This window comes from Neopsephotus bourkii, unplaced genomic scaffold (assembly GCF_033783945.1).
Source record: "Neopsephotus bourkii isolate Nb327-2 ecotype Australia unplaced genomic scaffold, CSIRO-AGI_Nbou_v1 NB_1245, whole genome shotgun sequence".
NCBI lineage: Eukaryota > Metazoa > Chordata > Aves > Psittaciformes > Psittacidae > Neopsephotus > Neopsephotus bourkii.
The window spans coordinates 374,647-512,500 of NW_026901730.1; the positions used below are offsets into that span (position 1 = coordinate 374,647).

At 39.8% G+C, this 137,854-nt stretch overlaps 3 protein-coding genes across 3 annotated transcripts; all 3 read right to left on the reverse strand.

Annotated features, from left to right (window-relative positions):
* Nucleotides 1-205: 205 nt before the first annotated feature.
* FAM171B (family with sequence similarity 171 member B) lies at nucleotides 206-41,611 on the reverse strand. The gene is made up of 8 exons (XM_061364648.1): nucleotides 41,330-41,611; nucleotides 10,861-11,094; nucleotides 10,058-10,150; nucleotides 9,612-9,770; nucleotides 7,718-7,885; nucleotides 2,784-2,900; nucleotides 1,867-1,990; nucleotides 206-1,610 (listed from the first exon to the last, which is right to left on the reverse strand). Exons 1-8 carry the CDS (start codon nucleotides 41,502-41,504, stop codon nucleotides 281-283), a joined length of 2,400 nt encoding a protein of 799 aa, XP_061220632.1. The 5' UTR covers nucleotides 41,505-41,611; the 3' UTR covers nucleotides 206-280.
* Nucleotides 41,612-50,511: 8,900 nt separating this feature from the next.
* ITGAV (integrin subunit alpha V) lies at nucleotides 50,512-95,541 on the reverse strand. The gene is made up of 30 exons (XM_061364645.1): nucleotides 95,241-95,541; nucleotides 90,649-90,776; nucleotides 78,853-78,944; nucleotides 78,294-78,408; nucleotides 76,922-76,983; nucleotides 75,297-75,342; nucleotides 73,660-73,785; nucleotides 72,909-72,953; nucleotides 72,682-72,725; nucleotides 72,527-72,583; nucleotides 72,021-72,073; nucleotides 70,741-70,943; nucleotides 68,541-68,732; nucleotides 68,384-68,429; nucleotides 67,719-67,820; nucleotides 66,902-66,960; nucleotides 65,589-65,743; nucleotides 63,869-64,006; nucleotides 62,620-62,687; nucleotides 61,305-61,452; nucleotides 60,047-60,139; nucleotides 58,864-58,943; nucleotides 57,165-57,245; nucleotides 56,151-56,256; nucleotides 55,131-55,289; nucleotides 54,133-54,246; nucleotides 53,020-53,133; nucleotides 52,808-52,915; nucleotides 52,121-52,243; nucleotides 50,512-51,869 (listed from the first exon to the last, which is right to left on the reverse strand). The coding sequence occupies exons 1-30, from the start codon at nucleotides 95,396-95,398 to the stop codon at nucleotides 51,774-51,776; spliced, it is 3,111 nt and encodes a 1,036-aa protein (XP_061220629.1). The 5' UTR covers nucleotides 95,399-95,541; the 3' UTR covers nucleotides 50,512-51,773.
* Nucleotides 95,542-105,405: 9,864 nt separating this feature from the next.
* ZC3H15 (zinc finger CCCH-type containing 15) lies at nucleotides 105,406-118,544 on the reverse strand. Its single transcript, XM_061364647.1, has 10 exons — nucleotides 118,400-118,544; nucleotides 116,755-116,856; nucleotides 113,196-113,307; nucleotides 110,800-110,952; nucleotides 109,599-109,690; nucleotides 108,338-108,520; nucleotides 107,541-107,687; nucleotides 107,141-107,245; nucleotides 106,777-106,903; nucleotides 105,406-106,191 (listed from the first exon to the last, which is right to left on the reverse strand). Exons 1-10 carry the CDS (start codon nucleotides 118,475-118,477, stop codon nucleotides 105,998-106,000), a joined length of 1,293 nt encoding a protein of 430 aa, XP_061220631.1. The 5' UTR covers nucleotides 118,478-118,544; the 3' UTR covers nucleotides 105,406-105,997.
* Between the last annotated feature and the right edge of the window lie 19,310 nt (nucleotides 118,545-137,854).

The following is a 137,854-nucleotide window of genomic DNA, read 5'->3' on the forward strand; positions in this document are numbered from 1 at the left end:
AGAGGCTGATGTCGTAATGGACTGATGTAGGGCATACGTGTTAATTGGTGATGTAATCTGTGTTGGATACTGTATAAATTGGGAATGCTAGGTGACAAGACTGAAGCCAGATTTGGGCGCGTGCCCCTGGTTTCCCAGCGCTGCAATAAAGCACCTCATATAACCATTCCGGTGGTTATGTGTCAGTTCCTACGCTAACAAACCCAACAATGCAGAAATACAGAAGCAGCCAAGAGGTCAATATCAGCAGGGAGAACAAGACCACAAAGCACACTGTGTTTTAATTTATAGGAAGAAGCGGCCTCTCCTCTCTTTTCTTCCAGATACTGGTTTTGCTATCTCTTCTCATGATAGATGGTCTATCCCTTTTTTTAGCAGAAGGGATACCACATTCACGACTTCCTGATACAGTTTTTCTTTTCAGACCTTCTTCATGTTGTTCTATGACTGGTACATTCCCTCCATCCATAAGGTATCTCACAGCCTGGTCCTCTGTAGTGCAAACAGTGGTCCCACTTTCACTGCTACTCAGATCCAGGTCTTCCAAGTAAAGGATCTTAGAATGAGGCATAGTTTTAATGAAAGTTTTCTCTCTCTCCAGTTTCCTACCAGGATGATGCTCATTCATGTCCACACCAGAGTCCAGACTGGTATCATTACTCTCTGTTTTTCTACCCTTTTTCAGATCTATGAAAGAATGCCTCACTTGAGCGACTGGCTTTCCATCCAGGGACACAAACCATGCTCGAGGGTGTGGACATGGTTTTCCTTTAGAGAGTTCCAATAATGTTTGTTCTGAAATACCTTGAAGTTCAGATGAAAATGGAGTCATTACAACTGCTTCATTCAATGTCCCAGGAACAGAGACGGATTCCAGCAAGCTATTAGTGTACCGCCCCCAGTTTGAAGTCTGAGATGGTAAGCACTCTTTGCTATCTAACACACTGTTTTCATCTCTGCAGACAGAAGGCTGTGGATGAGAGTGACCTGGCATTTTCGGTAACGTTTGCATGTAACTGTCGTGATTCGTGGGTTCCATCATGGGGCTATAAACTAACTGCCCTTTTCTTGGCAAAGTTGCTGATTTAGCAGGATGCAATTGTTCTGGGGAGTGGAAAAGGTCAGAGGTTTGAAGAATAGCAATAGGTTGATTGTAAATATGCATCAGGTGTTCTGGGATATGGGCAAGCCCATACATCTCCTCTTTCAGTGAAAGGTATCTGTTTTGGTCTTGAATGTCCCTGGGAGCCTGGGAAATAGTACTGCTACTATGCTTCAGCTGCTGTAAATGCCTAACTCCAGCACTAGGCTCCAATGAATGGGCTGAATTTCTTGACTGACCAGTCTGACAGGATAAATGGTAAGAAGCATTCTCTGTGTAGATTTTAAAATTGTCTCGTGATTTTCCATCTTCTGTGGCTATGGACATCCTTCTTTGAGGGCTGTATGAAATCTTGGATGTGTATAGCTGTGACTTATCCTCCAACTTTAAAGATCCTTTGACAGCACTGATGTGATTTATGTGTGTAGTTGATGTAGTCTGGTCTTTTTTGATGACCTCCAGCTTAGTTGTACTTTTTTCCTTCTTTTGTGTCCGACCACATTTATCCCTAAGCAAAAAAGATGCAGGGTGACTGTAGAGCATACCAAGAAATACTATACTGTTGACTTCCAGAGCTGAAGATCAGATTTTGTTAAGAACTGTAATGTGCCATCACAAACTTTAAACAAAGTTCTGTAATAACAGTGATTTTTAAAGACATATTAGGCTATGCATTATAGTTTAGCTAAGGAAACAAGCCTCAACTTCAAAAGACTATTTTATCAACCTTAAATTCCATTCATGCTGAGCTTATTTTCGCTTACCTGCAGTAACAAAGAAGAACAGCAAAAAATCCAATGATAATGACAACAGTACCTCCCAGGATGGCAGTCAGAAACACTGTGTGATAGGCTGTGATGTCCTTGGAAACTGCACTAATAATGGATTCTAGATTGCCAAGCAAAAAAAGAGTTAGCTCTCAAAAACAATTCCGCTTCATATGCAAAGCTGTAGCTAATAAATTAAACTATACTTTTTCAGTAATTTCGTGTTGCTATGGCACTATGTTTATCCTTTCCTTTTCACCTTGCTATTTCAAGCTGAAAACATTCAGTGGTTACAATGTAATACATCTTGAAAGGGTCATCTCAAGTATTAAAGCCTTACATGACATCTACTCAATTCCAGTCAAATTACGCTTGTATTAGGTGTCCATTTAGAAATATGATCCATATTTTCTGCATAGTGCTTCTGTCAGAAAGTGGTATGTTTTTAATTTGACATCCTAGTTCTCTGATAAGAAACCCTTCATATGAATTTGCAAAACATTCAACAAGTTTACATAAAACAGAATTCACTGGGGCTGTTCTACCCAAGATTAATTTTTTCACTGCATTTCCTCCTGTCATCTCTGATCCTCTACAGTAAGGGATACAGTCCTGTTGATTTCTAGCTCTCCATAGGCACAGCTCCCTTGCAGGCTTCTCCCAAAAGACGGTGACAGTATAAACATGTAAATTCAAATACAGTCTGGACTTTTCCCCCTTTAGTATCTGAAGTTCTAGGGAACAGTTACAAGCACAAAGGCACACTATCAGGATGCAAACAGAAGTTATCCAACTGTTCAAACTGCATGTTGTTTTTCCCTTTCTGCTGTTAAATAAAAGCAATCAAACTGACAGCCTTACAGTATAGTATTACTTGGGTTAGCCAGTGATCTCTTTGCCAGTTGTTGCAATACCTCTTGCTCCGGGCAGTGGAGCTGCTATCCAGTAGCCTAAGTGTTGAGCAGTGTATGTCCATACTAATTGACCATCTGCTTCCTTTACCATTCCTAGCCCTTGACTTACCCAAGCACCTGGAAAAAAAAGACAAAATATTGCACAAGTCATGAAGCATTCTTCTATAGATCAAACCATTAGTGATTAAGCTGTTAGCAAAAATACACAAGGTCACAGGAAAAACAGAATCTTATTACTATGCATCATTACACAACCTTAGCTAAACATGCATACTTTCTCTCTTGGTAATTTCACTGCAGGAATCCCTGAGTGGGCATTTACTTTGAAACAGAACATCAACATTATTTACCAGAATTAATTTAATGTAATTTCTATAAATATCTTTCATAGGTAAGCACACAAATCATGCAAAAAATCCTGTTCTATGAGGTTAAGCATGTATGAGGTCCAAGACTTAAAAAAAAAATAAAAAATCAAGGAGCAGGTAATTTAAGCATATGAATACAAATTTAACATTAACTAGCAGCACTTTGAGGGAAAGCATTTTAATCTAATAAACTACAATAGGATGAACAATGTTTGTCTTGAATAATTCTCTCCCCCTCCCTGCCAAAAGGTAGTAACAGTTCAGTTAACCCAAGGAAGGTCTATTGTTAAGATACAGATTCTACACCGTTTAGCTATGCAAAAGACAGGTATTACAGTATGCCAGCTTCCACAATTAATAAAGCATGTAGTAGAAAAGACAGAGCTACATTTGAACACATTTATCTGTGAAATTCCAAGGACAGAAAACAACTTCATATAAACAACCTTACATTTTCAAACTGCAAATACTAAGAAGGCGAGAGAACCACCAGCTTTCTTAAAATAACACTAACCAAAGCACACAAAAAGTATAATTCATATAAGCCCTATCATTTTGATTTTCCTCCAAGATCTTTCTTTCAGCAAAGTGAAAGGAAAAATCTACCATACAGGAGGAATCTGAGAAGTGACACATGCTGTGTCACTTCACACCCACACACACAAAGTATCATTCCGCAGTAAAACTTGCAGCCTTTTCCTGGTAACTTGTGACAGCTGGCAGAGGGGAACAGCAGCAGCCACCTAGAGCCCTCAAAGAGGTGGTTTCTCAGTTACTCAGTCACCTGGAAATCCTCTTCTCCAGATTCAGGAGCAAAACCAGCCAGAAAAGTCTTCTATCCCTAATTCTCATATGGAGGCAACAACAGGTCCCAAAATTCTCTGCCCTCTCAACTCTAAGGCAAGATGGTGCTATACTGTAAAACCATTGTTTTACAAGTATTGAGGGTAGGCTACTTACAGACAGATACAAACCCTACACAAACCACCACTACAAAAGGCAATAAAAAATTTTAGGTTTCCAGAAGCTCCACCTTGACTGAACAAACATGTAAGAAGCTATATAAACTTTGCTGTCCTCTTCAGCAGATTATCTCTTCCACAGTATACTGCATAGAAAATAGTACATAATAAGAAAAACACTAAGATGTGATTTTTTTTTTCTTGATTTCAGGAGGGCATTTGATACTGTCTCCTACAGCATCCTCATAGATAAGCTAAGGAAGTGTGGGCTTGATGATCAGGTAGTGAGGTGGATCAAGAACTGGTTGAAAGGAAGAAGGTTGAGAGTTGTGGTCAATGGGGCAGAATCTAGCTGGAGGTCTGTGACTAGTGGAGTCCCTCAGGGGTCAGTGCTGGGACCAGTGCTGTTTAATATTTTCACCAATGACCTGGATGAGGGAACTGTGTGTACCCTCAGCAAGTTTGCTGATGACACTAAACTGGGAGGAGTGGCTGACACACCAGAAGGCTGTGCTGCCATTCAGTGAGACCTGGATAGGCTGGAGAGTTGGGCGGCGAGAAACTTGATGAAATTCAACAAGGGCAAGTATAGAGTCTTGCATCTGGGGAAGAACAACCCCATGTACCAGTACAGGTTGGGGGCTGACCTCCTGGAAAGTAGTGAAGGGGAAAGGGGCCTGGGGGTCCTGGTGGATAGGAGGATGACCATAAGCCAGCAATGTGCCCTTGTGGCCAAGAAGGCCAATGGCATCCTAGGGTGCATTAGAAAGGGTGTGGTTAGTAGGTCAAGAGAGGTTCTCCTCCCCCTCTGTCTTGGTGAGGCTGCATCTGGAATATTGTGTCCAGTTCTGGGCCCCTCAGTTCAAGAAGGACAGGGAATTGCTTGAAAGAGTCCAGCGCAGAGCCGCAAAGATGATAAAGGGAGTGGAACATCTCCCTTATGAGGAGAGGCTGAGGGAGCTGGGTCTCTTTAGCTTGGAGAAGAGGAGACTGAGGGGTGACCTCATCAATGTTTACAAATATGTAAAGGGTGAGTGTCAGGATGATGGAGCTAGTTTTTTTTCAGTGATGTCCAGTGACAGAACAAGGGGCAATGGGTGTAAACTGGAGCATAGGAGGTTCAATGTGAACATCAGGAAAAACTTCTTTACTGTGAGAGTGACAGAGCATTGGAACAGGTTGCCCAGGGGGGTTGTGGAGTCTCCTACATTGGAGATATTCAAGGCCCGCCTGGACAAGTTCCTGTGTGATGTACTCTACCTTACCCCGCTCTTGCAGGGGGGTTGGACTAGATGATCTTTTGAGGTCCCTTCCAACCATTGGGAATCTGTGAATTATGAGTAAGCACATATTCTCTAGCAATTACTGCCAAGCAGCGCAATATTGTTCTCAATTTAATGTTGGAATGCGAGCTTGCTTTTTTTTTTTTTTTTATTCTGTTAAAATCTACAAAGTACTTCTGGTACTAATGAGGCAAAATACTTAGAAAGAAAAAGAAGGAAGCCACATTCAGTATACATCAACAAATTCTGCATTTACAGCAGCTGGAACATAATTAGAAAACCTCATTTTCCAGGAACAGTCTTAGTACTATTACACTTAAAGTAACCCCACGGAACATTGCACAGGCAGACACGTGAAAGCGGTTTCTATCTTTTTTCTGATGCATATAGATTAGTCTACACAACTTCAAACACAGACCTGCTCCCTTACCACTATCAATACTGACATGGAAGCTCTGATTACCATTATGACATATTATCCAAGGACTTCAGCGTTTAAAAGAGTGTGTCAAGATACTGCTGGGGACCATCCCACACACTACATCTAGGATGCCAAATCCTCATTATTCAGTGCAACAGTAGGCCTCCGTTCAGCTCAGTTGGAGGCCTACTGTTACTTACGTACCCTCTTGAATGCTTGCTGGAGAGCTGAGGTGTTCAACTGTCTGCAGTCACCAGAACCTTGACTAAGAAATACCTTGCTATTACTCAGTTATCTTAGAAAAAAGTAGTTTTGCACATGTCAAATCAAAGGTAAACATCAAAGAAACATATTTAAGAATAAACCTCCGGAACAACAAATACAGTTCCAAATTTTCACTGCAGAGAAGAGATGAGGAAGCAGAAGAAAAAGTGAAAGTTAGAGTTATGCCCCAAAAGTCCCTCTTTCTTGTCCACAGTCCTCCTAGTCCTCTCATCAGCAAGCATCAATGAATGCTCCATGCAGACACTACACCTCAGTGAGCACCCACTATAAACAGTTCACCTCTATCAGAGAACACACCATCTGACAGCTAAAAAACAACTGTTTCAGTTGTGCTGGATCAACAAGCCACGCTCCTGTTTTTGCTGTACCAAGGCCAACATGCCTACATAGGCCTGTTGAGTATGTCCCTCAACAACCACATACACATCTTACACTGGTTTATACTCTAACCTGATCCTGCGCTGAGCTACTCTGTCAACTTTTTGTTTTAATAACACTGTGTAATAACACCAGTTATCCATTTAGTGAGATAAAACAACTCAGCACAGGTACAGATTAACAAAGGAGCTGGCAAAAGTGGCTGTGGCAGCAAGAAATTAAATCCCCTTGTGCTATTTCACCATGTCAGACTAAAATCCTTTCTTGAGTCACCCCTCTGAAGTCTTCTAGGTGTATAGATAGATTTAATCTATTCCAAAAGTTACTCTAGTCACTGTTATCCCAAGAGACAACCTAGTCATTTTTATTAACATGTTCTCAATTCAGTGTTCTTTGTTCTTTAAGATGATAGATTTGTTTCTTGAACACGTAAACAACACTTTTTGGATCTGGTGTCCCCTGCCGTACTTCTAACAGTTGAATAACAGCTTTTTGCCTTAATAAGGAGTAAAACACTTACCTCTTCACTCGCTTGCACATTTAAAGCCAAAGTGTGATGGAAATTATAAGGTACAATGTAAGACTATCAGTACACTTGTCCTGTATTAGGTGTGTACGCACATCTAAATGGGATAAGCTTATCTACCTCATTACTTACTACTGACTAAAATTAGACATGAACGGCTGACAAAAGGTTTAGAATGTCTAATCTTCAGGCTCCTCTTCCAACACATACTGTAAGAACAATGTTGTTCCCTTTGATAACTCTTATTTTGGCTTAATTTCATTTTCTGAAATGCTTTTGTTAACTGAAGTAGTATCTATTCCAGTTTTAGTGTCAAAGGATCTTTACAGCTATACTCCATGAAAAAAACATCCAAATCTTTAAGTCTGATTTTCTTTTAAAAAGGCATTCAAAAAATTACCTGGCTTAAAATTTAACATCACCTAAAATGTATGTCCCCTGAATCCTTAGCCTCCCATCAAAATAAAAATCCACTTATTTTAAAATTTGTTCAATCGGAATGCTAATGAATTTTACCAAAGCTTTTTGAACTAATGAAAGCAGGGAAATTCATTTGAACAATTCAAGCTAATCAATAAAAAAAAAATTAGTGACTATTTATCACCAGCTCATACATTAGTGCAATCCCTCTTCCATGACATACAGTGTTATATGGCCAAAACTATATACATGTGCCAAAAGGCAGAATAACAAATAACTTAGTCCACTTACCAGTTTTCATATCAAATGCCCATGCAGGTACAACATCTCCTGATTTTACAGTACTTGTGGGAAGAGGAAGTGTAATCTGAATGGGACCATTTACTTTTAGTTCTTTCCCAGTTAAACGAACGCTTACACATATTGCAGCAAGAGGAGCTAATTCCATGCTTTTGAAACCTATATGTGAGAAATAGCTTGGCTATAATTCTCCATTCAAAGTGTATTTAAAAAAATATATATTTATAATTAAGACTATATCCTAATTGTAATTAGAACTGAGCCCCCCATTCATATTCAGCTACACAGTAGATATCACAACTCAGTGAAATAAAAATCAACATTTTTCTCTTCTGGAATTTCAAAATGCGACTAAAATAAACCCTAGTCATTTCTATACCAAATCTGTAAAAGCGAAACAGACTTTTGACATATAGGTTTAATGATGACTGCAGAAACAACAGTGAGGCAAAATCTGGCTTGGGTGTGAGGGAAGATGGTTTTTAGCCCTCAGATAATGTGACTGCAAAACAGCTATCCTATGATGAAATACAAAGATTTTTTGTATAATTGCAATATATGTAACACTGAATCAAGCTGAAGCCATACGCAAACATATGACTGCTGCATTTTTCCTTAGTTGAACAGTCCTCTTAAAACTTTCCTGTAAGGATTAACTTTCTAATTTGGCAGGTATAATTAACTGAATAGTTAATCATGAGGCTTGTCAGAACGCTCACAGAAAATGTTGCATATTCACAGTTTTACAGTGAAGCCTGAAAGTTTTTCTTTGTTTTCCTTAATGCTAATTTGCAAATACTTCAGAATGACAGTATGATGAAACACTGTTAAATTGATTTAAGCTGTAAGAAGCTGGCTGTGAGAAAAATCCTGGTGCATCCAATATCAATTAGCTTCCACCTGCCCTAAAAGAAAACTTATTCCTTTAGGAGTATATGAATAATTTAGAACACATGACAGACAGATTAAAAGGAAAACCTGAAGGGGAGAAATACTGTTTATTCTCTTATACTTTACATGTAAAGAGGTGAAATGAAGGTAAGAAAAGTTTTTAAAAGCTTTGATGAAAATTAAATGAGCATGACAAGTTCAAACAAGTTATGTAGTGGCTTCCTCATGTGCTGCTATGAATTTAAGAGCCTCACGGCTTCAGTTCAACTGGGAATAGAAGAACAAAAGAAAGATGAAGCTGCACACAGTACTATCTACCAGAGACTGTATTTATGCAAATAATAAAAAAAATCTGTAGAATGACAAATACTGAAAGATCCAACTGCATATGCGCATGAAACTACCTACTGCTTCTCCAATGAAACAAATGCACAGAAAAAATTATTACAGCTGTGCTCTGTATACACAGTGACTACTTCATTTCAAACAGGCTCACACAGATTATCTTGCCCATGAGCTAAACATGAGCTTCCATAAAATTTTTATGCTAGGTGTAAAGTTCCTAGGGACAGCAGCCATTTTAGTGAAGACGCAGAAAACCCCACAGCTGAAGTCCACTGCTGCAGTTTCACTTATTTCTTTAGGTTAATCTAGTTTACACGCTGACCATAACTGTATTTTTACTTAAGTGTGTGTATATATTTATACACATACATGTTTAGTAAACACCTTATATACATACATATATATATGTGAAAAGCAGATTCTGAAGGAGTATTTCAGTTTAGTAAGATATGCTATGTTCTAATACTGCATGGAGTAAGGGAAAAAGTGACATTAATCACTCACCTGACGCATTTATAGAAGAAAGCTTTAATGCAATGGAAGCAAGTTCAGGCCCTTTTAATTTAAGCATATGTTTTTCTGTAACACTCATATTCATTATAATTAGAAGATTTCTTCCCTAAAAAAAATTCTTAACATATTTACATACCTGATTTGCTTAGAAGAATTCCTGTTGAATAGACAAAGCTGTCTACTTTCAGAAACTGCTCTGGCACTGTCAGATAGGCTGTTACATTTGTAATATGTCGATTTGTTGGAAGCTTTATTAAAAATTTTGGAAACTGAACACTTGGTTGCGATTTGGCATCTATAAAAGAGTGAAATTTTGTCTCAGCAATGGTAAAATACACAAACAGTTCTTCTATTACTGTGCAGAAATCCATTTAGTATAAAAACCTGTTTTCACCCATTTTCTCCATGCTTTGTGTATGTCTAGCACTTGTCACAGCCACACGTACAGATGCACACTTAACTGAAAATCTGGTTTTGAGATAAGCATTACATGAGGATGTGAACATACTTATATTTTTTTTGTATATGTACAGATGGTTGTCACAAAGTGTTTAGATTATAGTCTGCATAGCCTGAACTTACCAGACAGTTTTCCAGTAATTAAGACAGTATCTTCAAACAGCCACATATTAGCTTGACTTTGTGGGAATAATGAAAGCATCACAGAAGAATATACTGTGGAAAGTAATAATATCTGTTACACTGTGAAACTGAAAAAAATCCTGCAAGATACCCGATTCTGAAGGAATAGTGAACAGAATGGTTAAAAAGAAAAGTATATATGAAGACTAGATAAATAAATCAGTCCTGCTGTCCAGAGCAGGAATTTTAGTGGTTAGGTAGGAAGGCCTTTGTTATGTGTTTGCTACTGTCTTATGCCTTCTATAGATAAACAAGTGCCTGGAATTCTTAAGATTCCACTTCTTTAAAAAAAAAAAAAAACAAACATATCATTTTTAAGAACATGAAATAGCTAAAAGGAAAACTTGTGAGGAAACACTGCTGAAAGGAAGCTGTAACAACAAGGTTATACCCGTTACACAGGACTCAAAGCACCAGCAGTCCAGGAATTACTAAAGACTGTATGACTTTTGTCAAAACACATTACCGTCTGAGTCTAGGTAAACAATTTCTTGGAATACACTCACAGTACCACAATATAACCTACTGAGAGTTAAAAAGGGCTATTTTCTGTTTTATAGTAATGAGAATTTTGATTAGTCTAACAGACCATTTGCCCTTACATCTGCTTTGACAGGCACCATCTCCCTTGACTGACATCAGTCATTTTCAGTTGACAGTAACTACCCAGACTGCTGAGAAAGAGAGAAATTTAATTACTGACAGATAGGGTTTAATAACAGGACTATAAGACGCTTACATACTTGGTATTCTCCCAGTCTTCCAAGGAAAAGGTGTTAACATGTAGCCATCCTTGTATGATACGATAGTTAAGCTTACTCCTAATTTATATGGAACTTTTATTAATACTGCTCCATTGCTTCCAGTAAGAGTAGAATTTGTCTTTGTGTAGTTAACAAACACTTCTACAACCGCTTGTCGCAGGTACTGATGGCTGATTATGTCATTTACTTGAACTTTCAGCATAAAAACAGATCCTATTAAAAGAAAGAAAGGAGGTCATAATACATCATAACTAAGGAACATAACTTAAATTTGTAAAAAAATCCTAGAGTTTATGCCTTGGCTATTAATTCACTGTACAGTCTCTCTCTCTCTCTCAACAAAGGTAAGTTGTGGCCAAAAAAAGGGGGTAATCGTACAATTACATACCCCAGAGAATAAGGAAGCACAAAGGAAGAAGGAAAAGACGATACACAAAGATAACAAAAATTGTTTACCAAGCTCAGAAAATACCCAAGTTAAAAAAAAAAAAAAACCAACAACCACAAACAAATCAAATTTACAAAATAGTTTTTCCCTTTTTTGTTTAAGCTTGAACAATGCATCTGTGACAACATTAAGATCTGATGTGCCTTGCAAGTGCTCTGCACTATTACACAAATAATACAGATGGGCTTGTCATTCAACTGCAACCCTTGGCTTGGGTCACACATTTAAAGATGCACCTTGAATTCTACAGACAGGGGTGCCTCATGTCTATGTACTGTGGGACGGCACATTTATTATTACACGTGTAAAAAGTAAACAAATGCATCCAGACACTTTGATTTAATCACCTCCCACCAGATTTACAGTTCTGGCCTAGTTTTCACCTTTCTGTATTGCACCTTCTAAGGAGTATTTGTCTACTGCTAATTAGAGGATCTGACATTCCTTTAGGATACCTAGCGTGTCTTACAGAGATCATAATCACAATGACTGAGCAATATGCTGAAAACAATAATTCCACTTGAACAACAGTCTCAAAATGCACACCAGTTGCAAATAAACTGTCATAGACAGCAGGTACATTAAAACAGACAGAATACCATGTTATATCCAGTGTGAAACTAAGTTATTATCACAACATAAAAGTATCTACGAACCACTGTTAAAAATACTTCAAACAACATCAATTTTCCAGTATTTCAGTTACAGACATACTACTATTCAACACCACTGCACTACTTCATACCCGGATTTTTCAAGTACATTAATAATGACCATGCATTTCTATTTAGGTCAAATGTTAGGCTAAGTTTATTTGAAATTTGTCTACCTAAAACCATAATCCAGTTTAACTATGTTAACTCCTCTATAATTGACATGGACATTACACCAAGAGATTTCTATCACTGACCTTGATTTAAATGAAAAGGCCTTAAGAGGCAGAGAACAATCAAAACCAAAACCAACCCAGTATATAGTGAAGACATGCAAGTATGGCCTCTCTGAGTATTTATTTAGATTTATTATAAGGGATACCATATATTCAAGCAAAAAATGAGCTGCACATGACAAAAGATACACTGGCCTCAATTTGTTACTCTTTACTGCATACACAGCAAAAACTTACCAGCCATGCTCATTTGATTCTCTACAGTGTTACAGAAAATAAGTCTACATCTCCTTGTGCAATTTCATATATATTTTCAAAAAAACAAAAAAGATCCCAGTGGTACTCACACATATTTGATGGAATTAAACAGAAAATGCACAATAATCTTAGAACAATGTCATATGCATTCCTTCTCTCTGCTATGGGATCAGAAATTCCCACAGTGTTCTTCAAAGCTGCCTGAAATAGTGTTGAGAAAATGCAGAAGTGCAGTTGTAAATGCAGACTGAAATCCCAGGGAGAAGGTTGCCAACACAAAAATCTCCAATATAGGACACATTCCTACAGCTGTAAGCCCTTAAAGAGTAATTACCTGCATATTACTGTCATATGTATGTAGCAGCTACTCAAGTGAAAAATGCTCACTTCACACTAGCTAACAATAAGACAAAGATTACAGGAGACCTGATCCCCAGCTCTCATTGCTTCTGGCCTTATCTTTTTTGTTAACACAAGTCTTCCTGAAAAGAGGAGGTATGCCAATCACCTGGGAGTTGCTCCTTCCCTTCAAGTAAATATATGAGCAAATAATTTAGATTTCATAATATCACCCATAATAAACTCTGCCAACCAGGTACATGAATTTTTAGTGCAATTTAAATTTAATTAATGTAATTATTTTATATAAATTAAAACCTAATTAAAAAAAAAATATCTTTCCATTCCTCAACAGTAATAGTGCAGAAGACATGAGCACACACAATATTATGCCTCTGAATCCAAATGCTAGTGGAATAACAATATGTAAAAAAATCCCAGTTAAAAAAGCCACAATCCAGCAGTAATGACAACTTTCCTCCCCCACAGCCACGTTTCACTGTTGATTTATATAAAACAACAGTGTAGCAGAGCATCCTACAGCAGGCCAGCTGTGACAGCCTAGTTAAAAGCAGAACAATCACAAGGTCCTGAGAGCTTAGCCTGTGTGTGTAGCCATGGTCCAGCACGTACGACTGATCCGTACTTTATATCCCTTGACCAACTCCCTCCTCAAATCAATTCCCTCACATGCCTCACATGAATTTAATTGCAAATTCATCAGGGATATTTAATGGCATCAAGTTATTAACAATGTCCTCTTAACACTCATGACATGTAACTTGCAAAGAAAGTCCTGCTTTTTTTTTTTTTTTCTAAGTATCTTAATGCACAAGTTCTTAAGGACACTTGTAGTCTCCAATATGAGGGAGACTGCAGTAGGATTTTTTAATAGAAATAAAACGTACTGAAAAACATTTCCAGATGCAAATATGAACTGTTGATTAACTTTAACAAAACAAAAGTTGATAAATATAACAACAGATTAAATGTGTTTTTTTCTGGTCACCAACACTTGCCAAATGCAAATGGGTCAGTATCTCAACATTAAACAGATTTGACAGAATTTTTACAATTATAAATTAGTACATTTATTTACAATTATAAATTAGTACAGGAATGTTGTCCGGGAAGCTAGGGACCAGGTTAGGAAAGCTAAGGCCCAGTTAGAATTAAACTTGGCTAGGGATATTAAGGATAACAGGAAGAGATTCTACAGGTACATAGCAAATAAAAAACAGACTAGGGAGAAGGTAGGCCCCCTCAGGAAGCTCTTGGGGGAGCTAGCTACACAGGATTTGGAGAAGGCTGAGGTTCTGAATGACTTCTTTATCTCGGTCTTCACTGGCAAAGGCTCTGATCGCACCACCCAAGTCCTGGAAGGCAGACACAGGGCCTGTGAGAATTAAGACCTTGGGCCTACTGTAGGAGAGGAATTGGTTCGAGACCATCTTAAAAATCTGAATGTGCACAAGTCCATGGGTCCTGATGAAATCCATCCGCGGGTCCTGAAGGAGCTGGCAAATGAAGTTGCTAAGCCGCTGGCCATCATATTTGAAAAATCACGGCAGTCAGGTGAAGTTCCCGACGACTGGAAAAAGGGAAATATAACCCCCATTTTCAAGAAGGGGAAAATGGGTGACCCAGGGAATTACAGACCAGTCAGTCTCACCTCTGTGCCTGGCAAAATCTTGGAGCAGATTCTTCTGGAAGGCATGCTAAGACACATGAAAAACAACAAGGTGCTTGGTGACAGCCAGCATGGCTTCACTAAGGGGAAATCCTGCCTGACCAATTTAGTGGCCTTTTATGATGGGGCTACAGAACTGATGGACAGTGGTAGAGCAGTTAATGTCATCTACCTGGATTCGTGTAAAGCGTTCGACAGTGTCCCACACGACATTCTTGTCTCTAAATTGGAGAGACATCGATTTGATCAATGGACCAGTTGGTGGGTAAAGAACTGGCTGGATGGCGGCACACAAAGAGTTGTGGTCAATGGCTCAATGTCCAGTTGGAGACCAGTAACGAGTGGTGTCCCTCAGGGATCGATGTTGGGGCCAGTCTTGTTTAACATATTTGTCACTGACATGCACAGTGGGATTGAGTGCGCCCTCAGCAAGTTTGCCGATGACACCAAGCTGTGTGGTTCGGTTGATACGCTGGAGGGAAGGAATGCCATCCAGAGGGACCCTGACATGCTTGTGAGGTGGGTTGATGCCAACCTCATGAAGTTTAGCCATGACAAGTGCAAGGTCCTACACCTGGGTCGGAGCAATCCCAGACACAGCTACAGGCTGGGCAGAGAAGAGATTCAGAGCAGCCCTGCAGAGAAGGACTTGGGGGTGCTGGTTGATGAGAAAATGAACACGAGCCGGCAGCGTGCGCTTGCAGCCCAGAAAGCCAACCATATCCTGGGCTGCATCAATAGGAGCGTGACCAGCACGTCGAAGGAGGTGATCCTGCCCCTTTACTCTGCTCTCGTGAGACCTCACTTGGAGTATTGTGTGCAGTTCTGGTGTCCTCAACATAAAAAGCACATGGAACTGTTGGAACAAGTCCAGAGGAGGGCCGTGAGAATTATCAGGGGACTGGAGCACCTCCCATATGAAGATAGGCTGAGAAAGTTGGGGCTGTTCAGCCTGAATAAGAAAAGGCTGCGTGGAGAGCCTTTGTTTGAAATGGGAGCTGGTCAAAACAAGGGGATTCTGAAGAAAAGCCCATTGGGTTACATTTTGGCACATTGGAAAGAACTGGGAGGGTCTTCTGGGGGCTCGGTGAACAAGAAAACATTGATAAAATATTGTAACCAATGGTGGCCTTTATATACTTTGGAAAATCAGAAGAAATGGCCTAAAAATGGAACTCTGAATTATAATACATTGTTACAATGAATGTTGGTTTTGAGATGGCCAGGAAAATGGGATTAAGTACTATATACAGATATGTTTTTCACTCTAAGAAACCACCCGGAGTGGCAGGCAGAATGTGAAATTAATATAGCTCTGCCAGATCCCTAATTTTGGCTTTGGAAAAGGACAGGGGAAAACTGAAAGCTAAGCTGGAGAGATGTTGTTCGGCCTGTGATATTGGGAGAATTATGTTTAAAAGTTATAAATAGGAAAATTATATATCACGGATACCTCCGAGAGGAGCACCCTCTATATCTGTCCTATCAGATACTGATAAGGAGGAGGAGATTGCTGTCACTGGGAATAAGCAGCTCATTCACATTAAACCAGAAGTGCTGTTGCAGCAGCAGGCATCTGAAACCTCTGCAGAGCAGGGTGAGCAACTGTGAGAAGGAGAAAAAAAAAAAGGGAACCAAGTGGAAAGGAGGGGAGCTCACACAGCTCCTGTGTTTGAGCACGGGATAGGTGCTGGGGCAGGCAAACAAGTGGGAACAGACATGTTGACAGACGGGACTGAGGGGTTGTTGAATAAATGTGGGCAGAAATGCTTTGAAACTGATGGAGGAGGAATGTCGGGCAAACGTGGGGGAAGTGGGTTCTTCTCCTATGGGACCGGATCGGTGTGTGTGTGCTGTGGGAAGTTTTGAACATTGGAAGTGAGACTGCCCTGTGGGGGAGGGAGTGCCATGGGGTGCCTCCGGTGGCTGAACTGGAACTAGAATGACAAGGGACCTGGAGGATCTACCCTAGCAGATCCATTGGTTAAATTAAAATTCTGGACTAGAGGAAATAAAGTGGAATTTTAGTGGATACAGGAGCAACTTATTCGGCGTTAAATCAGAGGAAAAAGAATTTGTTACAGATGTGGGAGCTACTGGCCACCACGGGAAAGAACAAGAAAAAAAAAAGAAAAAAGTAAAAAAAAAAGGTGCAAAACGACGCAACCCTTGAGGTACAAATCGGGATAACAAATAGGAATGCATAAAATTTTTATGCATGCTGAATTCTCCGAAATCTTCATTAGGGCAAGAAGCAACATTTAAAGAAGGCAAAATGGAATTAAGAGTTAAAAATCAATTAATTGCAGTTTTGAGTATATCTTTAATTCAACAGAAAAAGCAAACAAGAGGACCTCCCTGAAATAGAAGAAATCCTTAATCCAGGTATATCTTGGAGTTATGGGCATCTGAAGTTCCAGGTAAGGCGAAAAATGCTTTGCCTGTTAAAGTAGAAATAAAAAGGGGGACCTGCCCAATTAAAATAAAACAATATCCCCTAAAATTGCAGGAAAGGGAATTAAAAAAAAAAACCAACAACAAACCACATTTATTATAATTGAATGTGAATTGGAATATAATACACCTATCTTGCCAGTAAAGAAATAAAGTAGCAGATTGGTTCAAGATCTCAGGAATCAACAAATTTATAGAGGATATTCGTCCAGTAATAGCTAATCCGTATACCTTATGGACTAAATTGAATCAGAAATGATTTGCCATCTTGGATTTAAGGACTCTTTCTTTTGCTTACCATTGGCCAAAGAAAACCAGAATTTATTTGCTTTTGAATGGGAAAATCCTGACACAGTAAGGAAAACCCAATTAACTTGGACAGTATTATCTCAAGGGTTTTAAAACAGTCCTTTCAAAATCAGCACTGGAACTAGAATCATGGAAACCACCCATTCAGACAGGGACTCTGTTACAATATGTGGATGACCTATCAATTGCTACTGAAACAAAGGAAGAATGTGTCATTGAATGGTGGGATTATTGAATTTTCTGGGACTGAATGGTTATTGGGTAACCAGACAAAGACCCGACTAATCCAAACCCGAGTTTCCTACCTAGGATATGAAATAACAGGAGGACAGAGAGAACTTGGAACTGCTAGAAGAGAAGCAGTTTGTCAAACTCCAAGACTGTCAACCGTCAAGGAGCTCCAGACGTTCCTGGGAATGACTGGATGATGCAGACTTCGGATGCATGATTATGGTGTTCTGGTAAGACCCCTATATGAACTGTTAAAAGAAACCCCACTCTCTTTAGAATGGGCTGATTCAGCAGAGGAGGACTTTAGAAATTAAAAACCAGAGCTAATGAGAGCTGCAGCTCTCACTTCTGGATATGACTAAATCCTTTTGGCTATATTCCTGTGAAGAACAGGGAATAGCTTTGGTGGTCCTTACTCAGAAACTAGGACCCTATAAGAGGGCAGTGGTGTATTTTTCAAAACAGCTGCATGAAGCAAGTAAAGGATGGCCTGGATGCATAAGGGCTGTGACAGCAGTTGTCATGAATATTGAAGAGGCTCACAAATTCACTTTGGGACAAAGGATTACTGTGCTAGTGTCCCATGTGGTATCAGCAATCCTGGAACAGAATGAAGCCTACTGGTTATCTCCTTCATACTTTTTAAAATACCAGGCCACCCTTGTGCAACATGATGATACAGAAATTGTGGTCACTAATGTTGTCAATCCAGCATCCTTTTGCAGAACAACAGAACTATTAACACCCAACTGCTTGGCCACTATGTGAAACTGTATATTCAAGCCAACCAGATTTGAAAGAAACCTCTGGAACATGCCCTGGAATTGGCTAAAGACAAAAGGATAAATATTTGGACTGATTCTAAATTATGCATTTGGTGTGGTCTATGCACAGTGTGCCGTCTGGAAAGAACAAGGACCTTTGAACACACAGGAGAAACACATCAAACATGACACAGAAATTCTATGACTACTGAAAGCTGTTCAGCTACCTGAGGAAGTAGCTATTATGTATTGTCAAGGGCATCAACAAGGCGAATCTGATCCAGAAATTGGAAATAATTTGGCCAATTTTGACGCCAAATGAGCAGCTGAACAACCTAAACTCATTCCCTTAATCCCTGACGGCAAACTAACAATTGAGAAATCTAAACCTAGATATTCAAAGGAGGATAGAAAATGGATTGGAGATCTCAAAGGAAAGGAAAACAAAGAAGATTAGATTCAGATACCTGATGGGCGAATTATAATCCCCTATAACCAACTCTGGAAGCTAGTTCAGAAAGAACATAATAAAACTCGTTGAGGTAGCAACTCTTTGTATAAATACTTAGATGAACAAATTGCAGGAAGGAATCTATATACCATAGTTCAATTAATGACAATGTCAGCTCTGTCTCAAGAATAACCCTAAAATTGAAAGTAGAAATCAAATTGGTACAACTGGGGAGGAAGTTATCCGGGACAGCACTGACAAATTTTTCTGAATTACTGAGACCAGTATTTGTTGGTATTAATTAATACTTTTTCAGGGTGGGCAGAAGCATTCCCTTGTAGAATAAATAATGCAAGACAAGTAATTGGAACATTGTTAAACAGTGTAATACCTTGTTTTGGAGTACCAGAGGCAATTTCTTCCGACTGAGGCTCACCCTTTAGTACAAAATACTTAAAAGGAATTAGCAAAAATTAGAAATTGATTGGCAACTACATGTTCCATACAGGCCTCAAGCCAGTGGGCAAGTAGAAAAGATGATCAAACAACAGATTAGTAAAATATGTCAAGATATTGATACCAAGTCGTACCACTGGCTCTATTAAGAATTTGAACTAAACCTCGGTCGAAAGAAGAGGCTATCCCATGTAAAACTTTATCAGTCCCAGTTTAAAGGAGAAAGTCTTCTGGAAGTGGGAGAAGGGTATCTCCTGAAGTTTCTGGTCAATCTGGGAAAACAATTAGAAGAAATAAGAGAATACTGAGGATAAGAGCGAGAGGTGTGGATTATCCGACACACCCTTCTAGATCCAGAGACTGGGTTTATGTTAAGAATTTTTCAGGAGATCCTCTACGGGAGAAGTGGAGTGGACTGTACCAGATAATATTGACCACCTTTACAGCAGTGAAGATAAAGGAACAACCCGCTTGATACATTATTCAAGAATAAAGAAAGCACCAGAACCAGAGAAGACATGGCAGATCGAACCTTCAGGACCCTCGCATATGAAATTATATCAGTCATAATTTGGATTTATGTAATAACTGACATACCAGCTTGTGACTAATAACTGAAATTAATGCAGAATGTTACTAAAGCTGTTAACTGTAGTGACTGTTGGGTGTGTGCACAGTTGCCTGAATCAGGAGAAGATCAGGGCCTTCCATTAATTGGCATTCCAATTTCCAACATTATCTCATGGACAATTTTAAGATTTAGAACAGTTAATCCTAATCCAAGTATTATACTTGTATGCAAAGATGTTATACCAGGAACCAGAATAGGAGACTATGTTTGTTTAAATGCCACAGGTGTAGGTTATTATTCAAACTGTATTAATATAGATGGTATTGTGGTTCAGTGGTGGCCTGTTCCTTAAGGGAAAGGATGGTATTGGTTAAGCGAGGATTTAACCCTATTGGTGAACAGAATACTGCATTTCATAGTTTTGTGAGATGGCTAATTCCATCTTTGGGAGTAAGTGAATTAGAGAAGGCAATCATAAATACCTCAGCAACCATGGAGGAAATAGAAAATAAAGCCATTGATATAATCCAAGTGGAACAAGAATCAATGAAAATTGCTGTTCCTGAAACAAATCTGGAAACAAACTAAAATATTTCATAAAATGGCCAAGGGAAGAAATATAGAAAAAAGTTACCTTCATGGTTACCTGATCTCTCCTGGTTAAGGTAACTGGTTGCAGGAATATTAATTGTTTTAATATTGATTACTTGTGGTATAACAAAATTTTCTTCCTGGAATTGTAAATGATCTATGATAAATTATGAAGATTGAAAAGAAATGAAACGTAAATATCAAGTAGAAACAGAAAACTATTTCAAAAAGACTCTGGATAGTAATAGCAGTATATAAAATGTTGCAACAGAATTTTCAAAAGGACAGAAAAAGGGGTATAGACATTTGCTGGTACTAACAGACACCTTTTCAGGTTGGCCAGAAGCCTTTCCAACCAGAAGCGCACAAGCCCAGGAGGTAACAAAGATATTGTTACAGGATGGTTGTGAGGATTTCGAAGGTATGTGCTGCATAAACTTATCTGACCATTCTGAATCAATTCATGCTAAGCTGCAAAAATTGCAGGAAAATATGCAAGAGCTTAGAATTGTTGGAGGCAGATTGGATGAATGGCTAAATAACCTAGGAGTTACTGGATGGTTCAGGGAAATATTTAAACAAGGCCTTCTAATCTTAGCTATAGGATTACTCATTTTAATGATTGTACCTTGCATAATACAATCTATAACAAAATCACTTCATAAATTGATAGAAGGAACATGGATAGCTATGTCATAAATAATAGAGTAAAAGAATTTCCTCACTTTATAGAAAAAGGGGGGATTGATGCAGAGGGTTGACCAATGTACAGGGGGGTTGTACAAGGGGATTAGAGGAATTTACTTGCTTAAGCAAAGGTACTGTCTGCACCTATCATGCCTACTAAGCAGAACAAAGGCACTAACTATTGATAAGGAAAAGCAGACACCTTGTTCTATTGACAAGGAAAAGCAGACACCTGATTCTACTGATAAACAGCTATTGATAAGGAAAAGCAGACACCTGAATCTACTGTTAAGGGGGAGAAGCAGATGGTTTATGGCTGGGACCAAACCCTAAGGCCATACATGAAGACTAAAAGGTGAAAAGTTCAAGAAGAGGAAGACTCATTTACTTCATCTTGAAGACCCCTACCCACAGGAGGAAGACTCATTTACTTCATCTTGAGACCCCTGCCCATGACCAGAGGGGGCACTGCATAGGCACAAAGGACCTTGTAGCTCACTGTAATACGAAGCAGGGATAGGACATGGTGCAACCTGATAAATGTAGAGGGAAACAACACTGAGGTATGCATGACTTTGAGGAATTATCCCCGTGCGTCTCAGCGCTGAATAAAAAGCATACCTACTTTACAACTTTTAACGAGTTGTGGAGTCAATCCGTGCATCAAACACACATCTGTCCTTAGTTAAAAAAGGTCATATAAAAGCAATCCTTGTGCCCCAAAAAAATAATCATTACTTCTTAAAATTTGCTTAAATCTACAGTAATGCCAGTAACAAACTATAAAAGCATATCTATAAAAAGTAAAAGCCTATCGTACCTTTAAAGCTCATTAAAAATCGACACACATAAAGATGAGCTGTGCCAGCAACTGACACAGGGATGATTTAGTGCTGAAGTAAGCCCTCCCAGTGCACCATCAGCCTGTGGTTACCTTTTAGTCTTTATTAAAGTACAGTGCACTGACACAGTACAGATTTTTCTGCCTTGCATAGTGCATTAAAATGACATTATAAGTGACCCCTAAACACCAGTGACTCTTTTATGGCTATATTCTGACAGTTATTGGCAGATACTAGGATAAGTTCTCTGATGAGTTTTCAGTTATGCTTCTCGCAGCTATCAAATAATCTGTAAATCTCAATTACCCCTACATCCTAATGCATCGGCTAGTTATCAGTGCTCTTTAATGCTGTCTTATTCCACGCAGTCATTTATAGACCCTACATACAATGGGCATGTACATGTATAAAGACATTTCTAGCTCTACACAAATAATTCTATGTATCCCAAATTGGTAACAGAAGGTCTCATTTAAAAACTAATTATGCAATTCTTTAGAAAGATATTTATATGCTGCTCCTCTGATTTAAAATAACAAAATGCAGAAAATATTTTTTTCCTCCCCAAAATGACACAGGAATACTACTAGAATAATAAAATTCACACTGCAAATGTTTCTCCCTGTGCAATTTGACCTTTATTAACTACTTAAGAGTACAATCTATACATTTTATTTTCAACATACTGTAAGTGAACAGAGAAGCAAAGAACCTCACATAATTCACAAAAGGTCAGAGGAAATTTAGCAAACTACTTAACCCAGCTGTAAAAATCTATTTCTCTGAAGAAGAGGAGGTTAGATTTTTGGCAAGAACAGCATAAGCATAAGGTAAGAAATATAACCTTTCTACCTGGCTGAAAAGAGAACACAACTAACAGCTAGCTGACAGCTTCGTTCCTGCACATAGCACAAGGTGAAAAATTGTATTACCCCCTTCTAGAATCACTCTGGGAGTTACAACTTTCATCTAGTTAGCTAACAGCCATGTAACTAACTAAAACCATGAAGCGACTAGTAAAGAACACAGGTCCGTAAGGACAAACCCAGGTTACAGCAACAGCAAAACTTGCCCTCATTAAGCAAAATGGCAGCATGATTAATTCTAAAGCAAATATGGACTGCTCCTTGAAATGCACTTTGGAGAAAGCAGATACTGACTTTTTCCTGCTGTATGTCAGAGATGGTGTTCCATAGTGTTCAACTACTGAGCCTACAGAAAACTGCTTCTAGGCAATGCAGATAACTGAGAAAAAACAAGTATTAGGTAAATTGGAGCCCAGAGCTAATCAATATGGTTCCATTTGGATCCTGTGGAGGTAAAACCACCACAATCTACACAGTATAGCTGGGCAGCTTAGTACTCCCTTAAAATATTTTAATGCATAGTTGAACATTTAGATGTATATTGAGAAGAACAGCTTTGGCAAAAATTTCTGTAGTGGTGCAGAATACATTACTGACTTCCAGGCACAAAGCAGCAAAACAGGGTCAGGGAAATTAGGACACCACAGTATTCCCATTGCTCTGTTTCTAGTCAAACAATTTCCACAGAAGACATCATCAGAATCCTCATTATGAAGCAGCTGAGGCTAGATCCTGAGGGGAACAAGGGGGCCTTTTACACAGAGAAAGGCTGTTACAGTCATCTTACAGGAGACAGTTTAACCCAATCTAGTCAAATCTAGATGTCTCCAGCAGGCACTTGACTCATATATCCAAAAGAAACTGTAACATTACAAATTAGAAAAAAATGAACACTATTACTTATGTGGGGGATTTGTTACTCATCAGGCAATGCTGGTGAGCTTTTCCTGGGGAACTACAAGAGCTTTTCGAACAGTTTATCTTACAGTTATTTCAAATAAAGCATTATTTCAAATGTAGAGAAAATTTCTTTCTTCAGTAGCATGTGCTGTGATAAGGACACACAGACGAGTGTATGGTCAGACATAAGTGTGTCATAATCCTTAAGCATCCATATGTTGTTAGGAAAAAGATGGAAATTATTTACTATATGTTCATTCCTGTTGATACGTGCATTATTCCAGCACATACTGCAGTCTTCAGGTGCCCCTTTTTGCCACCTACTATGAAAACTAAAACCAGGACTTCAGAAAACATTTCAGATACCATTCTGATTTCTCGGCTCTAAATCAAGGCTAGGCTGCGTCTCTTGAAATAACTGGATATGCTTGCTTTTGAGAGCTGAACAAAACAGCAATGTAGGAAACGTGTAAACAACAATCTTTAGTAAGCTAAAATAAAAACATGTCATCCTTGCTCCCATTGCTTTCTGCTTAATTCACTACTTTCTGAAAACTCTTTCCCAGTTCCTGTTTTTCCATGTCCATCGTAGTATCCAATTTTCTTGGTGGAGCTCTGCCCCATCTCCCTCCTCCCAGTATTTACGCCATCCCAGAGTAATCCCTGATGATGATTACTTGTAATATTTTAGCCTGTGAGATTGCTAATCATGAAGAAGGATCAATACTTGTCTAAAAGATCAGGGTTTTTGTCGACACGGGAGTCACGGACAATGCAGGAATGATAAATGTGATCAGCGAATGCCAATTTATTACAAAGCTTTAACTCCTTATATACCATTTCTTACAGGCACTTACAGTGATTTGGCATATTATGATCAGATACATGTCTTGAAGACCCTTAGCAACTAACACATAATTGGTTATGCACAGGTGTGAGAACTTGACCTCGAAAGCTTGCCAATAGTCCACAGTTCTCATTAACTTGGTGAATTCCAGCTTCTTATCTTGCTTGCTTAAGCTTCCTCGGGCCTCTCATGGCCTTCCTGTATCTTTCAGGGTTTTTCAGAGTTTATGTACCAATTATCCATTCTCCCGTGAGAACACTGTCTCCACGGTTTTTCTGGAAGCTTCATAAACTCAGACGAGAGTGAGAAATGCTCTACATTAAATTAAAAGAACTGAAACAAACCCATCAGGATGTGCACTTTAAAAGGAGACTTCAAATCCATGAAACTGAAATACTAAGGGGATTGCCTGTGGCAAATCAGCACACAATCCAGAGCAAACTTCAGGGTTCTAAGTAAATTACTTGGTCAAAACTAATTATTCATTTAGTTCAAAACACACCAAAAACCCCAGTTTCATGTTATAATAAAACTGCATTATGAAGATGTGTTGTGGTTTAACCCCAGCCAGACAACTAGTGCACTCACTCCCAGTGAGTGGTGCTGGACTGGAAGCAATCGAGGCCCACGTCCCCCCCCTCCCCCTCCCCAGCGGCTGCCCCCCCTTCCCCGCTCCCAGAGGGATGGGGAGTAGAATCGAAAGAATGGAACTCCCACGGGCTGAGATGACCACCTGCTGAAGTACTGTTAAAAGCCTTATATACTTTACAGATAAAGAACAAGGCCTCCTTCCATTCTGAGAGGGATTTTAGCAGCAAAGAGAAATAAATTTAAAAAATCACATTACCTTAGAAATAGGCTGTATTTCTCAGTCAAACACTGTAGGTTACTTCTCAGCAAAAATTTTATAGACTTAGCACCACTTCTTTACATAGATTGAACACTGAAATTTTACTGCTGTTTTTACACACACACAAGAAACAGAAGAAATAACAAAGTTGTTTATTGAATTTATTTACTTACAACAATTTTGTTTCTCTTAGAATAACGTCGTAGTTTAAACCCAGCTGGCAATCCAGAACCATGCAGCCGCTTGCTCACTCCCCCAGCTTCTGCCCCCAACTCCAGGAGGGATGGGGAGGAGAATCAAAAGAATGTAACTCTCATGGGTTGAGATAAGAACAGTCCAGTAACTAAGGTATAACACAAAACCACTACTGCTACCACAATGATAAGGGACACAACAAGGGAAGAGAATACAACTGCTCACCACCCACCAACCAATACCCAGCCCGACCCAAGCAGCAATCTAGCCCTTCCAGGTAACTGCTCCCAGGTCAGGTGTCCTGTCTCTGCTTCCTCCCGGCTTCCCCTCCTCCCTGGCAGATCATGAGACTCAGAAAGTCCTTGGTCAGAGTAAACATTACCTAGCAACAACTAAAAACATTGGTGTTAACAGCGTTGTTCCCAGGCTGAAAGTCAAAACCACAGCACTGCACCAGCTACCAAGAAGGAGAAAAAATGACTGCTACTGCTGAACCCAGGACAAATAATTATTTTTCCTTTTATACCAACACATACCATCAGGGGTATATATTTGTACTTACATTTGTGCATATACAAACACAACTGTTAAGCAAAGAAGGAAAGGGAAGTTTGTTTGGTTTTTAAAGAGAAGGTAAACAAAATTAAATAATATTCTTAATAGAAATCTTGCCTTCAAATATTAGTTTACTGCGTGTCTCATCAGTACATAGGCACTGTAATGACTTCCAAACTAGTGAACAGTCATTAGGTCAGTGTAAATCAACAAACTGAATTCCCCACAAGTTCCTGAATTGGTTCCTCCAAATTCAGAAGCAACTTAAAAGAAAGGTTAAATTTAACCAGGACTGAACATAGCTAGCTTCAAACTTCAGCTATCACATTTTGATAGAGGATGTATTTGCCTGGTGCTAATTCTTCAGAGAAGTGAGAGTTTAGAAACTCCTAATATTTTTCAAATAGACATTACTTAATATTAAAGCTATCTACCTCTGTCACACACTTACAGACGCAGACCGCAGCACTACCTTCAGTTCATAGAATCATAGAATGGTTAGGGTTGGAAAGGACTTTAAGGTCATCTAGTTCCAACCCCCCTGCCGTGGGAAGGGATGCCTCTCACCAGACCATGTCACCCAAGGCTCTGTATAAAAAAATAATTACCACACTTCACAAACATGCACATTTTTTAGTGCTTATATTATTGGATTTGAATCATTTTATTATCTGGACAGCCTTAGCCTTCAAAATCTGTACTATACCACAGGTAAATTAACATTTCAGCGTTTTCTGTTTTAAGATCTGTTGTATGCAAGAGTGGACTGATTTAATGAGTTATTCAAGTAAATAAATAAAAACAACAAACACAACAGCCCTCTTCTACAGCTGAGTAATACCACTGTAAGTGGTTACACTTCCAAACCAAGATCTCAGACCAGATGCAGAAAAAACTGAGTAAGCGTAGTATTCGTTCCACAAACACTGACACAAGCCAAACATTGATGAAATTAATGGCCTGCACAATCAATAAAATAACACAGATCATTATAGGCTGTACCCTTCAAGATTACTACTGCACAATCAATAAACACCCTCCTGGAATGCTCATGCTTGCAAGAACTATGGAAGAATGTCATTAGGCTAATCCATAAAGCTGCTTAACTCACTTATCCAATGGCAAGATACCCTGAACACTTCCAAGTGCACCTAGTAAGACATATAAAATAGACAGAAATCAAACATTACCCTTCAAACACTTTTCCAGGCTACCTAAGCAAGAGCTATGAAATTTGAACATGAAATCAGCTATGACATTTAGATGGTACTTTTTTTGCCTGTATCCATTTATCACTGTGTGCTACACATATGTCACTAAAACACATCCACTAGAGTATTTTTAAGTGCGTATCACGTACTGCTGTAAGGTACTCACTGGGTAACTAGTTTCATGGTGGTTTTTTACTATTAGATGCCTTCTTTGTTCAACTCACATATTAAAATTGGAATGTTTCACCACTCAAGACAAAACATGAGAACTCACAAGATACAACAAACCAGAATTTTCAGTACAGAATTGTGTTCCACATCTTCCTGTACTTGTCTATTGGCATAAATAATAAGAAATTTCAACTAAATTCAGAACTGACACCTGCTAGTGAAGCTGTGACAACTACTATTACAATTACCATAGCAACTTTGCCTTTTTATTTCCTGCTATTTTGTTGCATCAGCCAGCCTGGTTCTCAGAACTCTGGTTAACATGGAAGATGGAAGCTGAGAAATTCACCTTCCTGTGGCAAGGGACATATGAAGCAGACAAAATTAAATGCCACAATCTGAGGCTTATTTAGGATTTATTTATTTTAAATATGATCTTCTGTAATCAGAGATAAATTAATATCACAAGACCAAAAATAAGTAAAACTCACGTATCAACTAAAGATGAATTTGCAAGTGAAAGAGATTTAAATAATCAAGTATATATCAGTAATAGAGCTCCTGAAACCTATAAAATAGAACACATTTGCCCAGGCATTTCAGAGGCCATTATAAGACCATTTTTTTATCTCAGCTTTCTCGCTGTCTAATAATAAACCTGTAATGCTGCTCTTTCATTTTTTTTTAATGACTGACTTTATTTTTTGAAATGACTGATGCTTTCTACCTTGCATCAGTACTGAGAGAATCAAAAAGAGAATATTAAAAGTTCACAATTTGTTATAGAATACTGGGAAAAAATACAAAAGGGAAATATTAGTATCTGCATAATATTCTATTTTAAATATGCTACCTGAAATACACTGTATTATATACCCTCAAGACCTATTAGAGGATAAGCAAACAACATTCATTTCCCACTTACCACCTTCACAATCAAACCTTCATTATGTAAACAGAAAACAAAAAAAAAAAAATCATTCAGCATCATCTCCTTGACAAATGAGACCATTTCTCATAGGGAATTTCTTCTATCTCTTACAGAGAAGTTCTAATGATTTGTCAAATTTACCCTTTAATGGTCACTGTATTTGGATAGTGGAAGAACATTCCAGTAACCCTGTAGCATGAATAATTTATTTATTTTTTTTTTAACCTAATGGGATAGGTACAGGATTTGTCTCATGTAATTCTTAGTGGTGGCTACTCAGTGGAATTAGCTGAAAAAAAAAATCTCTGCAAGTTCAAACATCCCCTTAATTTGGCAGAGTGGCCAAAAAAAAAACCCCACAGGAAAACAAAGAAGTACCCTCTTCAAGTATGACATTCAATAACCTGAAGATTTTAACCTTAAGACAGATATGCCTGTATAACCTCACAGTGGCATAATACAGCCTACAAACTAGTAACTCAAATGTCAGTGCATGTTACTCACCATTAACAAAGGAAACCTACTGCTGCATTCAGTGACATTATTCAGTAACATGCTCATCACTATGCTGAAAATACTCTCCCCCAAAAGCTGTGAAATCTCATACTACTGCTTAAAGAAAGATATTTGCAATGTTTATCTTTCATTTATGCAAAAAGACCCTCTAAACCCTTGGAAGAATGCCAGTGTGTAAAGACAAAAATGGAGAAAATACAGTTGAAATTTTGCAGGTCAGCATGTCCTAACTGTAGTCCTGTACATGTGGGATGGGGATTTTTTAATGCACTAGGTTAGGAAATACATACTGCAGCAACAAAACAAGAGCGACCTACAACCTAGTATCTCTCTCATACATAATTTTTTATTAAAGTTGAGTTTCATGAGGTGAACGATCAAAAATCACAAACCAACAATAAATGACATTAGTTTTCAGAAAAATGATTGTTGATTAAAATGACTGCAGAGCCCTACTAGTTTTAACTAAGTAAAATTTCACAGATGCCATAAACAAAGTTTAAAAAAAGAGAGGGGAATGATAGATTCTCTTGCCCCACACTGCACCAAAAATATGCACACAAATGTTTTGCTAGGTCTCTATCCCTGTCAGTTTAATTAGAGGATTTTCTCAACATTCGTGGTCCGTAATCCAAAGAAAATCTCTCCTTCAGCCCAATGAGAGTAAGTTTTCTCCCTTGTTCTCACAGGCAACGAAACAAGCATCCTACTGATTTGGGGCTCACAACCTGATGTCAATTCTATATTCTATTAGGGAAATGGGATGAAAAGATTCATTTCTTGGTAACACCTCCAGTCAATGAAAACAGAAACACGGATAATTCTGAAAGTAAAATCGGTTTGACTAATGAAAGGGTCAGTCACACCTGCAACTGAAGTAACCTGCAACATGAAACCTGAAAACTACATGGATACTCCAGTGGGAAAGGTCAACTGTTGAACACGGGTAAAAGATTAATGAGAAATAAAGATGTAAAAGTATGTAAACCAAAAGAAAACATTTCAGAAGCAAACAAACTACTAAAGACCACCTAGAAACTGGAAAAAAAAAAAAACACCAAAAAAACCCCGCCCTAATTCACCTTTTTCCTCCAGAAATAAAATGCCTCATAATGGGTCACTGATGGCTATAACTGCATTGTGTCCAGTAAAGGCATTCAGGCAAACACTCAGTTGTACAGGCTAAAGCACTCATTAATCGAACGACACTCTACAGACCTTGGAGTGCTTTTGGGGTGCAGTCACGTCAATAATGTCAATAATGCACTTCAAAGAGAGTATGCTGGACACATGTTGAATCAGTTCCCAGAATCTGTATTTTGCTGCTTCATGACCTCCTAATGTACATGGCTCAATATGTGCCTTGCACTCACACCTGTAACCACTGCATCATATTCGACACAAAACCCCAGCTCCCTCTCACAGCTATTTGCAGGTCAACCTGCTATAGCTACCAGCAGTTCACATAAGATCCACACCAAAACCACCAAATTTTTCAAAATGATATAAGGAACATCAGAAGCTAGAGGGGTAAGATTTTTTTTTCCCACACTCTCTATAATCCACCAAGAGTAACAATTTATTTCCATGTAATCTCAATGACATGCCACCTCTTGCCTCTTTCACTGGTAAAACTGCACTATCTTAGGTACCCAGTGCTATCAACAGCAAATGCAGAATGCCGAAGCAAGAAGGGTTATGTGGGAAGTCCAGCAGTACAAACTGACCTCGTAATCCATTTCCTTCAATTGTCTCATTTCCACATTGTAAAGGCTAAGAACTGTGCCTTGAAGTCTGACTTAGGTCTTTCAGTCAGTGGAGACTGTTTTTGAACACACACGATGAAGCATAATCACAGCTTCAAGGAAGAAGGACAAGAAATTGAGGGGGAAGAAAATAAGGCAAGTAAGACAGGAAGTAAGATCATTCCCTAGCCCGGTGAATGCCAGCAGGTCACACAGGATAGGTCCAGAAGCTACAGCACACAGGAACACACATATGCTGCCCCAACAACTCCTGTGCAAAGATCCTTTTGTCTTCGCATGCTTTACCCCCAAAGCTCCCCAGGTGGAAGCATGAATCCTGTCAAGTCCCCATGCTACTGGTATTCTTTTCCCCTCAATTGCAGGGCTCCTTAAAAGAGCTTTATATTAGACTGAGAAACATGGTCTAGTGTGAGGCGTCCCTGCCCATGGCAGGGGGTTGGAACTAGATGATCTTAAGGTCCTGTCTAACCATAACTATTCTGATTCTATGAAAACCAAGCAAGCCTGGTGACAAGCCTGGGAGCAACACACCAGTGTTTGAGGGATGGTGTCGTGAGGTTCTGCAGGGAGAAAACTAAAAAGGCCAAAGCCCAACTATAACTTAATCTGGCTATTGCTGTAAAAGATAATTAAAAAGTTCCTTATTGCTCTCTACAACCACCTGAAAGGAGGTTGTAGTGAGATGGGTGTTTGTCTCTTCTCCCAGCAAGCAATGCGACAATACAAAAAGGCCTCAAGTTGTGCTGGGGGAGGTTTAGACCTAATATTAGTAAAAGATCCTTCACCAAAAGGGTTGGCAAGCACTAGAAAAGGCCACCCAGGGAAGTGGTGGAATCACCGTCCCTGGAGGTATTTAAAAGTTGTGTAGATGTGGCATTTAAGGGACATGGTTTAGTGGTGGACTTGGCAATGTTAGGTTAATGTTTGAACTCTATGATCTTAAAGTTTTTTCCACCTCAACAATTCTGTGTACCATAACAGACCTGTCAGTATTCTGTTTACAAGAATGCGTAATATGTTTACAATCAGAGGGCAAACAGAATTATTTGGAAGGTTATGGCTGCTGGTCCAACGGGAGAAGGAGATTTTTCTTCGTATCATCTACAGAGAGCTGATAACTGCTCACAAAACTCGCAGCACGCAATAGTGTTTTCCTTGACAAAACTGCTGGTGCCATATGATAGTCTTGTGTTTTGCCTAAGAAGCCATGTTTAAGGTAACTGGTGCGTTTGGAGTGTCCTCCACACATACTGGACCATGCCTGTTGATGTTTACCTCCTAGTGACAGGAACCTGCTCACACTACAGTACATGTGTGCTCTCTCATACGGAAGGTCTAAGCATTGTCTCTTTCTGATCCATGTCCCTCCCAGAATAAGGGCATGTCATGGTTTAACCCCAGCCAGACAGCTTGTTCACCCACTCCCCCCCCTTCTTGCCCTCCCCCTACTCCTGGAGGGATGGAGAGGAGAATCTGAAGGAATGCAACTCCCACAGGTTGAGATAAGAACAGTTTAGTAACTAAGGTATAACACAAATCACTACTGCTACCACCACCAATAATAATGATAAAGGAAATAACAAGGGAAGAGAATACAACACCTCAGCACCAGGCGACTGATAACTGGCCCCCCCAGCCCGACCAAGCACCTACCAATACCTCCTCCAACCCTGCAGTCCACCTAGCCCTTCTGGGTAACTCCCAGTTACATCCAGGGCATGACGTGCTGTGGTATGGAATACCTCTTTGGTCAGTTTGGGTCAGGTGTCCTGTCCCTGCTTCCTCCTGGCTTCTCCTACTCCCTGTCAGAGCATGAGGCTCACAAAGTCCTTGGCCAAACCAAAACATCATTTTTATCAGCTCTGTTCTCAGGCCGAAAGTCAAAACACAGCACTGCACCAGCTACCAAGAAGGAGAAAAATGACTGCTACTGCTAAACCCAGGACATTATCCACCCCTTATTCCATACCATTCACGCTATCCCATATTTTCAATCAGATCCCATATTTTCAATATACCATCACTCTTATCTAAGTGCACTCTTATCTTAGTGCTTGGACCAGTCCCTATAAAGCTGCTGAGTCCATGTGGTCCATGATGTCAGGCTCCATCTCTTGTAACTGTCTTTCACAGCAGGAGAGGCTGTGTGCAGTGTTCACACTTGTGAATAACCTGGGCAATAGCGTCCATTACTAAGTCCACCCCTTGATCATGAGTCCACCTCGATGTTGCATCTCTGCTCTGATGGCCTGAAGTGCCATGGGCCCATCAGGCTCAAAATAATTCACTGTCCCCTTCAGCAGTTACTGCAGCTTGTTGATGGGGACTCCATAGAGCTGCCTTCCATCTCTGATGCTTCCAAAGCACTGGAGGGGCTCAGTGGACTAGATACTTGCCCATACTGTCCCACACACCCTGCCACTCATGACTCTCCAGCCTTGGGGAAAACCTCTTGGTCATCCCATATTGTCGTCTAACCCCAGACAAGACCCAAACCCTACTCTGCTTAAATTTCGGGATCAGCCAAAGTGGTGGTGGGTAAAACACAGTCTGTATGTGTGCCAACATGCTGATCCCCATCACAGTCAGCAGGCAGGTCCCAAGGGTACCCAAAGGCCATTTAAAACCTTCAGAACTCTCAAATGATGACACTGTACTTGTCACTGGGACTGGTGTAGCTGCTGTGCTTGCTGGCTCTCCCACCACCAGCTTCTCTTTTCCTGAGTCCAGACCTTCCTTCTCTGCCTTTCTGGGAAATGCTGCGGGGTCTCCTGCATCCTCCTGGGGCTCGGCAGGCAGCTTCTGGGCAATGCTCTCGGCCGTCACGAGGCTCGGCTCCTCTGCGGGGCTCGGCAGGCAGCTTCTGGGCAATGCTCTCGGCCGTCATGAGGCTCGGCTCCTCCGCGGGGCTCGGCTCCTCCACCGCCTTCTCCCACTGCTCACCAGCCGCTTTCTCCTACTCCTTGACCGCAACGACCTCCTCCACCGGCAGCCGCTCCCTGCCGGCCTCCGGCCCAGCTCCCACTGCCATTTGGTCCCCGGGGCCGCTCTCCCGGGCCGCTTCAGCAGCCGCCGGCTCCCCGTGGCCTCACGCAGACAGAGGCGAGGGCGAGGGCCAGGACGGTGAGGAGCAGCCGGACGGCCAGGTACCAATCCATGGCCACGTCCATCCCGTCCTGCTGCTGGAGCCCGCCCATATTACAAGTCATTGCCATAAAGTACAGTGAGACAGGAACAAGCCCCACACTTGTTAAACACACAGCAAATACCGGGTCTAAGTAAGTTACAACACTGAACCTGTGAGATCAAGAGGAACAACTCTGAGAGCCAGTAAATCAGCATTCTGACGAGTGACTATTAATCAGCACAGATCTGTCATTATCTCAACCCCTCGTGCCCCACGTTGAGTGCCAAAAAAGAACTGTCGTGGTTTAACCCCAGCCAGACAGCTTGTTCACCCACTCCCCCCCCTTCTTGCCCTCCCCCTACTCCTGGAGGGATGGAGAGGAGAATCTGAAAGAACGCAAATCCCACGGGTTGAGATAAGAACAGTTTAGTAACTAAGGTATAACACAAATCACTACTGCTACCACCAATAATAATAATGATAAAGGAAATAACAAGGGAAGAGAATACAACACCTCAGCACCAGGCGACCGATAACTCGCCCCCCCCCCCCCCAGCCTGACCAAGCACCTACCAATACCTCCTCCAACCCTGCAGTCCACCTAGCCCTTCTGGGTAACTCCCAGTTACATCCAGGGCATGACGTGCTGTGGTATGGAATACCTCTTTGGTCAGTTTGGGTCAGGTGTCCTGTCTCTGCTTCCTCCTGGCGTCCCCTACTCCCTGTCAGAGCATGAGGCTCCCAAAGTCCTTGGCCAAACCAAAACATCGTTGTTATCAACTCTGCTCCCAGGCCAAAAGTCAAAACACAGCACAGCACCAGCTACCAAGAAGGAGAAAAATGACTGCTACTGATAAACCCAGGACAGGGCAATATATTCAAAGGTTATTCTCTGTACAGAATGTCTCTTCAGCATATGTGAACAGGAGATACGATGGGACTGGACGAGCATATGTTCTGTCTGTGCTACAGTATCAACCATGGTTTGGAAGACTTGCCCTTTTTCACAGGGACCGAGCCGTTCTGCTGGATGGATCTGGAGTGCCTATTCCAACTGAAAATAAGAGCTTGAGTGACATCTCCCCTATAAACTAGACAAATGGAAAGAGGGCACTCCTGAAGTTTAATTCATTCTCTTGAGCTTCCTAACCTTAAGTTCCCTAGTACAGGGTGTTTCATCAAATATGCTTCCATATTGCTGCTTGTAAAGCTGTGCAAACTCACATCTTCCCCTCATCATGTGATAACATGAAAATTGCTTTCAAACTTCATGCTTTCTCTACAACTAGTGACAGGAAAAAACAAAGCAAGAAATACAATAGCTGCTTTTCAGCCTGCTGAATGCGACTTTTGTAGACTTGCATGGAAAATGACAGTTTAGGAGCACACATGAGGTGTGCTGAACCAACTCTGGCAAGATAGGTAGGAGCTGTATCTGATGGTTTCATCCTACTGAACACAGAAGCATTATTCAAGAGTACACTAACCCTTACGATGCAATGGAGATTCTGGGTCATGGGACCTAGGTGCTCTGACAGCACACCAGATTGCAAGATCTATGAATCAGGAATTCAATGAAGTACCAAGACTAATAAAGAGGACTCATCTGCTCTAGTCACATTGTGCCTCAAAGCCCCATTCATTACAAAAGGGTATAACAAATACAGAAATATGCAACTTTCAAGACAACAAAGTAACCTGCCCTATTTTTGTAAGTTTGACAAAAATTGGGTTTATTTCAAATAAGCTTTCCTATCAGATCTTTGCCTCTGTTTTCAAAGATTTCATCTACTGCGCTAGTTCACAGAGAAAGTGTGCTACAGATCCCCAGGGACCCAGACAGCAGTTGCATTCCAAATTCTGAAACTGCCTCTTTCTTAGTCTGACAGCAATTCTGTGAATGTTTTTACGTATCAGTTGGCATTTGATGATACATATTCTGCCAACAGATTGACAAGAAGTAATGAAACTGACAAAATAAATAAAAACTGCAAAAAAAATACCACCTTGCAATAGGTAGCTTCCTCTCATCACTGATTACTCCTGTTTCCTGCCACTTCACACTGCATAGCTGTGTCCCATTTCTGTGAAAGCTAAATCACATTTCTGCCCTTGTCTCTCTCAGTTTTTTCTAATGAAAGCTACTATTAAGTTTATTTAAATCAAGTTTTCTGAAGTACAGAGCATGATGCTGTATGATATATTACAAGCTCCCATGAAGCTTTGAACACAGAAGAGTTGCCTACCTCTTCAGAATTTCTCAGTGCCTTTTTGTTTATATTGATTCTCTTTCCCAAAAATAAAAATGTATTTTTTCATTTGTGATCTACCATGGAAAACCCCAAACTCCCTTTTTTTCTTGTGTTAGCAACTGAGTGACCTAAATCATGGAACATGTGTTCTAATAAATGAAATTATCCATGACTATTTTTTTTTCATTATTCACTTCTGTATCAAACTTCAGATGCTTTATCACCAGTGTCATAATGCCTATCCTGATATTCCAATGTACCATTAAGCCTTAGATCAGCACAGAAAGCTAAGTCACTTAAGAACATCAGCTCAAATAAATCAGGGCAAGTCTAAGTCTTACATTCTTTCTCTACTTTCTCACCTAACCGAGAAACCATTCTCACAAATCCCATAGGCTGAGAATGCTGAGAAAACTGAACAGCAAGTCAAAGGACATTCTCTGAGCTTATTCCCATAGCTGGAGATAGTCACTCGCATTAAAACTTTTTGCTGGGGTGCACATATAACACTTTTGGAGTTCTTTTTCATAATTAAAGGATTATTTTTTACCAGATCGAAAGCCAGATTTGCAAAATTTAATTGAGGTTCTTCATATAAGAAACAACATCGATTTGTAACAAAAGTTTATATCTGATGGATCTAAAACAAATCAGAAGTTTTATTTTAAAGACTGCAATCCATCTCTTCCATGTCCAAACAGAAAACAATTACTACAATCTAACCCATAGATCTTTATTTAAACCATAGATCTTTTCCCTGACCAGGTTATATTCCAACACCTACTGGATAAGAAGGTTGTGTTGCCAGCTGTATAAAACAATTAACCCCAGTGCTGCTCAGAAGCCCCGAGTTAGACAGCCCTTACTTCTTAAACAGGAACTGTATTCTATGTAATCACTCAGCCATGAAAACTACTGAATTTCCTTCTTTATAGGAATGCTACAGAATCTCCTATATGGCTTTTAACTCCTCACTAATTTTCTTGACGTTTGTATCTGACTCCTACAGAACCTCCAAAACAGAACTGGATTTATTGCTGCTGTACTAATCCCCTACCCACTGACTATAGAGACACATAACTGTAGAAGTTGTTCCACCAAGCAATAAACACGCCAGCCACACAGCACCATTTTTAACTGCATCATTACGTATTATTGCTCAAATTCAAAAGCAGAACAAGATATCAAAACCAAATATACTCACCTAAATACGTAAGTGCCACCTACACACCAAGATACATGCCATTAGGAAAAATATTTCACAACTAGAAACACTGAAAACAAAGATAAGAAAAGCAGTAAGTCACACAAAGATGCATCAGAGAAATATTTCTCTTCCAGTATCTCATAAAACGGAAGCAGGAGAAAGGTATCTCCTCCTTGAATGACCAGGAAGAGTAAGACAATGTACAAGACCTTAAAACAAGCTTAATTAGAAATCTCTCACCTAGAACACTGCTTTGCATTAGATAGCAACTTATCAACACATGCAAGCAGGTAATATTGGGAAACAGGCACAGAATCAAATTCCACAGGTAGCATCCAGACAGTGATTTTGTTTCCAACAGGTACATGAGTAATCTCTTATTTTCTTTTGGGTTTGCCAACAATCACGTATTTCTCATTTGTCTCAATAAACAGAATTGTATAAATATGCACAGTGATTGCCATTCTCTCCTCTCCTTTGCTCATCACCATTCCTAGATGTTAGCACTTATTTAATTTTACCTATAAAAATCAAACTAATCTTCCCATTCTACGCAAAGCCACCTGCCTAAAATAAAATAGTGGCAACGTATTTTTTTTTCTTGAATTCTGGAATTTGAAGCAGATTCGGAATGGTATATAACAAATAAGATGGCAAGTCATTCTATCGTAATACAACAGTGTATGTTGTCCTATGTGCTGTCTATACGTAATGTGACAACTTCTATTTACACAACTGCTGTTTTTTCCAGAAGAGTCTTGCCCATTCAGTATATGTGAAATCTGCCATGAAGCTGATGCAGTGAAGTATCACTCAATTAGTGGTCTCCATGCTGTTTATTGCACTGTATCTGCATTATAAGCAGAATAACAATGCACCACATCCAGAATATCTTCAAGCTTTTTAAGCATTAAAGAACACAACATATCTCCTACAAAGATAAGCAAAAGGGAACAAGGGAAACAAAGCCAACTTTGCCTGGATCAAAGCCAGGACTATATTTACTGAATTCTGTGCTCAAGCCCCCTGACTTCAGTGAGGGTAGTCAAAGCTCCTGGTTACTATTCTTTAATCACTTCTGCACACCAGAGTGCAGACTTCTAAACTGACACACAGAAAATGCAAAAAGCTCACTATGAATTTAACAGAGAACCAAGACAGGTTCTCCATGTCAGCAATTACCCTAGCCAGAGACCCATACTTCTCTCCCCAAATATTTTTTCCTAAAATTTGGAAGAACAGTTACATCTGTTAGATCACATGAGTCAGAGTAACTCCATAAACTGACATAGGCACATCTCTGCCTTGTCTTTATAATTTACTTACTTCTTTTGGCAGTGGTAAGTTTGTTGTTGTTTTTAAGGAAGAAGAAACAGAAGATGAACAAAAACAATTTCTATTCAGTCATGATGTGCAACTACCTTCTCTCATGCTGCAGTTACATGTCAGCTGTAGAATCTGTACTCCCAAATCTTTGTATCCAGCTGTGCTGACTTTAGCATTTCTTCTCAGACAGCATAATAGTAACACTAGCCAAAGTCCGTTAATCCAGGAGGGAACTGATCTGTGTAACTGTATAATCAGGCTCAACAGAACGGGCACATCCATACAGGAATGTCCAATGACAAAAGGCTGTGAACTCCAGCCTTAGCTCTGCACCTTCCCTAATTTAGGTGGATAAAGCTGCTTCTCTCCAGCAACACTGGGGTCACAAACACACGTCATAAATCCAAAATCAGCCAAACTCCTCCTTACTTCCAGAAGCTACTGCTAGCCTGGCATCTCCCAGCACAGGACCTGCAGCTGCTTCAGGAGTGGCATCTTCAGAGCATTCCCCTTAGGGATTACTCTGCTACCAGTCTTCTGCTGGAAAGGTAACAGCAATTTATCCTGCCTACCTTTTGGCTGTAAACCATCAAAAGATAATTTAGTGGAAGAAAGACATTTAGTATCTCAAAAATACATATCTGCAGCCAGGTTCTTCCTTTTTAAAATTTCAGAAATGTTCATTTAGCAAAAAATTACTTACACATCTTACTGAAAGGAGATACCATACAAAACCCAATGGTGCTTAGCAGCTTCTTCAGAATAATGAAAGTTTTGTAGCAGAGATAAGCTTGCCTTTTTAAAAGATTAATCACTACTGGCTTTTACAAATTCTTTATGAAAGAAATTAATCAAGATCATTTAGAAAGCTAACCAAAAAGTGAAATAAAGCTTTAACTTGTATTTAAACATAACACAAACAAATGCTGAGCATAAATTTAAATGATCATTTTTAACATTCATAAATTGGGACTGATCATGAAAGCTAGATACTATAAAACACTTCCAGGACTCTAGTACCTCAAAACCTATGAAGCAAAAAAAAAAAAAAAACAAATAAAAGAAAGCAACAGCAACAAGGCACATGGGTCTGCAGCAGCAACAGCAGCAAACGAATAGCATCAGCATCAAACTGGTACCAACAAAGATTTTAGCTAGGGCTGAAGGCAGAAAGGTATTAGAGCTTCCTGAAAATAAAGCAATACGTGAAACCAAAGGGGATCATCAAATTACAGTAACTGTCCCTTTTTTTGTGAGGCACTCAATTTTTAATGAGCAAAATGTTCATTGCCCAAGCTAGAAATGCTGCCAATTTCTAAGTGGGGTTTGCTGGTGGGTGATTCATCGTATATTCTGCTACAAGCACAGTTAGACACAGAATAATGAACATAATTAAAATAATGAAAAATCGTCAGTTCAAGAGGAAAACAAGAACCAAGCTGTTCATCAAATACCCTCCTCTAAAGTCCTATAGTTCAAGCATTTGAAAAAACAACAAACCATAAAACCAAAACAACAAAGAAAACAAAACAAACCCCCCCCGAAAACCCAAACCCACATAAGAAAGAAACCAAAGGGCAAATCAAGGCATTTTAAGAATGTGTTGATATTCTACTAAATCTAGTTTCTAGCTCTACATCAAGACATAACTCAAGACCTTTGCTTATATTTCCTAATAAACATACATACTTTGGCAGCCTTATAAATTTGCCTCAATTCAGCAAAATACTAACCATATGCCTAAAACTAAAAACATTTTATACTTTCCTGAGTTCAACTGGAAATAGAAACATGCATATATATCTTAAAAAAGAAATATATGCTCTAGTGATGTGCCCAGAGCGTCAGTGATGATGGGTCTTAAATCATGTTTGAAATCATTTTGAAATTTTTTGGTGAAAGGCAACATGTCAATAAAAATACCGGGCTTTTATCCTGATTTGAGCCAGTAACACTTCAAAATGCACACATATTTTTTAAACCAGATGACAGAACAAACACCTTATCACTTGACCCAGTTCTACAAAGGGGTTTGACTGTAACACCAAGGCCTAAAGCTGAAATAAGCGCATTATTTTCATACTCTCAGCTGAAAGAACGTATTTCCTCATTCTGCAGACGAGATGCAAAAACTAATGAGCTCAGCAGCCCCATCTCTCTTTTGATGGGCTTATGACACTTGCCAATGTTACCAGCTAGGTTTCATTTATTTTTATATCGATATAAGTAGATATATAGAAATGCATGTATATAATAAATATTTTTGTACTCTCTCTCTCTCTCTCTCTCTATATATATATATATACACACACATCTCTCTGGTGACTCCTGCAAGCCATCGAGAACGGGTAGAGTCCCGCTTCCCCGGAGGCCTTTTGCCTGGCACTTGAGATCTCCAGAGCTAGGGCAAAAACACGACTACTGGTGACATGCTACGGCAGCTGCACACAGATCTTGCGATATTAAAGATGGCTCCTGCTCTCCCCGCAGCAGCAGCTTCCCACGGCTCCGCTACCTGCTTCATTAAAAACAAAGCCCGGCCCTCGCACGGCAGCGCAACGCCCGGAATGCACAGGCTGGCACCGGCTCGAAGCAACACGCCCCTCGGCAACTAGGCAGGAGCTGTGAGAGGGACGCCGGCCCCGGGAGATGATAGCAGCGGGGCGGCCCGGCCAAAAGCAATCTCCACAAGGAAGGCAGGAAACAGAGGTATCCGCCCGGCAGTGGGAACGCGGAGGGGATCGGTACCTGAGGCCGTCGCGGCAGCAGGGTAGCCCATCGGCAGCGCCGCCAGCTGCTGCAGAGGGTGGGTGGCTGCGCCACCGTCGACGAGAGGCGGCCGCCCCAACATCAGCAGCGGCATCAGCATCGCGGCAGCCAGCCCCAGGAGCAGGGAAGAGAGGCGCCTGCAGGTCCCCAGCATGGCGAGCAGCCCGAGGGCACCGGAGGCATACTGCGGGCAAGGACGCGGACTGGAAGCCGGAACCAGCGGCAACTCCGGCGGCGGCGCTACAGCAACAGCGACGGACCCTCCCCACCCCTGCGGCAACACTTTGCACAGCAGGCGCCCGCCCGCCCCGCCCCCCGGGAGTGGGGGAGGCGGGGCCTGAGTGGCGGGAGGGGCCGTGGTGTTGCTGAGGCAAGGGTCTGGAAAGGGCGGTGGGAAAGAGGTAGGGGGTGTGGCGGTTCGTTTTGTGTAGCAAAGAGCGAGGCCAGCGGTGAGGGGAGAGAGCGCTGCTGGTTGCGGCCCGTCTTTGAAGGCCTGCGGAGGACGGGGAGGTGCGGGCTTATTGCTTTCTTGAGGAGCCTCGCCCTTCGTACCTGCTGATGGTACTTCGTACCTGCTGCCGGGCAGAGGAGAGGGAGAACCGGGCCTTCGATTAGTTTACCAAAGGAAGGACACCGCGCCGCGATCGTGACCATTCAGCCCTCCGAGCTGGGAAGCACATTAGTTTTGACGTTTGTTGAAAGAGTGTTAAACCGCCTTATGCAACCCCAGTGCAGCACGTAGTGTTTACCGGGTGGGTGCATATGGTGGCTTGGTGTCACTGGAAAACCACTTTCACTCAGGCACTGGCATAGCTGTATTTGTCTCCTAAAGCTTTGCTTCCACACACTGGCATGTCTTTGCCCTATCTACATGCTTATTTGCATTAACGGCCCTAATAGCAAACAATCCACATTTTTTTGATTTAAGGATGCACATTAATGTAGGTAAAATTGGACTGCGCTTGCGGATGCAACCTAAGGATCATGGAAAAACTGCTCAAGTTATTGACAGCAGGTAAGACTGCTACAGCTCACCAAAGACAGAACAGCTAGATAAATCTAGCTCACCCACAGAATGAAACTGCCTGCATGTTTCAGAGCTAAACATGTGCCAGCACCACCACACAATGAATTTCACGTTAGTGTTGATGAGTGAGCCCATGCAATGATTTCAGTGAGCCAAACACTCACTGTAGGGACATGCCAGAACATACTACATTTTCAGTGTATGAGTACTGCATAGAAATTCCTTGGAAAAGTATCAAATCACTCTATTTGCCTTCTAATAAAATAAATATTAGCTATTAAAAATCTTCGTTTAGACATAATGACATATCAGGCCAAATTTTTTTAGTTTCAGATCAGAGAAAATTTCTTCAAATGTAGGAGGAAAACTATAAAGGAATAGAAATTTTCCCACACAAAGAGGAACTACCAGATTACAGTGTGTATTTTTAACAGTTCTCTCATAAAAAAAAAAATACATTTTTTCTTGTGATTTAAAGCCATTCTGTAATGTAGTTAATTGCCATTAACAGTGACTTCAAATAGATTTGGGATTGGCATAGAAAATACAGTTCACTTTTACTGCAGTTGCTGATAGTCTGCTGGCACTTTTTGGGACTGCCAGAGAATGGACTGACTTCATCACTCGTGCATTATGAACCACCACTACCTGCAGCATAACACTGTAGTGGGAAATGGACACCCTCCTCAGCAGGTTATCTTCAGTACTTTTCTTTAGAAAGGCATCACACTCTCCCTTTTGTTCATCAGCACAAAAAATAAAAGAAAAAAGCAAAACAAACTCCCAAAACACCTTTCTTCTGAGTAAGCAAAAGAGCACAAAGAACAGACAAATAAACCAATTATTTGTTTACTTGATATAGAACCCTCCTCCTGCAGCTCACAGATTCTGTTTTGATTAGAAAACATCAGCTCAGTATCTGCTTCCCTCCTTCACATCACGACACCCAGCTTCTTCATTTAACCTCGTATCTGTGCACAGCAAAAAGGCTGCTTCCACACAGCCTCTGTTAGAGCTGAATTCATTTTGAAATCCCTGCAACATTGCATCTTCTCAGGTGGAAGAAAGGGGTCTACAAAAAGCTAGCTAATGCTTTGAGTAATTTGCTCCCTTTGTTCATGAATTTGTCTGATAAATGTTTATGTGGTAACAGGAGGTATAGAGATATACATAGAATCACAGAATGGTCTGGGTTGGAAAGGACCTTAAAACTCATCCACTTCCAACACCCCTGCCACAGGCAGGGACACCTTTCACTAGACCAGGTTGCTCCAAGCCCCATCCAACCTAGCCTTGAACACTACCAGGGATAGGCAGCCACAGCTTCTCTGGGCAACTTCTGTCAGTGTCTTGCCAGCTTCATGGTAAATAATTTTTTTTCTTAATATCTAATCTAAATGTACCCTGTCAGCCTAAAGCTATTCCCTCTTGTCCTATCCCTGCATATTCTAAGTGCTTTAAAGAGAAGCCTTGGTTACTAGGGAAGACAGACTGTGAAACCCTCATCTGGCTTTAACACCTGCTCGAGAAACAATACACACAGGGCTTAGGTCTGCCTGTGGCTGCAGGCTCAGCACTGCTACCCATCACCATGTTAATTTCCAAATATTCATAGACTTAGGTAAATCATGTTTATCTGGGGAGAGATAGTTGAACCAACTTGGCAGCTCCCTCATTTTAAACTAATGTTCTTGATATGAATATGCACTATTATTAATTTATAAAGTTCTGAAACAAATTTGTTAAATGTGCAATAAGAGTTTCATTGAAAATGGCTTCAAAAGGGGAATAATGTGTGGAAATTAATTGTTTGTACTGCATTTAGATAAATTACTGAGAAGAGATTAAAGCACACAGTAACACCCTGTCATGGTTTAAGCCCAGCCGGCAACCCAGAAACCACGTCGCAGCTCTCTCACTCACCCCTCTTCCTCCTCCTGCTCCCAGGGGGATGGGGAGGAGAATTGGAAGAATGTAACTCCCACGTGTTGAGATAAGAACAGTCCAGTAACCAAGGTATAACACAAAACCACTACTGCTACCACCAATAATAATAATGCTAAGGGAAATAACAAGGGAAGAGAATACAACCGCTTACCACCCGCCAACTGATACCCAGCTCCACCTTAGCAGTGACCTAGCCCTTCTGGGTAACTGCCCCCAGTTTATATAGTGGGCTTTGACATGCTGTGGTATGGAATACCTCTTTGGCTAGTGTGGGTCAGGTGTCCTGTGTCTCTGCTTCCTCCTGGCTTCCCCTCCTCCCTGGCAGAGCATGAGACTCAAAGTCCTTGGTCAGAGTAAACATTACTGGGCAGCAACTAAAAACATCAGTGTTATCAGCACTGTTCCCAGGCTGAAAGTCAAAACCACAGCACTGCACCAGCTACTAAGAAGGAGAAAAATGACTGCTACTGCTGAACCCAGGACACACCCATTTCAGAAAAAAAAATAAATCATAATCAGTATTACGTTTTCGTAACAAATTTTCTGTGAAAAGGAATGAAAGCCCATAAGTTAGTTATATCAACTACCCAAGTATTCACTTGAGGAAGTATGTCCAGCAGTCACTCCTGCAGTCTTTAAAGGGTGCTCACTCTTCAAATTACAAACATCAGCAGCAGCCAATGAGATATAACATGGCATCTGGTATTTTGTCAGGGACTGAAAAGCATGTACACAAATGACACAAAAATGTAAATATAGATAGATTCTGAAAAACTGTCTGAAAAACAGTAAGAGGCTCAGACTGCATGTGAAATTGTAAAGGTAATGGGGTATTTGACTTTTTTTTTCCTGCTTCTCACATTTAGATGATATCCTTACAAAAGAAGTATTTTCAATTTTCCCCTGTTCTTAGTCACTTGAACTGGCCATTAAAAATATATTAACAAAGAACAATGTAACAAAGTATTAATGTATCAGTAATTAACTTACTAAAAGCATACAATAAAATATTATGTGTGTATGCAAAGAGTCAGAAAACCAGGCAACATAAAGCAGCATAACTTAAGTGGAAGCAGTGGAGTTGTGTTCTAAGTGTCCACAAGACATGGACCATCATTTCGTTTAAGAAGGTTATGGCATAAGATGGGAATTTGAAAAACCACTCTTACCTTGTTGCTGTAATGAGTAGTTGTTGTCTCTAATTTCTCAATAATGCATTAATTTGGAACTACTAAACAATAATCACTATGCTGATAACTAACTGAAGGTGTTTTATTTAACAAAAACTAGGTCTGCGTATACTGAACACATGGCAAGAGTCATGTTTTCAATACTGCTGTAATGTTTCCTTATGCACATTAGGCGTAGCTACTGTAAGGCCACTGGAAGCTGTTAATTAAAACACAAGTATCAGGTTTTCTTCTTTGCAGTGTCCTTTTTTATTATTTTCTTTAGGTTAGCAAATTCTTTACTAGCAATCCAGGGAACTAGGTAGTTCAGAGATTTTTCTAAAGGTTTCACAAGCACAACATTTATTTCTAAGTAAGTGTTCTAGCAATATAAAATAAACATGTCTTTATTGTGAGACAAAATATTTACTGTCACCCACTCACAAAGATCAGTATGATTGTTAAACAAGAAGTATGTAATACTAAAGTAAAATTAGTCAAATAATACAACAAGAAACACCACCCTCCTGAGAATTTTCCTAACCAAAGGACAAAACCTCACTATTTCTACAGTGATGTGGCAGCTATGAAATAAGAAATACTTTCAATATACAATTTTTTTTGTAGGAAATAAGTCTTCTTGTGACACAGTATGATTTGTGACTAGATCTTCTTTCTTGCCTACGATTCCCATTTTTTTAGACTCAAGTTAGTATGTGCCTTTTAGATGAGAATGTAAAAGTTGAATAAATGTGACCTTTTCGTACTTAATAGAGAACTGTGGATTATAAACATGTACTATGAAATATCTTCAGGTGAATTGAATGCAACTTTAAAAATATGTCCAGAATTAAAACAAGCAAAACCCCCACAACCAAACCAAAACAGAATCCCTGTTAATTAAGAGGTATTTTATTCAAAAAATCTAAATAGCAGAATCAACTCAATACTTACATTTTTCAGTTTATCCAATCATAACATTTTGAAATGGTATACATATATAGAAAAATACGATCTAATAAAATCAAATTTGAATTAGGATGAGAAGAATGAGTTGAAAAGAAAACCACAGCTTAATAGCTTATATATTGATATCAGTACAAAATTACTGTGCCACAATAGCTGCTTCTTTTTGCAAGATTTATAATTTCATAAGAATAAGGTGACTTCAAATGTATATTGCTCTCTTTAAATGTACTGAAGGCCTTTGAAACAAGTTCATAGTTACTGAAAATATTCCCATTTGTTACAAGTGTTTACTACATGACTAAGAAACCCATAATACAGCACTCATTAGTATGTTAATTTTCTGCCTGTGAAAATAATCCTCTATTTATTCAATGCGTAAGCAAAAACAAAAAAGGCAAAATAAAAATCTATTACAAAGGAATAGTGTTATATTTTTAACATATTAGTATCATAACACACAGGTTTCCTTCATGGACTAGAAAGGGCCTCCTAAACCTGCAAGCTTTTTTGATTATGCAAATGCTACATTAATCTTCATTTACTGTGCAGAAGCCAAGGGTCAAGTTATTCAACCTTAATGCAGCATATTTTCATCACATGAAAGGTTAGATTTCCTGTATCATACTGAAATTCTACACACTGAAAAAAAAAAATAGACCAAAATGCTAAATACCATAATCACATGAAACAGTAGTAGTACTACAAAGTCAAACTCATTATTGTATAGGCTCTAGTCAGTTTTTCCACAGTAGACTTAAAGAATATTGTACCAATTCTCAATAACTCAAGAGTTAGTAATGGATGCACCTTAGAATGTACATCATGTTTCACTCAATGTGGGTGATGAAAAACTTGCTACATTCCTTCTTAGGCAAAGAAAAATAAGCAGACTACTGGGCAGTGAACTAGATCTGATCATGTTATATTGCACTTGGGAACTGGAAGATAAAATTCAGTACCAAAGATCTCACTCAAAGCAATGAGAGTTATTAGAGCTCAGCTTCTAATCATGATAGGAACTGTGGGATTTGTTTGTGATAGGAGGCCACAGTCAACAGAGAACTAACAGGTTCTTCCCATCTCTGAAATAGACAAGCTGTAAGGCTCTTCCATGGTCTGCCACCACCTTTTCATTTTTTTGTATTTTAATTTTGCTGTTATAAAATCCTATCATTTTTTCACCATTAAAAGCCAGCAGCACTGAATACAAAGGGTCACATTCAAAGCAAGTTGCATTGCATGTCAGGTTTTCTATGGCTTCATTAGACTCTGGAACAGGTCTTTAGTCTGGACCAGAGACAAAAACTGACTAGATTTTCACCAGGGTAATGCTGCTCTGTGACTACTGGTGACAGTGTAGGAATAAACACTGCAGGGCCTTTGCCAGGGTAACCAACAGATTTTTGAAACAATTGGGTTTGCTAAGTGCAAAATGAACCTTTAGGATCACCAGGAATATTCTGATTATAGTTGACATATTTTCAAAATACCTGTGAGAGTTTACTGTAAAGATTATGTAAGCATCAAAGTTTAGAAACAACTAAATATTAAATCTTTGCTTGGAAAAAATGCTTTATAAAGAAAGAGCATATATAATAAACTTTCTTAAAGTTTTCACAAGCATTAAGTGAATCAAAGATCAATGTGTAAATCAAAATGGGACAAAAAAAGATCAATGTGTAAAACAGAAAAAATGGGACAAAAAATGATAAATTTGATACTGATATCTGTGAACGTTTCTTCAAAAATTTCAGCTTCTGCTGATAAATGTATCCTACATTTGTCTCTGCAGTCATGCTTAAACAAAAGCTATCTCCAAAATGTGTAGTTTATTGAAAGAGATGTAAAACTATAAATTAGGTTCCTTATTTTATGTTTTCTAAATACTGGCAGTCAAATTTAGTATTAGATAATATGCATTTTGTAATAGAAATAACTTTTTAATAGTGATCATGAGATGCTACAGTAATGGCAAACTGGAGTACTTAGAGAATTTCATAATTCATTATAAAAGATATGTCTCTTAAAATGTTTTCATTGTCTAAATAATTACATACCTGTTGAATTTATATAATAAAAAATAATGGTGCTGAAACATAACTCTCAAGAGGACTAGTTTTCTGTTACTGTACTTGTAATTCTTCAGTACTTGCAGTATGCATTTTATGCACATGATTTCTGCCTCAAGGGCATTAATTTAATTTCAAAATAAATTTCTAAAAGTTTCTTTAAAAGTTTTAACATCATTCTACAATACTTTCCGTAAAAATACATCAGTGTCAGTATATCAACATGAAATTTATATTGACACAAGTACATATATAGTCTATAATCTTACTGCTGAATCTAGAACACGAGATCAAGTATTTCCTGAACCCCCATTCAGGAAAACATCCTGTACAGAACCTTCCTGACAGAAATGTTACTTTAAACTGAATTTGGTGTGTTATATTCATGTTCGCTAAGTAACCTGCATTACAATTTACATATGGTACTGTTTTGTTTGGTTGGTTTTAACCAAACTGAAATTAGAGAACATGGAGAAGCAACTATTTACTTTTCTTCTCCATTAGAATACAAGGAAATAAAAATCATTTAAATAAGTCTTACTTTATATAGCTTCAGTAAATGGAAGAATCTTTCCATAGCTACAGCAGTTGTACCAATAACATGTACCTTTTCACCCTGAAAATCAGCAAAATGAATTTCCAGCTGCCACGGTAAAATTAAGATGCAGCTAGCACTGACAGTAACAATGCTATGGGTCCTTCCATGGAAGCTGAAGAGATCTTGAATGTGCTTTTTAAAATTTATTTTCATCTCCTTATAATGCCTAGACATGCAAGTAGTCTAACAAATTTCAAGTCACCACAGTGTGTACATGTAATGAAAGCACACATGTAAGAATTAGAGCTATAATCTGTCTTGACAGTCTCTTAAACCTTTTAACCTACTAAGACTGGGTAAAAACAATCTCCTTGCATATAGATAATCAGTTCATAAAGTGTGTGAACTAGAAGCCTGCATAAATAACTGAAGTTGTGTTTTATAATCACATTTTGAGACCAGGATCAAAGCCTGACTCCTGATTCTTTACTATATTACTAGTGACAATAACTTATTTTATAAGACAAAAATAAAAAGTTTCCCACACTGAAGACCCTGAAAATTCAGTGAATGCAGAATTATGCCCTGTATCCTCTCATATAAACTAATTATATCTAAATAAATTGTCTAAAACAAAAACATGTAAAAGGGTCAATATTCAAGCCTATATCTGATATATGTAACTGCTCCCTGCCCCCAACTTTGTTCTGTCTCTCTTAATGACTCAAATGCCATCACAGTTCAGTAAGAATGAACTTAACAATGAAAGCCATGTGTGGATTGTAAATCTTGGAAAGGATGCAGATATGGGAGTTGAATCAAACTGTTCTTTTCAGATAATTCTGGATTTACTGGATATTGCAGTATTTATGGGAGAGATGCAGCTTTGAACAAAAAACCCTAGATAAAAACCCAAACCAAACCAGAGGTTTTGTTGTTTGAAGAGTTTGTCTACATAGAAATCTCACTGGTATAATTACAGTAGGAGTCTTTGTTTTAATATGTGGCTGCATACAGGGAGTTCATAATGTAATTTATTCCCTTTTTGGAATAGAGAGTAAACAAATCTCATATAAGGCACCTTTGTAATAGTTTAACTATGTCCACTCTCAGGTTCGTGCAACACAGATACGCATGGCTGCAAGCCAAACCACCTCCTAATTTGCAACTACATGTCTACTGAAATGCATAAAGACAATGTTCTATTCTCTCTTAAATATAAGAAGCTTAATTTTGCCACACCAAGCTAAGAATAACAAACCCATGCTTTAAACCACTGAATTTTTGGTAGGTTTAAAAAACAAACAGTGCAAGAAAATATTTAGTACCTTTTATGGTAATGAAATGTATTGACATAATGAAATGTCTTGTGCAATGAGATGTGTCTGGTGAAAGGAAGCATACTATGAGTGAAACACTGAATGAACAAAATGAAGCAAGGCAAATCAACAGTCTCTTTTCAAACAAACCCTCTTGCATTGCCAGCTACATACAAACTTCATTTGACAAGCTGACTGGTCTCTCCAGGCAGGTGGCAAGGCAGGCCTGACAGTAACGGAAGTACTGATGTAATCTAGTTATGTTTGGCTGGCAGATACTCTAATTTAAACAGTCCCTGTATTATTCCATCCTGCACTTGGACATGGTCAACCACAGGCTGTGAAAATTAATAACAAGTTTCTTACAGTGCGTCAGGTAACCTGTCACAAAGTATTCCTTCCATTGTTTTGGAGAAACTGAAATTCAAACCTGAGTAATATACAAACTTAGCTTTCAACCCTGTGGAGGTTTAGCCTTGAATATAAAGGCTATGAGTTTTCTCATTAGACACATCTGTTGGCAGCCACAGTCCAACATCTTGTCCCTGGCAGTATCTGAATTAATCCATGCTACCAATAATTCAGTGGAACACTTGTAACCTTCTCTGTGGAAATGCACAGCAGTCTTTGTATCTTACCCTGAATCTTTTCACTAGATCCCATAGAAAGTACATCATCCCCAGCTTTCTATGGCTCACTTCTGTTTCTGTAAGCTCAGTCCCTCCAGTAAGAGATCTAGGACCTGGAGAACACTATTTGTAAAGTCTAGAGGGAAACCACAAGACTGAGCCAGAAGGGAAACAGGCATGCAGATGTGAATGATTCCACTGAATAAGCTCAATGGAATAAGCACTGAATATTTTTTTTGAGCAGGAGGAAAAACATAAGCAGAGTTAATGGTCAAAGAATATTCTTCAGTTTTGTAAAACAAGCTATTTTCATTTTTTTTTGCAACTACCTTTCAAGAGCTAGGAAATGTAGTATACGCCAACAAAAATCAATCAAAATGTGTGTAATCCAGGAAGTATCTATGGGAACTGTTGGCTTCAAGAGCAAACACAGAATCTGTGTAGCAATTCGTGTAAAGTTGGTCAGTGAATCAAAAAAGATGATGTCTCCTACGTCCCAATAAGCAAAATTATAGCACTACATATTATTTTTTTTTCACACAAAAATCAGTGCAGATGCATTAGTCACATGTATGAACTTAAGTAATACAAAAAGGAGGATTTAATTATATTGCTCCTATTTTTTACATGCTGATACATTCCAAGACCAGCAACTTTGCAGTCATGAGTGTTTTTTCCTTAGGGGGGAAAAGCAATGTCCATAACCAATATGTAAGCATTTAAAAAATTCAGAATGTCTTACAGATAAAACTCTGCTTAAGCTTCTGATGTTCCTTCCCCATTCTCATGTGGTTGAAGTTGTTCTCTTTCTTGTTCTTCCTGAGGTGGTCTCACACGTTTGAAAAAGCCCATCTGTGATTCAGAGAACAATAAAGAAAACTGTGCTGTGTTTTTCAAAACATACACGCACCCTTTCTCTTTCATAATCAGATTTTATTAGATACCCCTACTCTCTTTTTCATTTTTCTTGGCCTCCAAAGAAATGTAACTGATTCAGCTGATTAAGGGACCAAGGTATTTCTGTAAGTTGCTGGTACTATTTGAAGGAACACATCGCTAGTAGGGAAAAGAAAACAATACAAATCCCCAAATATAGTACTTACCCTGTACATTACAAATACTAGAACAGCCAAGAGCAATAATCCTGCTAGGACAGCCAAAATTATAACCCACACTGGCACAGGCATAGGCTGTGGTTGAATGCCCCATGTAATGTTTGTAGTAACCTAATGGAAAATCACAATAAATCACACTTTGCACAGCAGCGACAAGCCAACTTCATTCATGCAGTTTCAGTCTGGTATACCTCAATATATTTAATATTTATTAAGCATTTAATAATACCTAAATATTACATATTCTCTTTCGTGTCTCTATGAAACCCTCCAGGGTTTCGGATGGTCCCTTTGTTCCACTTTCACATAGTACTTCATATATATATAATAAAGGTCCATTATTCAAGCTCTAAATGCTACTACAGCAGAAGACAATTTTCAAGTAAAATATTTCACTAACAACAATGGTATCAACAAGAACATTAGGACTGTTCGTCATGTTTTTCATTTTAAGTTAAGTCTTTAAAGCTACAATTATTGTCAACTCTTGGTTTAGGGCAAAAAGTTTTGCTTTACCCTCAACTGTATGTGTATAACTGAAATTAATATATGAGTCAAATATTTGACAAAATTATCATTATACCAAGCCACAGAAAGTTACTCAATCATCACTGGTTTTGTATTCATTTCAAAGTAATTATGTATGGTAACTGAAGCTGGATGTAAATGACTTACTACTGTAGAATTGTGGATATCTTCAAAAGAAAGGTTCTTATAAGGAAATTCTATAACATTGAAGGAAGCAGAAGATTTGAGAGAATAGGAGTGATTGTGATTTTCTTTCTGTGTAAGAAAATACAAAATTAGTATCACATGTGGATTAAAAAAAATAATCACTTTTTATGTTTCAGAAGCAGGGACAGAATATTCAATTCACAGTCACTTACATTCATGAAAGTTTGGGTCCAAAGGCGTGATTTTAAATACAATATTGCACTCTTTCCCCTTTCCAGGTGACCTACTTGACAGACTATCTTTAAACAATCAGCAGTTCCACAACCCTGCATATAAAAATAAGGAAGGATATTCTGAACATGCAAATATTTGAAAAGTCATTATTGGCATTACCTTACTTGTATAGACAATCTTTTGTCCTCTTTTCCTGGCAAAGCACCAGAAACAAATCAAATGTATTTAATAACCCCTAATATTGAATAATTACTTACAGTCTCCCAAAAGTTTACATTCAGAAAATTCTTACATGAGCCACTTGGATCCCAAACATGAAACAGCTGGAAGTGGCTTTAAGGTATGTACTTTATCTATGTACATAGTAAAAAAGGTTGGAGGGTGTGGGGGCCAGTTTCTGGTCAGTTCACATTACCATCCTCCTTATGGTTTTTGACAGGAAAACTTACGGCAATTAGCTGCACTTGGTGCCAACCAAATATGCTTTGTTGCATTCAATGGAAATCTTCAAACTTAACTGACTGGCCTGATCTATAAGCCATACTTGGGACTACAGAAGTTCAACTGGCCTTTCTCAATCACATTTCCATTAAATTCCATCAGATAATACTGATGTTAAACCATGAGTTTAATCATGAGTTTTATGAAGAAAACAGATCAAAACAAGGCTTCATTTTATAACTGTGATTTTAGCTATATTATAGATAAAAGCACTGTACAGTGAAGGTATATTTGCCACTGTAAGTACAATACAGTGAAATTATTATGAATACTGGATATTAGTCTGTGAATTAGTCACTGATTCTGAATGAAGTGCCCAACTTGACCTTGTTTTTTGAGGACTTGGAAACATAACAGCACAAAATCATAGTCATATGTCTCACTGGCTGACTACCCCAAGGAAAACTGATGCATACTGGGGGAAAACCCAACCAACAGCTCAAGAGCATATGACTTTTTTTGTCTGGTAAGTGTTTAAATGGAGGACATGGATTTTTTTTAATTACTCCTCATCCCATGGAACTTTCATCTTCACCTTCATTTTAAAAAACCCTAAAAGTATTATCAGCATATCAATGCTGAGAGCTTACCAAAGTATGCACGTCTCCTTCAATGGCCGCTATATCCCTTTGACTGATACGGTGATGGCGATTATCTTCCCTGCTAAGTGTGTCATTCTTATCATCATCTTTAGGAGGAGAAATCTAGGATACATGAAGGAAAACCAATAAATAATTCCTACATTTAGATACACTTGAAGAATTCTAAATTAACGTGAAGAAAATACATAATTGATCAGGTTTCTCTCTTCCTATCCTAGCTATTCTTCAGACTCTGACTTTACCTACTGCTGTGATTAAAATGTTACTCCTGCCTTTATTAGACCACTGATGCAAATTTATATTAAGAACTAATACAGAGCCTTGAGTATCTTAATTATTTTTCAACTCAAAACTTTGTCATGTATAGAAAACAAATACTCCTAGACTGCAAAAATAATTCAATTTTGCAATCTGTTAAAGATTCTTCCTCAACATTTCTGGTTTTTACTCTGAAAAAATAGCACTGTATGGTACTGATGTACCATATACTCCTGTACACATGTACACATGTCCAGACATACAGAAGTCCAGAAGTTACTGGGAAAAGTGAAACACCTGTATTGACCTGTGTGGCATTTGGATGAGGGCCTAGATAAATAAACTAGAAGTAAAAAAATTAGTGCCATTTTCTTCCAAAAAATAAACCCCAGAATAATTACATAAACAGCCCAGAAGCATCTGGAATGTTTTTGTTCATGACCTCATTCAATATAATTCCACTGCTTTGCATTTAGAACTCATACAATACAGTCCTCAAGAGAAAAAAGAAAAGACAAATTTATTTTGGGGTTGACAATCTATTGTCTTTTATTTCACCTGCTATATACATTGACAAGTGCTATCAAACAGTGCAGTCTCATTCCTCAGCAACAGATGAAAACTTAACCAAGACAGTGTTAGATATTCTCAGGGATATGGGTATTTTAAGTGTGTTATGAAGCCAAACAAATATACTTCATACAATTCTAAAGGAAAGTCCTACTTACCTTAATTTTTAATGGATTGATTTCCATATCAGAAGTGCAGTTCATGGGACCATCAATTTCATATTGAACAATATACAACAGTGTGTAGTTTTTGTATTTGTAAGGCCACTGCAGAGTCATCATCACCTTGCTGAATGCACTTGGACCATTGTTTCTTAGCTGATTATGAAAATAAAGGTAACAGATATAAACTAAAAAATGAATGCTGCCTTCTTTGTGCACATAGCTGTTATTTTAAATGATACTGCCACTAACCTTACCCCAGCCACTTACGGGAATAGCAGCAACTTGACCTGAAAATGGTAGCTTAACTTCAGTCCCCCAACAGGCAAAACATAAAATGAATTTTGTATTCAATAAAAAATACTTCGAAGAAAAGCCATATGGAATTAGGGTTTTTTGGAAGTCTGTTGTACAAATCTCAGCTACTGTATGTGTCTCAGCCAAGAGACTCTGAGCACAGATATATACACCCTTAAATTTCATGAGATAAATGGTCTTTTAAGTTCTAGAACAACTTTTAACTATTCTTATTCACACAGCTCTCTCAGTAAATTTTGCTTAATTAAACAATCTAGATTAAGGCTGTGATCATTCTTTTAAGGAACTAAAATACTTAAATTTTTTCAAGGCAAAAGAATGTAATATTACAGAACAGTTGGAATACCAATGAGGATATTGAATAATTTACAGTATGAGTCATTTTCAGAGTTTAAGTTACTTCAAAAGTTTTATCTAGATTTTTTGAAAGAAAGTAAAGGGCTAGGAAGTAAAGGATGTGTAATGATGAAAAAAAATAAATCAGCCTTTTCTATTTGGCTGCTGCTGTAACAGTAGTTGCAAGCACTGCAACCCTTCTTGCAGACAGTTATTGACCCAGCATTAAAAAAATTAAATCTTTGTTTCCATGCAAGAATAAACTGAAGAAAAAAATTTGTAATTTAGTCCAGAGAAAAGCTACACCAGAAAGATTTAATTTACCACAGAACTGTGTAATTGAAACGAGTAGTAACTGCACACCTCATAGATATGCTGCACTAGAGGCCCAATATCATCTTCTGTTTCTGGGTTCTCTTTCAGCTGCCAATTTGCAACAGGAAGGAATATGTGATCAGGAGACGATACACTAAACAGCAGAGCAAACAAGTCATTATTATAAAGTATAAATGGTGAATGTAATTCACTAGAAAAATCTCACTAGAAAATTAACATGCTTAAGATATGATTTCCAATTTTTCATCCTCTGCATATAAAATCAGAAAGAAGAGATCAAATGGTCTTTATATTAAATGTTCAGTTTTCTTCAGTACATGAAAAGATGAGCCTTGTATTCAGAATCTTTTTTTTTGCCTGCCCTAAACTTTGGATTCATCCTACAGAATCTAATAAACCATTAACAGAATTGATACATACAAGTGATCCAAAAACTACAAAGTGTGCAATACTTAGATAATGGAAATACTGATGATGCAGAGACTTATCAGTACAGTGATAAGACTAATTCAGCATGAAGTGAAAACAGTGAAGCTAGCAGTAATGCTTTTCAGTTGTGCCAGCCTTCGCCTCTCAAAAAGTAACAAATTAGACCACAGTAATGAATGTATCATATATTTATACAATATGTATATTATACTTCAGGTTGATGAAACTGAGGGCAGTGCAAACTTATCTTCAACAGGATTTTCAACTTCGGTTCTAAAAAGGGTTTTAGAGGTTTTTTGGATGAAAACCGAGTCAGTTCACAGAGGAGGAAAGTGACCTTGAGAAAAGTGTGCAACTGCAAAAACGAGGGGCAATTTTTATTTCTTCTCCTAAAGAAACCTCTGGTAAAAGAGGCACAACACTCCCTTTTGGAATTCATTTTGTAATTATTTAGAATTATTTAAGATCTGAAATTTCAATGGGTGGATGGAGAGAAACATAATTTCTTTCTAAATTCCCTAAGGCTTCTTGAAAACGTACACAGATGTGAAAGCTAATTAAAGATGCAAACATACAAACTTATCCAAGGGAGACAACAGTATCAATGCTTACCCTCTAATTTCAACAGCTGCTAAAATAGCAAGGTCAGCCTGATAGAATGCTACTGGACTTAGATTATCATACAGGTTGGAACTGCAGAGAAAATAAAAGTTAATCACTGAAATGAAATAAGCTAAGTATTTAAAGCCCCCAAACCTTAAAACAAATGCATGTAACACCATGACTCTTCAGCCACTGTAGGAAAGCACAATTACTAAAAACTAAGAAGCAGATTCCAGCAAATTCTCACTTAAATGCCTGACAGGCCCACCCTCCGCACAGTTTGGAGGTCACTCAGTGGACAGACAGAAGTCGATAAAGGACACAGAGCTCATGCTGACTCCATCCTTAGCCTGCCACATGTAAGAAAATTCAGATGCCAGTGCTGTGGGATAACACCATCTCTATAGCTAGCAGAGCCCTAAATTCCACAGTTACAACGTGTTTTGCTCGGAGTCTTGTTGGCCTCAAACTAGTCCCAGGACAGAAAAGCACACTAGGGCTATTTTTGATTACCCCTCTTTACAGTGTCTAAAACAGTTTACATCTGATTCCTTCCTACACTTGAGATATACCAAGAGATGGCAGATATCAAGGCACACGTCATTCATACATAAAATTTCTTCATACTTTCTTTGTAAACAGAGAAAAAGAAATACAGGGAACACCTAGTCTCCTCAAAGTGGAGCTGAGAAAAGAATCCTGATCTCCTTAGACACATATGATCATTCTGTCTATTTAACCAGTTTCCTTTAGAAAGATAGAGGCTATTCTTCACTGCTGCTGTAATCAACAAATACATGCAACTGTGTTTTCTTCCTGACCCGTAAATGCTAATATGTGCACTGGCACAGCTTACTAGCTGATGGAGAAGAGGGGGAAAAAATTTGAACACACAGCAATGTGATATCAAAGAGATATTTAATGCTGCCAAGGCCTTTGATCAGTATGAATCATTGTATCATTAAAACGGAATGGTAAGTTTAAACTTATTTAATCCTTGTAGGCAAATGTGGATAAGAATAACTTATTCACTAGGGAAAAAAAATAAATAAAAGAAGCAGCCCTTAAATGATAAGGTAAAAAAATCCCAAATACAAAAAAAAACAAAAAACAATAACAAAAAAACACAACTACAACAACCAAAAAAAAAAAAAAAAAAAGAAAAAAGCCCAACCAAATACCAAAACCTTTTTCAACCATGAGGGAGAACAAACAGCATATTTTGCCTTTTCTGAAAGGCTTATACCTCTCATCCTTAAAATTCATAAAATTTGAAATTCTGGTTTTACTTCAGAAGGAATTCAAAGTTCAAACATCAATTTTAAAACAGGGCTAGAAACCCAAAGGCACAGTCATTCTGTGTCACTGCACAAGTGTCAGATCACAATGGTAGGCAGGTAGAAAAATACAGGATTTTTTTTAAAGCTGTAAATGGTTTTGTTCCTCATTATTAGTATTTCACTTGTGCCATGGCCTGTCTAAAAGCTGTAAGCAAAATAGATTATATTCCAACAGAAAACTGCCTTTTCTTACATTTTTTCCTCTTTTTTAGAACACAAAATTCATCTAAAGGGTGTGTTTATTTTTTAAGCTAGTATGAAGCAAAGACCAGGGAATTAGTCCAGAGTGACACTATCTATTTAGTTCACAGTGTATTTACTTAGCATGTTTTCTACCAGGTGGCGTACATACTCCTGGATTTCCATACCTTCGAATTTGCAAGTCAAACTTCACAGAGGTATCCATTTCAGACTGCTGGTGCACACTGAAACGCAGGCCAGCTAATAGCTTTAGAAATAAAATCACCATGGCTCAGTGGAAGCATGATAAAATACGTGAGAAAAGCTTCTTAATACAGCAACCATATATACTTAATATATATACTTAATATACTACAACAAAATTGTTTGAGGCTTGTAGTCACAAGAGATCACACACAGAGAACTGTCAAACAAAACTTGTCCACTTCATCAAGATTAGAAATGTACGGTCCTCTTTAGATTTCAGCTAGTGCATCACTACCACAAAACAGAAATGTAATGTTTACAGTCATGCTCACCCCCCTTACTTCAGCCATTTCTACACATAACTGATCCTCCGTATGTGTTGCAAAAAGCACTGTAGCCTGAAGAACAGGGCACAGTAATGATTCAAAATTCAGTTCCCAAAGTTTGTTCTATGTCAATTATGATAGTTATTTCAACATCTGTACCGTTCAGCTTGATGTACTTCGAAAGACTTTGGGAATAACATTTATTCATCTATTAAAAATGTCTCTTGAAAGAAAAGCACCTTCAAACTGTTTATAATCATGACTGATTTTCACATTATTTCCTCGTAAAATAAGACTTATTGCATCACATCATCTTAATATCTGCTAGGTCCCACTAACAGTTATTTAATTCTTCAAATTCCAGCTACATTTGGTGGAAGTGTAGAGGTCTCAACTAGACAAAATTCTCTCTCAAACCACAAAACAAGGCAGAAGAGAGAAGCATTATTAAGTTTACACTAAAAAAAAAAGGTGTGTTATGAGCTAGCTCTTTGTTATATACTAAAAATACATATCCAATAAATCTAAAGAAAAACTGAAGAAGCACCAGAAATAAATCTAAAGACAAACTAAAGAGGCACCGGCATTCATTAATTCCACTATTTAATGAACTACTCCTTTTGAGTTATGACTCATGAACACTCCTTTCAGCTTTTAATTTAGCCAAAAAGCTAAAACAAATTTCCACTGAACTAACCAAACATGTGGGTAGCTAAATGTCAGCTACATCTAATCTTAATTTCCTGTGAGTAAAAATCCTGCCCAGCCACTACAGTGATTAAGAAAAATGCTGACTGTACTGCTTGAGATAACAGACACCTCTTGGACCAAACCTTACCTTAATTCCTGCTTTCATGGGATTTCCCAGGTCACAAACTACCATGCGAGTTTGATTCTCTGTTTTAAATGCACAAGACAGTCTTGCTAAAGCCTGCAGTAAAGCAGAAAAAAGTACTAAGGAATGGCATTCTTTACATCTGGAGACCTGGATGAAAGTCTGGTTCTAGATACGCTGTGTTAGTTTTAATATAATTTCTCAGCCCTAAAATAGTCAAGCACTAAAATTAAATAAAACCGAAGTATGAAAGTCTCCATGGAGACAGATATTTTTGATAGAAGATAGATGCTCTTTCCAAGGTTCTAAAAAAGAGAAATTCAATACTCCTACATTGGGTATCACTGATGAATTTTGTGACCTAAAGCATTTCTCCATATGATTCTTTAACTCTGGCAATCATGCAAACTCTCCATAAGAAAATAAAGATTCAAATGCAAAATAACATGAATTCTTACTAGCTTACTCAAAAAGATGTCTTAGAGGAGCTATCAGATTTTGAACAAAGCCACACCACAAAGCACTGAGAATAGCAGAGGCAAACTGGAGAATCAAAGCAAGGCATAGTCCAACATGTATGAAGGATATGATTGTATATCAGAGTTGTAATCCTTTCATAAAGGGCAAAAAAAGTTTTCCCCTTAAGATTCTGCAACGTGATATTGATTCATCACAGATTAAATCAAATAAAAACAATAATGAAGAAAATCTGAAACTATATTATTTCTGTGTATCTATAATGGGCTAAACCAAAATTTGGAATATACTCACATGTATTCAGAGAAAGAGAAGTTATACAGACATTTTCTAATACAAGGGAAAATCAGGAAACATACTTTAATATTCTCTGTAGTTAGAATAACTGACACCCAAGTCTTTCTATATACTTAGGTGAACAGAACAGTAATACCCAGTATCACTTTTTGCCTCACAGGTGCCCAGTTTTTTATGTAGCATGAGATGCTAAATCTAAATTTAATTAAGGGTACTGTTCAAACAAAGTGTTGAAGCAGATAAACTTGGTGTGTCAAGCTCCAACATACAGATGAATATCCTTTGTTGTTAGCAGTAAGCTCTTAAATTGGAACCATCCAACCAGGTGTTATACAGCCTTGAGGCTTGGAAGAGCCTTACCATTTTTTCAGTGCTTTACTTTAGGATCAAAGCATAAAACCCACCACTGACAGGCCCTCTCCCACAAACTTCCATAGCAGCACCTGAAATCTGACTACTCAAAGAAGAAAGACAGTTGGAATTTTACCTCGTTGTTACGAACAACACCTACGAAATCTGCTTGGGGTGGAACAGTGACAAAGAGCTCTGCTTCATAGGCTCCTTCTCCTAGATTCTGAGCACTGACAATTAATGTCAAGGGATTGTCATCACCAATATAGATCTGCTTCTGATCACTACAAAACAACAAAGGCAAAAATGAACTGTGTGTTCAGGTTTTCAACTGCATTGAACTGGTTGAACTTAGAGAAACAAGAGACATTCTGAAATTGCACAAGACATTAGAGAAATCTAGAGGCAGTACCTATGCTTCAGGAATATCAAGAGAGCTCTACACCATGTTTAAAAAAAAACCCCTGTATCTATAATCACAAAAATGGAGCAAATATTACGTGCTGGTTTTTAAAAATCTTTTGTACAAAGTTTACAGTAAACCACAAAACTACCAACACCTTTTTTAAAAAGGAATAAACAATTGCAAACAGCTGAATCACTGTGTACATTTTGAATTACATGCCTACTTAGCAGAGTTAGCTATGTTTTGATGGAAGGCTCAACAACAGAATACACCAAAGACCTCTGTAATACATTTTTTCCAAACACAAAAAGAATATCTGTTCAATGTATTTTAATTTCACCAACTACAAGGAAACCTAACCGTATCTGCACTGATATAAAATGCTTCTGAAGCATTTGCATGAATTAGTGTATTTGTGAACTGTACTAACTACATACAAGTGCATATGCTACAGCTCCGCACTAAGGGCATGGAATACCCCACCAGATGATGTTAGTGAGTAGAGGTAATACACTTAATAATGGCTTTGGGCATAAAACACACAAAAAATCACAGATTTATGAAAGAATTATGAGTTGAAATTTGTTTCTTTTTTCCAGGTTTAGTAAAAGATACCAATCCAACAATTTTTTTCATAGATATGACAACACAGCTCTACTCTACCCCTTGCTGGATAAAATCACACCTGCTCACATCTTCATGGGTCTGTCTAGTATTAAATGACAGAACAGTGGCACAATTGCAGCTAACACTGATTTGTGCTGCCATGCATGTCCAGCTTAGCAAACATACACATAAATCCTGTGTACTTATAATGGGGGATAGGGTGAGGGTATGTGCTCTCCCTGTATTAGCTGCTAAAAACATTAGGTTACAAAGTAAAAAATGGGTTTTGTTTAAAACAAATAAACATGAGTTTAGATTGTATACACTGAGGTCTACTTATTTCAAGACATCATTTCAACAAAAGTATTACAAGCTCTTGAAGTTTAGAATTGAAGTAGGGAAGTTCTTTTTCCCTGTAGTATTTTTCTCATGTATTTACCTTTCTACTGAAACCTTCAGCTTTGGTTTGCAGACATTATCATCACCACAATCCAGCAGAATATGTGCCTATGCAAAAATCAAATGCATACTGTGGTAAGAATTCCTGCATCTGTTCTAACATACATTTCCAATAATGCTGTTTCACCACCAAATAAAAATTTTCTAAATAGCTGGTTACAAGATATCTTCAATTCAGTCTCAGAAGAGAACAAATGAGTTTTTATATACGGGGATATTGTGCCTCATCCTGACACATTGCAACTGTAGGACTGATGTCTACAGACATTAATTGTGTTTCCTCTGTATAATCTGTTCATTTAAGTTGCATCTCCACTATCCTCTTTACAAACAAGTGCAAAAATCTGTATAATGGGCAGAAACAGAAAAACTATGGTTATTACTGTAGGAGAATTATAGGAATAAATATAATATACATAGAGCAGCATAATAGGAGCAATGGATGAAATACTTCAGTCCTTCAAGACTGACAACTTTAATACTACTCTACTTGCTGTTCTGCAGAAAACTATTCATTATATGCATGAAAAGGAAGTCCCGTCTCAAAAAAAAGAAATCTGACACAGAGAGAAGACAAATAGACAAACATACAATAACCATCAATGTTTCCATAATTCAAAGACTAAAGTCTAAATACATATTTTGGTATCATAATTTTTCAGAAGTTCTAAGATGAACCTTAGTATTGAAAGCTCAAAATGTGTTCTGGGTTCTGTCATCACAGACTGTGTAAGAATCATAGAATGGTTAGGGTTGGAAAGGACCTTAAGATCATCAAGTTCCAACCCCCTGCCATGGGCAGGTACACTTCGCTCTAAACCATATCACCCAAGGCCTCGTATAACCTGGCCTTGAACACTGCCAGGGATGGAGCATTCACGACCTCCTTGGGCAACCTATTCAAGTGCCTCACCACCCTAACAGGAAAGAATTTCCTCCTTATATCCAATCTAAACTTCCCCTGTTTAAGTTTTAACCCATTACCCCTTGTCCTGTCACTACAGTCCCTAATGAATAGTCCATCTCCAGCATCCCTGTAGGCCCTCTTCAGATACTGGAAGGCTGCTATGAGGTCTCCACGCAGCCTTCTCTTCTCCAGGCTGAACAGTCCCAACTTTCTCAGCCGATCTTCATATGGGAGGTGCTCCAGTCCCCTGATCATCCTCCGGACTTGTTCCAACAGCTCCATGTCCTTTTTATGCTGAGGACACCAGAAATACACACAATACCTGTCTGCTCATATTAGCGGGAGTGAACTGGTTGAGGATAGGCTGCAATCCTGTTGCATCTGCTGCTGTTCTGTAATCCAGACGATATTCCATAAAGATAGTAATGGGAGTTAGTTTGTCTCTAAATTCAGATTCATCCTGAGGAAACCAAAATTTGAATTACATTTAGAACATGTGAAGAAAACAGCAACAAAAAATATCCTTCAGAAGTCCCTATAGGCAACAAATAGTCATCCCAAGAACAATACTGAGCAGTATTTTTATTTATTGTTCATGTTGTAATAGGAATGAGGAAGCAAAAACAACACTAAAACTTCTGAGCTCTTTTCACACTAGAAAATCTCGTTGGAAAATCTGCAGTGCTAACTTTGAAAATGGACAGTTTTGGCAGTAACATGCCTGTTTTACAAATGCAAACTTGGAGCATACAGAAGTATTAAGTCATAGAACTGTAACAGTGAGGAGCCTAAAGGCTATACAATCTCACTTTTTCCTGTCAGACAAAATTCACTATGCTTTTAAGATCCCTCACAGATATTCACCATTGGATGTGTGATTTTTCCCCTCCTAAAATTATTACCTTGCACTTGGAGTTGCTGACTTTGATATTCAAATCATTCTGTTTATCAGATATTGATCCTGCCTTTCGAGATCTTACAAACCATCTCTTTGTTTTATGCATGTCACAGATTTTTATAACTGTAAACTCTGCTTCATTATTTTTAAAAATGAGAAGAATGAAAATAACTGACTCAGAACTCATTGCAGGATCTTACTTCAGAAGCTGTCTTCTATGGGCAGAAACCTACTGGTAATAGTTTTCAAATGGTTCCGCTTTCAATTTAATGTAATTTCATAGAGGTCATGTGTCATTACTTTCTTTATGAGAATGTCAGGTGGAAAAGTGTTAAAACTTTACTAATGATCTCAGAGGTGTATTTCCATATATACCCCATTCACAAGGCCAGTCAAAGAAAGATATTACCTATCCTCCATGAATCCTTAAGGATTACTAGTATTTTCATTAGTTTTGCAGATTTGTTTTGGTTTTTGGGTGTTGGGGGTTTTTTTGTTTTGTTTTGTTTTTTAAGAAAGAAATGAGTATTGTTTGTTTCATTTACAAGCACTCAGAGATAAACCTGAGCTGTAAGTACATAGCTACATTTTCAGATGTCTTTGCTATTTCAGCCAGTGTTTCTTCTACGGAGTTACATTTTTTAATTGTGTTAGCATCTGTCCACATTTATGGGAACTAAAACAGAAAGACTGAGAAAAAGCAAGCTTCCTATTTCAACCTTCTCTGTCCCCTTTGTTACTTGCTGATCTTTTAGTTGAAGATCCATATTTTTCTTTACTTTTACCTCCAAAGTAAAAAGACAATCTCTGCTTGCTGACTTTCACATTCCTTGGAAATGATAACTATAATTTTGTGCCTAGATGACTTGTCCAGGAAGTCCAGAACAATGCTCAGAATTGAATTTCTGATCCATTTAGTGACCAGGACCTTAGTCACAATAATACCTATTGTTCGTACTCAGACAGAAGTGACAACCCAGGACAGACATACAGTTTTAGTAATTTTAGGTCTATGTGGGGCATGAAGTGTCTCTAGCACTTCTTTTTTCCTTTTTTTTTTTTTTTTTTTAAACACCTAACACAAGGAATCTGTAATAGACAATGCACCAAAAATTATTTGCCTAAAACATAAGTGGCTACTTACCCTCAAAAAGGCATCAAGCTCTTCACAATTCATTTTCCCCCCCTTGGTAACAGTCATGTTCTTAGTGTGGCTAGGCTGTTTACTGTGGAGAAACAGAGCTCTCCTTATAGCTCCTTTCTGCTTAAGTTTATCCAACAGCAGCTCCACTTGGAAATCTGTCCAATCCAAAGTGGTTAGGTTAGGGATATTTCATTCAATTAAAAACACTACAGATTCCCATCAGAAATGGAGCTGAATGCTGATTTCAGCTACAATAAAAACCTACTATTTGGAACTTTTAAAACTTCCCCTTCCTTCAGTATAAGAATCTGTTTCTACGTTAGTTGTCAATATAGTAACCAACAGGCATTGTTGTCCTAAACTGGTCTCTTGTTTTTTCCTTAAACACTGGAAACATACAAGAAACATTCAAGACCAGGTTGGGCAAAGTCTACATGGTCTAGGGTGAGGCATCCCTGCCCATGGCAGGGGGGTCAGAACTAGATGATCTTTAGGTCCTTTACAACTCTAACTATTCTATGGTTCTATGAAGAGCAGTGATACATTTATAGGTGCTATAGAACTGCATGAGCAAGTTAAATCCCCCCCCCCCCCACCAAAAAAAATTTAAAGCAATCTTGTCTGTAACGCATTACAGCATGTAACTGTATTGCTAATCTAATTACTTTGAATATTTGATATAGATAATGAAATTTAAAATATGTAACAGCCATTTATATGAATCTTCCCAGATCATACCACCTCTATACGTGCCATACAGAAAATAAGGAAATGATTTTAGAATCAGTAGACGAAACCTGATTGTAGCAGGCTGTCTGCCACACTACAAAATCTCTTAGCAGTAACTTAAAAACCTGTTTAAAACAATCTTTTCCTGAGTCTGATCCAGAAAATCTGATGATAAAAATTAATGGTATCAATCATAAGGTCATGATTTCAACAGATATATGAGAAGTCCCTTGTTGCTTGTCCATATTTTTCAGGCCTAATAATATACATGCTTGAATATTCTTTTCTAAAACTCCCCTCAACAAGAGTTGATCTCAATTCTGTAATACACAGGATTTTCCAAGACTAGTTCCACCAAGTGGTTAAACATATGTCTGAAGTCTCAGGTATGCTCAAATCCCACTGACTTCAACACAACTTTAGCAAAAGACATGCTGAAGATATATATAGATATGTATGGTTACCAGACTGGCAGTATGGTGCTGTAAAAGGTAGGTAACAATAATGAAGAACAGTGACCAGTGCTCATGTCTGCAAACAATACATAAAAAGACTTTAAAAGTTTTTAAATTAGCAGAACTTACTGAGTGAATTAGGGAGCTTTCCTTTGCCATCCGCTTTTAAGCAGAACTTTACTTTGAAGCTGTTTTGGAGGAAAAGAAAAAATTAATTTCACGCACTTTTTCTCTCATTTTATTCTAAAATTCTTTACTATTTTTCTCAGTTCAAAGGTATTCTCTTTTGAGATTCTAGTTTGTTCCCAAATGCTATTTTATACTAGTGGGGAAGACACTATAACCTATTAATAAATAGACAGCAATGCAAGCAATGCAAAGCTTTGTAATCTTAATACATGCAGGAATAGCATGTGAACCAGAGTCTTTATTCCTGAAATCAAATGTGCCTCATCTACTTTTTTGAAAACTAGAAGGAACTGGAATACCAAGTTGAAAAGGAAGTTAGCACTAGAAAGGAAAAGTGGGTTTGGATATAGTACAGGAACAAGAACCAAAACCAGTTTGCAGAGATCATTTCCCAAATGTGTTTTCCATGAGCTCATCTAAAAAGTAAGTTAATGGGTAAAAACATTACAAAAGCTGAGTAATCCATTAGCACCTTGGGAAGATCTTATTCTACTCAACACAGACAATTCGCAATCTCCGCAGGTGGCATGTAACTTGGGAGTCAATCTAGCATCCATTGACGAGAATGTTGGACCTCCCACTGTTGTCCAAGTTCTTATTTTGTATTTGTTTTCTGTTCTTTGAGAAATATCTATGTTTGATTGCCCTTTTTAATTAGCTAACTAGATTTCCTGAATCCTTTCAAAATTGAAAGCTTACGAAAATAAACACCAAAAACATCCCTCCCCACAAAGGTAAACAAAGATGTCCTGCTTACCAAGAAACCTTCACATCTGACAGTGAACAGGCTTTGTTCTCTGGGTTTAGAATGGTTGGATTAACTTCCAGGGCAGCATTTACTCTAATAACTGGTCTAGCCCTGCAAAGAAAACATCCTCTTGAACAGCATTCAACACCATATTAGAAAATACCCCCCCCCTCAAATTGTGAAATATACAGATGCACACTTAAGACAATATTTAGTGAAACTGCAAGAATAACAAATACCACTGAGTAGATTAGAGAAAAGCAGGAAGCTTTTCTATGTCCTTTCATTACTGTCAGAGGCAGAACACAGGCAATTGTGGTAACAGGAAGTTCTATCACTTTCTAGCACAGACAAATTATTTTCCCAAAATGAGCAAGCATGGATGATAATATCAGGACTGCAGCACCCTGAATGTGTCAGAATCTAGAAAACTGTCACTTGGAAAGCCTTGAAGACATCGTATTTATATTATCTCTTAACTATTGAGAAAGATAAATACTAGATAGACTGTAGATTCACCCTGAAAACAGCAGTATAACCTTTTTTGACCTTCAGCAGTTTGGAATGTGGAGTTGCACAATTACAGACTCCCCTTGATGATGCTTTCTTTTGTAACTCAAGAGTGCCATTGAGCTTTGCTTGCATGTAATGTAAAAGCATAAAGGGATACTTACCTATACAAAACAGCTGTGTCAACACCAAAGGCTCCAACAATCAAATCTAGGAATAAGGGAGAAATACTACACATTACAATTCATTTTTTCAAATACACTGTCAGTGAGAGGTGGGCTTCTATGAAGTTACTCTAAAGTGACATTTAGAGCAAAGGACCTGGGTATCCATTTTTGTCCACATCTGTAGCTCCTTTCAGCGAGTACCCAAAACTGGGTGGCATAGTGTGAGCAGCCCACTGCCCTTCAAGAATTTGAGATGGGACTGCATTCAAACCATTTGCTCTTCCATTGTAGATATAGACAAGTCCTCTCTTGCCCTCTCCACCATATGGTGCAGCAACTGCGATATCTGTAAACCAAAAGAACAATCACCAACATCTCCAGAGAGAACATATTTGTGCTTACATCAATAATTTCTAATTTTTGATATTACAGTTTCAATGTGTCAGTAGGGAGGAAAAAATGTTTAACAAGATCATATGTCACTGACTTGGGGAGGAAGAGGAGAAGGGCAAGGAATAGTTCTACAAACACTTCTACACTTCAGTAACTGACTTGGAGCTAAATCATATGGCTTTGAGATGTTTTCGGGAATATTAAACACCCAGAATTGTTGGCACCAAATTACAAAACTAAGAGGGACTGTCAACCCGTTTCATTAACACACTCATGTTCCTCCACAGGGTGTGACATTTTAATAATTCTGGAAAATTTAAATCAGCCTGTAACAATGGAAAATACCAAATTCCAGTCTATCCTGATCATGGCTTGGCAATGTGTTTTACAGACAACTTTCAGTTAGTGTAATTGTGTTATCTGTTAAAGTTTAATAAATTTGGGAGTACTCATTATCAATAACTAATAAAGAGTAATAAACAAAATGCTAATTGGACTATCTGTAAAGACAGTTTTACAAGTGTATGTAAGATCTAAATTAAACATTTCCACAGTTGATTTACAGACCAAACATGAAACAATATACAGAATAATGACATTACACGTTACTTTTTCTGTAAATTTGAAAAAAATTCATGAAAAGAACAAGGACTCAAAAGTTTACCGTTTTGTATTTTTGACTCATCTTTACAAACTTTATAAAAACAGTAAAAATTCTTATATTGAACCATACTGTGATGGAAAGCATTTTAATTAACACTCCCAAAATAAAACAGAGTGGGAAAAAACAAGATTTAAAAAACTAGACTAAATAATGGCAAAGTAATGAAAAAAAGAGACAAATTTTGCTATGATTTTCTCACCTACAGTGTATTTCAGATTGAAGTATGATGGAATCAAAACATTTTTCGGATAGTCTCATTTCTGGCTATCAGCTGTAACCTTCCCAATGGCTTCTGTAAACCATTGCAGTGATATTGCATCTTCACGCTAACTGTATAATTTTAGCAACTAAAGGTCTAACTCAATCTATTCTGTAATACAATGAATGGATGATTTCATTTAAAAAATCAATTTGAGCTGACTGGGAATTTGAAATATTAGCATATTATAAATTTTGATCTGTCAGAAAACATTTAGGTTGCAAGCAGAATGAAAAACTAAAGATGAGCATTTTCTTGCAGAACCCAAATTCCTACCACTCTAGGCAACAAATCTGGAGTATGACTTGCGTAACTAAGTTCTCCCTAGTATTCCCAGCAGTTTCTGTCCCCAAATCACATGATTTTCTGTTTCATTGCTCTTCATTGCCAAATGAAAGTAACAAGAAGCACTGGCAATGGGTTTGAGAGTCTACAGATTCAGTTGTATCAGACTCAAGACTTCCCATCCACATACTGGCTCCAGACACTCAGCTCTTGGTACAGTTGGCTGTAGCTGTTACGGGATATTTTCATCAGACTCTTCTATTTTGAAAAAAAACAAAACCAACCCAAAAATATAAAAAAAAAATCTAGACTTTTCTCAGGAAAATCTCTTCTATCAGGTAATTTTGAACCAGCTTTCTGAAACAAAACCTTCTTTTCAGTCATCTGAAGAGGAAAATCAGCTTTAAGCAATGAAAACAGGAAAATTATATTGGAGATGTCCTAACAAGTCACAGTGAGAATCAGGTATTTCACCGCAGTTTACACTGTACTTAAAGTAATAAACTGATCAGTATAACAGCTAAAATAATCCATGTTGTAGTTTAAATGGTATAGTCTCTGCTCGATGCATACATGTAACTCCTGTTAGCATTCTTGGGAGTAGCATACAGGCATCGAAAGGAGTCTAGACCTTAGTGTCCAACATTCAGTCATGGTTAGAATGCCTAAGGTTTGCATGCAGAATCCACATTCAGTGTGCTGTCTAGATTTCATGTTTGAATGGAAAATACTGATCAATAAATGATGTCTTACCATTGAAGCCATCCTGATCTAGATCCCCCAGAGGTGCAATAGAACTGCTGAATCTTGCAAATATCTCAAAACCATTCAGCTTTGTGATGTGAAACCCTCCAGAGGCTCGTTGAAGGCAAATGGAAACTTGGCCAACCTCCTGAAGTTTCCCATCAGAACTTCGATCCATAAAAAGAGGGGCTCCAATAAACAAATCTGTGTAACTGGAACAAAAAAAAGATAAGTTTCTTCGATAATAACATGAAAATTCGGCTTCCTTCTCTTCAGCATCTGTTAGAAGGACTAATTCAGCACTGAAGTCAATAATATGAAAGTTACCCATCTTTAAACTGTAACTGAAGGCAAACACTTATTAAGTAAGCACAAACAGATTAGAATTTAATGCATCTAAAGCATGTGAATGCATACATGTATTTGTGTAAATAAATACTAAAATAAATCTACAACTTTTTAAAAAATCTTATAGAATCGTAGAATAGTTAGGGTTGGAAAGGATCTTAAGATCATCAAGTTCCAAGCCCCCTGCAAGGGCAGGGCCTCCTCGCCCTGTCACCCAAGGCTCTGTGCAACCTGGCCTTGAACGCTGCCAGAGATGGAACATTTATCACTTCTTTGGGCAGCCTGTTCCAGTGCCTCACCATCCTCACAGTAAAGAGTTTATCTAATCTGAACTTCCCCTGTTTAATTTTAAACCCATCACCCCTTGTCCTATCACTACAGTTCCTGATGAAGAGTCCCCCCCTCTCAGGCATCCTTGCAGGCCACCTTCAGATATTGGAAGGCTGCTCCATGCAGCTTCTCTTTTCCCGGCTGAACACCCTCAACTTTCTCAGCCTGTCTTCATACGAGAAGTGTTTAAGCCCCTTTATCATCCTTGTGACCTCCATTGGACTTGCTCCAATAGCTCTATGTCCTTCTTATGTTGAGGGGGACACCAGAACTGCACACAGTACTCCAAGTGGGTTCTCACAAGAGCAGAGTACAGAAGCAGGATCACCTCCTTCAACCTGCTGGTCATACTTCATTTGATGCAGCCTAGCATGTGATTGGCTTTCAGGACTGCAAGCACACACTGCTAGCTTATGTTTAGTTGAGTGCTAGCAAGAAAGTGTGTTGCACAAATACATGTTAAACCAGTAATGAAGACAGAAATCCAGGAAAAGACTTTAGTAAAGCAGGACATACCTCCTACTTTTTTTAGGAAAGATTTTAAGAAAAGTTTAGGTTTTTTTCCTTTCCAAAAACAAGTTGGGTGGCAGCTGGGAGAAGAGGGCACTTACTTGTCCCTATTGATATCTGTGGCAGCAACTGAATACCCAAAATAAGCAGCCATCTGAAAAACAAAATTCAAACTAAACTGGCGAGTTGTACTGATATAAGCACACAAACAAGTTTATCTAAAGTTGTATAGAAAAGATGCTAGTGAGATGATAATATATACCACAATTTTTGTCTTTATTTTCCTTTCTCTTCATTACTCTGTTAGAAAGTGAACCAATTAGTTACTTTCCCCGTTCCCCATTTCATGATCCAGGCCTTCCTAATTCTAAAATAGACAGCATTTCCTTCATTTAAATAAAATTCCTTTTCTAAGTAGTACTACAAAGTGGGAACTCACAGAACACATACTTTAAGGATTCTTACAGACTTTTTATTTTTTATATTGGGCACATAAGCTAATAACATACAAAATATATATTCTAGTACCCTAAATACTGTCTCAACGTGTCAAATTTCCATAAGAATAGCCTCCCAGTCACCCACTACACTCAATAAAGCTACATACCTGCTCTCCAGTGAAGTTGTACATGGAAGACATGTTTTTCCCATTATAAATAGACACCTGCACATGAAGAAATACACATTTCAGCACACCAGTTATTTTTGAGGGCTTTTTTGGTAAAGTTTAAAATTTAAAAATTTCAACTTTCTAATTCCTACCATGCCTAGAGTTCTTGCTGCTCTTGGGACTCCTGATACAAAGTCTGAAAAATAGACACCCAGATAACATCAGGTCACAAAGTGCAATGACTTTGATTGAACAGAGTAGTTCATTGCTAGTGCTCTATGCATTTTCCTGCGCACTGCATCAGTTGTTCTACACCATTTATTTGGAAGAGCTGCCCAGACTAACAACATGATTTTTTTTACTGAAGCAAAGCTCTTACCTTCTATGCCATCACTATTGAAGTCTCCAACAGTCACCGAATAACCTGATCAACAGACAAAATCAGTAAATCATTTTAAAAACCTTACTAAACCTTTCATTTCTTTACACTCTTCATAGGTCACTATGCTTTACCTTTAAACATAGTGGAATAAATACTGCCTATAAGTAGCTTAGACTATGAATAGCTACACGAGTAGACCATAATTCATCACCATCCATGAATTTGAGATCAGAAGATAGAAATTTTAAAAATATCATCCTGGGATCTGTCTTAGTCTGTCCCTGGTTTTTTCGGAACCCAGTTAGCCATATATAGTGGTAAATGATAACTTCCCACTCCTCTAAGGGACTCTCCATTATTTTTCTTCCAAAACATGACTCTTTCCCATTTTACTTTGTTTTGGTAGATTATTTAGAAACAGTTGCTTTTCTAAAAGATAGGTATAAAAAAATAACTTGTCACATAAGAATCATACCCCAGCCATTCCCATATCCAGCCCAAGTCATAGAGCACAAAAAAAATCATGGAAATATTTCCATTTCTTTTGTCATCAAATACTTTTTGAATCAAGCCTATGGCAAGATAACTAAGCTTCCATCATGCATAAATTACTGCATTTTCAAGTATGTAGCTCTTTAGTAATCTCTCGAGTGTTGAATTAATAGTAGTATGATTTAGACTTAAATATGAATACTGCAAGGGATTTTTTCAAGTACAGCTAGGTTTGCTTCATTTTGAAACTACGCACCCAAGTAGCTGTCATCAAAAGCAGCACTGGCAGGTCTGGTTGCTAACTGGTCATCATACTTTGCACTGTAGACTTTGGAGTCATATTTAGCTACAATCTCTGTTACTCGATCAGAAATAAGTTGTCCTAAAGAGAAAGAAACAACTTAAATTGATAAATAAAATGTGTGCGCATTCATTCAGTAAGCAATGGAACTCATTTACAGATCGCCTGCTTCTAAAGCAACAACTTTTCCCCAATACTGACCAGAAAATAAGCAACAGCAGGAGCTCTAGAAAGGATATAAATGAAAATCTGTATCCAGCTTCAGCAAGAATTTATGCACAGATTTAATCAGAAGCACACTAATACGTTTTCACTGAAAATAAAGCTGCATGTAAGCCAGGACTTAAATGGGTCTGCCCAGTTAGGTAACAGTAAGCATATGCTTATGGTAGTGCAGACCTGAGTCGTTGCTCCTTTTCTAAATATTATAACATGAGAGCTTAATACAGCAGCCAAGAAGCTAATGAGATGAGCATAGTGGATTACCGCCTTCTGTTCTCACTTCACCAGCATCTAGGTGGTGACTTCATCACATACTTTTCTTTGAGTTCAAATTAAATCTTGACTCAGGAAAAGTTTTCAGAAGAGAACTTACTTCACATAGATACTCATACATGTATGAAGTATAGAGAAACTAATCTTCCAGCATCTCAGAATGTGGAATAAAAATTGGCACGAAAAATCTAGTTTTTACAAGTATACTATTGTCTTCTATTCAGAGGCAAGATTTTTTTTTCTGTTTTTGGTGGTAGTAGAGAATAAGGGTGTTTTAGCAGATGAGATGTCACTTTTGGCAAAAAACAATAAAATAAATTCAGGAACATAATCTGTATCATACTGTACCTTGAGTTTAAATTATTCCATTTTTTTCAGAATTTAAAATGTAGCACAGGAAACCTGTGCTGCTGTTTCTAAGTGTAGGCTTGCGTATTACAGAAAATCTCTTATAAATTTAGTATTAAAAAAAAAAGAAACAAACCCCAGGCAGCAGAGTTTGGTAGCTATGTCCTGATGGTAGCAGCACCATCTTCTGAACAAAGAGCTATAGCAAAACATGGAATGATCCTGCAAATACTGACTGAAACCCACATTAGCAAAATATATAGGTAACATTCTGTGTAACAGTGTAGTTAGAGGCAAAATATGCACCATGGCACGAAAAAAATCAATATGAACAAATGCAATACATCTTTGCTGTCAAAGAAAAATAATGACAATTCTCTTTGGAGGGTACATTTCTCTTTGAAAATACACACTTCATGCATGTGTCAAAAATTATGAAGCATGTAGATTTTGAAACAAGAAAAATATCCTAATGGGAACTTACCACATTCTTTTCTGGTGAAAACATATTTCAGATTTCTGGAAAATGCGTTTAAAATTATCAGTTATTTTAAAAAGACACAACTATACAATTATTACTTCAGTTTTAATCTGTTTTTAATATTTTTGAAAGACAAAGAATTATTTCTGTTAGTTCTCTTACTGAGGAAGACTTTGACAGTGGTTGGAGGAGTGCAGATACAAATGACCAAGAGGGTAAAGACTAAAATCAAATAGTCAACTTCTCTGACTTAAATGATGTATCTCACCTTGCCAGTAAAAACTTCCAGGTCCTCCAAGCAGCACTCTGTCTCCCTTGGAGGGGCAGGGAGAAATTATAAAAAAAAAAAAAAGAAAACAGACATGAAGCATAAAGACAAGAGAACATGTCTTATGGGGAGTAATGCTTATGGGAAGTAATCCCATGCATGTGTATCAGTGTAGCTTCACTGACCCCAATACATTTTACTTTTTTAAGTAATGATTCATTGAAAATGCATCTTGTAAAATACCAAGATTAAAAAAAATATGCCTTCAGTGACTTGTTTCTCTATTTCACTCATTTAAAGTTCTAGGGAGAATTCTGCTTATATTGCAATAGACCCTTCCTCCAACATATATCTAAGACAACAGAAATACAATTAAGAGAAATGTTAGGAATGCTACAAGATAATAACAATAACATGTTTTTAGATTAGTACGCAAACCTAATTTCATCTTATGCCCCTGCCACATTCTGTAACATATCTTTAAAAAAGTTTAATTCAGAAAAACTGTAATGTAATTTCCCTCAGCCATATTCCTTGGTACAACAGCAATCCACAGACCATTTTACGAAACTTCAACCAGATTAGCTATCCCAGTGCTGGGAATTTGTTAAGTACTGAAGTGGACCATAAGCTTTGCTGCATAATTAAGCCACTTATTCAGGTTTTAATCTTAAAAACTCCTATATTCACCGCTAAAAAAATCTAGGTCAGAGATTTGGAGGTACCTTATACCCAGGCTTGCCCACTCAGCTGGAGTTTTGGATTAGAGCCCAAGGCTGGTTTTAACTGCGACTGGAGTCTGCATAGTAAGTCTGGGAAGTGTATGCAAAATATACCCAGTCCTACACTGCGCTTTGAACACTTTTCTCTGGAGGAAAACAAGAGTGTCCTTGGGCTAACAGCGAAGGGATATGACACAGTAAGACATTATGAGGTGTGAAGAACTGAAAAAATTTCCACATCACAAATGGGACTTGCATGGTCTTAACATGTCCAGACTATGCTAAACAATTTAACTATACAATATAAAAAACTACAGTTAGCTCTCAGATTTGTGCAGAGTTTTAACGTGCTTGGATTTAAAAAGTAATTGTGAATTTAAAAGAAAAAATAAAAGATCCACAGAAAGCAGGGAGAACATAAAAGCATAAAAAACTAAGCAAAAAAAAATAAAATCTATACCTGCTCCCTGATGAAAAAAAAAAAACAAAATTCACAAGAACACTGTTTAGTAGTCCCCTTTTAGCAGTAAGTTATTCTTCCTCAGGAAATACACTAGCTATGCACTAATCCCTTCAAAATAAGTGTCTCAAAAGCCTAACTATTACATATTATTTCATTTGAGGACTAGCTGCAACAAAGGTTTATAGTGGATTATTTGTTCAGGATATAATTCCTACAAGAAATGGAAATGTGCTGTTGTGAAGATGTAGGGAGAAAACAGTTCATAATATCTGAGTGGGTTGAAATTATTTTGTTTATTTAAAAGAATGCATTTGGTCGTGGTTCTTTCTCCCCAGGAATAGTAGTTCACATTCAGTTTTGTCATAGCTTTGCTTGCATGTGGTTGTTAACTTGTAGCTGTCTGCTGACTTGTAGGAACTGATGAAAAAAAAATCACATACCTTTGTAAAGTCAATACTAAATCCACCTTGACAAAATCCTTGTCCATCAGCATCAATAGTGGCTACAAACAGGATGGATAGAAAAAAGAGAGAGAAAAATGAACAGAATAAATATTTTTAGTACTAGATCAGATGATTCTGTGGATACTTTCCAGTGCACCTTCCTAAGTAGCCTTGCACTCCTGAACTTGAGCCTTGGAATTTTTTTTTCTCCTAAATCCACATTTTTGCTTTTTTAACAATTCACAACCAAATGCTGTGCCCATTTTAGGGCTGGCCTGGTGTATACATAACATTAACATACATCCTAGCCTAACAGAGTCAAAGTAAACTGCAACTCCATATTCCTTTCTATTTAATTTTTAAAAGTTTTGGGGAAAAATATTTCCTATTTGTATTCAGGAAAAAAGGTATCTGGAAAATAGAGAATACGTTTTTCTTTTGGTATGGAATGAAAGTCTGAAAGGTACATAACGGTAAGTTGCTTCAAGTATTGGCTTAAAACAAAAACAAAACAACAACAACAACAAAGAATACGTGGCTGAACATCTCTACATGCTAAGACTGATCCCAGCAAGGACTGTTATGGCAGAGTTAACCTTATGAATATACAGCTCCAGAGCAGAAATGTTGAGGCCCCATTATCTGGAAGTGTAACTACTTAATTAGCATGATTTAGTTTAATATATGCTTGCTTAAATTCTTTTTACGTTGGACCACACTGGCTTTCATTCCTGCTGTTCACCAATGATCTTCAGCAAATAAGAAAAAAAAATTTAAAAAAAAATCTTTTAGACTTCCATATTTTAAAAAAGGATGTAAGTGTCTGAATAAGCTACCAACTCAACTACATGATAGGGATGCAAAGCTTCTGGAAAATAAAGAGTCAAATGTTGAACAGTGAATATAATTAAAACAATGCATTGCTACGTATGCATGCATACATGGGAATCAGAACCTACTTGTGCAAAACCTTGGCTTCTAAAATGAGCTTTCTCTTCCAAGTTACTTGAATAACAACAATTAAGCTTCAGAAAATTCTAAAGCTGGTCTTTGAATAAGCACTTGCTACATAATATTGCTCAAGTGATTACTACAGAATTGGTCCTTTAAAAAACTGAAATTCTCAATCCCAGTGATATTTGGATCTAAGATTTTCCTCTGACCTACAGTAGAGAAGCAAGGTCTGCAACCTGAGCAACGACTGGAGGAGAATCCAGATGGCTGGATATATCTTAGATTTTCTTCCAATTTCTACGAGGCTGCACATGGAAGGGGGAAATACCTATAAAACATCCCACTTCAAATGTACACAAGATATAACACAAGAGAAATTTCAAACACAAAAGCAACAGAAGGTGTCTATGCTTACTTGACCTGCAGGGTGCATATTCCACAGATTTAGATCCAGCAAGCAGGTAACAAGTTCCTACAGGCTCTCTCTCTTGCTTTGTTTCAGTTCTCCAGTGGTACAGTGGAGCACAGGCCTAAGGAAGAACACACAGCAGTGAAGAAAAACTCCTCTTCAAAATGCTAGGGGTACAGATTAATATACAATTTATACTATCAGCGCTGGGGCAGAAGTATCACCAGTTTGTATCTTTAGAAATAGCTGATCTATCACAAGAATTTCAGAAACAGTATTTATGTTGTTAACAATATGTTAAAGCAACAGCTGGAAAGAGTTCATGAAGAATTTATAACCATTTCTAACATCAGCAAACTAATTCTACTGCTTTCCTCAAAACCAGACAAAATTGCTACAATCTTTGCTTATAAAAAGTTCAGAAAAGGATAGACAATGATTTCTGAAAAAGACAAGTCATGCTCATTAGTGGGATTTTAGTTACATTCTGAGTTACCTGGTTCTTCTCACATTTTTTTCCATTACAGTATTCCAGAACTGGGGCATTTCAGGGGCATCAACCTACCAGAATTTTATCAGTTTTGGATCTCACAGAGGCTCCAAACCACTGATGAGACTTAAATTCTAGTGGATCATCAGGAGCAAAATCTCTGTCGCCTACAAATTAAAAAAAAAAAACAAAAAAAAAAAACAAAGAGAAGAATGATTTCACAGTAAACTACAGTAAGAACAAGCTCAAAAAAAACAAAACCCCTAAATCATTGGTTTTGATGCATACAGAGAAAAGTGGAAAACAGTAACACTGGAGAAACACCCTTTCACAGAAATAGTCTTTAAAAATATCTATTACTCATTTTTACATCTTGGGCCAAATGCAGCTATTTTTACATATGAAGCAGTAGCACATTAGTGATTTGTTGCGAGAACGCCACGTTTATGGCATCTTTTGACAATGACACAGTAAATACCTCATACTGCAGATATTTGACTTTCAAGTCAGGTTACAGCACTGCTCAAGAATCAGTGCCAAAGCTAAGTTAGGACTAAGGATTCTGGAAGAAATATTGCCCTAATTAAATTATATAAGTTTACCTTGGGCTAGAATCAGAACAGAAATTCTTCTGTTATTCTACCAAGTGTTAACTTCTGTTCTGAATGTCACTGCAGTGTACAAAGAACAGCAACCAGCATTCTTAAAAACTACCAGTAAAGTGTATTCAGTAACAAAAAGGTTAGAGAGTTTTTCATAAAGTAGAATAAGTTAAGTAAGAGATAATTTGCCCTGATGTTTTTATGTGAACTGTTCAGTGATCAAGGTTAGTAGAAACAACTTAATGAGTGGCATTCCTGCAAGTGTAAATGTTAAAGCTCTTCAAATTTTTTAATGTCTCTTATGTACTTCCACTGGACCAACACTGGAAACTTTGCCAGCTGAGAGAATGAGAAAATGGATGGAACATTCTGGAAAACATCTGTTTTAAAAGAAGTCATCTAAATGGCTGGTTTATGGTGCCTAAAGATAAAGGAGTCAATGAAGCCAACAGTCATACATCAGTTCCACAGACTGCTGTGGAGAATCCCCAAACCCTGCGAGTCAGACCTATGACTACTTGAATCGAAACTTCCTTGCTTGTCTTACACCCTGTAAAGAATGTTACTTCCATAAGGAAAATCCCAAGAAAAAGACAACAAAAGTGATTCTAATCTGTAGAGACAGACAAGCAAGTATGTAGACTATTTTTTGCTCTTAGATTAGAATGTGGAAATGAATGCCAAGTGCATAGCATCACAGAGAACTACCACGTTTTCTTATAATTTTATTAAAGGTAACTAAAAAACCCACTTCCTACTGTCATACACCCTCCTCCCCCACTCTCTTATTGTACAACTGCTAAATACAAAGGCCTGACGATTAGCACATCTCCATAGATTTATGTACGCGTGAACATTTGTAATATCACCTTTGCACAGACAGAAATGTGGTCTGGAGACCTGCATGTCACCTTCTCATGACACAGAAAACCAAAACCAGATCAAGATGTATTCCAAATAGGGGTTTGTCTTTAGCACACTTCCAAAATGCCTGGTTTATCAATATCTTTTCCCTTCCTCACCTTTAATTCATGAAAATCCACCCAAGGACAGTATTGCTCAAAGAATGCAGTTACATGTCTGAGTTTCAGATAAAGCTGCCGCCAAAAGGGGCAGCAGTTCCCATTTGCTCCTGCCCATAGGTTCCTGCAGAAAGCCTCTGTATTGGCACTACCGCCTTCTATTCATATAGTCCCAACGTGAACCACCTACTAAATAACGCATTTAAAAAAAAAAAAAAAATCAGCTGAATCTGAGACCAACCTAGATAACTGCATAGGGAGGGAAATAGTGTTGTAACCTCCTGGGGAAAAGACAGAAATATATGGATGGGAGTAGTATCTTTTTTGGCAGCATCAGGGACTTAAAATTGGTTTATTCTGCTAGTAACCACATCCAAGGCTATGCAGCCTAGAAAGACAGATTTGACTTACACCCTCTGTTTGTCTAGTTACTCTTGAATATAAATAAGTATCTCAGTTTTACTTGCCAAAAAAAACCCTTAAATAACAGAAAACCTGATAATGGTTATGGCATGGCATTTTACACCTTTCTCTACTATTGGATACTTATACAATATTATACATTTATGACTAAATTGAAAGGTAATATAGCAGTTTTATAGCATAAAGCAGAATCCTATTGTGCTAGGTACACTAAAAATGTCTAGGATGCAAACTTCCCATGCAAGTTTAAACAAAAGCCAGAAAGTAGAAGGAATAGTTTTGCTATAGTAACAGGTAAGCAGCCACTCGACATTATTAGCAATCTGATTTTATCACAGATGTTAAGGGAATTAGTTAGGGGGTTGCTGATCAGCTTCAAACTGTTGTAGCATAGGAAAATGCATGAAGACACAAAAACTAGATAAAATAGAAAGTACATACATTGGAAACAGGCTTTTTAGATAAAAAATTGCAAACGCTAAATACAGGCCAAATCCAATGCTAACTCTTTTTTAAAAAAGTAACCTTTATTTACTCACACTCATTCAAAATTCCTCCCAGGAAAACACTGTGTAAACGGACTCTAAGACTTTCCCTCAGATCTAGGAGAAAAACTAATTTTATGAGAAAATTTGGAAAACACCTTATCATCAAATATCCCCTTGCATTAAGTGAGAAACCATCTGGCTTTCTGTTCCTGACTGGTGAAAACAAACTTAAAGAACACTTAAATGCAAGCCTTCATTGAAGCAAATTAGTGTTAAATTTTAACATGGTTTAACTATTCTTTAGATCTGTCACAGGAAGATACAAGACTGAGTTCAGCATCTATGTTTTAGTGTAAGTAAAGGGCCTAAATTATTATCTTACCATGGTATAACTTTTCATTGGTAGTTAAAAAAACAAAGCGTGTTACCCCCACCCTTTAAAAACAGTACCTACATTAAACGAAGCAAATGGTAATGCAGGTAGTATTCAAACATATAGGGATAAATGAAGACCAATATTTTGATGTATTATATGTAAGCCTTACTATTATAACAGTTCTAACAGCCACTGCTGGGTTTTTTGTATTTCTAAAATTCAGAGTGTCTCAAGAATACCTTAGAAATGTCTTTAAAGCAATGATGTATGCAGCCCTGAGGAGAAGGACTTATGGGGTTGGTTGACAAGAAGCTCACATGAGCTGTCAGTGTGCACCTTGCAGCCCAGAAAGCCAACTGTGTGCTGGGCTGCATCAAAAGGAGCATGACCAGCACATTAAAGGGTGATTCTACCCCTGTACTCCACTCACATGAGACCCCCACCTGCAGTACTGTGATTCAGCTCGGGGGCCCCAACACAAGAGGGATGTGGACCTGTTGGAGTGAGTCCAGAGGAAGTCACAAAGATGCTTTGAGGGCCGGAGCACTTACGCTATGGAGACAGGCTGAGAGAGCTGGGCTTGTTCATCCTGGAGAAGAAAAGGCTTCAGGAAGACCTAGAGCAGCTTCCAGTGCCTTACGAAATCTGGAGAGGGACTTTTTACAAGGGCCTGTAGGGACAGGAAAAGGGGGAACAGCTTTGAACTGACAGAGGGGAGATTGAGATGAGATATGAGGAAGAAATTCTTTATTGTGAGGGTGTTGAAGCCCTGCCACAGGCTGCCCAGGGACATTGTGGCTGCCCCATCCTTGGCAGTGTTCAAAGTCAGGCTTGACAGGGCTTGGTGCAACCTGGTATAGTGGGAGGGGCCCTGGCCCATGGCAGGGGGCTGGAACTAGTTGAGCTTTGAAGTCCCTTCCAACACAAACCATTCTATGATTCTATGATTACTTGACTCTTATCCTTAAGGGAACCTAGTGAGACTAACACCGCTATACAAGTATGTGGGATACTTCATTGGTAAAATAATGTTTTACATACAGTAAAAACCATTTTATGATTGTTATTTTTAAAAAGCATTTTAAGAAATATAACTAGGCAATACGAACTATGTTCTGACTGTAGTCAAGAAAATGTTCAGAATTTTTACACAGTGCTATATGTTGGACTAAAATGCAGCTACTACAGGGCCTTGTACTTGATGCATCATTAATTCCAGGATTATGTCATTTGACCACGGGGTATTATTTTCTATCTGAAAAGACAACTAATGCCATGGTTTTTCTTTTGCTCTTTCTCATTGTAGTAGACATCACATGATAATTTTACATAATTCTTTCATCAGGGAAAAAAGGCTGACATGCCAAGTCAACAGCGCTTTGTCTCACCAAGTACTTTCCAGGTGGGGTAATGGGGTTGTCAAGGCAGGAATTGCTTTAAAAAGCCATTACATAGGTGCATTTTTGCTGTTGGACCAAAAAAACCCATTATCACTTTACTGTGTTACAAAGAACTTAAATTTATAAATTGAAAGTAATGTGGAGAGATGCTGGAGCTAAATTGCAGAAAAGGGAAAAAATAGTCTAAGCCATTTTCCAAGTATAATAAAAAGATCAGAAAGTTCTTTCGGTGCTGGATTTGTTTGTCTGTCGGCTTTGGACACTTGGGTTTTTTTTCCAATGTAAATGTTATCACAGAAACAATGTTGTTGTTACAAAATTACTGCAGATGAATAAGTTGTAACTTCCTGCCTATTTGCATCGTAATGAAAAACCTGAGCATTTCCCCCTGATCTTGAGTACGTTATTATCACTTAACTGAGATAAACATGAGCCATGAGGCTGATGAAGCTGATGAAGCCTGGTTCAGTGTCATCATGCTATGAATACTTAGGAGGTTGTAAAATTTAAACAGTCACAGAATTTCCATTAAAATAAACATCTCTGTAACTTTGCCAATTCAAAAGACGTAATGTTGAGCCTTCTAGGTAAATGAAAACTTCATGCAGCTAGCCAAAAGAAAAACAAAATATAAGAGCCCTGTTTTCATAATATGAGAAACTTACATGGTATGAAGGTATCTCCCATCCAAAATCTCACCTTTAGTTAATGGGGCAAGAGGGAGTGAGCAAAAGCTTTACTTGAAACTCCCAATGCTGTTTAGCAGTCGTGGTTTAGCCACAGTGTTTTGTTAATGACTCAGGGGGACAGAAATACAGAACTTCCCACTATTGCCCTTCCCTCTTCGGAGGTATGAATCCTGCTTTTTTCCCTGGGCAGTACTGGAACAAAAGCATCTTTTCCTTTTGCCTAATATAAGACTTTTTTTTTCAACTAGTCATACAGTTGAGATCCAGCCACACATACACACAAAGCCAAGAGTACCCATGCAGGAGGATACCTAATCACAAAAGCATGAGTATTTTTCCACTGTCAGCTATAACAACGTGCAGAGGAGGTTTCATACATTCCGCTGCTCTCTTTTTTATTCGGAGCCATAGCCAGAGTCCAAAGCAGACTTCAGTTATACCAGCTCACATGATAAAGAAAACAACCAAACTACAGTGAGACTGAGGTAATGATAGATTTAGCAAGATAAATATCAAACCATCTTGCTACAAATGAATGAATGGTCTTTACGAGATTTATTGCCTTATTGTTGACTAAATCAATAGCCTTTGAGATTGAAATCCCCATACAGATTGCACCCTAATACCAATAAAACAATCATCTAAAAATAAAACAGCATATTTTCACAAAATACCGACCTATGCCACACTTCCTTATCCATCTCCTTATTCCATAAGTGGAAAGGATAGAGTAACTGCCTCATTTGCATAAATGATGAAAATCTTCAAGAGACAAATATAAGCCTGTGACATCCACTCCAGTCATAACTTCCCAACATTGGCAAATCTTATGCTTCACAATGCTACAGCACAAAGCTGTGCAAGGCTGTTAAAACAGCCAGTTCAAACTAAATAGGTCACAGATAGACACAGCCATACCAAACTGGTGGTTTAGGCTTCCAGACAAAGTCTTCTATTGTCTAGAATCACCCACTTCGGGATGGGTGGGGAGACAAACCTCACCATAAGGGGAAACGTAAGCAGGAATCAGGAGAAGTTTTTATAAATATTTTCCTTTTCAAAGCTTCTTTCTCTTTTTTTAGCACAGATCTAAATAACCAGTCTTAGAATTTCATCTAACAACATTTAAGAACAAAACAGTTCTCTTAAATTACTCCGGTGCATCAAAACACATGGTGTGGGGAGAGGAAGGACAGTACAACTATCAAAGTGATAAAACCTACAACAAGGGGCTACACCGAATTCTTTTCCAATGCAACAAAAACACACCACAGAGTTGAAAACATTTGAGATGCTGTTAGTGTTTAGTATTCAGCAGCTTCTGTAAGTTTCCCCAGTCCTGAATTTTGATACCTGAAACAGAGAATGAAAGCAGTAGGGAAGGCTGTTTCCAAAAGCAGTACTGATAATTGAGCAATGCATCAATTGATATTACTGCGTGTCTCAGAAGAGCAAAACAATACATTGCCTGACCAAGCAGATCTTCCTGTGCTAAACCCAAAATCTGCAACTCATTAGCATAGAAATTCAAAGTTGTTTTATGAGCATCTTTTCCTTTGTAACAGTTCATAGAGCTGTCTGCATTTCATTAGAGTATTCTACGTTCAGGAGCTCTTTAAACACTCTCAGTACCACATTTTTGGATGCTGACAAAGAGCTATGCTTTTGCATTCTATGCTGGAGCAGGTACGGTTCTAGATCAAAGTTTTCTTTGGAAAACTGGCAGGTTTCTGCAAGCGAAACTTCACCATCACAAAACTGGGTTTGTTACATTTTTATGAAAAGCCATGGGAGCATGAAGATATGCTATGCCTACCAACACAATTCCTACTTTTCTTGACTGAGGAAGAACTAGGACCCAAAAGATGAAAAGTAAAATAGTATGAATAAGGATAAAGATTGTTTCCTTTTGGAAAACAAGCACATAGAAAATTCAGTTGGTTTATATTAATTTGCTGCATATTGCTCACATATGTACACTCTGATTAACTCCAACTGATTAGTTAGGTCTCTGAAGAATTTTTTGGGTTTTTGTCAGAATGAAAATTCACAGTGATCCTGCTCTCTAAAATTCCATGACCAAATAATGAAGGTATTTATCTATATGTCAGACAATCACCTGCTATTCCATGTAATCCAAAATATAAAATACATAAAACCATAAAGACGACTTGTTGATTTTCCTAAAAAGCACATTTGACAACCGCTGTGCTCACTGGTTTTGTTGTCTAGCTCAGTGAGCTTTTGATCCTTCTCTTGTACATAAAGACACAGTTAATTGCATATACAAAAATGGACAACTATGCAAAATAAATATAACTCACAAAACAACCTTTAACTCTTCAGTAATCTATTCCCTGAGCAAGATTGTGGAAATACTTTCAATAATATTTGGTACTATCTATGCAAGCTTTGCTGTGCTAGTCTGTGAAGGCTGTGGAAGGAGAAGAGGGAGAGAGAACAGATATGTCTTTAAAACAAAGGGGTTTGGACCTTTGTCTCAAAACTGATCAGAAACAGAAAATGTTCTGCTATATTAAGAGCACTCCTTTTACAGTTTTTCCCACAAGAAATATCTTTTTCCTGGAAAAAGCTCCTAGGCAGATGGCAGCTTAAGCCAACTGTTAGGCTTTCAAAACAAAGAACCACCTCTCCAGGCAGTTGCATAGACAGAGCAGTACTAGGGCTCGGCAAGCTGTAAGAGCAGTTTTTCCACCATTTGCTTTTCCAGATTGTTTCTTCTTTATAAGATTCAGAACATTCCCCTATTGCTATGGATTAAAACAAACAAACAAAGAAGTAAATTTTCAGTCACAAATTATCTGGTGTGAAGAACGGAGACAAGTGAATACAAATACTTACCCACCTTGACCTATAACTCATGGATTTTGGTAGTCTGAATATGAAATGTAAAACATCTTGCAAAGGAAAGGATTACTGATCTTGTTTATGCTTATGACAGTCTTGAAGAATATATTATCTTGCAAATAAAAAATTCTTTCCCATGCTTGTCCTGAAAAGAATAGAGCCTCCTGCACATTCTGAAACTCTGACAGTTAACTTAGAGGGAAAAAAATCCAAAGTATTTTACTGGAATTGTGGTGATGCTGTAGCAATTGTAGTAAGAAGTCAAATACCAGAACTTTTAGTTTTGTTACAATAGCATGTTCAGCTACTGAATTAACAAGATAAACAGGAATAAGGAAAAAAAAAAAAGTTCAGTGCTTAAACAACATTTTTAATTCAGCTCTATTTCTATCTACAGTCGCAGGATAACCCATTACAGTAACAGATAAAAGGATTGCTTCATATTTCAGTTTTGCAAGAGGATCAACAAAAGCACACATGTGAGCAAGCTTGCTCTGTGGTTGATTCCTTTTTAAGTTCATGTGCTTCCAAGTGCAAAAGCTAGCCTGAAATACATGCCTACTGATACTTGAAAGCCTTTAAAAAACATATTTTTATTCTAACTTTCTGGCCATAGCCATACAAGCACATCCAGTACAGCTATATGCACCCCTGAATTTGAGGGCATTTTCTATCACACATTTGTTTGGCATTTTCTATCACACATTTGTTTGGCAATTTTCACATAGTCATAACCATGTTAAATCAAATCCAACTGATTGCAATGCCAAAATGCTCAGAAGCCCCACAGCAAAGCATCTTTACATTTGGGAAGTGTTAATGTACAATATAAACATTTTGCCTTCCAAAGCCACCGTGTATACCAGAATGTCAAAAGCAATTAATCTAATGTACAGAAACACACACACGCAGACATCTCTACAGATTACTCTCTAGTACATTTTTACATGAGTGTAACCATTGTGCTGGGAGATGTAGGACAAGGGGAGATCCCTCTTCCCCTTCACAAATACACTGCTGTTTTAATTGAGAAAATATGTTGTGCAGGAACAGTAAAAGAACACTTGCAGCCAGCAGTTTAAAAATTGTACTATATGGTCTTGCAAGTGGTTTTTTTGTTTTATTTTTTTTGTGTGTGTTACAGGCTGGTAAGGAGGGCAATACATAATTTCAGCATGAAAGCTGCAAATTCCATGAATAAGCTTCTATTGCCCAGCTTCTTTCCTGAAAGAGCCGAGTTGTTATGCACAGGAAAGAATAAACAAAGTAATAAATTTGGTATTACAAGAACTATCAGCTTAATATTTCTTTCCTCCAAAGGAGCTGAGGTGAGAGTAAATGCAAGTAACAAGCTATGCTGGTATAAGATAAGGGCTTGAACAATTCCTCCAAACATTAATACAAAGCAGCTAGTACCTTTTCTCCTGGCTACGTAATAGCTGTTGCATTTGTCTCACATATATGACCATGTGTCTGTGCTAATATGATACTGAAGCCAAAAGCAAGTGTTTGAAAATAAGACCCAATTCTGTGCAGCCACTATCGTGCAGCTGAGCTTAGCATGGCCTTGTACACATGGGAAAAGGACCCTTAAAGCTGGAGGAAAGCTTAACAAAAAAAAAAAAAACACAAGTAATGTTTAAGAACAAAAAATAATTGTGAAAGAAGAAAAGGTCTTGCTTGCTGGACCTCTGTAAAACCCTACTCTTGCATTTATTTCGTGATACAATCATGAGACAAGCAAACACAACCTCACAGAGTCAGAACATTCCCTTGCTATGTTCACAACACAGAAATGTGACCTTTTCCTCACACTCAGACACAGTGTGGAAGGTGCAGTGGCTTGGCCTGGTCTGGGAGCTGCCAGCTATGCTGTCTGACATGGGGAAGCAGGAGGAGGAATAGGGGCACGCCTTCTAGTAGTTTTAAGTTTGCAACCCCACATATGGAGTTTGGCATAAACAGGTAAACAGAGAAAAGCCACAGGTACAAATGTCCTCATTTTCCCAGGTCAGATTTCTCACTCGCTGTACACAGTTAGAACTCTGAAGAATACATCTAATTAATTGTGCAGAACCTGTGCTGCTTTTTCCATTAACAAAACAGTTAAATAATCAGAGGAAAGGAGTGAGGGATGATATAAAAATCTGCCTTGTACTGCAAAGATAAGCAATACCTCTGGAGGTACACATCATATTGCATAAATGTTGAAGTAGTGATGGATGAACCTGAATTCTTTTAGAGGCTGCATCTAATCATCTATCAAAAGCACCTCCACGTTAGCACCAAAAATCAGTGGCCAAATATGCTTTCCATTTCCTGCAATATGAATCACAAGTTGTCCCTAACCCCTGTTTCCTTATGAGGTAGGGGCAGGCAGGGGTGGGGGTTTACACTGTGCTGGCAGTAAGACACAGTCATCATAACACAGGGAATCAGCCATTCTATTATGCACAAAGAGAAAGACATTTTCTTTTGTCTTAGTGCATTTATTATTTTATTATACTGAAACACAATGCCCTTTTTGCTCAGAGAATAATTGACAAATGCATTATTTCCCAATTCATTGCCACAAAGCTAGAATGAGTTAAAACGTGTTGAAAAATCCTCTTAAGCCATTATGACCTGCTGGTTTTACTGTTAAATTTCAAGCAGTTAACAAGTCCATTACTAACCCTAAAGCAGCCTGTCCCCTGCCTCTATTTACTCTGCCTGGCATATGGAATGCAAATGTTCACAGTATAAGCAGATAAATGCATTGTAATTCCCACATAAAGATGCATCTAGAACCTACCTATGTGGTTTGTCTTTCCCAACCAGAAGTTCTTTGGCTATTAATTACATTAGTGGTGATTATTAATCAGAGACACAGCTTACTATAGATCTTAAGTATCTGGCAGAAACATTCCTCTACAGTGAAGTACAGAGACTGATAATCACTTATCAGCCTCTATATTTACTACCATTAGATATTATTTTGCAAGAGAACTGTAACATGTTTCAGAAAAATATATGCAGATTTCAGAAAGCTAATTGCAGCATTTTGCAGTATATTTTGACAATGGAATTGAAAGAAGAGCTTCTCCACTGTATTGTACACAATTTAAGAAGGCCTCATAAGTCTAACAGCCTTTAGACTGCTAAGTCAAAATTCCAATGGAGGCAACAATGAACTATAACCAGCTAGACCTTAAAAGCACGGGTGTTTCCTCTGCCCTGCCACATAGGTCTTGCTAACCCAATCCCATGACACAGAAAGGTTTTTCCTTCCACATGCTGTGGAAAACAAGGATTCAACACTTGAGTGGCTTGAGCAGAAAAGCACATGCAATTCATTCTCATGTAACTTGCCACAGTCTGTGGAAAATACTGTGCATACGAGAGCATGAAGACCGAGTGAAGTGTTTAAAGTCTGCATTGCTGCTGATCAGCTATAGTATACTTCAGAAATCGGTAAGTAATGCCTCTGACCGGAGGTACCTTGACTCCTGCTATCACGAATAATATGAAGCTATATGAGTAGAAAAATATAAAAAAAAGTAAAACTTCCACAGTTTGAAGTTTATTCTCCTAGTTTTAGATTAAACTTCCGAGTACTTCTGCCTATACCATCTTTGCTGATATTAAATAATATCTTTCCTCACGTGACATGTTCTTAATAGGTAATAACACCCATATGGTTTGTTGTGAATTAGGTTGCTAAATGTTTTAGGACTGCTGCGAAGTACAGAGGAGAAATATAAATAGGTTAAAACAAAAGAAAAATAGCATATGCTCACTCAAGCTTTCAGCATGTAACAAGGACAAGAGAATTCTAAAACAGAGGAGAGAAAAAAGAAAAAAGAAAAGCAAACACCAAACCTTGACAGGTTGCTAGTCCAAGAGTGGCTGCATTCACATCAACTACAAAGAAATGCCATGTGATTCTGCAACTCTTCTGCTCCCTAACACTAGGATTAGAGCAGAGACAGCTCATCTCTCCTCACAGCAAGCTACTCGTTACCTGTGGAGTCAAATACAATCGGCTGGCAGTTTCTGTTGGAATTCCAGTTACATTTGAGCACCTGGCCTCCTTCTACAATGTTGTGCTGGGTAGTGTTTGCTTTTGGAGCTCCCACCAGAAGAAATACCCTGCAGTAAAAAGAAATAAAACAAAAGTTTCGACACCCAAGCCATACACATTGTTACTTTAAAACATCTGAAGAGTTACTACATCAAAAACCTTGCCCATTCAAATTTAAATCGGACAAGAACAACTTTGAGTTTCAGAGAAATTCATATTAGGATTCAGGACTTGGGTCCCTTTTTTCTGTAAGCAAAAGCTGGCAAACAAACAAACCCCACCAACATTTACCAAAATAAGAGAAAATTAAATTCTTCTGTCCTACTTAAAATGACATTTGAAAACAAGATAAACGCTTCTATAATCAGGATTTTTCATTTTTTTCCTTTTCAAATATACATATGTATGCAGTGGAAGAGGAAACCATGTATTTCTGTAATGTAAAAAAAAGTAATTGTCTGGCATCATTTCTGGTTAATTTTGTGCATGAGAGTAATTCAAGGAAGTCAGTAAAAAATGGAAACAATGTATAAACAAAACAGCAGTGCTTCTGAGCTCAGAAGCTACAAATTGGTGAGTCAGCCTAGTACTAGGCAAACACTTCTTAAAGTAATCTCCAAGTACCCAAGTGATGGTCAAGCACAGGTTTGTACATTAATGCACCTTTACTGAAATTCATTACACAGTAATCACCTCTTATTAAAATCTGTTGTGCTTTTATAAATCTCTGCTTATATTAATATGTTACATGCATTCCGAGCAGGAACTGTTAAAGAGATTATGTCTGTGAGGTGGTAAAATTCACAAGTTGCCAAGTAAGCAACAGACCAAAAAAAGAACTCATACCAAGCAAGGTTCTTAGCATCTTCCAACAGGCTATTAACATCTTCACTGTGACACCTCCAAAATATACTGGACTCATCAGCACTTTCCTGAGGGTAGCAAATTTGAAGTACAGACAAAGACATAGGGAAGATAAAAAACTAAATACTTCATCAGCATCTGCTCTGTTGCTTGCCTTTAGACTGTTTAAGATAGAAACTAGCTTGTAAGCACAAGTCTTATAATCAGGCACTATGGTTATTTAGTTTTGAAATTGCTGAATGCTGAACAAGCTGCAAGACTGGTTGAAGAGAATGCTTACAGTAGGCAGATCCAGGCTTACCAAACTTGTTCTGGTTTTCAGAGTCATCTCCCAGACTTCACTTTAGTATAGAGCTAAGTTTATGTTTCTTAACATGTAAATACCAGGCATAGACAGGTGGTATCTCATCAAAGCTGTTCATCTACAGAAGCCCTAGTTCTCAACCATGCAATTTTTCAGAAGCTTAAAAATTTCCTGGTGTGAACCTGAACAGAAAATCCAGGCTAGCTGGCGATCCATTTGTCTTCCTTAGTTGCCATTCAAGATTTCAAGAAGAATTTGAAATGCTTTAATCAACTTAAAATGTTCTCTCTGGGCATAACAGAAATGCTTAAAAATAAGCATCATAATGCCAAGTAAAATAACAGAGTCATTATAATTACAATCTATTAAACAAGTGGTAGCTTGCCTTCCTCTTTACTCGTACGTCACTAGCTTTTGATAAGACCCCCAAACTAAATACATGTTTAAAAAAAAAAATAAATCATTCCTATTCTAATCATGTACTTTAACACTTTCTTATATTAATCTTTGATACAAGGTTTATTAAAAAGATTACAAAAAAATAAATAATTATGTGACTCCACGAAGGTTTAGACACTGCTTCTTCCACAGCAAAAAAAAAAAAATCGAGTATTTTTCTCAGCACAGAACAAATGAGCAGATTGTGGTAGGTCTTATAATAACATACAAATTAGAGACAGAGAAGCCTCTAGTCCACATACTTTGTGAAAGGGGCAACAGAGGGAAAACTGATGTTTCCATAGGAATACACCAGCTATGATTTGATACTGCCTTCCTCCACCTGATGCAGCACAATGCTGCAGATGAAACCGGGAGTGCGCTGACAGCTTTGGTGCAATAATCACTCACCAGTGCTTTGCCATGGGCCAATAAAGAGAAACTGGTTTTTCCATGTACTTATAAACTGGAAAGCAGACTGTCAAATGCAATTCTTCTAAAACATGGCATGTATGAGAAAACTTTTCTAGTTTTTATAAGGTGATGTTCAGCAGCTTCGTATTATATGCCCTCTACCAGGCATCATATAGCAGCCTGATACAAGACTACTGGAACAGGGCTTTAATACTGGACTCCTAAATATGCTTTATTTTGGTATCCAGGAGGTCAAAATACACTATGAAACAGCTGCTTGAGCATTCAGGAACTAGTAACTCTCCTTTGTTATCAAGCTAGTCAATCCAAGTAGCTTTAGCTCAACTAAATTCACGCAATCTCTAGTACTTATATGGAGAAAAGGTGACAAATACAATTTCACCTAATACCATCAGAGCCTGTTTCTGTAAAATTTGCATAGCTACTTTGTTCCAATTATGAGCTTAAATTTAAGCACCAGGGGGTGCAACACCAGGTCACTTAGCAGATACACAGTAACTTCTAATTGCAAAAAAAAAAAAAAAGAAAAACATTCCTTTAAAGATAGGAAGGAGTCTTCCATGCTGCCTGAAAACCACTAGTGTTCCAAGTTACTAAAAGAAAAAAGCCATCAGTGTTTTATTTTACAGCCATGCACTTTGAGATCACTAGCTATTACAAAAATAATTTAAAGGTTCCGAACAGTGATTCCACATAGGTCCTTATCAGAAAGCAAGGAAGAAAGTTTACCACCCACATTTACTAGTCTCCTGATAACTTTTTGCAGAAACACGTCAACTTAGAAATAAAGGGAGAGACACAAATAGAATATTTTTCTTAAGTACCAAGATTTAAACAGGATTAAGATAGCACAGAAAGATGTTGCAACACATGCAAGTCAAGACAGGATGACTTCTAATATTGTAGGCAATAAAGAAATGCAAATAAAGCTAGGCTGATATATTGCAAAAAGGCTTGCTCAATAGCTATAAAAATTGTTCATAAGGTTTTATGAGTTAGAGAAATCCCCACAGCATGACAGAAGCTAGCAGCCTTTTCAGCTTTACAGCCATTTCTTAAGATAGGAAAGGAGGGAGAAAAGTGACAAAAGCTGGATCTTAACGTAGCCCACACTTGAGAAATGCAGACTATGCAACACCATGACTTCGAAGTTAGTGCCACAACTATTCAAAAGTCTGAAATACATCAGCCTCTGCTTAGTTGTCGTGTAATATGAAATGGGAACATATTCAGGAAGCAGATGCAGAGTGTTTACATGGAACTTCTTTTTCAGAGTCAGCAACATTTTCGTGACCCGCACAGACACAATGCAACCCATACAAGGCACTTCTACAAAGAGCAGCCAAAAAAGAGGACAGAGGAAATTCTGAGATTTCAATGGGACAAAGCCGATGAGATATAATGAAGCAAAATGCCATACTTCATCTTTCTACACTCTATTTATCACCACCGCTAGCTGCGTAAGCCACAGACTGGTAAGGCTATTCAGAAAACCTAGCAGTGCAGTTTGTGCCACGTTAGGGAGCCTCAGCAGGCAGAGCCACTCTAGACCGGGAGCAGACAGAGCTGAGCTGGGGGTGGCATGTCTCTGCCCCGCAGTGCCAGTGGCTGTGCACACCAGACAGTGCCAGGGTCCTGTCTCAGAGACCCCATTTTGTGTGGGCCACCACGGCCACTGAAGCTGCTAGCCCAGAGGGGACAGGTACAGCTCAGCATAGCTCGTTCGTGAAATCATCACAACTGTGTAATGAAATCACAGAATGGTTTGAGCTGGAAGGGACCTTAAAGCGCATCCACTTCCAACCCTCTGCTATGGGCAGGGACACCTCCCACTAGACCAGGTTGCTCCAAGCCCCGTCCAACTTGGCCTTGAACCCTGCCAGGGATGGAGCAGCCACAGCTTCTCTGGGCACCCTGTGCTAGCACCTCACCACCCTCACAGGGAAGAACTTGTACCTCATATATCATCTAAGTCTCCCCCCTGTCAATTTAAAATCATTCTCCTTTTTCCTGTCACTGCATGCCCCTATAAAATGCCCCTCTCCCGGTTTCTTCTTGGCCCCTTCAGGCACCAGGAGCTGCTCTAAGGTCTTCCCGAAGCCTTCTCTTCTACAGGCCAAACAAGCCCAGCTTTCTCAGCCTGTCTCCATAGCAGAGGTGCTCCAGCCAGCTGATCAGCTGCGTTCGGCACCGGGCCCAAGCGAACATCTCCCATCAGTGAACCGCTCCGAATGTCTTCCGAAAACTGCCCAGGCGTCAGCTCTGCCGTGTGAGCTACAAGGGAGCAGCCCGGCCGCTGACACGGGGGGGCTGTTCTCCCGGTCCCACATCGCCCTCCCCTACCTTGTCGGAACGGCAGCAACCCCGCCAGAGGACGGAATAGAGAAAAGAAAGGAGCCGCAGAGCCAGGCCCCCCTACTCCCAGTGAGCGGCAGCCCCGACAGACGCCGGCCGGTAGCGCCTCGGTGGGCAGAAGAAGGCGGGCACTTACGAGGACGAGTCTGGAGCGAAGAAGTCCACGGCGAAGCCGAAGTAACTACCCTGCGGACCCGAGTACACGGCCGGGCGCTCCACGTCCAGGTTGAAGGCGCCGCCCGGGACCAGCGCACCGCCCAGCAGTGCCAGCAGCCACAGCCACGGCCCCGCCATGGCCCGACCCGGCAGGAACGAAGCGAAGTGATGGGCGATACGGAGGGGCTGCGCGTTTCCTGCGGTTGGCGGCGGCGCAGAGAGGGAAATCACTTCCTCCCGCCCTACGCCCAGTTCCCTTTTCTGCGCGCGACAGGAGCGGAAGGAAAGAGAAGCGGTATCATGTGGTGCCGGAGGGGGGCCATGCCGTGCGCCGCACCGGGCCCGGCCAGGCAGCAGCGCCGCTGCTTCCTGCCGCCCTCCCTCACTGCCTGCTGCAGGCACGGCCAGGTCTCGCTGTGGGAGCGCTGGTGCCCAGCCAGGGGGAGGCTCTACCCCGCTCCGCCGGGGCTGGAGCGACAGGCGGCTGCGGTTCAGATGGGCGGGAGGGAAACCACCCGAGCCCTAAGCAGTTTGTGCTGGATCCCAAAGCCAGAGAAGCACTAGGAGTAAGAAGACGGGAGCATATGCATAGTTCGTCTTAAAACGTCATCCTTGGTAAAACCTTCTCAGTAAAGCCTTTCTTGCCAAGTCTTGAAACAACTTCTGTTAACAAAAGCAAAGAGTGAAATAAGTGTGGACTCATCATTGAGGAAAAACCCCATCGTTTTTCAAATTAATGGAATAGTAAACGAAGTAGTTTAAAGTCACACGGTTCCCACAGAGCCCCACAGCAGCCCCAGCACTGACAGAGATGCCCAGCAGCAGCTGCAGGACTGAGTCTGTAAAACCTCCCTCCTGAAGGTCTGGTCACTGCACAGTCCACCTGGGAAAGACAGAGCTAGCGTCCAGCTCGAACCTCTTCAGACCAAGTTTGTGGCCCTTCTGTCATCTGTCACTACGGAGAGTTTAGTGCTGCCATTGCAGTAGCTCAGAGAGTTGTAGGCTGGTCAAACCCCTCGTGGCCTTGCCCACATCAGCCTACAGCAAAGTTCAACATCCGCTTGGTCTAGCAGTGTTTCAGGAAAAAGAAAACATACTGGAACACCTATGAAGTGGAATTAAATCCTATTAATACTGTTACTATGTTACCAGCTTCCACACTATTGTTTCAAGTCTGAACTTTCAGCCTTGCTTCTCTCATGTGAGCATGATGAAAAGGAACAAATAATGATGTTTCAAGCCCTAAATACAAGCTAAAAAATATCCCATACATATTTACCAAGGGATAGAATCGGAGTCAAGAGAATCCTAAAGAAGAAAAGCATTAAGAAAACAAATACATGAAGACCTGCAAAGATATACCCCCCCCCCAAAAAAAACACTCAGAAAACACATCATGTTCTAGAGACATTATCCTGAGGCCTTCAACAGAAGTGATGAATTCTAGCACAGTAGTTACAAGAAGATGAAAAGCCTACCAAAAAAGGACTTGTTTAAAGAATTGAAGGTACATCAGTTGGAGTGTCTTACCAAAAGACTGCTATAACTCTCCCCAAAATTTTTGAACTGGATATGGGACCTACTAGTGACGTTTTGGACTTTTAGTCCATGAAAGATCATTTTCCTTTGAAATCTATTAAATTAACTGTGCATGAACTTTTACAGGCTCAGTTCTAAAAAAAATCAGGCACATCAGGTAAAGCCAACAAGGTTCAGAGCGAGCAATTAGAAGCTGCTTATTTAGAGTGTTTTCTTTGGGAAACCATCACTAAAACAATCAGAAATATTAGTAGGCAGCTGAATACAGCCAGAAGCATAGTGTTTGTGAAAAAAACTGCTAATTAACCTTTTGAAGAGAGACATAATTTAACAACCATGAAGTATTCCTGAAGTTTTGAACTTGCTTGATTCAATAGATACAAAGTAGCATATTGAAACTTTGAACTAGGTGCCTTTAAGTTGCTTGTTTTCATTTTAATGAATTGTTCCTTCAAAGAATCCAAGGACTTTTTTTTCCGGAAACAAAAAAAAAAAAGAAAGGGGGGGGCATTTTTCATCACTTAAGGAATCACATATCAGAGTATCAGTTTCCTGTTTTCTCTTGGAGTGCAAATTTACAGTCACTGTTGGGTTTGGTTTGATCTTTGTTTTATAATGTCTGATCAGCCTACATTGTCCTGGGTTTAGCAGTGGCAGTCATTTATCTCCTTCTTGGTAGCTGGTGCAGGGCTGTGTTTTGACTTTCAGCTGGGAACAGAGCTGAAAAACAATGATGTTTTGGTTTGGCCAAGGACTTTGTGGGCCTCATGCTCTGCCAGGGAGGAGAGGAGCCGGGAGGAAGCAGAGACAGGACACCTGACCCAAACTGACCAAAGAGGTATTCCATACCACAGCACGTCATGCCCAGGAGGTAACTGGGAGTTAGCCGGAAGGGCTGGGTGGACTGCAGGATTGGAGGAGGTATCGGTCGGTGCTTGGTCGGGCTGGGGGGCAAGTTATTGGTTGCCTGATGATGGGGTGTTGTATTCTTTTCCCTTGTTATTTCCTTTATCATTACTATTATTGGTGGTAGCAGTACTGATTTGTGTTATACCTTAGTTACTAAACTGTTCTTATCTCAACCCGTGGGAGTTGCATTCTTTCTGACACTCCTCTCCGTCCCTCCAGGAGTAGGGGGAGGGCAAGAAAGGGGGGGAGTGGGTAACATGCTGTCTGGCTGTGGGTTAAACCACGACAGTTCTTTTTTGGCGCCCAACGTGGGGCACGAGGGGTTGAGATAACGACAGATCTGACCGGATTAATAGTCACTCGTCACAATGCTGATTTATTGGCTCTCAGAGTTGTTCCTCTTGATCTCACAGCTTCAGAATGTTGTAACTTACTTAGACCCGGTATTTGCTGTGTTAGTGTTTATCAAGTGTGGGGCTTGGGCTAAGGTTCTTGTCTCACTGTACTTTATGGCAATGACTTGTAATACGGGCGGGCTCCAGCAGCAGGGCGGGACGGACGTGGCCGTGGACTGGTCCCTGGCCGTCCGGCTGCTCCTCACCGTCCTGGCCCTCGCCCTCGCCTCCGTCTGCGTGAGGCTCTGGGGAGCCGAGGGGGGGCGGCCCCGGGAGCCGGCGGCTGCTGAAGCAGCCCGGGAGAGCGGCTCCGGGGACCAAGCGGGAGCGGGACCGGAGGCCAGCAGGGAGCGGCTGCCAGTGGAGGAGGTCGGGGCGGTCGAGGAGCGGAAGGAGGCGGCTGCCGAGCAGCGGGAGAAGGCAGCCGAGGAGCCGAGCCCAGCTCCGCGACGGTCGAGAGCATTCCCCGGAAGCCGCCCGCCGAGCCCCAGGAGGACGCTGGAGACCCCGCAGCATTTCCCAGCAAGGCAGAGGAGGAGGAGCTGGACTCAGGAAAACAGAAGCTGGTGGTGGGAGAGCTGGCAAGCACAGCAGCTACACCAGCCCCAGTGACAAGTACAGCAGCATCGTTTGAGAGTTCTGAAGGTTTTGAATGGCCTTTGGGTACCCTTGGGACCTGCCTGCTGATTGTGATGGTGTTCACTATGTTGGCACACATGCAGAGTGTGTTTTACCCACCACCATTGTGTCTGATCCCAAAATTTAAGCAGAGTCGGGTTTGGGTCTTGTCTGGGGTTAGACAACAATATGGGAGGACCAAGAGGTTTTCCCCAAGGCTGGACAGCCATGAGTGGCAGGGCATGTGGGACAGTATGGGCAAGTATCTAGTCCACTGGGCCCCTCCAGTGCTTTGGAAACATTGGAGATGGAAGGACAATGAATTATTTTGAACCTGGTGGGCCCCTGACCCTTAAGGCCAACAGAGCAGAGATGCAACATAGAGATGGACTCATGATCGAGGGGTGGACCTAACAATGGACACTATCGCCCAGGTTATTCACAGGTGTGAACACTGCACACAGCCTCTCGTGCTCTGAAAGACTGTTACAAGAGATGGAGCCTGACATCATGGACCACATGGACTCAGCAGCTTTATAGGGACTGGTCCATGCACTACGATGAGAGTGCACTTAGATAAGAGTGAGGGTATATTGAAAATGTGGGATCTGAGCATGACGTGAATGGTATGGAATAAGGGGTGGATAATGTCCTGGGTTTAGCAGTGGCAGTCATTTATCTCCTTCTTGGTAGCTGGTGCAGGGCTGTGTTTTGACTTTCAGCTGGGAACAGAGCTGAAAAACAATGATGTTTTGGTTTGGCCAAGGACTTTGTGGGCCTCATGCTCTGCCAGGGAGGAGGGGAGCCGGGAGGAAGCAGAGACAGGACACCTGACCCAAACTGACCAAAGAGGTATTCCATACCACAGCACGTCATGCCCAGGAGGTAACTGGGAGTTAGCCAGAAGGGCTGGGTGGACTGCAGGATTGGAGGAGGTATCGGTCGGTGCTTGGTCGGGCTGGGGGGCAAGTTATTGGTTGCCTGATGATGGGGTGTTGTATTCTTTTCCCTTGTTATTTCCTTTATCATTACTATTATTGGTGGTAGCAGTACTGATTTGTGTTATACCTTAGTTACTAAACTGTTCTTATCTCAACCCGTGGGAGTTGCATTCTTTCTGACACTCCTCTCCATCCCTCCAGGAGTAGGGGGAGGGGAAGAAAGGGGGGGAGTGAGTAACATGCTGTCTGGCTGTGGGTTAAACCACGACACATTCACTGATACCACAGTATTTAGGCTTACAAGAACAAATGTGTCATGTATAATTCATCCTAAGGGAAAGGACTGAACATTAATACAGGGTGATCATTTCAACTTCTCTCTAAATACATACAGGAAATTTCCTTAAATTAAAAATAACTTCAACACTTATATCTTATTACAGCCAGGTTTTATGTTAACAGGCAAGATAAATTAAGTAGCCTTGAAGTAAACAGAAAATATAATAAACAGAGAAAGAGGATGAGTGATGGCAATATTTTAAAAGCCAGATGTAAAATATGCCGTACACCATGGATTCTTGACAAGCCTACTGCCACTTACCTACTGTTAAAAGGCTTGGGTTTTTTTACAAGTTCTTTTGGAAGGATTACCCATACAAGGAAAAAAAAAGAAGACAAGGATGGAAAGAGAGGGGAATTCACAATAACTTGTTCTCACTGAAAAGGGGCTACAAGTTCAGTTTTTATGTTTAAAATGCTTTAGATCTTAATTGTTTCTTCCCATCTAGATATACACACATCACCTCAAAACTTGCACAACCCTGCAGTGCTGCTGCTCCACTGTAAGCAATAATATTTTTCATATTTATTCTTTAAAAAAAGTACATTTTAAATGTAGGTTTTCCAGCAATCTCATGGTTAACACAAAGGGAGAACCCCCAAATGTTTCCATTTACTCATTCTCATAATTTTCCTGTCCTCAGTAAAGCATATGACAGCTTGACAAATAGCAGCACACAGTGGTTTGTTCAAGTAAATCTGTGGCAGAGCCAGAAAGAACCACCAGGTAATTTTGTGCTCCAGTCACTTGTTCTTGATACCAAGCAATAATAGTAATTCCTTAAGGAAGCCATCTTAAGGGTTCTTATTCTATCAAGAAAAGGAGGAGTTCTTATACCTAGATTTGATATTTGTTGCTAATTTTTCTAACTTGGCCACCTCTTCATAGATAAAGACAAATAAATAAATCATTAAGGTGAATTTTTATTGTTATTTCTTGCAACTATTGTACTACAGACTCGATCAATGCAAAACTGTAGATGAGTTAGTAAGTTACTAAATTCTAGCAAGTAGGACAATAAACTAAAGAGTGGTTTATATGTACTTTGATTAGTATGTCAGTAGTTTAGGGAAAAGGAAGATATTTTTTTCTTGACTGTACAACTTCACAACGTTACACAAACAGTGAGGGATACATTATTTTTAAGGTATCAGAATTGCATTACCAAATGATAACTTCTGACTTTCTAAGAATTGGCTGTGTGTAGTAGCACTACTTCTTGTTGTCAGCAATTGCTAAATAACAGGCCAGAGGAATAATTCTGGTTTTATACAGTCAGAGATTACTCATCCCCAGGGAAGTCTATCTTCAAACCATTTCTTCTCTTCAAGAAGATAACTGCTTTTTCAACAGCTGTTTTGTGCGTATCTGTTCTCTCCATCATTTGGCCAAAGGTGAAGCTGCCTGTTTTTTTCTGACTCAGTACTCTACTCCACATTCCCACTGATTTTTGTCATCAGTCGCAAGCGGAAGCAGTGTCATTGCTGCTGTCTAGCCTTAATGCAGAACACAATCAGAGTCAGTCCAGGCAGCCAGGAAGCATAGGCACCCTATAGCACACCCTGTATGGTACCATACCTCCCCAGCTTTCATGGGGGTGAGAGGGGTGGGGAAATAAAGTGTGCCAGCTTGGGATTACACTTCTAATCAAAGCAAATCTTGCTGTAAAAAAAGGAAAGTATTTTCTGTTGAAGAAGAGATCAAGTGATTGATTCCATTGCTTGCATTGAACTACTATGTCCAGCAGAATCACGGATGGAGGAATGAAAGGCTAAACCAGACTTCGCAGTTAACGTGAAGCAGGAAACACCCAGTGAAGATATGATTTCTCTTTACTAGCTTGTTTAATTCTCAGCATGACTAAAATAGTTAAATAGCTATTGAGATCATATTACAGAATGTAAACATATGAACCGTATGCTTCTAAAATATAGAAATACTCTCCCATTATCTGAAATTTTTGATTTACAGGCTACTGATTAAGATATCCAGTGGTGAAAATTAACCACTAAGTAGGCAGCAGGCTCTTTTAACAAGGCACCAATTTCTTTCTTTGCATTTATAATTGAATACAATCATTTTGGAATTATCTGAGGTCTAAAAAACTGCTTTCCATTAGTCAATAGATAAAACTAGTTTCCTGTTACAAGTTGTTAGTCTTGTTAGTTTTTACTCATACAGGTAGTTAGTAACATAGCCAAATAAAACTGTAAGATGCAAAGCACTTCTGGTAGACAGGTACTGAGTTGTTTAGCTGTTCCTAAATCTCTGGCCTGTAACATAAATGTAGTATTTCAGAATATTTTCCTTTACAATTATGCCTTCTTTTGACATTACACTCATCAGCAAGAAATGGACAAAATCCTATAATTTGGTAGATATTGCAGATGCACAAGCCACCATGGTGCTACTTACAAAGGTGCAGCAAGAAATCCAGCATACAAGCGATAAGCTTCAGCCTCTTAGGGGATACAGTACTTTACAGTACCAGTAGTGTTAGTATCTGGAGCAAATAAAGGATTATCACTGATTTGTTAATAATTACTGCTATTAGTCTCCCCAAAAAGCCTTTGTCAACATGAAAGTTTTAGTACGTATTTTGCTCTTGTGACATCCAGACACTTGAAATTTTAAGGAGGCTTAGCTGCCCCAAACTTTTTAAGAACTGACTTGGTTTCTAACAAAGTCTTAGAAAGCAAGCCTAACTTGTCCAAAAAGATGGACTTTACATGTTATTTTGGTTTGGTCAGTTGACGCCTTGTATTTATATTTTAATATTAATCTTTCATATTAAATTCCTTTATAATACTAAATCTAAAAAATATGGAAGCATTATTGGGTGAGAATCACAAAGAAACCACTACAACAATGTTGTAAGCTTGATTTGCCTTATTGCCCTATGAGCAATTCACCACATCAACAAAATCTCATTTATTTTTTTTGCAAAAGCTGTCTTTAGCCCAGGGCTATAGTGCTATGTTTTCTTTAGGACAATGACTAACCTTTAAAATCAGGTTCTAGCTGGTGAGCAACTTTCAGTGGTGTCTGAAATCTTCCAGTTCAAAAGCAAGTGAAGCGTATCAGGATTTTTTCTGATTTTTTCAGCACCGATAGCTGTACTACTTCAGTCTTAGTGTCTTTCCACAAGCCCTTTTTTTGTGTTTCATATACTGCTTGTTATTCACCAGTACTTTTTTTTTTTCTTCCAGGTTTTGCTTCACAGAGCACTTCTGCAGATCTAGTAAATATATCCAGATGTTGCTGAGTAACACCCCCAGAGACCTAAATATTTTTAAAATATATTTTTAAACATCTTACTCTAGAGAAAAGAATCAAAAGGAAATAATAAAAAAAAAGAAACAGATCAGAAAAAAAAATCCTGAACTCTGTAATACGCTCTGCAAAATCTCAGTAAAAATGCATACACAAGATGTAACAGAGGCACAAAAAGCTAAATACCACCTTGTTCCATTGTGGGAACACACCAGCACAGAGGGGAAAGCCTAGGAAGTCAGCACACCTACCTCCCAAACCATGGTAAAGGATTTTTCAGGAGACAGGCAGGGAGAACCTGGGGTTTCATGTCTTGCGGTGGGAAAGGTCTTGGCGGAGCTATCTAGAAGGGGATAGGGAGAATTTTCTAATCTAGAGAAGATAACAGAGTTGGCTTTCTACTTCGAGTAGGAAAACAAGTGAAACATTGAAATCACAGGCTTTCTTTGCTTTTCCATCTCACATGGAGTATGTGTGTTGTATACAGAAGTCTTGCTTTATTTCTGCTTCTCCTACCCTACTGAAACAGCTAACCTTGCATAGCACCTATGTAACCCACTACATGAAAGTGCTCCAGCTCCCTCTGAGTTACTACTGCAGTACCAGCTCCTTTAAAGGCTGATACCATCAGACAGAACCACGCTTAGACCTTTTGCCACATCCCAATCTACCCTTCTGCTTTTATCCTGCAGAGCCAGTAAATACACAGCAGGAACAATCAACACAAGAGTGCTAATATCATGCTTGGTTAAGTAAAGAACCATCCTTACCATCTCTTCATGGCTCTCTCCTCCATCTTTTTCTACTTTTTGAGAGAAGGTAAATCACTTCCTGTACACCATGAATACACCATGAGTTATCCTGTCATTCCTCCACTGTGAAATGCAAATTAACAACTGGGGCAAGAATTTAACCTGTTTAGATGAGTGAAACAGATCAGATCAGCATTATATACAACGTACCAGCCTCTAAGACACAAAATATAGAAAGCCATTTTCAGTCTTGATAATTACTTTTATTCCCATTTAAAATATACAACTTCAGAAAATTATGCATCATACATTCCAATGGTTTGCATTCTTAAGTGCCCTGATATCCAAGTATCCTACCACTGGCCAGTATAATACAATAATCTGTCAGCACTGTTTATGGATATTCTTCTATGAAGAATCTATAGATTCTTCTTTCTATAAATAAATATTTATATCCGATATTGCAGCTCTTCTTTAAACAGTTACAAGTCAATTTCAGTAGGCTTCCTTCTCCCAAACACTGCTTGTTGTTCCTATAGGAAAAAACAAATGCCACAGACCCCCAAAAGGGCAAAATAAGTCAGCTAGTTTAAAAACAGCATTCAAGATTCAAGAGTCAATTTAGTACTGTCAGAAATAACCAATAAAGCTAATATTACCACCTAAAAGCAGTTTGAGAAAGGTCACCAACAATGCCACAAATCTTAACAGCCTTTTAAATAGTAATTTAAAGGCTTTAGGAAAAAAAAAAAAGATTATACAAATGATAGCACTAGCTCAGCAATCCTATTGCAGATACTGTTTGTGTGGCAAGGAGGCATAACCCTTGAAAAAGCCCCACTACTGAGAAATCTTTATGACAGGGAGTCAATAGATTTTTGAAAGACACATTAACTCCATTTAAGCCTGACAGTAAGTGCTGCCTACATGGTACACAACACAGAGTACAACACTGCTCCACTTTGAGGCGACTTAGTACTGCAGAACTTGGTGTTATTTATAGAACACCAGAAATATGAAAGGCATTTTTTAGACTGCAATATCCCTGCTCTACAGAGCTTGAAGTCTTTGCTAATACACAAAACACAGCAGGGAAAGAGTGAGACTCAAATAACAGTGAGTGATGTATAACATGCATTAAATCAGTCAGTGGATGGGTAGGAGAGAAGAACAGCAGGGGAAAAAAATAAAAATCAGCAGATGATATGTTGCATTAAGTGTAGAAAAATAACTGCAGTTAACTGCAATTTAACAGAAGCCATTATCGCTTCCGCATCAGAACTGGAAAGAGAAGTGTTTATTGCTGTATTAGAAAATGAAGGTATTAACAGTTTGGTATGATAACGTAACTTAAACAGAGAAAAATCCATACACGTACTTTAAAGTTGATAGGTTTTATTTACAGTTTTGTTGGCAAAAGGCAGTGGGAAATTTTAAAACATTTTAAAGAAAGGGCACCATATTGTACTGTATGATGTATGAGTTCACAATCTTCAACATCCAGCTGATCAAATAAAGCTAATCACCACTTGAAGCATAATATGAATCAGCTTCATTAGAGTATGCTGCCTAAAGAACACTTCAGGAAGTTTCTCAATCACCACAACCACTAAAATGCAGGTTCTGGTGAAGAATGTTTTATACTGTACCTGGTATCAAATTGCCCACTTACACTTTCATATTGGCAGAGAAGTTACACTTCCTACTTTTAGTTGAAAGTTATAATCTTGTTTTCTGCAACTTCAACTGTCAGGTAATTCTCAACTACTCTGAATATTTTACTGTGAGCATAGTCAAGACTAGAGTAGATGAGACTGAAGGAAAATATTCCTGGTATATGATGTGCCCATCAGGATCAGCTGGGTAACCATAAACATCCTGTTTAAGAACTCTATTCAAAAAGGAGTAAAAAATAATAGTCAGTTTTCATTTTGTCACACAGATTTAATTCATCACTTGAGCTTTTGAGTTCATTCTTCTAAGTCAAGAGTGTTTAATTCTTCTTCTAGTTCATCCAAGTCCTCTCCAGTGAAAAGATTTTCATCAACTGGAACTGCATCAATTACTCCATTTTCCAACTCCTCATCTCCATCACTATCTTCCTCCAAGTCATTTTGCTCACTGCTGTTTATATCACCACCAGAAGCTTCACTTAATTTATTATCTGTAAGTAAAAATAATTCTTACACATTTCAGTGTCACAAGTTTCTTAATCACTAATTAACAATCCTACTAAACAGGCTTTAATGTTTTGAAACCACAAAGAAGTCACTTTATTTGTAGACTTATATCAGTTATATTGCATGTACCTGATTAATATGCAGGTTTAGATCACCAATTATTAGAACAGGTTAAAAAACCCAAACCTTGGAGTGCCCAACTCCTCAAACTCCTACTTTTGTAGCTAAGTCAAGTTTAATAGGCTGCTCCTACTGAATGCACTTAAAAGACTCAGTATCTTTAAGATCAGCATATGCATTCTGCAAGCAAACAAAGACTTTGCTCTAAGAAATTACAAGCTAACGTAAGCTAGCTAGAAAATACGAAGAAAACCTTAGATTTTTGTTCATATAGCATATATAAAGCACATAACATTTTCTACAAGCTTTTTCTTCAATAACCGCATGTAGCACTGATAACAGTTTCACTTCCCTGTCCTTTTTAAGCAGATCAAGAATTGATTTCTGTCTTTTGAGAAGCTCTTACGTTAATAATCTTGTTTTAGTGATGCCTAAATAAGTGAACTTACCATCTTTTTCTATTGAACTGTATGTGCTGAATCGCTCAGGACTAGCCACAGTAATACCAGTATCCTCTACAGCCTTTGGGATATAAAGGTTCAAATCTACATCATTTATACAGACAGGGTCTTCCACCTGAAAAATAAACCAAGATGCTGTGTGAATTACTTCTCTACAGAAATTCTCATTCCTAAAGGACTTATACAAAAAATCTTTAATCTTCCTTTTGACACAAATTTGACAAAATCTACTCTGCAGTGGTGTTAAATTACGAGCCAAGCTTACTAACTGCACTGTAAGAGCTCTCAAATTAATAAGTTTTCAAACTTGAATGCAACTTGAAATATTACTCAAGTTAATACAGTTCTTTACCTCATCATCTTCTCCTGTTCCTTGAATATAATTGGTATCATCTGCTTCTTCATCATCTGCATCAACCAGCTCTGGGCGGAATTCAAATACTTCACGTCCACAGATCTATTTACGGGGGGGGAAAAGGAAAAAGAAAACACAACCAAAAAACCCCTCTTAATTTAGGACTTCACAGAATTTAGAATTTGTACTGCTATACACAAAAAAAAAAAACCCAAAACAAACCACTCCCCCCACCCCCCCAACCAGAAAAAAGGCCAAAAAAAAAAAAAAAAAAAAAAAAAAAAAGAGGTGTAGAGGGTATGGGGCAAGAAAAGGAAAAGGCAATTCCAGGCCAGCTAACTTATTACAAGAACTTACACTTTTCTTCTTATGCTAAGAATTGGACTGGAGAACATACCACTAATGCTTTGCCAGCTTTAAAATCTGCTTTCCTCCTCTCCATATCTTGCTCAGCCTTATCAATTTTTTCTTGTCTTTTTCTTCTCTTCCATGCAATAAAACACTCTAGAGTAATTTTGGTAACATTTGGTCCTAAGGCAGCACGCTGTCAAGTAAAGAGACTAATGCTAGAAATTATTTCCAAAGGCTATAACTATTAGAGATTTAATTACTCTTTTTCAAAAACTAACTAAAAACATTTGTTTTTAATTCGATCTTCACTCTCACCACTGTTAAACACACACCATCCATTCAGTTTGACTCAACACACAAATTTCATTTTAGCGAGATGAACCGATGTGAAACTTAACATGAAAAGTGCAGGAGGAAAGAAGCCAGTGATAACTGCTCAGGTTCTCCTCAGAGCAACATTGCCAGGCAATACTGCCAGAAATAAGCAGAGCAGCACATAAAAACTTCAAGGCCCCGTTCTCTTGGTGTTGCTTCCTTGTTACAGAGTTATACAAAAACTATGGAGGCAATGAGCTGGGAATGACAAAGGCCCATAGAAGCAGTTGTAACAGATAAAGGATTAGCAACACCTGCACTAAGTATGCAGCCATAGTTCAATCCATTTATTGGGTAGTAGTTTCTAAACAAAAACATAAGTCAGATACTACACATCCTTCACCCTAGCTCATGCAGCTATAGAAATATTTTATACTTTGAAATTGTTAATTAGGAAGTTACTTACAACTGTATCTTCAAAGTAATGAAAATAAATACTACCAAAAGGTACCTAAATGACAACTTTACCTCTTTTTCTATTAGATCTTCTAACGAAATTTCATCTTGCTTTTCCTCCTTCTTTTTATCTTTTTTTAATACAAAACCTGGAGGAAGAGCATGGCGATACATGCAGTTGTCTCCTCCACCCGGACATACCCAAAACCATCCATATTTGTTGTTTTCAATAGCATCAAGGAAATATTTGCAGACCTGTTTAAAACAAGAGTTGTTAGCAGCACATTCTTTTTTCATCCCTAGCAACTTACACTAAATATATAGCTACTACATGTCAGAAGTACAGTAACTCAAAGCCAGTTGTGCTCAAAATAGAAGAAACATGTGAAATGCATTGCTACTAAAAAAAGTAGACAAGAGAAGTGCAACTACTTATGTGAAACTCATGCAGCTAAAGAGCTTCTCCCCTTTATTATAATCCCAATTTTGAAAGCCTGGATGACTCAGAAGACTGGCAAGTGTATACTGCTTTAAAGCCAGCAGCAAATGTAGAAGCACGCTGACAGTCTCTCTTCCTGCTCATCAACACCACTGTAGTTTTAATAAAAATAAATGTAATCTGCATCAGATGTTAAATCTCCCAGCTCATGATCCTGAGCTTAAGATGTCACTCTGGAACTTCTAACAAGCAATTCATAGGTCACACTTAGCCATACTGAAATTTAACTTTTGCAAATTTAAGCAGTATTGAAGATATTATCTGTTTGGTATTGAAAATAAGGTGCAATCATTCTGAAGAATGAAAAAGGGTTAAGATATTATACCATTTAGAACACAAACTGAAGAATACTCTTGAAGTCAGGGGTCAGGAACTACAAGTGCCTCAACTAGTAAATTTCAGCTTACAGGAAAGAACTTTAAATTTAAACTTACATGCTTAAATGTCACTCAGTCCATAAATAAGCCAATATATATATAGCAGTTGCTGGAATGAGATAACGGACCTAACTAATCACAATACTTGAATCTTCTAAGCAAGTGTGATGCATTAGATATATGACAAATTCCTTCAGCATTTCCATTTTGAAAGCACTTCATCTGCATACCATTTGTATTTAACATGAGAAAACACCTTCTGATGACTGAAAAAGCTTTGGGTTTGTTTTTTTTTAAATAAATACATTATTATAAGTACTGTAGACTCAGAATATTGCTATGATAACCCACTCAATCTTAAAGATAATGATAAATGCATCTAATACTAGTCTGCAATTACTTCTCTCTACTATAGCTCAGTTAGAGAGGAAAAAAAAAAAAGAAAGAAAAGACATACTATTTGAGTTTTGGGTTTTTTCTTTTCCGCCTCACCATGCTTCTTGTTCACCACTTCTTCCAGCTTCTTCTCATCCCAGTTATCCATTGTATCTAGAAAAAGACAACAGAAAATTCCAATAGATATAAAAATTTCAAATACTAAACACTGCTCTCATTTTGCTCCCTAGTAACAGTTTTAATATGCAATTTTTACATTTTAGTTAGTTTATAGAATGGAAAATAAATTCAGCCTCTTATAATGAAGTTTTCAAACTCCCCTGTGCTGCTCACAAGACTGTTTCCTCAAAAGCCTCAGAAATTCATATTTTGACAGGCATAAGTTGTGTTTCACTGAAAGACTAAAAAATTGCATCATCTCATCTGTACATTAGCAAGCATAGACAAGGGAGAAAAAAAAGGTTATGACTGAGTAAAAGAAAAGGTTGAAGGCTATTGACCAAAAAAAAAACAGGTAACAGAACTTGACGACTGAAAGAGGTAATATTAAATTTCATGTGTTAAAAGTTAAAAAAAGGTTCCATCAAAAGAAGCAAGATCACTGCTGGCAACAGCAGCAGTGAATCTGTGGGAGCCTATCACATTCATTTAGGATGACACAGGCTAAAATTCAAATGAAGACTGAAACATCATGAACTGAGGACCAACAAAAGAAATTATTTTGACTATAAAATCTCTAACCCCTGCTAAGTAAAAGTAAAATCCAGAGCACATAGCAAACAAATGATCTGGGGAAAGGAGACAAGTCAAACAAAAAAACTCCAAAGAGTATCCCGAATTCTGCAAATGTGCACATTTGGGCAAACACTAGTAATAATTCTGGAAAGCAACTCTGGTTACTCTTTACACTTCTTCCTTTTGCAATTCCATTCTATAGAACTCGGAAGAAACTAGCAACTACCAGAAATACCAAACACTATGCAACTTGATACCTGTCTGATGCAAAGTGCTATACAGCAGAATTGAAAAAAATACCATCCACTGTCACTAGGTCAAAATTTTTTCTGAGTAACTTATTAAGAAGCATGTTCACAAGTATTCTTTAAATGAGCTTCACTGTTGTTCATCATTTTGAACATAGTGGTGTGGGTTGCTTTGGTCACTGAGCAGGCTCTTCAGGATCACAACCACAACAGAAGACTCTTAAAAGTCCAGTTTCAGAACCAGAATAGTTTACCAGTAATTTTGTGTAAGTTGTATACCTTTTTCAAGATCCTCATCTCTTGCATCAATGTATACACTTCGTTTTTCACCCTTACGTTCCAGAGTCAAATCATGAGAAAACTTGCACTTGTCTCCTTTAGTGCACTGTCCTTGCTTGAAGAAAGCACAAACTACAGATTTGGGGTCGGCACCTGAGGGAAGAATGTTGTTGGTTTTTTTTATATTTTAATATTATTTTTAAGCAAAAGATGTATATTAAAAGTTCTGAGAACACACTCTTTAGGATTTGTTTTTAAAAACTGAAGTTTTTTTAATATGAAGTTCATCACAAGTAAATACTTCATGCCCTGAAAATGTCTTATTTAGTTTGTATAGCATGATACTTGCATTAAGTATCAAAGCTGGCACTGCATTATTTAAAGAAATACGAACAGCAGTTTGCCTGAGCAAATTATTTACTCATATAATGTAATACATACAGGATCCCAACTCTAGGCAACTTCCTATGCATTAAGGTAATTCTCTGCTAATACACAGTAAAGCATCTCCTGATTTCAGCCTTTCCTTAACGGACCAATACCACAGTAGAACAAATTCTAATAATCTAAGCTGCACTCATTTACTTTCTTTAAAAATAGAAAAAAATGGCTGCTCATACAGTATGAACTATTCAATCAACCTAATCACAGTTTAAGTAAATATCATCCCACTAAAGGAATTATTTGACCATTAGAAGGCAAGAGAAGAAACAAGAGCAGGTAGAAACGTATTTATGAGGAACGATTAAATCAGAAATACTTTAATATTCATTGAGGACTTATGTAAGATTTTAAGTTTGAGTTTTTCACTTGCTGTTTTTACACTGGGTGCAAGTCACTAGTGGGTAGAATATGTATTGCAATACCTAGTTGAATTCTCAACTAAAGTAATCTAGTTTTTAAACAATGAGCGGTGTTGTGGTTTAAACCCAGCTAGCCATAAATCACACACTTGCTCTCTCACCTCCCTCCAACCCCCCTTTTTGCCCTCCCCCTGCTCCTGGAGGGATGGGGACAAGAATCAAAAGAATGCAACTCCCATGAGTTGAGATAAGAACAGTTTAGTAACTAAGGCATAACACAAATCACTACTGCTACCATCAATAATAATAATAAGAGAAATGACAAGGGAAGAAAATACAACACCTCACCACCCACCGACCGATAACTTGCCCCCAAACAGCCTGACTGAGCACTGACCAATACCTAATCCAACCCCGCAGAGCACTAGCCCTTCCAGGTAACTCCCAGTTACATCCTGGGCATGACGTGCTGTGGTATGGAATACTTCTTTGGTCAGTTTGGGTCACGTGTCCTGTCTCTGCTTCCTCCCGGCTTCACCTCCTCCCTGACAGAGCATCAGGCTCAGAAAGTCCTTGGTCAGACTAAACATTTGAGCAGTAACTAAAAACACTGGTGTTACCAGCACTGTTCCCATGCCAAAAGTCAAAACCACAGTGCTGCACAGCTACTAAGAAGGAGAAAAATGTCTGCTACTGCTCAACCCAGGACAGCGGATCCATAAGAAACCTTGCTGCCAATCTCAAAAGAAACTCAAAGCTTTAATTAAAACAGTACTAGTCCTCTGAAATAACTGTAAACCAAGAGCTACTTTATTTGGAGAAGATGACCACTGCAGCTCATATAATGAAAATTGGCGTTTGCTGCTGTTATGTGCCACAATGAGCAAATACCCAGTTTGCCTTAAAGACATACATGGAAGTCACACCTGTCTAGTAAAAAATTATTGTGCGTAATTAGTTCCAGAAGATTAACAAAGCAAAGAGTTGATAACATTTACTTAATTCCTAAAAAGTACTACTTTTTTGCTGCCATGTGGCAATCAACTGTAGAGTTTCTCAGAGTTATCACTTTTCATCACAAAACGAGTTTGTTCAATAACCAAGTTCAAGACCACACTTCTGAAATCAAGTCCTACTATTAATTACGAGGTAGGACAGAAGTAATTGGAAAACTTGCTGTTCTGATTTGAACATGATTTTTATCTGAAGACAATTATATTAAAGTCCAGGCTGCTTTAAACAAATACCATTACACACAAAACCCCATGCCACTCATCCAGAAGCATCTAATTAATAAACCTGAATACAACAAAGTAACTACAGCTGTCCTGTCAGTATCAACATATCTTTTGATATTTAATTATCTTAAAAAAAAAACCCAACAAAAAGCACAGAACACAAAAACCCACCACACAAAAAAAAAGAAACAAACCAGACAAAAACCAAACAAGTACTTGGTACACGAGACAGAGAAAGAAACAGCCATATCTACTTCATTAAAAAAAAATGAACTGACATTTTTAAAGGATCCTTTTACCTGAAGTAAGTATATGAGTAAGAGAACATAGTTGAAGAGAATTTAGTTACCCATACCTTTGCTAATTTTCTGTGCAGCAACCACAGGCTTGAAGAGTTCATTTAATTCTTGTAATTCTTTTTTCTTATCTTCTTTTTTTAGTTTCTTCTCACTTTCTGATTGAGCAGCCTATAATGAACCCAAATTTGAAGTTATTAATATGAAATTAGAATGCCATTACTCACTTCACCTGAACTGTACATTAAAATAGTAAATCATTCTGAACCGGTTTATAATGAAGGAGGGAAAAACCTGTGATTTCTAAGTTTCTCGAAATTCGTATCCTTGCACGAACGGCTAGTGCCATCTAGTGGTACTGACCTTTCAAACAGAAGATACTACAAATGTAATTTGTCCGACGTGAAATGCCAGCAGGTGCCATTAGATCACTCAAGTTACCTTTATTGAACCTTTACAGATTAGGATATCAAGGGAAAGATACTGAGAGCAGGAGAGGAAAATGAGTTACTCTGTTGTGATACATTAACAATGCAACTATTAAACGTGGTAACTTCCAGGTCTGCGCAAAAAAAAAAAAAAAAAAAACCTATCTGTAGTGCGTTTACATGCTGCTTTGCTCTTTTTCTTCCATGTATACCAGTATAATTCCAGGAAACTTTTGTAGAAGTTGGAAACTGCTTTTAGAACACTATTTGTCTGAATGGGCATAAATTCAGCGTATCAATGCTTCACTGAAAACCAGTGGTTTGTAAGACAAGAACATTTACTTTACAGGTACTAGGAGCCAAGGACTGAAAAACAACTTCTCCTAGGAAAGGAAAAACTTGCGTCAGAGAAAAAAAACCTGATTCTGCCTTACCCTTTTTGGATAAGCCAGAAAAGGCCTGTATCTATACCAGAGCCACAAGGAGGGATGAAGGCAGATGAAAGAGAACATGGGACAAACGTAATCAGATTTTAGGGAACTACAAGCTAGTCAGTTTTACCTTGGTGCCTGGCAAGATCCTCTTGGAAAGTATACTAAGGCACATGGACAATAAGGAGCTGATAGGTAACAGCCAATATGGGTTCACTAAAGACAAATCGTGCCTGACATTTGGTGGCATTCTACAACGGGGTCACTGAACTGGTGGATGAGGAAAGAGCAACTGAAATCATCTGCCTGGACTTGTGCAAAGCATTTGACACTGTCCCTCACGATACCCTTGTCTCTAAATGGAAGAGTCACAGATTTAACAGATTGACCATTCAGTGGATAAGAAATTGGCTAGATGGTCACACTCAACAGTTGTGGTCAAAGGGTCAATACCCAAGTGGAGACTGATGACAGTGACCCTTGGGGGTCACTGCTGGGACTGATCCTGTTCAACATTGTTGCCAGTGACATGGACAGTGGGATTGAGCGCACCCTCTGCAAGTTTGCCAATGATGCCAAGCTGTGTAGCAAAATCAACATATTGGAAAGGAAGGGATGCCATCCAGAGGGACTTGGACACACTTGAGAGGTAGACCAACCTCATGAAGTTCAACAAGGTCAACTGGAAGGTCCTGTACCAAGATCAGGGCAATCCAAAGCACAAATACAGGCTAAGCAGAGACTGCAATGAGAGCAGCACAGGAGAAGGAATGACAGGGCTGGTTGACAAGAAGCTCACCATGAGCTGTCAGTGTGCACCTGCAGCCAGTAAGCCGACTGTGTGCTGGGCTGCATCAAAAGGAACGTGACTGGCACATTAAAGGACATGATTCTACCTGATTCTCCCTGCTATGGAAACAGGCTGAGAGAGCTGGGCTTGTTCATCCTGGAGAAGAAAAGGCTTCAGGAAGACCTTAGAGCAGCTTCCAGTGCTTCAAGGGGCTACAAGAAATCTGGAGAGGGACTTTTTACAAGGGCCTGTAGGGACAGGACAAGGGGGAACAGCTTTAAACTGACAGAGGGGAGGCTGAGATGAGATATGAAGACGAAATTCTTTATTGTGAGGGTGTTGAGGCCCTGGCACAGGCTGCCCAGAGACACTGTGGCTGCCCCATCCCTGGCAGTGTTCAAGCCCAGGCTGGACAGGCCTTGGAGCAACCTGGTCTAGTGGGAGGTGCCCCATACTGAAAGGTCCTATTTTATGTAACATGCAGACCCATATATGTGAACTAAAAAAAAAGAGTACTTTAAGAATTGCTTTTCTTTCACCCTAGGGTTCAAAAAGTATGAGGATGAGTTTTAAAAACCCCAGACAAATGAGAAGAGGGAAAAAATAAAAAACCGAAAAACAAACCACAAAACCCCCAAACAAAACAAAACCAAAAAACCAAACCAAAACACTACCCCCCAAAAAAACTACACACACAAAACCACCCGACACACAAACAAAAAACAAACAACAAAAAAAACCCAACCCACAGTCAAAACCCAACAAAACCTTAACAGCAATTCCATTTTTATCTTGGAACTCAAGAAAAATTTCTTTAGTTTTTTTTTTCTAAGGGACAACCCTAACAGAGAACTATTTTATAAGGTAAGAAAGTATGATCCAGTCTAAAAATTAGATTCCAACTTCCACCAGTCAATAGTTACGAACATTTTGAGAACAAAATTACTGGGGTAGTTTACATAGTGGTATTCCTATACATGTTACAGATTCAGGGATTTTGTACAGAAACTTCAGATAGAACATTTGAGTAACACCAATGTTTCCGAAGTGACATCAAAGCAGTCCTCCTCTCCACAACAAGAAATTATTAGATCTAATGACCCAAATATCTTTAAACCTGCACTTGACATGTTATTTCACCGTTATGTACAGAATTTACCATAAATTATTACATCATTAATTTAGCCAATGCAAATATTCCACAAGATTGTTCATAAAGCAGGAAGCTGTGTAAATACTTCGCAACTAGTCCCCCTAGCACTGTAGGAGTAAGAGACCTGGCTTGCTTCCCTAATAATTCACGAAACCCGTGCTTTCTCAGTAAGTATCTAAGTGTATCTCAGCCACATCACATTTTAATTCATCATACAGAAGAGCAGTGTAAAGACGGTGGCTAAGAATTTAATTTTTTTTTTTTACAATTTCACCAAATAGATGCAGACTTGTTTCCACTTTGATTAACAATATATTTTCATAAGCAGAACAAGCACATATAGGCTTATACTTTTTCTAATCTTCCCCCAATTCGAGTTTTATTATTACTAACAGCTATTCATATTTTTAACTGTTGACCATTTCTTAGATTAGGTAGGAGTTACAGAAAAAAAAACAACAGAAAGAACTTAACAACTGTACTTTGGTGATAGCCAGTTTCTAGAGTTTCATTTGAGATACACCTTAATTATGTTACTATCAAAATACAATGTAAACAAAAAACCCACCCTTGTTGTGGGTTGTTTTTTTTTTTAAAAACAAACCAAACTCCTGTGCTCTGTATTAACTTTACACAGGCACATCCTTCCCATCTAGACAAGTTTTGCAAGAGGACTATTAGTGAAATTTGTGCCAGTCACAGCACATTAGACAAATTACATCTCAACTGTTTTCTGCTGCAAGATTAGATCACTAGATGTTTAGTGAAAGACTATTTGACTCTGCAGTGAGAAAACATTACAGAATAAATGCTTACCTGACGTGGATTTTGCTGACCAAATTTAACCTGGTGAGTCACAGCCTTGATGAATTTCTGTTGTTTTGCACCTTTTTTATTCTTTAGGCCAAATGTTCTGTCCTAAATCAAGAGACACAGACACATTAACTGAAACAACTTTGTTACAAAAGGAAAAAACTTGACACTCCTCTCAAGTTTTCAGTTAAACAGATTCAAACACAACAAGCAATCCAAGAAGCAGTATGGACAATATTCCGACCTCTCACAATATTTTTTAAAATTTTCTTTTCAGAAGAACCTACTAAATGCTGCCACTCACATAACAACTGAGGGAAGTATGAAGACTGAGTAGCAGTAAAAATGCCTTATATTTTCCTATGTACCTGAAATAGCTTATTACCTCTATCTTCAAGTATTAATATATAAATGTTACATATTTGTTATGCAGGTAAGTATTGCCACATGTAACATATTATACTTTTTATTTTCAATTATTTCACATTTTTCATTTTCTAATTAACTTGAAGATTAGGCCTTCCCCTATGTCAAGTCCACACAGATGCTTATTCTCCTGAACTCCAGTGCAAGAACTTTCCGTTTGCTGCCTGAAGCAATTTTTCCTTTGCATCTCCATTTTTACTGTCAGAGAAGTTTTTACATGAGCTACCTGTACTTAAGAAAAAAAATAGATTGCCCACTAACACATGAGTATTTGAATCAGAAATTGATTATTTCCAGCAACTGAAATGCCTACATTACATACCTATCCAGGCTATTGACTTGATACTGACTCTTTTTTCCTTCAAGGAAAAAGTAATAGATGTTCACGCAGTTATAAGATCTCTGCTCAAACATACTCTTGGAAGATCTAACAATTAAAAAATGTATTATAAAAGAACGGTAGAATAAACAGTTCCAACTTTCCAGAGTCACTCTGTTTTCAGATGTATCCCCTATTAAGAGCAGTTAGTCCTCAGTTATTTTATGCTAATTTGAAAACTCTGTAATTTGTAAAATAACTATCTGGGGAAGAAAATACATTACTTGCACACTTCATTTCTGTGCAAATGAAACACAAACTATATAATCCCTGTGTATTTTAATTGCGTAATATTTGTTACTAATCAGTGCAGATATTTCTCCTTTCAGCTGCATGTTTTTGTATGTAGCTGAATTCAGCAAGAACATCAGAAAATCTGAAGCCAATAGAGAGCAAAAATAGCCACCCTAATATTCTCAAAGTACATAGAAACAATAATCCACAGTGATCGATTTAAAAGAACACTTGCAGTAGCCAGATATCCTGCCAAAAAGCAGAGCAGCTACCATCTTTCATGCCTGTAGATGCCCAGGCAGGAAACCCAAACCCCAATCCAAGAAGAGCAGCGACGGTCGGTGATGTGACAGATGCGGGGGGCGCTGGGGCCACCAAGGGAACCTGGTCACCCCCACAGACGCTTCGGGGCTGGACTCGGCTACTTTTCAGAGAGAGCGGCAGCCGCCCGCAACACTGCCCGCACCACCGCTACAGGGAGCGGCGGAGGACTGAGGAGAAAAACTGCCCGCGCCCGAAGGGGAACAGCAAGCAGCGGCAGGCCCCAGCAGTCATGGAGAGGGCAGCGGCAGGAGAGCACCTGACCGGTGTGGGCCCTGTTCGCTTTACCTCGATTATTTTCTCCTTCTTCTTCTGGTCCGCCTTCTTGCTGCCCCCCGCCGGTTGCTGCTGCTTCTTGGGGGGCATAGCGGAACGGCTGGCAAGACAACGCTGGCTCTCGCTCGGCGGCTCTAAGGATCGCCGGGCAGAAGGGCCACCGGCAAGACAGCGTGTCCGAACTCGTTTAGGGTGCCGGCGGCCGCGAGGCACGCTGGGAAGGCGGCGAGCGAGGGCCCAATTAATCTCCCGGCAGGCAACGCGCTGCTGGGTAATGGCCGGGTGCTCTGTCTAACGTCACGGAGGGGCGGGGTACCATAGTGGTGCCGGGCCTGTGGCAGGGGGCTGGGAGTGGGGGAGTGGTCGGTGGAGCCTGGCGGCACCGGGAAGCTCCGGCGCCGGGGGGCGGTTGTCAGCAGTCATGGGCGCGGACTCCCCCTTGCCTTCCGTGGGGGTCGTGCCGCGCTGTGAGGAGAAATGGTTGTGTGAGGGGGATGGCGGTTCCCGAGGGACCTCCCCAGTTGAATCTCAGCCCAGCTCTTGGAAAGGCGCCTTATGGTGGTCAGTAAGTGGTTCCCCAGCGGCAATGGTGGCCTGTGCCCCGGTAGGCGGTGGCTGGGTGGAGGTGCCTGCACCGCCGCCGTGCTCAGCGGCAGGCCTCCCTGCGGATGGCTGCTGAACGAGCTGGCATGATGAGCCCAAGCCCTGCTCAGCACAGCAGCTGTCCTGAAAGTAGCAAGTTCAGATAGTGCCTAACGTGTTCAGAGTAGCGGTTTGCCATGCATTGGTAGGGATGAGGGTCAGCCTTGTGGGACCAGACACCCTTACCAGTGCTGCTGCCCTTGCAAGCCACTGAAGGGGAAGGCCCGCTATAAAAGCTGCAGGTGGTGAAAAGCCCACCAGCAGATTTGCAGGCAGCTGTGGGAGTGCAATCAGCACCCACACAGCCCTGTTTGTCTTCAGAGAGTGCCTGAAAAGTGCTGAAACTACTGATCCACATGGATTTCATGTTTTATGGAGTGAGTGGGGACGTGTAAGGTGATAATGCGTCATTTGTATGTAGCTGTACTACATACACACATGCTATTTCTTTGCCAGAGGGAAAGCAACTGCTGTATGAGTATGCAGCACACCGATGCTTATCAACAGCAATGATTTCCTTAGGATCAGACTCTTAAAATCATAGAATACAAAGTTGGAAGGGACCTCAAGAATCATCTGGTTCAACCTTTCTAGGCAAAGCATGACTTAGACTAGATGTCCCAGCACCTTGTCCAGATGAATCTTCAGTTAGAGTCCAACACTGGGGAGTCCACCACTTCCCTGGGGAGATTATGCCAATGGCTGATTGTTCTCATTGTGAACAATTTTCCTCTTGTGTCCTGTTAGAATCCCCCAGGAGTAACATCATCCTAGAGAACCTACAGACTAGACAATCAAATGTCAGGAAAAAAACCCAGATTCTCCCAGGCTATTTCAACAATCAATAAATACAACTTAAGTCAGTTTCTTGCATGGTGCTCTTTTTTTCCCCTCTGAGTTCCACTTAACAGATACGTCTTTCTATAAAGACTGTGATACCTGGGAATAAAGGGTTAACATTGTGCCTGCTTGCGTAAGCAGTCACTGTGCTTGGTGAAGCAGAACTAAGCGTAGGAGTCAAGGTTGCTAGAACAGTGAAGCAGAATTGTAGGAGTTACAGCTGCTATGCAAAATTGTAGTAGATAAGATTCATAACTTGTGTGAGGAACATTTAAGACATTCTTGTTTCAGTAGTATCCATAGAAAGAAAAGGAACAAAAGATAACCAAAGTAAAAAAATTTGCAAACTTAACAAGTTTCTGCTTTAAGGTACATAAAACTGGCTTGTACCGAACCTGAGGTTTGGATAGGAGCCGAAACCCTATTGAGTCTGCGTGAAAGCAAGAGGTTATTCGCGGTGATGAAGAGGAACTACAGGCCTTCATCCTCACGACCCCCTAACGACCACCACCAGGAGGCACTGTGCAAGTGCATCAATGGAACAAATGCCAGAAATTTCCATAATTATAATACTAGATGGGAATAGGTTTTGCATATGTATTAAGCGTGAAATAATCTCATGTTTATGTAATCATTAGACGTAATACAAACAAACTGGCAAAGAAAAGGTGCACATGCCTTTGGAGGAACGATCCCCCATGCGCTTCAGCGCTGAATAAAAGCATACCTACTTTACAACTTTAACGAGTTGTGTAGTTTATCCGCTTATCAACTGACAGGCTGGGCAGAGAAGAGATTCAGAGCAGCCCTGCGGAGAAGGACTTGCGGGTGCTGGTCGATGAGAAAATGAACATGAGCTGGCAGTGTGCGCTTGCAGCCCAGAAAGCCAACCGTATCCTGGGCTGCATCAAAAGGAGCGTAACCTCAGGTCAAAGGAGGTGATCCTGCCCCTCTATTCTGCTCTCGTGAGACCTCACTTGGAGTATTGTGTACAGTTCTGGTGTCCTCAACATAAAAAGGACATGGATCTGTTGGAACAAGTCCAGAGGAGGGGCACGAGAATGATCAGGGGACTGGAGCACCTCCCATATGAAGACAGGCTGAGAAAGTTGGGACTGTTCAGCCTGGAGAAGGCTGTGTGGAGACCTCATAGCAGCCTTCCAGTATCTGAAGGGGGCATATAGGGAAGCTGGGGAGGGACTCTTCATTAGGGACTGTAGTGGTAGGACAAGGGGTAATGGGTTAAAACTTAAACAGGGGAAGTTTAGATTGGATATAAGGAAGAAATTCTTTCCTGTTAGGGTGGTGAGGCACTGGAATAGGTTGTCCAGGGAGGTTGTGAATGATGCATCCCTAGCAGTGTTCAAGGCCAGGTTGGACGAGGCCTTGGGTAATATGGTTTAGAGCGAGGTGTCCCTGCCCATGGCAGGGGGGTTGGAACTCTCTGATCTTAAGGTCCTTTCCAACCCTAACTATTCTATGATTCTATGATTCTATGACTCTAAAAAGAGAATTACAGTGCTAAACTCTGATCCTATATTTGGTGCATTGACACACTAGCTAGGATTATGGGGAGAGAATCTGGTACTGCAAAGAGCTCGAATGTTTGAATATTAGCTTCCCACTGCCCTGGGGAGCCCTGCTACTACCCCATTCCTTGTAAATAAGCAGTCTTTTTGTGTAGAGAAGGTATGCTGTACTTCATATAGTTTACGAGAATTGGGCCAGGTTTGAGTGTGTGAAAACAAGGTAATCTGCCTGAGGGAAGATAGTTTCCTTTATCCTCTTTGTTTTCTTTCAGAGAGCCAAGCTTGGGTTTGGGTTCCACCAGGAATGGCACAAATCTTTCTGCAGAAGGGGTGAAAAAAAGCCAAATCACCTCCAGATGTCTAAGCAGGATCATGGTCTGAAACAAATTCCATGGAGTTTCTTAGCCCTGACATACACTGCTAGTTTCTCATACTGTAGCTTGCATGCGTGTTCTCTGACCATGCTACAAATGTGATCTTTATTTTGGTTTCATAAGATGGGCTTTCATGACTCTTTCTTTTCCACATGTAGAGGAGTTTGTGTAATAGGAGGAAGTGCAAAATTTTGGTGCTATGTTCACTGCTTGTGAGAGGTACCTGTTTCCACTAGAATGACTAGGACTAGGAAAATAATGCTTTATTAAAAAGTGGAATGCATAAGGGGATATGTTATCCAAATTTGTTAACTCTTGATTTCTGAAAAATGCTCCAGTATCATAGAATGGTTTGGGTTGGAGGGGACTTTGAGATCATCTAGTTCCAACCCTGCCTTGAACAATCCCAGGGATGCAGTAGCCATAAGTTCTCTGGGCAGCTTGTTCCAAAAAAGCTAGTTGCTGATAACAGATTTAAAAAAAAAAAAAAATAGAAAATTTAAGACTTTAAACAACCCCACAAGTAAGTTTGCCTTTACCTGAAGCAGGAATAACCCAGGCTGTATTTCCCCACAAATTCTTTATGTGCACCACAAGAACTCTTATCGCCCTCTACAGTATGTGAAAGTTCTGACTGGGCTAGGCCAGCCCGGTTGGCAGATCCTTTGGTGTTGACCAACCAGGTGGCTTTTGGTAAATGTGTATCCCAATGTCTGAAAGTCCCACCACCCATTGTAGTTCTTGGCACTTTTTCTGTGATACAGTAACTTCACATGCTCAGACACAGCAGCGCATGAGGGACTTCACCCAGACTGATGGGTTCAATGTTGGAATGATGGTCAGGGGGAAGTCACCCAAAGATATAGTCTGAGCCATATAGGAAAGAGGTGTTTTATTTTCATCCAGAATGCACTCAAAATCTGCAAGAAAGCACAACAAACCTGTTACTGACAAAAAAAAAAGTGAAAGAATTTGATTTGTACAGTGTTTAGTTCAAGAAAAACAAAAGTGATAACCATAATTAGAGATACCCAACATTACTTATATTATGCAGAACATTTTAGAAACTGTATTTTATACAGCAATTTCTTATTTGCAGTATCTTGTGGCCACATGCCCAGGGGCTTTCTAATTTTGGTAATAAAAATGGTACCAGAGTTCTCCACAACAATCCCCAGAGAACTGACTTCTCACCTATTTCATAGTAGTATGGTGTGAGAACAGATATTCTTGCATAATGGCTCCCTCCTAAGATCTCTGCCAGCATTCTGTGAACATGCTCTTGCAGTGGATTTATTCAGCTACTGCCTGCAAAGACAAAATAAAGAATTCATACATCAAAACTGCCACAGCCAAAGTTCTGAAAATAGCACTTTGTGACACTGCATTTTTGACAGCCAGCCTACTGAATTAAAGCTTTTACACAGATCCCTGGTCTTATTCCATCATAATTCAGAAACGATGTCATCATCTGGTTGGCTGATGCCAACCTCATGAAGTTTAACCATGCCAAGTGCAAGGTCCTACACCTGGGTCGGAGCAATCCCAGGCACAGCTACAGGCTGGGCAGAGAAGAGATTCAGAGCAGCCCTGCGGAGAAGGACTTGGGGGTGCTGGTCAATGAGAAAATGAACATGAGCCAGCAGTGTGTGCTTGCAGCCCAGAAAGCCAACCGTATCCTGGGCTGCATCAAAAGGAGCGTGACCAGCAGGTCGAAGGAGGTGATCCTGCCCCTCTATTCTGCTCTCGTGAGACCTCAGCTGGAGTATTGTGTGCAGTTCTGGTGTCCTCAACATAAAAAGGACATGGAACTTTTGGAACAAGTCCAGAGGAGGGCCATAAGAATGATCAGGGGACTGGAAAACCTCCCATATGAAGATCGGCTGAGAAAGTTGGGGCTGTTCAGCCTGGAGAAGAGAAGGCTGCGTGGAGACCTCATAGCAGCCTTCCAGTATCTGAAGGGGGCCTATAGGGATGCTTAGGAGGGGCTCTTCATTACGGACTGTAATGACAGGACAAGGGGTAACTGGTTAAAACTTAAAGAGGGGAAGTTTAGATTGGATATAAGGAGGAAATTCTTTCCTGTTAGGGTGGTGAGGCACTGGAATAGGTTGCCCAGGGAAGTTGTGAATGCTCCATCCCTGGTAGTGTTCAAGGCCAGGTTGGACGAGGCCTTGGGTAATATGGTTTAGAGCGAGGTGTCCCTGCCCATGGCAGGGGGGTTGGAACTTGATGATCTTAAGGTCCTTTCCAACCCTAACTATTCTATGATTCTATGATTCTAAGGTAAGGGCCAGTCACTGGTGACCTGTAGGCATCTAAATCTGTTTCACCACTGTAGCACAAATTTCCTTATTTCGAATAAGGTGCTTAAGTCTCACTGTGATATAGTTTCATACTTTGTGCAATAAGATTCTTCTGTTCCTCACCAAATTAGTAGCTTCTAGTAGTCTGCATCCAAAAATATTTGAGTAACAAGGCATATTTTTAAAATGATCATGTGGACTAATGGTAAGAAAACAGGCTATTCTGTAGGCAACAGCAAGCTGTTCCTAAGCTATGCTTAAAGAACCCACAGATCTGCAACATGAAAGATCCAGCTAGTTCAGTGAAGTATCTTGATTTTCAGAATGCTTAGCTATATAACTATACCAGCCATTTGTTACATATGTCAGTACCAGGGTGCACAAGAAGGATGGAATATTTTGCTCCTACACAGTCTGCAATTTGGGTTTCAAGATTAGAATCACAAAGAAGCACAAGTCAGTGGGAAGTCTGAGAGGCTGATTAACATGTACACTTTATTACATTGGGTAAGATTGATAATAGCTAATTTTCTGATGGATCAAGAAGCCATATATAGCAGCACACAATGTTTGGAACCTAAATAGGAGGAATTCAGTCTAGAAATTAGCATATTTTGCTTGAGCTATTGGAACAACTTGTTGCCTTAAGTCTGTCAAGCTTGTACGAATGCTACTGTGATTCCGCTGTGCAAAAAGTCAGGCCATAATGTTTTCCTCTCCTATAAACTGCATTGCATTTGTGGCAAAATTATAATATCTCCCAGTGTTGTGGTTTAAGCCCAGCTAGTAACTCAGAACCATGCTGCCACTCACTCACTCTCTCCCTTCTTCCCTGTTCCCCCACCTGATCCTGCAGGGATGGTGAGGAGAATTGAAAGAATGTAATTTGCGCAGTTTCGTGGTTTAAACCCTGTCGTCAAGTTAGCCACGCAGTCCACTCCCCCCACTGCCCTTTCTTCCCCTCCTCCGCCCACTCAGGGAGGGACAGGGAGGAGAATAGAAAGAATGTAACTCCCGCTGGTTAAGATAAGAACAGCCCAGTAACTAAGGTATAACCCAAACCACTGCTACTACTACCGATAATAGTAAGGGAAGTAACAAGGGAAGAGAGTACAATACCACCAGTTGAAAACCAGCCCGACTGAGCAGTGAGCCAGCCATTCTGGGTAACTCCCAGTTACATCCTGAGCATGACGTGATGTGGTATGGAATACCCCTTTTCTTTAGTTTGGGTCAGGTATCCTGTCTATCCTTCCTCCTGAGTTCCCCTCCTCCCTGGCAGAGCATGAGACTCACAAAGTCCTTGGTCAGACTAAAAATTTGAGCAGTAACTAAAAACATCGCTGTTATCAGCTCTGTTCCCAGGCTGAAAGTCAAAAGCACAGCTCTGTACCAGCTGCTAAAGAGGAGAAAAAATGACTGCTGCTGAACCCAGGACAGTGTCCTCCCCTTATTCCATACCATTCATGTCATGCTCAGATCCCACATTTTCAATATACCATCACTCTTTATATATACATCCACATACACAGACAGGGAGAAAGAGATCATTCCTCAGTGCATGGACCAATCCCTATAAAGCTGCTGAGTCCATTTGGTCCAGGATGTCAGGTTCCATCTTTTGTATCATAGAATAGAATCATAGAATCATAGAATAGTTAGGGTTAGAAAGGACCTTAAGATCATCAAGTTCCAGCCCCCCTGCCATGGGCAGGGACACCTCACACTAAACCATATCATCCAAGGCTTCGTCCAACCAATGGTCTTGAACACTGCCATGGATGAAGTATTCATAACTTCCCTGGGCAACCTATTCCAGTGCCTCACCACCCTAACAGGAAAGAATTTCCTCCTTATATCCAATCTAAACTTCCCCTCTTTTAAGTTTTAACCAGTTACCCCTTGTCCTGTCATTACAGTCCCTAATGAAGAGCCCCTCCTAAGCATCCCTTCAGATACTGGAAGGCTGCTATGAGGTCTCCACGCAGCCTTCTCTTCTCCAGGCTGAACAGCCCCAACTTTCGCAGCCTATCTTCATATGGGAGGTGCTCCAGTCCCCTGATCATTTTCATGGTCCTCCTCTGGACTTGTTCCAACAGTTCCATGTCCTTTTTATGTTGAGGACACCAGAACTGCACATAATACTCCAGCTGAGGTCACAAGAGGAAAGGGGCAGGGTCACCTCCTTCGACCTGCTGGTCACGCTCCTTTTAATGCAGCCCAGGATACGGTTGGCTTTCTGGGCTGCAAGCGCACACTGCCGGCTCATGTTCATTTTCTCATCGACCAGCACCCCCAAGTCCTTCTCCGCAGGGCTGTTCTGAATCTCTTGTTTGCCCAATCTGTAGCTGTGCTTGGAATTGCTCTGACCCATGTGTAGGACCATGCAGTTGTCATGGTTAAACTTCATGAGGTTGGCATCAGCCCACCTCACAAGCGTGTCAAGATCCCTCTGGATGTCATTCCTTCCCTCCAGCGTATCAACTGAACCACACAGCTTGGTGTCATCGGCAAATTTGCTGAGGGCACACTCAATCCCACTGTCCATATCAGTGACGAAGATGTTAAACAAGACCAGTCCCAACACAGATCCCTGAGGGACACCACTCGTTACCCGTTACTTGTCACTTGTAACAGTCTTCTGGGGCAGTGTCGGAGACTCCATGTTATCGTCATGCGGAGGGAACACAGCACAACCAATATGATTGATAACAGTGATTCATTTATTCTGCTTAAGCCTAGGGTATATATAGAGCTAGATTGCTACACACACACATTCTTGGGAAACTCCTGTGTTTACATCCCTTTTTCTAACATCCTTGTTCCTCCCTTCAACATACTCGTTAACTACAAGGTCAGCTTATCCTTTTGCACAGCTGGTGTTTTACCGAGCTGGGTTTCTTACTGACTTTCGCAAAACTGGTCCCCGGCCAAGTTCAGCCATGGGAACGTGACCCTTGTCTGCTAACCATGCTTCCACAATTCCCCCTTTTTCTTTTTCAAGCATATTTGTTACAATTTTCATAAGGCTTTGCTGAATACGTTGGATAATGCAAGGCAAACAAATCAAGATAAACAAAAGCAAGATACATACAGGCAAAAAATGGCTTAAAATACTGCTTAGCCAGGATCCTAGTCCCACTGATCTTAACCAGGAGGTGAGGTCCCAAGAATCACCTTCCTTTAACTTGTGTAAATTCTCTTTGAGTTGTCGCAGCTCCTTGTGTATAGAGCTACTATGGTCTGAGAGATTCATGCAACACGTATGTCTCTCTGCTAACAGGGGAGGCCATCCTTCACATCAAGGTCTGGCATGGCATGTGTCCCCACTGCTCCACGCTTGCTGGGTTGCAGCCAGCAGTGGAGCTAAAGGTTCTTCTTGGTGGCAAACACAGAGGCCAACCCAGTCTTGCCCTTGATTGTGGTAGCAGGCATTTGGTCAGCCTCAGTCCTTGCACCTTGTTGTCAATGCAGTTTCACCTGCTTCATCCAGTAACAAGTTGTTATCATGGCAAGGCACACACACAGATTTACATTAGCAGAGTAACTATTACAGGGTGCAGCAGCATGTTGAAGATGCTGATGCCAGCAAGGGACTAGCCAAAGAAATTTCTTACCAGTGGAATTCTCTCACCCTCTTAATTTGTTCCATTACCTGCTTTATAACACTACCATTGTATTAGAATATTTCTGGTGTCCATCCTGGTCCCTCCGAGTTGGAGGGCAGCTTCTTTTGAACATGGGGACTAAACTCTTATCAAATAACCTCTTTTTTTTTTTTTTTTTTTTTTTTTTTAAATTGCTCACCCTGCTTTGCACAGCTACAAACGCCTGCCTGCTTCAGCAGCAACCGTAAATATCTGCCAGCAACCTCACTTTTGCATTAACCCTTTCTTGTGTGAAATGTTAAACTACTATCTATTAGAAACTTTTACATGAACCCAACAACAAAAAATACACAGAACACTGTCTGCCCTCAACACACACACACACACACATACATGTGGGATCCCACAAGCACAGTCCACACAACTACAATATTTGAAGCACAAAATCCCAACATTCATTACTTCCACTACACAGTCCCACATACAGAACGTGGCACAAGGACCCTGTGTAGTCTAACAGGAAAACCAGCTCCGAGAAGCATCATCAGTGCGAGGTGGCAGGCTCAACTTTAGCAGGCGTCCCTGCAAAGGCTCTGCCTCCCCCACATCTCATGAGGCTTGGGCTTTTATACTGACCAAAATGCACACTCATTCCGACACAGTTGGCCAGCCCATGTTGGAAGAAGTAGCCATCAGTATTTACAAAGGTCTCCAAAGGTCGATAGAAACCTGGACATACTTATTTTTACCAGCTTCTAGTACATGAGTATCACAGAGAGAATGTATTACATGAGTTGTATATGGGGTCATAAGTCCACAGTCCGTCACAGACCTATCCACTGCAGGTCTTGATGCAGAACTTTTACTTTAACGTAAAAAAGGTTGCTCCCTTCACCTTAAGAAGGACTGAAAACATCCATAAAACGGATGTCCTAAGATCAAATTTTAATTCATTCAGTCACTGAAAAGGGGGGTGTCCTGGGGCAGTGATTTGACACATCTAATACATTTATTTGCAAAACCAGTAACACTACTGGGGGGGGGGCTGCGGGCTGCTGAACTAATTTTCTTTACAGTACACTGTTTCTTTTTAAAATGTACCGTCCGTCCACAATTATAACATCTCATATCTTTAGTACCCCCATGATCACCCTAACCTTATTGTAGAAGGGGTTTAACAGCAGCAGCAAAGGCAGCAGCCTTGTATCCAGCCTTTTCCTCTGCTGTGCTCACTTTAAATCATATCTGAAGGTGGGGAGTAAGGAACAATTGAGCTATCATACAGATATCATATGGTGCTAAGATATATGCAGAAAAAATATGTGCAGTAATTGCCCAAGTATACGATGATTTTAACCCATAGGATGTTACTGGTTGACGCGCCGCCTTTACTACCTTTAAATCCAATGCCTCCCACTCCTTTCCCCCCTGTGGAGTATTAAACACCGGGAATGCCGAGGGACCCATAGCCAAAAATTCCCCCATAACAACTGCATTTTTTATCATCTCTCACCAACCTTTAGCAGGGTTATTACTGTAATCCCCTACCCCGTGCCCAACACCCTCCTCCCACTCCCCTTTCTTTACTACTGGATTGTAGGAGAGTGGGGCAGAGGGTTCGAAGGTTTCTTTTGTCTCCAATACTTTAATTTCTTCAGCAGCTGTCGCAGTTGACCATCACTGAGGCTGGTTCGCATCTGCTGATGAGCCGAACTCTCTGAATTGTCTGAGTCTGAGTGGGGATCCGGAAGGCAAGGGTACAAGTCCGGTTCTGCTGGAGACTCTGGATCTGGTTCCAATTCCGATTTGGGGTCTTCTTTCTCTGGGTCAAAGGTGACCGCGTTTGCACTTTCTACTTGTACTTTCTGACTCGAGCGCCGTTTCACTTTATCTTCCCCCTTATGCTGAGGAGGCTTCTGCGGTGCATAGTCGAGAAGGGTGGTAAACTCTTTCCCTAAGTCTATTTCTTTCCCTATACCTAGCTTCTCTAAGAAGCATTTAAATAAATCATAGACTGCCTGTCTTTCCACATCCATTTTTATATTCCTCACAAATTACACAGCTTCTTATATTCTTACACAGCTTGCTATTCTTTGCAAGTTACACAGCTTTACACAGCTTTACACAGTTTTACAGAGCTCATTATATTCTTGCAGCGCATTTTATATTTACACAGTTTTACAGAGCTCTTTATAGTCTTGCAGCGCTTTTTATATTCTTCATGAATTACACAGCTAGCTTTTTATATTCTTCACGAGTTACACAGCTTTGGTGCCAATGCTGCTTACCCCACAGACAGCCAAATTAGCGGGCGGCGAAGGCAGAGGCTCCTCTACCGGTGAACCAGCTCCTCTCCTCCAGGTCCTCGAGGCGACTTGGTACTCTTGTCCAGCAAGATTGGTGCCTTTGACCCTCCGGATGCTGCTCTTCCTGTGTTTCCCCGCTCCGCTTGCATCGACCCCAGCCTCTACGAGTATCTGGGTTTCTTTGCCTCACCTGGGTCTAAGTCCCATGTTCGGGCACCAATTTGTCGGAGACTCCAAGTCGTCGCGATGCAGAGGGAACACAGCACAACCAATATGATTGATAAAAGTGATCCGTTTATTCTGCTTAAGCCTAGGGTATATATAGAGCTAGATTGCTACACACACGCATTCTTGAGAAACTCCTGTGGTTACATCCCTTTTTCTAACATCCTTGTTCCTCCTTTCAAGATACTCGTTAACTAGAAGGTCAGCTTATTCTTTTGCACAGCTGGCATTTTACCGAGCTGGGTTTCTTATTGACTTTTACAAAACTGGTCCCTGGCCAAGTTCAGCCATGGGAACGTGACCCTTGTCTGCTAACCATGCTTCCACAGGGCAGGAGAGGCTGTGTTCAGTGTTGGATTGTTGCCTGCTGATGTTGATCGTTCCTTTGCCACAGAACTCGTCTGGTTCTATCAACGTTCATTCTCTGTTGGGATGATGGTAGGAGGGAAGTAGTGCCAGTCGCTGGTGACCTGAGGACATCTAGTTGATGGGCTATAAAAGTATTGCATAGCAGGCAACAGCATAAAATTGAGTTCATTGGCTGTTTTCCCCTAAAATCAAATCCTCTTGCGGTATACATCGGACTTCTCCATCTTCCCGCATTACCCACCAAGTATATGCAGGTCCCTGAGCAAAAGCAATCCCACGAGTGGGTTTGCCTTTACCTGAAGCAGGAATAACCCTGTCTGTCTTCCCCAGCAAATTCTTTATGGACACCACAGGAAATTTGTCCCCCTCTACAATATGTAAGTGTTCCGACTGGGCTGGACCAGCCCTGTTGGCAGATCCTCTGGTGTTGGCCAACCAGGTGGCCTTTGGTAAGTGTGTATCCCAATGCTTGAAAGTTCCACCACCCATTGCTCTCAGTGTAGTTTTTAACAGCCCATTGTACTGTTCAATTTTCCAGAGGCTCTTGCACAGTAGGGGATGTGATATACCCACTCAATGCTATGCTCTTTGGCCCAAATGTCTATAAGGTTATTCCGGAAATGAGTCCCATTGTCTGACTCAGCTCTCACTGGGGTGCTGTGTTGCCACAAAATCTGTTTCTCAAGGCCCAGAATAGTGTTCCGGGCAGTGGCGTGAGGCACAGCATATGTTTCCAGCCATCCAGTGGTTGCTTCTGTTAGAAAAGAGTGAAGTTTTTAAGATAAATAATCATATAAAATGGTAGGAATGATTATGTTTGAGAGGTTTATGAATCAATAGTGTGATTTTGTAGATTAGAAAGAGCTATAATTTTGCAGTTCCGTCTGCAGTCCGGTATCGTGGTTAACCTGTAACCAGTGATACAATGGTAGTCTTGGTAGCAAGAGCTTATATAACCATATATGGTGAAGGGTGTATGGGTGAATTTAGAGAGGTATATTGTGAAATTCTATCCAAGCAGAACCTAGAAATTACCAGAGGTAGTCAAGGGAAAATAGAACAATGCTGGCGTCCACATAATGGTTGGGATATGTCCAGAGGACAAAAAGGTGAAAAGAACAAGCTGAGGAAGACTTCTTACTTCATCCGAGGAAGACTCCTTACTTCATCAGGACGACCACCAGAGGGGGGCTGCGCAAGCGCAGAAGAGGCTGATGTCATAATAGACTGATGTGGCAATCCTTAATGCATATGTATTAGTTAATGATGCAATCTGTATTGAATATGTATTAGTTATGTAACCTTTAGTGTATAAATTGCGAACGCGATGTGATGAGGTCAAAGCCAGGTTTGGGCGCGTGCCCCTGGTTTCCCAGCACTGCAATAAAGCACCTCATATAACCATTCCGGTGGTTATGTGTCAGTTCCTCTTCTAACACTTCCACCATGGTAAGCACGTGGCGCTTGCCTTGGAAGGTTGGTGGGAGCGTGATATAATCGATCTGCCAGGCCTCCCCATATTTATGCTTCAGCCATCGTCTTCCATACCAAAGAGGCTTTAACTGTTTAGCTTGTTTAATTGCAGCACGTTTCACATTCATGAATAACCTGGGCAATAGTGTCCATTGTTAAGTCCACCCCTCGATCATGGGTCCATCTATATGTTGCATCTCTGTCCTGATGGCCTGAAGTGTCATGGGCCCACCGGGCCAAAAATAATTCACCTTTATGATGCCAATCTAAGTCCATCTGAGCCACTTCAATCTTAGCAGCTTTATCCACTTGGCTGAACTACTCATAACATCGTCCTTGTATGGAAACCTTTCTTTCACAGCTGCCAAGAGCCATCTCCAAAGACTGAGGGACTTTTTCTCTCTTGCAGTTGCTTTTGTCAATTCCCCCTTCTCTAGCAAGTGATCCCAGCTGCTTGGCTTCCCTACCTTCTAGTTCGTGACCATCAGCCCCATTGTTCCAGCATTGGAGCAACCAGGTGATGATATGCTCCCCTGGTTGACGTATAAAATCTTTTCGCATATTCTGTAGCTCAGTTGAGGTCCAAGGTCAAGAAGTCACCTCTTCTTCTTCTTCATAATGTGATGATGACTCCTTATCAGATGCTGGCCTGGATGGTGAGATAAGAGCAGTCCAGTAACTAAGGTAAAATTCAAAACTACTACTACCACCATCAATAATAATAATGATAAGGGAATGTCATGGTTTAAGCTTAGCCAGCAACTCAGAACGACACAGCCACTCACTCACTCCCCATCCACTCCTGGAGGGATGGGGAGAAGAATTGAAAGAATATACCTCCCACTGACTGAGATAAGAACAGTCCAGTAACTTAGGTATAACACAAAACCACTACTGCTGCCACCAATAATAATAATGATAAGGGAAATAACAAGGGAAGAGAATACAACCGCTCACCACCTGCCAACCAATACCCAGCCTGACCCAAGCAGTGATCTAGCCCTTCCGGGTAGCTGCCCCCAGTGTATATACTGAGCATGAGGTGCTGTGGTATGGAATACCCCTTTGGTTAGTTAGGGTCAGGTGTCCTGTCTGTGCTTCCTCCTGACTTCCACTCCTCCCTGGCAGAGCATGAGACTCACAAAGTCCTTGGTCAGAGTAAACATTACTTAGCAACAGCTAAAAACATCGGTGTTATCAGCAACCAACAATCTTGCAGTATAGCTGTGGAGTGCAGTCACATAGAAGCAGATGCTGCTGAGCAAGAGAAGGCAGGGAGGTACTGCAAGCGATGAAGCCATATACTGACACAGACTGTCAGCATACAGAGGTTACATAGTGCACAGGTAGCTATATATTTCTACGAATGCCACTTTTCACTTTTCAGTAGTTATTCTACCCTTATTCACTTGAGTTACAGCAATGCCTCATTTGTTCCCTGATTGGGTCACTCTGCTGGACACTGTATGAATAAATATTAAGTGACAGTCACTATGTTCAGTGTATAATTGCAAGCAATGCGTAAATATAATAAAGCAACAGCAGAGAGCGCAGGCCAATGAAATAGCTGCCAAGAAGACACAGTGTGAAAATGTTCTGGGCTGGAGGATCCAGGCACCACACTGGGAAAGCAGGTAGGCTTTGGCAGCCCTGGGGAAGATTAGCCCATCACATTCCTTGCATCAAGGCCAAACCTGTCTGTGCTACTGAGAGGGATAAAAATAATACGATATCCCACCAGGCTGGCTGCACTCCCAGCTTCAACCCTATGGGAATCTGGTGCTGACAGGTAAACCTACCTGTTTATGCTGTGCATTTCTACTGCTACTCATCTACTTTATGGATGTCTGAACTTCAAAAGTTGTCCGTTTCTGGAGAAACATCTAGACCAGAACAGGAAGATAAGAAGGACCAGGGAAATGGGAAGAAGCAGCAAAACCAGAAGAGACTACTGGTAAGGAAGGGAAGAGAGTACAGCTTCCAAGGCAGCTTACCTTGGAGTTAGCTCACATTTTCTGCAGTAGTTTTACATTTTGGATGGGTGACCTACTGCTTTCCTTGGTCAGTAGTTTTGTGGACAAATACTCAGATATGTAGGTAGTGGTATCTGTGAGAAAGTGAATTAACAAATACGGCGGCTTGGATTAGGAAGATGCCAAAATACTGAATACTGAGAATGTAGCACCAGACAAATCACTCTGAAAACTCTATCTTTCATTCCTCAAAGAGTTGGTATAAATTCTGCAAGCAAAAGGTTTTCTGAGACATATGAAAACAACAAAAGTTGTTATTTCCTTTGTTTTAACAAGCTGTCTGGTTGGGGTTAAACCTCGACAGTTCTTTTTGGCGCCCAGCGTGGGGCACGAGGGGTTGAGATAACGACGGATCTGACCGGATTAATAGTCACTCATCACAATGCTGATTTATTGGCTCTCAGAGTTGTTCCTCTTGATCTCACAGTTTCAGAATATAGTACCTTACTTAGACCCGGTATTTGCTGTGTTAGTGTTTATCAAGTGTGGGGCTTTGGCTAAGGTTCCTGTCTCACTGCACTTTATGGCAATGACTTGTAATATGGGCAGGCTCCAGCAGCAGGGCAGGATGGACGTGGCCATGGACTGGTACCTGGCCGTCCAGCTGCTCTTCACCGTACTGGCCCTTGCCCTCACCTCCGTCTGCGTGAGGCCGCGGGGAGCCGAGGGGGGACGGCCCCGGGAGCCAGCGGCTGCTGAAGCGGCCTGGGAGAGCGGCCCCGGGGACCAAGCAGGAGTGGGACCAGAGGCCGCAAGGGGATGGCTGCCGGTGGAGGAGGTCGGGGCGGTCGAGGAGGAGGCGGAGAAGGAGCCGAGCCCCGCAGAGGAGCTGAGCCCTGCAGAGGAGCCGAGCCCCGCCGCCGAGCTCAGCCCTGCGACGGCCGAGAGCATTCCCTGGAAGCCGCCCGCCGAGCCCCAGGAGGATGCAGGAGACCCCTCAGCATTTCCCAGCAAGGCAGAGGAGGAAGAGCTGGGCTCAGAGAAGCTGGTGCTGAAAGAGCCGCCAAGCACAGCAGCTACACCAGCCCCAGTGACAAGTACAGCAGCATCGTTTGAGAGTTCTGAAGGCTTTGGATGGCCTTTGGGTATCCTTGGGACCTGCCTGCTGACTGTGATGGGGATCAGCATGTTGGCACACATACAGACTGTGTTTTACCCACCACCACTTTGTCTGATCCCAAAATTTAAGCTGAGTAGGGTTTGGGTCTTGTCTGGGGTTAGACGACGATATGGGAGGACCAAGAGGTTTTCCCCAAGGCTGGAGAGTCATGAGTGGCAGGGTGTGTGGGACAGCATGAGCAAATATCTAGTCCACTGGGCCCCTCCAGTGCTTTGGAAGCATTGGAGATGGAAGACAGCTGTATGGAGTCCCCAGCTACAAGTTGCAGAAACTGCTGAAGGGGACAGTTAATTATTTTGAGCCTGATGGGCCCATGACCCTTGAGGCCATCAGAGCAGAGATGCAACATCGAGATGGACTCATGATCAAGGGGTGAACTTAACAATGGACACTATTGCCCAGGTTATTCATGTGTGTGAACACTGCACACAGCCTCTCCTGCTGTGAAAGACTGTTACAAGAGATGGAGCCTGACATCATGGACCACATGGACTCAGCAGCTTTATAGCGACTGGTCCATGCACTACGATAAGAGTGCACTTAGGTAAGAGTAATGGTATATTGAAAATGTGGGATCTGAGCATGATGTGAATGGTATGGAATAAGGGGTGGATAATGTCCTAAGTTTAGCAGCAGCAATCATTTTTCTCCTTTTTGGTAGCTGGTGCAGTGGTGTGTTTTGACTTTCAGGCTGGGAACAGAGCTGATGATGATGTTTTGGTTTGGCCAAGGACTTTGTGAGCCTCATGCTCTGCCAGGGAAGAAGGGAATCCGGGAGGAAGCAGAGAGAGGACACCTGACCCAAACTGACCCAAGATGTATTCCATAATGCGGCACGTCATGCCCAGGAGGTAACTGGGAGACAGAAGGGCAGAGGGATGGCAGGGTTGGAGGAGATATCGATTGGTGCTTCGTCAGGCTGGGGGGCGAGTTACCGGTGGCCTGGTGCTGAGGTGTTGTATTCTCGTCCCTTGTTATTTCCTTTGTTTTAACAAGCTGTCTGGTTGGGGTTAAACCTCGACAAGGCCAAATGTTGGTGCTGCACTCAGTGTGTTCCTCGCAGAACAAAGTGACAACCGGAATGCTTAGATTCAAATGGGCTTTTAGGTGTGAAATCGAAGACAGACTGCAGTGTAAGTTCAAGTGGACTTTTAGGATTGAAAGTGAGGTGCAACTGCAATGATGGTGACACCGCTGGAAAGCTGACTGTGTGCTGAGTATGCCCAGCAGCAGCTTTCACTCCTGGCTCTTTGGCTGCAGGAGCAGAGGACAAACGTTCGTGCTTCAGACACTCTGTTCCAGGCAGCCCAGAGAGACCACCGGGGAGGTTGGATTCAAATGGACTTTTAGGAATGAAAGTGAGGGGCAACTGCAATGATGGTGACACCGCTGGAAAGCTGACTGTGTGCTGAGTATGCCCAGCAGCAGCTTTCACTCCTGGCTCTTTGGCTGTGGGAACACAGGGCAAACATTGGTGCTGCAGTCACAGTGCTGCCTCGCAGGCCAGAGTGACCGCGGCAGTGGTTAGATTCAAATGGGGTTTCAGGGTTGAAATCGACGAAACACTGCAATGGAAGTGCTAATGCTGCAAAGCTGACTGTGTGCTGAAGAGTCCCAGCAGCAGCTTTAAGGTCCTGGCTCTTCGGCTGCGGGAGCAGAGGACAAACGTTCGTGCTTCAGTCACTCTGTTCCAGGCAGCCCAGGGAGACCACCGGAGAGGTTGGCTTCAAAGGGCTTTTTAGGTATGAAATCGAGGAGAGACAGCAATGTCAGTGGCTCAGCTGCAAAGCTGAACGTGTGAAGATTTCCAGCGCCAGCTCCCCATCCTGGCTCTTCGGCAGTGGAAGCAGATGTGAAACCTTTGTGCTTCACTGTGCTGCCTGGCAGCCCAGAGAGACCACCGGAGAGGTTGGATTCAAACGGACTTTTAGGTATGAAAGTGAGGAGCAACTGCAATGATGAAGACGACACCGTTGAAAATGTCAGTGTGTTGTGAAGGTTCCCAGCAGCAGCTTTACCTCCTGGCTCTTTGGCTGTGGGAGCAGAGCTCAGACGTTCATGCTTCACTCACTCTGCTGCTTGGCAGCTGAGAGCAAGCTCCGGAGAGGTGCGATTCAAGTGGACTTTTAGGAATGAAAGTGAGGAGCAACTGCAATGATGGTGACACCGCTGGAAAGCTGACTGTGTGCTGAGTATGCCCAGCAGCAGCTTTCACTCCTGGCTCTTTGGCTGTGGGAACACAGGGCAAACATTCGTGCTGCAGTCACAGTGCTGCCTGGCAGGCCAGAGTGACCACGGCAGTGGGTAGATTCAAATGGGGTTTCAGGTATGAAATCGAGGAGACACTGCAATGTAAGTGCTAATGCTGCAAAGCTGACTGTGTGCTGAAGAGTCCCAGCAGCAGCTTTCCCTCCTGACTCTTCGGCTGCAGGAGCAGAGGACAAACGTTCGGGCTTCAGTCACTCTGTTCCAGGCAGCCCAGAGAGACCACCGGAGAGGTTGGATTCAAATGGACTTTTAGGTATGAAAGTGAGGAGCAACTGCAATGATGATGACGACACCGTTGAAAATCTGAGTGTGTTGTGAAGATTCCCAGCAGCAGCTTTAACTCCTGGCTCTTTGGCTGTGGGAGCAGAGCTCAG

Coding starts and splice junctions, on each gene's coding strand:
- ZC3H15 (XM_061364647.1), bottom strand. CDS start 118,477: ATGCCCCCCAAGAAGCAGCAGCAACCGGCGGGGGGCAGCAAGAAGGCG. Junction 116,857..118,399: donor AGAAGGAGAAAATAATCGAG/GTAAAGCGAACA, acceptor CTCTTGATTTAG/GACAGAACATTTGGCCTAAA. Junction 107,688..108,337: donor AAGATCTAATAGAAAAAGAG/GTAAAGTTGTCA, acceptor TTTACTTGACAG/CGTGCTGCCTTAGGACCAAA.
- ITGAV (XM_061364645.1), bottom strand. CDS start 95,398: ATGGCGGGGCCGTGGCTGTGGCTGCTGGCACTGCTGGGCGGTGCGCTG. Junction 68,430..68,540: donor GGACAAAAATGGATACCCAG/GTCCTTTGCTCT, acceptor CCTTATTCCTAG/ATTTGATTGTTGGAGCCTTT. Junction 56,257..57,164: donor GCAGCTGTTGAAATTAGAGG/GTAAGCATTGAT, acceptor TCTGCTGTTTAG/TGTATCGTCTCCTGATCACA.
- FAM171B (XM_061364648.1), bottom strand. CDS start 41,504: ATGCTGGGGACCTGCAGGCGCCTCTCTTCCCTGCTCCTGGGGCTGGCT. Junction 9,771..10,057: donor AATTACTGGAAAACTGTCTG/GTAAGTTCAGGC, acceptor ACTCTTTTATAG/ATGCCAAATCGCAACCAAGT. Junction 7,886..9,611: donor AATTCTTCTAAGCAAATCAG/GTATGTAAATAT, acceptor TCTCACATATAG/GTTTCAAAAGCATGGAATTA.